Here is a 125,027-nt window from a genome sequence, read left to right as displayed (position 1 = left end):
ATGAATATCCCAATATCCCAACCATAACATTTCACCTTCAAATGTTGGGCGTGGTGTCTAGTGTGCTGTGATATATGCACTAAAGTTAAACATATGCATCTGGCTTGTGTTGCTACAGTATTTTAGCATTTTTTCTTTATATAATCAATTTCATACACTGAAGTATTTCAGCCTATAATAAATTATGTGTTAAGGTAAGTGGACACCCCTCTCAATTATGCATTAAATGCACGTGTTTCAAACACACCCCTGGTTAACAGGTGTATAAATACAGTTATATAAAATACATTATATGCTTACAACAGTTTGGGAAAGGCTCTGTCTGTTTAAACATGGCTATGTGCCTATGTGGACATGTGAAGTCCATAAGACATGGTTTGACTAGTTTGGTGTGCAGAAACTCTATCGATCCTCAGTGTCCTGAGCTCAACCTTACTAAACACCTTTAAGATGAATTGGAACGTTCATAGCAGACCAGGCTGTTTCATATAACAGGGCCTGACCTAAGAAAAGCTCTTTTGATTGAATAAGCACTGCTGTTTGCAAATGTTTGGCCATTTAGTGTGAAATCTTTTTACCTGGAACATTTAGACATTGTATAAATCTTTGTTTCTTCTGTATAACAAAAAATTTCATAAAAATGTATTGAGTTCTGACACTAAACATGTCATAGATGCTTGATTACATTTGAGTTAGGAGGTACATAACCCACTTGTATTTACACGCTAGTGACCGATTTGTTTAAGAAAGGTAAAAGTAAGATAATTCAGTAAGTGAATCATGAAGTGATCCAGAAATAAACAGTGAAGTGTGATTTGCAGTTATAAGCTTCACCAAGAAAAAAAACACACTGAAATGTGCACATGATAATCCAAACATGAATTGTAGGTGGTCGTTCTCTCTCTTCTACACACGTTCACACAGTCTCAGCCAAGAGCAACAACAGCTATAATGAACTCACCAGCGGTGCCCTGCTCATATTTTTGTGAAGTGGCTCCAACTGTCCTACAGCTGGACATTCAAATGAGATAAAACAGAAGTGAAGCTGTTTAATAATAATTTAGATTTTTCACAATATTTTAAGAATACCTGAGAACTTCTACATAAGGAATTTAAGTTGGCAACTTTTTTTTTTATTATTACCTTTTTTTTTTTTTTTTTTTTTTTTTTTTTACATTTTTCCATTGTCTTATTCTTTCTGCATTCTCTATTTTTAAAAAAGAAAAATTATGTCCCATCCCTCCTTTTTTTCAAACATACATATTCTGGGTATGTTTGTTTATTAGGATTTTAACGTCATGTTTTACACTTTGGTTACATTAATGACAGGAACGGTAGTTACTCATTACACAAGGTTCTTCAGTTCACAAGGTTATATCGAACATAGTCCTGGACAATTTAGTGTCTCCAATTCACCTTACTTGCATGTCTTTGGACTGTGGGAGGAAACCGAAGCTCCCGGTAGGAAACCCACGCAGACACGGGGAGAACATGCAAACTCCACACAGAAAGGACCCGGACCGCCCCACCTGGGGATCGAACCGAGCAGCTTCTTGCTGTGAGGCGACAGTGCTATCCATCGAGCCACCGTGCCGCCCTTATTCTGGGTATGAAAGCTACAATACACACATTAAACATGCCAATTCTTTCTTTTCTTACTCGTATGTTAATTGTATATTTTCATTTATTTTCCAATTGTTTTCTTTTTATATTTATTACTTATTTACTCCCTTGAGAATACAAGGTTTTCCATCAGAACTACTGTATGTCTCTTCAGTAAATCTGTAGTGCCATCTAGTGTCTAATGCACAAACACAAAAAAGTCCCTTGTAGCCCTTGAAGAAATGAACTGCTCCATTACAGAGAAAAGTCAATTTCAGAATCGAACTTGTAGGCAAATCATCAGAAAATAAAACCACTTTTCCCACCAGTACAATAGAATACACATTCTTTTTCTGTAAAATAAAAAAAATCAATACTTCCTCGGCCCTTTGCTATTTTAATTTATTTGAAACACAGCATATCATTATTTACATCCAACAAACCTGAAATACTTCATGTCATTGCTGTGGATGGTATTACTGTGGATGGTATTACTGTGGATGGCATTAGTGAATGTTACAGTGAGGTCTACATTTTTAAGAAGTCATTTGTTAACCATGCATGTGAAAATTCTAAAGCAAGCTAGAGCAGTGAAGTCTTAAACACCAAAGGGCTTCCCATAATGCACGCTGATGTTTCAAAACTAAAACTGACTTTATAACAGAGCTGCTACCAAAAGTCACAAAAGTTAAAGCCTAGAGTTCAATAGTGGATTTATATGAAGCAGGTTTTAAAATGATAATTCTCGTGTAAAACTATCAGGGATGTAACAATACACGTTCATTTAATGTTTCACTACAGAGGAGGATTTGAGAAAACAGATTTAGCAGATTTCATGTTTTAAAGCAGATGCTAGTCACTGAAGAAATCACACCATGCTGTGCAGTGTTTTAGCACTTATTTTTACATCCTCAGTCCCTCAAGTCTACACCTCTAATATGCTGCTAAAACTCAGTAATCAGAGCAGATCTCGGATGTAGTAAGCCATCTGGGACTGAGAATGTTTACATCATGGCATCAAGATATGCACTGTCTGACCAGTACAGCTGTGTCAGATTGCTAGCTGTATGGAAGCACTAAAATTCACATTATAATTTGCTGACTTGGCCAATAACATAGCACAAACTTAATGATTCTATGTAGCCATTAGAAAAAGCTACGAACATTTTTCATTACTGGTTAAGCTTTTTGGAAATGCAGTGATGCTACTGTATTGTGGAAAACGTATATTGTTACATCCTCAACACCTATTAGAGTGATATTCAAAATAAATACAACAAGCATTTCGTCTTCTACTGTATTACACATGTTTAAAAATCAACATTCATGGGGGTTTACATGTGAACTAGTGAGTGTTCAATGTTAATAGTACATATTGATGTTAAAAGAACAAAACTGTAAAAAAACACTCACACCTTTTCTTGATAAAGTCAGAGATTGTACTAATGTGTTAAAAGGAAAAAGGCACATGACTAATTTCAAGTAAAAGTTTAAAAGAGGGGCCAGTATTAGTAAAAATGATTTGTATTTTGTACAACACACATTTTAAGGTGTCAGAAAACAGACAGTGCATTGTAATGGGATGCCAGATTGGACAGACGTGGCCATCTGTAAGATCTTCCTTCTAAAAAGGAAGTCAAGAAATTAAGGCATAATTTCCCTGTGTTCCGAACATAAATTTGGATCTAAAAATTATATCATTTGTGTTTTAATGAAAATGACACAAAGACAAGTTTATAATGATAATTTAAAAAATGAATTTAGGTGATTGTGCTGCAATGGATTTTTTTAAACATAAAGCCAAGTTCACATGGGTGTTTTCAGCATCTGTCAAAAACAGAGTAATTATTGATTTTAATAGCAGAGATGTGTTAAGTCAGTACTAATACGTATCCACCCTGCATTTATATAGCACTGGTGATGATGAGAATAAGCTGCGTTATAATATCCATTATATCTTAATTCTCTTCCTTTCGGCTCCTCTCATATTTAGACGTCACCACAGCAGATCAGATCTGCATACCAGACCTGGCACAGTTTTTACACTGGCTGCCCTTCCTGGGGCTTGGGACCAACACTGAGTGCACTGATGGCAATGGCTAGGCTGGTTTGGCCTTCCCCTTCCCCGAATATTAGCCAATTATGTCCTACAGACGACCGACTGGCCAACAGCGCCTCCGAGATTCGAACCCTGGATGCCCAGATAGAATCTAGCAGGAGTGGGCTAGTGCACTTTACCATTGTGCCACGCAAGCACAGAGCTATCACATCTAATACTGTATATATTATCTAATATTATTATTTGTTTTAAATCATTTACCTACTGTAATCCACATTCTGTTTGCACAAAGCAATACCGTGTATAGATGTGTTTAATGTGCATTGTAACAGAATTCTACAGGATATGTAGCGCCATAAACATAATACTAATACCTTAACTAAGAATAGCATGCCTGTTGATTGTGTCTATACAAACACACTTCAATAAAAGTAAAACCTACCTAAAATTAAAATTCTTATTTTATTACTTATGTCAGAGTTGTGATGGTGGGCAAGGTACGATATTTATAAATGACATTTCCTACAAATTATTGCTTTAGTCTGGGTTTGAAACAATGAACCTATGTGTTTTTGTTTTATTTTTGATAATGTGAATTAGAATTTTCAGAATTGTTTTAACAAACTAGCAATAAAAAACAACATGTGCCAACTGTCAGTGTGCCAACTGACTTCTTTAGTAAAAAGGCCTATATGAAAAATGAGTGCATCACTATTGGAGTACTTACTATTGATCTGGGAAATAAAGGTCAAACTACAAACCAGTATCTCAGTTACTCAACTGTTTTTTGCAGATGCCAAGGATATCCCTGTGAACAGAGCTTAAGTGTTTAAATAAGTGCTTGATTCACTGTTTGCACATGTTTTCTTCATGCACAAATCGAATCAAACCCAACGCTTTCCACACACGCCACTCAACAAAGTGCAAGAATGATTCCATTAATGACAAAAAGAAAGAGCCAGCTTGTTCTTCGAAGCAAACAGCAAAAACTAAAAAAGAAAGAACGACAGACAGACTTTGGTCCATGCAATATCTAGCTTGGTGTGATGCAAGTTTTTAAGATCAAGAGCACCCTTATTTAAGCGTCCCTGCTGTCAAACGAAGCCCAGAGAAGTGCGTTTTTCTCTCTAGCCGTTCTCTTTCCACATAACCAGATGAATGCTATGGTCTGGCATACTGGTGGCAAACACCAGGCCTGCGTCGTTCTTGCCGTCAAAGCCATTGAGCCACGAAGTTATGCCTGGGAGGAAGCTGGAACCACGTTTTGATTTGCGGTAGGCCGGCAATGGCCAGCGGCCTGTGATGGCCTCGGTCCTCAGGTCCATCACGTACAGGTGGTGGTTATCAAAGAGCAGAGCGAAAACCTCACCAAAGCTGAGCAGAGACAGACTGGACGGATCCTGTTGTAGTCTGATGACTCTGTGTGGGGCATGACACACATACGACATTTGACAAATAAGAGCAAATTCACAACACATTTTTAAATAGGAATGTTATATGGCACTAAAGTACCTAAAACCCACGCAAACCCTTTTTTAGCTGAAACACATCTTGTAAAATCTCTGATATGTACAAAAAACTAGCATGCTTACTTAAAAAAGTTTTACCTTAGCACATCAAAGCTGGCAAAGTCCCACTGGTAGACCCCTAGATCCGAACTGCAGACGATGTAGCGGCCGTCAAACTGTAAACGAGGTTGCAGACACACACTTCTATCCTCAGACACAGACAGAGTCTTTAAGCACTTACAGTTGATCTCTCGTCCGATAGGCCATACCTGATTTCAAAACAGAGAGACAGTCAGCTTTGCTTCATAATATACGACATGCAAATAAAGGAACATTTACATGTTCTACTGATTTTTGGTACAAGACCTTAAACTCGAATATACAGAACACACTATGACTGACCAATACTGCCACTTGAGCATAAAGAGGATGAAATTATGAAAACATTTATAATCATAAATCTTAACTAAATGTGAGGTCATTTACAACCAATAAAAGTTTTTTTTTCAACACAAGCATGTGTTATGTGAGACAACTAGTGGTGTTGAATAATTATAAGAATTTACACACAAATACACATTAGACCAGCAAACCACTGCAAAACTGTTGTGATAATACAGAGCAACTTATAAACCCATGATCTGAATCCAAAATACATGATGGGATGTAAATGATTTAAAACCCAGACTGCAAATTATACTCATAAAATGTTTATAGTACCTTGATTTCATATTTATCTGAGCTCAGTAAGATGTAATCACCAGGACTGTGCATCATGGACTCCACTTGGCTTTTCTGAAGAAGCACCTAGAGCAGGGTGAAAAAAAGGGTTTGGTGCCTGCAAGATTCTGTACTCTAAAAGATCATAACAGTTAATTAATCATCAATGAGTCAGTAGTCCTGATATTATAGACCTTGATGTCATTACCTTAGTGACCCACTCTGTATGGCCAGTCAGAGTATTGAGACAAGCACCTGCTGACAGGGCCCACACTTTGACTGTGAAATCAGCTGAACCACTGACCAGTGTGTCCAACTCGTCGTTGTAGTCCACACTGAAAACTGATTGGAAAAAATAAAAGAAAACACACAAACATAAGCATCATTCAGAACACCATATTGTCACAGAACAAAGTGTCTAATTATGTTTATAATGTTTCACAGGGCCATAGTTGTGTGCTCAGTGTACACCATGTGACACTAACCTGCACCCGTGTGTCCGCGAAACTGTTGGATTTTGGCTCCTGTACTCCACTCCCAGCATGCAATGGTGTTGTCGAAAGACCCTGTCACCAGTTTTTGCTCATCAAACTTCACAGTAGCGCAGGTGTGTGTCTGAATGCCATAAATGCACTGGCCAGTGCGGACATCCCACAGTTTGGCAGACAGGTCATCAGAGCCTAAAAAAAGAAAAAGAAAAAGACGGATAAAAAATTATCTGCATCATTTTCACCACCACTGAAAATGACCAATTAAAACAACAACCTTTATCGGTCACTGCTTAACCGATAACCAACAAGTCTACAGTGTTCCACCAAAAAACACAACAGTAAGATTAACATACAGTACACTGTGTAAATAAAGTCAACAGCAAACAGTTAATAACATGCACTAACTAAACATGCCAATCACAAAGTGAGATGTAGTCTTAAAGCTCTTTATGACAGATTTACTCTGGGGAAAGGGGTACAAAGTTGTGTTAGTGCATTCAAGATGACATCTGCATTTTTTGCACCATTTCTTAAAAGCTAAATCTAATTCACTGGATGACTGACTACATTTTGTAAACTAGAAAACCGAGTAAATTTTATTCTTTTTTTAGAGGACCAGCTCATTAATAATCACACACCTGTGCAGAGGAGCCCGTCCTTGTAGTATAACGCATACACACGGGCACTGTGCCCAATAAGAGAGCTTGTCTCAAAGGCATCCTCCTCTTTTAGCTGCTTCATGCGATGCTTGGCCTTCAGATAGACGCGTTTCCAATATCCTGCATCCTGGATGGAGTCGTCAATGCGCCATCCCAGATCTCGGGACACGCCCTGCCACACTTCAGTGCAGGTGTTGACTACTTTGTTCCACTGCTTGCACACCAGGCAGCAGGTGAGCAATGTTTGAGGGTCAAGCCAGCGTAGCAGGTAGAAGGCCAATTCCAGGGGCAGGAGCCGCAGAAAGTCACGCTTCAGCAGGGTCTCCAGCCCATTGGAGAGGTGCCGGAGCTGGACCGCACCGCTCAGCGATATTAGATGGTCCAGCAGCTGATTGCGCTGCTGGTCATTTAGTGCCAGGAAGGAGGTGGAGACAGACTCCAGCCATCCCTCGAAGGCCTCTTTCTCCATGGGCACATGAGGGCGACTACCTGAAAAGAGTAAGCAAAGACGCTAAAAGCTTTCACAAATAAATGCAGTCATCCATTTTCTTTACTAATGCATCCTGACATTACATAGGGGTGGAGCATAAGTAACCTAATACTTGAAGTTATCATTAACTACATGAACAGTACATATAGCAATATATATTTTAAAGAAAAATCAGTGATGCCATAGTACTAGAGTTATCTGTCACTTATGATTTATCTAGAAAATCAGAAGGAATACAACAATTAGTTCTACAACCTATTTGTAGTATTTTAATGCATTAGTTTTGTTTCATTTGGTTTTATTTATTTATTAGGATTTTTAACATCATGTTTTACACACCTTGGTTACATTTATGACAGAAACTGTAGTTAGTAGTTAGACAGGATTCATAATTTCACAAGTTTAATGTCAAACACAGTCATGGACAATTTTGTATCTCTTTGAATTGTGGGAGGAAACCAGAGCTCCCGGAGGAAACCCACGCAGACACAGGGAGAACATGCAAACTCCACACAGAAAGGACCCGGGCCACCCTACCTGTGGATAGAACCAAGACCTTCTTGCTGTGAGCCGACAGTGCTACCCTCCGAGCTACCGTGCCGCCCCGATTTTTGGTTTTAAAAGAACCACTTGGACCTGACAACACATACAGTGGATTCAGAAAGTATTCAGACAAACCTACACACAAGGGACTTTTAATTCAACAAAAGGTGTTTGGCCACCACAAACCACCAGTACTTCTAACCCACACCCTGACATTGATGATGTACAACAGATACAAATCTCTAATCTTTCCTCAATTTCCTCAAGTTAAAAAAGCTGAACTTGATGTTTCATGTCAGACCACAATGTAACACCATATGCTCTGTTATGGGGCACTGTCAACCTGAAAGAGATTTTTATCAAGTTAAAGAAAATGTTTCATATATTTCATTATATTAACCAGCTGCTCAGTCAAGAAAAGAAACTGAGGAAAAGAAAACGTAACCCATTTTATTATAACCCTGGCCAGATAAGCAATCTTCCTGCCATCTTTGACACAATAATAAACACCCTTATCCACACAAAGGCATTTAGATTATTGCTCTTTTCACTTTAAATCAATAATTAGCATAGTACAACGTTAAGTGTTTTAAATTGTATTTTGCTTCTATATGATTGGATCTGCACTCGTTATGTTTCTCTACTCATTTATTCCGATTTCAGCTTATTACATAGAGCATTTAAAAAGAAATACGCCAAGTAATTGGTGTAGAAAAGAAATAAAGGCCTTTAAGATAATAACAGTGTCAAACAATATACATAATAAACAGTTAGCTTGCTTAAAGTAAGGTAAACAGCTGTGCTAACAACACAGCTAGTTAGCCACTTAGCCAACTAGCTTAGCGACTTACCATTTCCAGTAGAATCCAATTGTTAGCGAAGACGCAAGCTAGCTCACATTAGCTAGCCGGCTATCTGCCCACTGGTGTTAAGATATATTATATCAGTGTAAAAATTATAATAAATAGTAATTCTCCTAAATGTCAACGCGACCTAAAAAAAGCACTCAATTTCGATATGTAAAAATAGCATTTCAGATGCAGCTGGCTAAGAGCTTAACATAGTTACTAACTGTAAGTTACTGTATAAACGGAATTTTAAAAAGCACTGTAATAAATTATATATACACATCAAAATATAGTCGACTCAGTTATGTCTCAATAAATTAAGGACACACACGTATTATTTTAATTGACGTAAAGACCAGTTCAATTAACTAGCCAGCTAGGCTATAAGCAATAGAGAGTAGGTTTAAGAGTCGACCTCAAAAAGAGTCAATTCTCCAATTCCATTCATTAGCAGAGATTCGACTCCAATGCCTTGAATCGATTCTAAGACTTGATTTGATTAGGTCAGGTTTACTAATAACTACCTTTACTCCAGAACCATTATGATTATCAGGGGTATTTAGCTAAATCTCACCGAACAATCTAAATCCTACATTTATGACAAGCCAGCAGTAAACAAAACTCTTCATGAAAGATTAATGTTTGTGGGAGTCAAAACAAGAGTCAATTCCTCAGTTCTACAACTTGCTACTCCGATGTCTTAGTGTCGACTCCACAACGTTGAATCGATTCAGCTCAAATAAGTGCTGTCTAACCAATGACTTCACACCACAAACATGGCATATTCTGGCTTAATACTTGAATGTATCAAAATGTATACAACAATACTAAATACTTTTTTAAAAGTCCCCTTTCTGTGTCCATGTGGAGAGACAAAACACTAGGATTAAACAATGAATGAAACGGATAAGCATCACATGCACGTAGTTCCAAAAGATACAGTCACATCTCTCTGTAAAGCAAGTGCACCATAAACATTCTGCATGAACTGAATATAACATCCCTTTTTGGGGATGGGGGTGACAGGGAGGACAGGAGAGAACTGATAACATTTCTGCTGTGCAGTTAGAGAGTTTGATAATTCAGCACCTGTTACAGCAGGTAGGATTAAGTTAAAGGTGTTTTTGGTAAAATTACTGCATACCCTGGTTTATGTCTGTTTATGCTCTTTGTTTCATTCTTTTGTTTACTTTCTTATACTTTAATATCTTCCCACACCCTTGTCTATAAGTTAAACTATACCAAAAACACAATTATGCACACAAATGTCTAAGATACACAATGCCAGGAAACCAGGGTGGTGCACTAGCGTACCACTGCCAGGATCTCGAGCTCTCAAGTTCAAATCCCAGGCTGTGCTATCGAGCTGGCCGGGTGCCACACAAATGATTGGCTTTGCCCATTAGAAATATGAGGTCGAATTCATTGCCCCTGTACAATGGCGCCCTCTGCTGTCTGGTCAAGGTGCCTAAACTAGTTCTTCGGTGTCTCTTTGAATTCGTTGCAGCTCTGTACCATGGGCAGGTGAAAAGATGCGACTGATGTTGAAGGGGGTACATGATAGTCTCAGCCTTATTTTCAGTGTCTTCAGGTGGAGCAACAGGTGGGTGATGCACCTTCACATGGGTGCTGGGGAACTGGGTTCAGTTAAATGGGTAGGTATGTGGTTTCCTGCAGTTTTGCCCTATATAGACTGGGCTTTTGTGTCCAGTGTTTTTGAGCGGTTAGTAAAAGTGCACGAATAATTGAATGAACGTTTACTGGATAGTGTAAATGTCACATCTGAATCTGCAGGTGGAGCTAGAATTCCACTCCTCACAGATACAACAATTCTTCGTTTGAGCACGCTCAGGGGCGGATCTAGAAAAATATTTATGGGGTGGCAAGAGGGGGGCAGGAATTTTTGAGGGGTGGCAACATATGGCAGACGTATTTATACTGAATTTAATCACAGTTATCACAGTTTGATGAGAAATAGTATGTACACACTACAAAAGGGCACGGGCTGCCATTTACAAACTCATACAGACAAACTTAATCTCATGCAATCAATGTCTTGCATTTAAGGTTTCATGTGAAACAGTTCATATTAGGAATAAGTGACCATACAATGTAATCTCAATAATAGGAGATAAAAGTATGGTAGCACTACTGTAGGTGGGGCATTATCAAAGGAAAGGCATTAAGGTAAGACACAGGTGATGAGTGGCAGATGTATGAGAGGGAAAGCAAACAGTTTTTGACTGTGTCAGAGTGGCAGCGTTGCAAATTGGCCATAACTTTTCTTTTAATTTGTTGCTGCCAACTGGGGTGGCAGCAGGGGTGGCAAGGCTTTCTTTTAGGGTGGCATTTGCCACCCTATGCCACCCCGGTAGATCCGCCCATGAGCACGCTAGACTGAAGTTACTACTGGGTTAATTCATTAACCGTTTAATTAGTTAAACAGCTTTGCTACATTTGCTGGTCACTTTAGGAACAGCTATTAGGAACAGCTGTGGACCTGCATATTTACAGAATTTAACCAGCTAGTCATGTGGCAAAATCTAAATCTGAAACAATTGTCCCCTTAGTCTGAACATTGCCGAAATTGCCCCTAGTGGTGAGTGAGTGTGTGTGTGTGTGTTTTGCCTTGCCTTGGATTGGAACCAATGGCCCAGTGTGTCCCAACTTTGGTTTACGGATGTTCCTGATAAAAATAGATGTATAAATGTTTTTCCCCATAAAGATAAGTTGCATACATATTAAGTTCTGTGGTAATCACAGTTATTTGTCACATTTGCAATAAATAAAACACAGGATTTACTATAATTTTATAATTTGCCACACTTCTAGAGAACCTCTACTCCAGTACTCTGTAGACGATCACTCTTCCATATGGATGCTATCTTAACATTTTTGGAGGTGTGACAGAAATGTAAATTCCAGATGACGAAGCAAAGTGTGAGACAATCCTGTTAGAAGCAGATTCCTATTAAACATGATGGACTGTCAGCGTGAGGTGCAGACGGAGGAGCAGAGGGTGTCATAAATCATGGATTACAGCCTGGATATGTGTCCAAGATAAAACATACTTACTGGTAACCTGTAAATATTCACATGTTACTGGTTTGTTGTACTATGGACTGTAATACAGAAAATACAGCAGTAAGTTAACATGTCCCATAAATGAGCTTCCATCAGTTTTCCAGTTTATTTAAACTGGGTAGCAGAATGCTACATCTAATGTATAGTCACAATAAACAGTCCTCATGTTCAATTTAATTCAATTGTATGATCACTTTACTCTATATGGCCAAAATTATCTGGACACCCCTCAATGATATGGTTCTAACTTCGTGGCAGCAGTTTAAGGAAAAGCTTTTACTGTTCAGCGTGACTGTATCCCTGTATGTATTGTGAGGTCTACAAATTGCCCAACTTCCCTGTTGCTCCTTTGACAATATTGTGTTAAAAACCTTTTCAGAAGAGTGCAGGCAGTTATACCCACAAAGTGGAAAGCAACTCCAAATGAATTCCTATAGTTTTGAATAGAATATTCAACAAGAATTGGTGAGGTGTCCATATACTTTTGGCTTTATGGTGTAAATCCCTGTTGATGCACTTCTTCTGAGTGCATATTTGTTGCCTTCCATCCACTTCTTCCAAGTTTTTTTCTCTACAGTTGGAATGACATTTCAGCAATGTGACATGTCTTTGACATTTATAACTGTATGGGCACATCCATTCACAAAGACACTTTAAAATCTTGTGAGCAGAGGGGAGGCTGTTATAACTGCAAGGTGGTGGTGGTGGGGGGGCTCATTACAAATGCCAATGGGTTTAGAATGGGATGTCTTACAAGCCTATGGTCAGGTGTTTACCTACTTTTGACCATATTGTGTATGCTGAGGCTCCTAACCTGAGGCTTCAGGTGTAGTATGCATGCTTAAAGATTCTACTTCAGACCTTTTACATTAAATATATGGATGTATCATTGCCACCTATTGGACTGGCATGCTCAGGTTACAGTGAGGGTAACAAAGCCTTAGTACTTATTTGGCCATAACAAATATTAAACACTTTTTACTCTACAGATCTGATGTTTAAGGGTTGAAACACGTGTACAGGTGTACTCAAAATGAGGTCTATTACAAAGTGCTTTGAAACTGATCAAAAGTTTCCTCGCCAGATGCCGGATCTCTAATAATATTAAATCCTCCTTTAACAGCATGCTAATTATGCTAAGCAAGCCAAAATTCATAATTATAAATTAAATCTGACAACAGCATAACAAGGAACCATGCTCCCAATCCTCATTACAACAGCTTAAGAGACACAGTGGAAATGTGATTTAATGACCCATGTGCTACTCCACAGGAAATGCAACTCTGGTTCTCACTTTAATATGTCAAGAGAGCTTTTCACATCTTCAAAACACATATTAGTGAGCTTGGCTACCCATTCTTAACAGATGCATAAGATTCGTGAAATCTCATTAGACAAACATTGGTGGTAGTACAATGTGTCATATTGAAGAAATCAGAGGACAGAAAGTCCCGAAAACCCTGTTAGGATACAAAACATCATGCATTCCAAGAAGTACCAGAAGATTATCCAAATTCACAAATCCACCTCATCAATGGTTCAGTAGTTTGTCCGCTTTCAGAGTGCGTTCAGATTCCTTGGTCTGGAGTCTTTAATTCTGTTCCACTATATACTGTAAAAGACCCAGATCATTCTAAAACCCAAATAAATTTATGATCCTTAGAAACACTTAGCACTGGATGTTGTGAGATGTGACTGTATTCACAATATTTTATTTTGTCAAGTGACAGTGAGAACGATACAGCTTGCAGTGCTAACTTGTTGAATTCTGAGCACTTCTCTATGAAGATAGTGGAAGTTAGATTGTGTTTTATACACAAGAGCTGCCCACTGATGTTCTTTTGACGCAAGATATATCAAAATTAAAAAGTGCATACAATACTTCATGTAAAACAATATGAGGTGTAATCAGCAAGTAATAGAACCTTAAATTGTGAATAGAAGAAATTATTATATGAAAAATTAAAGGTACAAAATTTTCACTTTGTAAGCGATCAAACAATGTTTTATGTCGTATGTTTGCTTTGAGCTATAAATGTCTAACACCAAAACTATTTCCCTTACATACAGCTGCAGTCAAAAGTTCACGTACACTTTTAAGAGACTCAAGCGGGTTTATGTCACCATGGACTTTGAAGCTGCTGAGCAAGAAAGAAAATCAGCACCTTAAAGCTTGACTAAAATGTGTTCCTGATTACATTGTCAGTGAAAAGTAGTCTCTAAACCCATGGTGATGTAAAACTCTGACTGTGGGCAGCAGATTTAAATTTAAGTCAAACCCAATTGTTAATGGTACATTTGTTAACCATCCATACAATTTCCCCCCAAATTTAGCAAAACAATTAGCCCAGTGTGTATGGATAAAGAGAAGTTATCAGCTGTTGTAAATGTTAATCACCAGTAAGAAATTGATTTTCTTCCTTAGAGGCAATGATTGGCTGTACCAGAGGGAGGGAATGGTCAAACGAGTACCCCATTCCTGCTGCAACTGTGGCCTCTATTGTCTGGTCTAGGTGCCTACATGAGAGATGGTTAATTTATGGTTAGTAGAACATGACCATACACGGTACTGCTCTCTGCAAACCCCATCTCTGGCAGGTGAAAAGTCTGTGACTGCACACATTTGATTATAAATGACATTCTCAATGTGCTATATATGTTGTTAGACCTTTTGTATGTATGGCCTGCTTTATTATTAATGCTAACAAACTATGGATATTCTTATTAAGGGCAAATGTAAAAAAAGCAAACAACAGACACCAAACATGCTTTGCTTGATCGACTGATTTCTGACATTTTTCTTTTAAAATATGCATTTAAAAGAAACCAGAGCATTTTGTGCATATGAACAAGGAATTCTCAGAACTACTTTACAATCTCATGCTGTACAATTTGCTGTAGAAGTAAATACTATAGTACACACAATACCTCTGTGGTGATTGGTTAATAGAAGCTGAAGAAGCAATACAGTAGACTGCAGGTGCACCAGTGTTACTATGATCACAGAAACACCACCAAAGCAACCGGTTGTAGCTGATATTTCTGACTGTCATTTACACAACAAATACTGTAATTGGGCAACTAAAACAGCCCAACAAATAATAAATAAGAAAATAAATACTGGACGTATGTCTGCATACTTAAAAGAACATATTGCATGACTTTTTCTAATCTTCGGTAGGACCAGCCAGCAAGGTCCAGTCAGTCATAGGCTTCTATACCCTTGTTTGTCCTTCAATAACTATTCAATTTATTGTTGTACGTATGTATAGCTGTGTGAGTGAGCAGCATGTTGTTCGGTTCGAAGGCTCCTCAAAGGAATAATGCGTTCAAAGTCAACATCTTGTCCACTGAAAAAACAAAACCATACAGGTTTGCTGGTTTTCAGTAATATACTGAGTTTATACACGTGCAGTGTGTTCGTGGAGGGCAGGCAGCTCAGTTACTGCTTATGTGTAGGTGGTTCAATCCTTCAAAAAATAAGTTACTCAATGCACAAGAGTCTTCAGTATCACTGCTGAGACTTGCAGGATCGATGTTGTTGTTCATGTCGACCTTTGTTTTTAACTTAACTATGCAGATGAATAATTGACAGCTGCGTCTTTTCCACAAACAACCCCCACAATGCACCAGTGCAGTGCGTGGTCCAAGCAAGCGTGGGAAAGCGAGCAACACGTCAGCTTCTCTCCCACACAGCAAGCAGGATGGTAGGAATGAATTGTTAGGATGGCCTAAAATGAGACAAAAAACATAGTAGCATATATAGTATATAGTATATACGTGTGAACAGTAGAGGAGTGACGTTGACTCACTGTGTGCTGCAGTGAAGCCTGGCTACACAAGTCCATCGTAGAGTGACAGGGCCTGTACAATGGAAGGATCTGCTTTGGAACCCTCTTGAAATTCCTGCAGCGTCAACATCCCATCTGCATTCTGCCAAAACAAATAAATAAATGCATACTCTCATTAGATGTACAACTCATAAAATACACACATGACACATGACACATACTGTCAGCTCTGAAATTATGGCTATCTTGGAAGCAATGGGTAAAAAAGACCTGATTTTCACAATATATTTACACTGATATATTTACACTGATAAGCCAAAACATTAGGATCACTACCTTCTTAAATTGTCCATGGCAATGCCTATTTTGAAACTCAAAATCAAGAATTATTAAATGTAGGACTGATGTTACTTGTGGTACACGTTAAATGCAGCAGGTATGATCAGCGTAAAGACCTGCAAGACTTTGAAAAGGTCAGATTGTTTTGGCCAGACAACTATGTTGAAGTATCTCCAAAACAGCAAGGGCTTCTCACAGGCAGCCGTAGTGAACACCCTCCGACAGTGGTTTGAGGAGGTACAAGCCATGAACTTATTGATGCCGTTCGGCAAGCCGTAGCCTAGTGGTTAAGGTACTGGACTAGTAATCAGAAGGTCGATGGTTCAAGCCCCACCACTTCCAGGTTGCTGCTGTTGGGCCCTTGAGCAAGGCCCTTAACCCTTAATTGCTCAGTCTGTATACTATAATGTAAGTCGCTTTGGATAAAGGCACCTGCTAAGTGTCTAAAATGTAAATGGTTGAACTGAAGGGTCTAGCAGAAACCATGCCAGTATTTTCATATTGACTGTTGGCTTAATTTTACACCTATTAATAATGAGTCCAACTGAAATAGCTATTGTGGCATAATACAGTGGGTGTCAGTATATTTCCCCAACTGGTTGTAGGTTATGTGGTTGTGTGAAATACTGTGAATCAATAATAAAAGTCTAGTTGTGCCAGTCCAATATTGAATGAGTATTGACAGGCAGCGATAAGGCTCGTGTGTGAGACCGATAATAGCCACAAATGCAAAGATTAAAATAGCCATAGCTAATCAGCCTCATGTGTAATGGGATTTGTGTGCCAGAGACAAGCAATAATTATATTTTTTCCAATCTCAGTGCAAAACAAAGTCAATGCTAACCAACAGAAATAGCAGCACAGCTGCAGGCAATATTTTCTTTTAATACTGTTGTGTTATAAAGTTTTTCAATAATCCAGCTCTCCATATTCACCTTGTCCATCATGGCGAAGATACGATCAACTCTTTTCTCTGGTGTGTTTTCTTCCTCCGGCAGCTCGACTGTGTTTCCCTGCAATCAGGAGAAGATGCAGCCTGAGAATCTGATCTAACAGATCTGATCTCGTTTACCCACTCCCACTTTAAATTAAACAACGTTCAGCCTTTGCAATAGAACAGTCTCACACAAACAAAGAACAAAACCTGTTTTTAAAGACAACCAGTCAGTATGAACAGAGAAGGCCAGAAAGAGGAATAAAACTCACCACCATTTGGTAGATGGCATCCACAATATTCAGCATCTCATCTCGAGTTATGTAGCCGTCATTGTCGAGATCATAGAGTTTAAACGCCCCTGAAACACAAACATGTGTAAGCATGTAAAACTGTTTCTGTGGTTCTAAACATCAGTGGTAAACATAAGCAATGCCAAATGTAAATCATTACAAAAAATAATACATCAAAATTAGGTCAATTAAATCAATTTAAATAAACTAAAAACAATAAAAAACAATTCATAATCATTATATAATAATTATTTGAGCCTTATGATAGTCCTAAAATGCTTTTAAAGTTCTTTTAAAGTTTAGAGAAAGTTTGCATGGTTATGAAGAAACAGCAGAAGCAGCTTTTCAACCCTCACGCTGTTCAGACTGTTCGTCAATAAAACCTCAAAACAGATTGATTTGTGTGATCAAAAATAAACAGTGCTGCACAGAACCAGGGCTTTACCAAAATATTCTGCCAACCTGAAACAAATGAACTAAATTTACAATTTTATTTCAAAGTACAAATCAATAATTATTTTACTGAGGTGAAATTTCACCTCACCTTTACCCCAAAGCTATGTTTAAACTGGTCCCAAAAAATACTCTACTGTAGTGTATTTTTTTTAAATTTATAAATAAATAAAATAAATATAAATGAATAGTTAGTTTTAAGTTAAAGTTTAAAGCTCTGCAGTATAAGAATAGTGGATGCTTTTGCTCTTACATCTGAGTTTCTCATCTAGAGTTCCTCTGGAAGTGACAGACAACGCTTGGATAAACTCAGAGAATTCAATGCGTCCATCCTGCAGAGACAAACAAGGCAGAAAGATCAGCAGACAATCAGACAGAAACAGTTGTAAACAAAATTTTGCCGACCGCTGGTCAAACACCAGGTTTAAACACATTCTCTGTGTTCTGAAATTCCCCAGATCTCACTTAACCTCACCTTGTTCTCATCAAAGACGTTAAAGACAAACGTAGCAAACTTGGTGGGATCTCCGAAGGGGAAGAACTGCTTGTAGATTTTCTGAAAGCCAGCTGAGTCCAACTGCCCACTGGGACAGTCCTTTATAAAACCCTTATACCTGGCATACAGAAAAGGGCAAAGAAGGAAAAATGATAGTGGGAAATAAAACAGATGGGAAAGGAAGGAGGAAAAGAAGTAGAATCAAGCAGGAGATACATGTATGTCTACAGCAGAAGTGAAAATGGTAGGATGTAAATTCTTAATAGCAGAGACGGCAAAATCTGGGCTGTGAGTAAACATTTTCATCACTAAAACAAATAAAAGCAAAGCATTTTAATGTCCTGAATTTTTCTTTATATAGAGAAAGTGTTAACTGAATAATTTACAGACTACAACGACGCACACGGAACACATTTTATTACAAGATGGAACATCTTGTTGTTTTAACCAGGCCATCTGTGGTTGGTACAAAAAACCAATAAAGACTCCCGGCTGCAGGACACATTCCACTATCTGTGTACAATTTTAAATAAATAAATGAACACAATATACATTTATTACTAAACAGCATGTGATTTAATAGTGACTGAAAAAAACACAAACAAGAACATGGAAATACACTGTTTAAAAAAAACAAAGCAATAAACAATGGTTATGTAACAAGTAATGATCCAGAACAAACAATGCTCTTCTTTTTACCCAAACTGAAATAGTTTTTTTTTATCAAATGGATTTCAGCATTTCAACTAGAAAATATGTCTGATTGTCAGTGTGTCTGTGAAGAACTAGACTAACCAAACCACAAACCCCCAGAACCCTTTCCCCCTTTTCGACCACCACAAATAACTACCAATTAGAGACGCCGTTTTAAGAAAAAAACAGGGTTGAGCTTAAGTCCCCCTTCATTACGGTCTCACAGATTTTATTTGAACTGAGTAAAGCCGCTAGTGAAATACAAAGAGCTAAAACGAAGACAACTGTGAAGGAAAGTAAATCAACATCAGTTTACAAACTACACAATTATTACAAAACACTAAATCCCCCCAAAAAGGGAAAATAATTTAATGACATTATTCGTCAATGCATTATTTGATCCAAATACTATGCTAAATAAAATAAAAGGAAGTTCACAGTGTACTACCCTTGCTTCTCTTACAATAATTGTTATGGTGTGATTTCTGGTGTTTAAATGCTGTAAAATCTTTATCAAGGATTTTCTGAATTCATAAAACAAAATAAACAATAAATGTTCATCTGGAACCAGTGCTGCTAAAAAGTGGGTGATGGTGAAGTGCCATTTTCCGTTCAATTAGCAAATGTGATACTATAATATTTTAAGCTCCTGGCAAAGTATTTGAGAAAATCAACCAGATACAAAGCCAACATCTCTCACTTATCACTAATTAGAGTTATAATTGCTTTTACATGACACAGTTGTTATACGTGCATTTTGGCAACATTTGGTAACGTTTTCTTGGACAGCTGAGCATTTCTGCAGTTGAAAATTAAAAGGATGAATGCAAATTCCATTCCTTATTGGATCTAAATGTTAGCATTGCAATGCCTTGATCCTCTGTTTAATATGAGCCATTACAGGGATAGTTTGATCTGATAGCACCGCAGAGATTCAAACCCTGAATCTCAGCAGAAGTGGGCTAGACAATGAGTATTTAAACACTACAAATTTACAACATTAGCACTTGCAAAGCAGTTCTATTACATCTTTGTGGATTCTGCACTTAGAAATAATTAGCTGTGCTTTAATGTTGTGCTTTAAACCCATTTTTTTAACATCTTACCCTTAAATTATCCTTCCACCTCCCAAAAACAGTAAGAATGTAGATTGGCTACTCTAACATGCCCCTAGGTATGAATAAGTAAACAGATATGTTTTAGTGTTTGCCCAGAGTCTGTTTAGGCTGTATTATCACCCTGCGTCTAGTGTCTCAGGTTGCGTCAGATCCACCACTAGTCTGATCAAGATGAAGCTGCAGAGCTCTGATCAACCCGCTACACCAGGATAATCAATAAAAGTCTTTGTTATTCTGAACGTTGCCCCGGTTGGTGGCCACTGATTCAGCAAAATGCTGATTAGAGATTTAATTAATTGGATTACTTGTTTATAGCCAAACAAAGTTTGCAATAAGTTTGGTTTTCCTCTTTAATCTATATATATATATATATATCATCATCAAGTTATTAATATATGAATGTACTAGCACAGTTATTGTGTTTAGTGAATGAGCTGGCATGCTGCTCGGGGAAAGGAGCTATTTTAATCAGACAGTAGCATTTATAATCAGCAGAGACAGATGAAGAGACGGCGTTGGGTGGAAGCGCTTCTCAGGCTGATGACAGCTAATCTCGTCTAATAAACAGTGCGTGGGCGGCAATATGACTGTAAGAGCCTGAGATGAATCGAATGTATTTTAAGTGTCTGTGTGGCATGGCTGAATTGTAGCATGTAAAAATATAACCTTGTGCAGTGACATGGGAAAGTGGAAAGTGTGTGGTTAGAGAAGCTAGTAATAAGAAGCTTGCTAAAACCAGCTGTGCAGTCCCTGTGCAGCTGTGCCAGCTGTCGGAGACAAAAAAGGCTGTCAAAATAAAATGTGGCGCATTCATTAAAGTCTTCTGTGCTGACAGTAGCATTTCAGAGCAGGGGATGCCTCAGAAATTGTAATGTGAAGGTACATATATTTATAATTGATTCATTATTTTTTATCTGAAGGAGTTGACGGCACTTAATAAGAATAATACGGTGCTTCCATTTGTGGTTAGATAAAAGGAAAGCCTTTCTTCTTGCATACAGCTGAGTATGTGAACTGAAAATGAACTAGATTTTGGAGTGTGTCTGTTTAAATTGTATTAAAGAAAAGAAAGAACTTGTGTGAACTATGATTTTATACTTATACATTTATGGCATAAAATAGCACCAACAGACCAGTTTATTCTATTTCTTTTGTGATTCTTTGTGATCAATAATGAACTGCATCTTTTAAAAAGACCCAGCTTTAAGTCTGGCTCTGTCCTGCTCCTGTATAAATAATGGTGGTCACTACAGCTGATCTGACACTAGCCAATCATGTCCGTGCCGATGCCCAATCGGCTGATAGCACCGCCAAGATTCAAACACCGGAAATAATATATGACTTCATAATAACTTACTAATACATGAATCTTCAAAATCCAAATAAAACAAAATAAAATAAGTAGAACAGTAACAGTAATGGGGGGTAGAAATCATACTGTTAATGATGTGTCTACACTGTAAAACTGTAAAAAAACATACAAATATGTCAAATGTTATTCTCTTTAGAGGATTTGTTTATTTTTGACTGTACCAATCAAAAGGAAGTATTGGGTCCAAATGCATTTTAAAGTTTTCCTCCTCATTTCTAGCACCAGTATGTCGACCTTGATATAAAAACATTTTACAACCTGAAGTTGAGAGAGCACAAGGAGAAACGAGACTAATGAGTGTCTCTGTCAGGTCGATCTGTTTTTTTAGGGTCCATGTGACTGTCCAAGGTTTTCTGGTTTGCAAAGAGTCTCGTTTTACTGTGTGTCCCAACTGGTGTGCTAAGCTAACAGTCCTCCTGTAGTGAGAATGTCATGTGTTTCTGCTGTCATTAGAAACTGTTAGAGCAAGAGTGCGAGAGTGAGAGCTTCTTCGTTTGCTTCGACATTATAATAAGCACAAATACAAGCGCACACTAAACACACAGCAACTCTTGTACATGTCAAATATTTTATACAAATGACGAGTCTTCTGTTCTATTCTGTTTCCACATTTTTGGTTTGATATCTCACACTGTTTGCTTTGCCTGTCTTGACATTCTCACTCTCTTCTCCTGCTTCTCTATTTCTCCCCCAGGACCGCCATGCCATGTCAATCGCTCTCCATCTGCTCTGTCAGCCATACAGCAGGCGGGCAAGGCCCTTGGCACTGGCCTTAAGTAACCTAACCTCACTGAAGGATACATAACAGAAGTGATAATCATGATGGTTTACTTGCAGGGTCTAAGCGATGTATTAGTGGACTGATAATATTGGTCAATATTTGGTTTCAGAAAGTTTAACAGTTATGGATTGGACTCAGGCAAAGGACTATACATATTTAGTTGAACTGAAAAGTTTGCATACACCTGAATTGGGCACACATGTTATATGGCCATAAGTATGTGGACACCTGACCTTGAGATTGACCATGAAAATACCCCTTTCCGAAGCCACGAATATAACCTTGTAGTTAACCTGTAATTAACCTGTAGCATTTGCAAAGTCAGACACTTGTGTTGGATGAAACTGACTGGCTCATAATAAGAGTTTCTCCAAATAAATATATGCAACAGTTCATTTACTGAAATTCAATTATTGAAACATAGTTACTTGTCAAATAACCCTGTATCACAATCACTAACGATGAATGTGCAGCCTTCTTAGATCTGGAAAAACTTGAAAAAATTGTGTCACATCGAGATTTTATGGAATCTCATGCTGATGCAACTGACAAACCAGAAAAACGCCATTCCTTTTACCCATCTGCAGCTCCAGAGGAAACCTGGCATGGCTGGGTATCGCATAAAAAGCCAAGAAATGCCAAAGTGCCCACAGTAAGAATGAACAGCGAGGCAGAGGAGCAATTTTTATACTTTATACATAATACCCAATCTTTTCACCAGGGATACGATACCACACTGTGTGTCCATGGTAACGGTGACGTCCAAAAACTTGGATGTTTCTGCATACACACATCGATAGTGAGGCAGAACACACAGTGCTTTATCACCTCAAATACAGAAACATTCACAAATTCCTTTCACTGTCATTCATCTGTTATTGTTCCTGCATACAGATCTGATGGAAAGGAATCGAGCCAGAGGAGGATTAGTGGGTTTGAAGAAGAACTGAAAACAGAACTCACCACTGCTGGACTTCTTTTTCAGTGACTGTAGAGAAACACCAGAGAGAAGAAAAATAAGAACATTATTAATGTAATGTTTATTTATTTATTAGGATTTTAACGTCATGTTTTACACACCTTAGTTACATTCATGACAGAACAGGTAATTACCGGTTACACAAGATGTCAAATACAGTCATAGACAATTTTGTTTCTCCAATTCACCTCACTTGCACGTCCTGGACTGTGGGAAGAAACCCACACAGACACGGGGAGAACATGCAAACCACACAAAAAGGACTCCAACTGGGAATCAAACCCATGACCTCCTTGCTGTGAGGCAACAGTGCTTTACAAATATAATACATATTTGATTAGATTTTAATTCGTGTTCTGGCATAATGTCAACCTTTTTTTTTCTTTTTGCATCCCCTGACATTTTAATAGATATAAATGTTGCACCCTGGGTAATTCGTGACATGCATGTTTTGTTTTCAAGTGCATTATGATCTATTAAAATTATCTGATGAACATAAAATGAAAATACATAACTACTGTTCAGTAGTAAACTACTTTAAAAACTGAGATGCACAGTTAGATTATATATTATGAATAAAAAATAAATAACAGTGGTATGTGCAAAAGGTCAGTACCACCTACTTAGAAACACCTACTCTGACAGATATTACAGCATGTTATCACTGCTGTAACCAACCTTTAAAGACTTTTTCACTCTTTCTTCCACCTAAAACGCAACTAGTTCTGATATACTTTAGAATATTTGTATATTTAAGATCTACCCACAAATGATTAATGGTCTTGGGTGGTGCAGGGTCTCTTACGCTAGTCCATTCCCACTGAGATCCATGTTTGAATCTCAGTGGTGCTATCAACTGGCTGGGTGTCTACACACCAATGACTGGCTATTAGGGTTCAAAGCCCTGCGATGGATTGGCATCCTGTTTAGGGTATTCATACACCCACATTGTTTCCCGGACCCAACACAACCATGATCGGTGTAAGATGAATGATTAAAATAAAATGAAATGAACTACCTCATGATCTATCTCACTGTTTACAGTTAAGTAACAGTGTTTACATATGTTTTAAAAGGTTTTTAAAAGCCTGGTGTGGCTTGTAACCACTGCCAGACATCATGAGTCTCACAAATAGGATGTGAGCATAGCAACACATTTTTAAGTCAACAGGACTTAAAAGAAGGCAAAAAGGCAATTAGGTGATGGACATATCCAAATTCTTTACTCATGGTCAGCCTGACAGGATTGTAGCGCCAAGTTTGCCCTTATATACTAGAATACTTTGAAAAAAAACAGCACTGCTGCATTAGAAATAAAATCTGCATCTCAAAATCTGCATCTAGTGTCAGTCACAGTTATGTGAATTTTTTTAAAGACTTAGTATTTTATTATTCATTAAATCTAAACTCAATGCGAGCACATATTGCAGAGGCATCTGGTCCTTTCTGCTTTGCACTTTCGCATCAATATCACCAACATCAAGCCAACTGTGATCTGTGACTGTGATCTGATCTACAGTAGAATTAAGCCACTTTGTGTCTGATCTCCACTGATATTATTGTAATGCTTCACATTGCTAAGAGAGCAATGTTTCTTCAGCTGGGTCCATGGTAACCCATTCTAATTACACACACACACACACACACACACTCACACACACACACACACACAGCTCTTTGTCCAGGCGGCAGTGTAGACATTACAAAGGTCAGTGGAGCGTATCCGAGCGAACAGGGACGAAGGGAGCGGGAGCACTGAGAGGCAGGAGTGAATGAGAGTTATGGTTAGTGGGCTATGAACATTGCAGTGGCTGGGAAGGGCAGAAGAGTATGAGGGTGAAAAATGGACAGCAAAAAAGGAGATCATTTATGGTATCTGGACACGTAGTCATCACATTAATATTAATAATGCTTGTTAAACATCTTCTTCCAAGCCCGTGCTCATTAACATCAGAGATCAGATAAGGAAGACGTGGGTTATTTTTTACACCATCCTCAGCCAGTTGTTTCTACTCATACAGAATCAGGCTCCTGTCTGATTCAATTAGAAGAGACCTACAACACCAAGTCTGAAAGCCAGCTGGATGTTTAAACAACACACTTGGACACTGTGTCAAGTTTAAAGAAACTCCAGTGTCCTGCACAGAGCCCTGACCTCAGCCCTACTGTCCAGCTTTGGAAAGAATTTGAGGCTTTTCTGCCCAGCTAAACAAATGCTCTTTTGAGTGAACAGGCACAAATTCCCACAGACAAAGCCTGCTCAGAAGAGTGGCTGTTGTTAAACTTTAAAGGATCACACAGAGGTCGCTGAAATGGGATGTCCAACAAGCTCATGGTTAGTCATATAACGTAAATATATTTATAATACTTTTAGCCATTTAATGTATGTGTATGTTCACAATTATTTTAATGAATGGCTAAATCCTAAATAGCATCCTACTTTGACCTTATATTCTATACAACAAAAGCTTGGTGTGAAATAATTTAACTGGCCTGCACAGAATTCCACCACGACCCTGTGCATCGAAATGACTGCAAGCCAAACTTTACTGGCCAAAAAATGTCTAAAGTCTAAATCTAAGTCTAAATCAAATCAATGCTTTAAATAAAATACGTGAATTCCTGCAGTCATGTTTCAAAATCTAGTGAAATGGCTTTCCAGAAGATTGGATGATGATGTAGGAGCAAAGGGGACCAAGTTAATGCTGCGTGACCTCAAAATGACATCTGTCTGAATAAAGCAGGAGACATCAAGTGCCAGCAGACACTTGTAAGCACACACACACACACCCGTTTGATTGTGTTGTGCCTGGATGAGGAACTCCTGTAAGCCCCAAATTACAATCAGCCTCACTCTCTGTGTTCCTCAGCATGGTGCAGCGGCTCTGCAGCGGCTCTGATTAGACTCGTTTGTGCAAATAAAGTCAATACGATTATGATGGTGAATATGAAGGGGGTGAGGGGTGTATGGCTCCGACCAGGACTACATAAGAGACGTCTTTCCTATTCTGAATCATGCAAATCCTAATGTACCGTATGTACTCAGAAATATGTGGACAAACATTTTGTTCAGATGTTTAAATCCACACCAATTGCTGAATGATTTATAAAATCCTTTATATCAAATATAATATTTACATTCAAAATTAAATCAGCGTTGTTCGTGCAAACAGCTAATTTGAAACCTTTGGAATGAAAATAATTGTCCATTGCAGGCCATGCCAGCTTGTGACCTCACAAATGTACTTTTGACTAAATAGACAGAAATTCCCACAGACACTAAGACGGGAAAAGACCAAACTAGTGTCATAAACTTGGAAGCATATTATTTATATTATCGATTTTATAACCTGATGGCAATGAATGTGCCTTTAATCCCTAAACTCTAGTTAGGAAAAGTGTCCACATATTTTTGGTCATTTCACAAATAACACTTTCGCATGGAACTACAGTAAAGCTAAATCAGTCAGAAGAAAAAGAAATGCTGGCATGGATTTATGAATGCCAGTGTGACTGCATGTAAAAGTGGGTTGCTAAGCTGGAGTAACTGAGTGAGTTAATGTGACAGCATGTGTGGAATCATTAAGTGGCCTCATTCTAACCCCTTCCAACCTGGCCTCGCTTCATACTCACACAGATCCATGTGCACATTTCTGGGGGTGAAGGCATCTGTCGCTTCGCCCCTAGATAAGCGGATCAACCAGGGTTAAATTTCTGAACGTGGCAGCAGGGAGGAGAGAAGATGAATGGAGCCAGGGACAAGATAAAGCGAGGGAACCAGACAAAGGCGAGGGAGAAGATAAAGCTATGGGAGATACTGGAGGATGAGCAGAAAAACCAAGCAGTAGCTGGGCTACAAGAGGAACAGGGGGAGAACAAGCCCAGCTAATTGGGAACAGGATCAAAACAAGAAAAAAGGGCACGGTTGGTAACACCTCTATGAGTGCTACTTAAATACAGTAACAAAAATATTTCAGGATGCACTGTATGCCCTTATCGTTCCTGATGTGTGTCTTTAATGAAATACCCCTCTGTATGAAAAGGGCATGCGTGTTGCTTACTGTAATGACTGGAGGGCCGGGAGGTCCTTTGAGTAATGGCAACCTCAAACTAATTATAGTCCAGTCTATCCAGTAGTCTACCAGCAATAATTACATGCTAGGCCTAAGCTGGAGGCAGAGAGGAAGCGACACATGTAATAACGTTCTAAATATCATCCAACAGCACAAACAGGAAGCTTCGTCCCACGCTGGTTCTTTCAAATTCTATAGGACGTGAGGCTGGCAGAATAAATTCCACGGTTCAAATGCTATTCGATTTTATTAACTATGTGCACTCACCAATCCCTTTATTAGGTACACCTGTCTGGTACGTACATTGATTGATTATTTTGCTGGGTGTGCCTGAGAGAGGGAGAGAGGCGACCTCCGGCTACTAGTCAAAGCACCTACACAAGTACACGATCCAGCGCTTTGTGAGAGTTTGCCATTGGCAGGTGTAAGGAGGAAAAAGAAAAAAAAAATTCAAAAGCTATTGGTGGCACAGCGCTAAAACACTCTAGCACACCTGAGCTGGCATCTTAAACTTGTGAGTTTGAATCTCAGCTCTGCTACTGGCAGGCTGGGCGCCAACACGGACAATGATTGGCGCCCAGCCTGCCGGTAGAAGAGATGAGATTTAAAAGTCAGGGTTGGATGCCGGAGGAGATTCCTCGGCTACTGCACACATGTTGAAGGGGGTGTGTGTTAATCACGGCTCTCCTCAGTCAGAAGTGGAAGTTAGCAGCAGTAAAGAGGAAGCAATCAGGTTACTGGACATGACCAGATTGGGAGAAAAACTGTGAAAAAATTTAAGAAAATGAACAACCCTTAAGGAACCATTTCACATCCTAAACCTGCTCTGTTGTTTTTTATTTTTAATTCAGCCAAAACCTCATATTACATAAAAATGTAAAATATACAGTTTACACTGATGAGCCAAAACATTGTGACTACACGGTTACCCAATAACTGACAAAAAAAGTAATTGTCCAGTTATAATAGTAACAACAGACGGTTGATTTGAACTAAGAGCTACTAAGTTTAACATCTCAAAAACACAAGAGCACAGATACAGATTTCAGACTGCTGATTTGTACTGGTGATTTGTTCATTTTGGCCTTATTAAAGTTAAGTATTAAACTACAAGTAAGTACCATTGGCCCTAAATACTAATAATGGTAGCTCAGCAGTTAAAGTATTGGACTAGTAATCAGAAAGTTGCCACTGTTGGGCCTCTGAGCAAAATCCTTAATCCTCAAATGCTCAAACTGTTTTCAGTCATTTGGGATAAAAAGGATCTACTAAATGTTATAAATGTAATAAGAACCTGAACATTACATGCACTGCTGTTCTGAAATAGCCACTGCCATGCATATTTGATGATTTGGCTCATCAGTGTATGTAATGTTTTTATACATTACATCAATTTGACCTAAGTAATAAAATAAGAAGATAATTTTCCATAAGCGACATTGAAAGTGCACTCAATAATGATTTTGCTGTTTAGATGATGTGCCAGACCCTCCAAGTTAAATGAAAGACGCAGGCTGGCATTCATATTCATCACACACTGGCAAATGTATCAGCCCTGCATCAGGTGTTTCCTCTAATTTTCTTTCTATAATTAGAATAATCATGAGAATAAAATTATATGCCAGGACCTCCCTGGTAATGAAATGAGCCAGGTGAACATGTGTAGTCATTAAATGCTGATTAATGCAAATTAATGACACATTAATTTGAGAGTCAATTTGCCAGATTGCCAATCATTATGTTCCAAACGCAACTGTTACATTTTGTTTGCATTAATTCATATAATGTGTGTGTTTTTAAATAATCTGCTGGGTCAAAAATATACCCACAGTAATCTAGATTATGAAGTTGGCATGGCGTTCTATTTCCTTGTTAGTGATGATTGTGATTACTATAGCTGGTGACTTCTCTGTGCCAATATAAATAGGGCTTGTTTGACTGCACTCATTTAGAAGAACAGTGGTCTCTTGCAAAGGAAAAAAATTAAATGTCACTGAGTAAAAGTCTGCCCAGGTAACCCAAGAATCATCTAAAACAGGTCTGTAGTATGTTCCGATTCCTTATTTCCCACACTGGCCGATGAGAGCTGCAGATTAGCACCCACCCTATCCAACACGTTTGCACTGAACAGCAGTGCATTCTCAAAGACAGACGTACCACGTACAGTCACTGCGCCCTACATAAACCCTCCACCACTCATGCACTAATGAGGAGAACCTGTACGATGAAGATGACTTTCGTGTCCTGAGCTCACATGAATGATTTTGTTGTGTTGTGTCATGGAAACATCAAGCACATTTCCAGCACTGTCAAATCTGATCCTATATTTAGACTGCGTTTTAGGCCAGGATTGAACCCGATACCCCTATTCAGTATCAGACCGTGAGGTCCCAGTTTTGCAAGCCAAAAAATGAAGTTTTATAAAATATGATTTTAAATCCATGCAATCATCACACACATCTTATACCTGCCTAAACACCGAGGCGGGCTCTGTCACGGCTTGATCGTTATCACCACCAAGTATTCCAATCTCATTCTGGTTATTAAACTTCTTCTGAGTGACTCGATGTTTAGGGCACAACATGCAGCACAGGAACGAGCAGCAGAGCCTCATTTACTGAACACACAGAAAGGTGGAAGCTCAAACAGTGGCTGCGGTCTATTCCCAATTGATCATCCCTATAAAGGGCACTTTGAAATAGGACCACTCAAAGCAGCCATTTGTAGAGTCATTTTAATCTGTAGTGAGGAAAAAATCACTTCAGAAGGTCCCTTGTTCAAAATGATCATTTTAAACTCTCAACATTCAAAGCAATTTTGTGGCAGAAACTAGAAAGCTAAGGTATAAATGCAGTTCAGGTGTTCATCTTTTATTTCACTTTCTACCACTGCTTTATCCTGGTCAAGGTCTCAGTGGGTCCAGTTCAACTGGAAAACACTGGGCACAAGGCAGGAAGACACCCCTGACAGGGCGGCAATCCATCACGGGGTTTAGACATACCCCTCTTTCTTAGATATAGAATTATGTTGGTGTAGGACCAGGCTGGCCAAAAGCACCTGCTGAGATTCTACCCTGCTTCTCAGTGATAGTGGGCTAGCTTATTTTACCGCTGAGCCACCCGAGCCAGTTTAGGTATTAAACATTGCATTTATGAGACTACATATTTAAACCTTTCAACATTAGAAGTGCATTTCTGAATGTGTTCCACATCTGTGTTGACAGATTTTCCCTATATTTCTCCCAATCTAATCACCACTTATTTCCCTACTGCAATTTCCTCACCATTTGTTCCACCCACACTGGCTGAGGAGAGCTGAAACTATCACGCACTCCTCTGAAACGTTCTTCTAAGAACTCAGAATTAGACTGGTGCATTGTTTACATAAACTGAGCTTTTTTTTTAGATCAGAAGACTCCTGTTTCCAGCCTTATAATTATAATCATTTGTATATTATCAGTTTGAGCAGAAGTCTGATTCATTATTGCAGAGATGCAGGGAACCCAAAGGGTGCATGAACCTTTTCTTTTGATTGTACTGTGGATTCTAATTATGTTCAGAGTTTTATAATGGATGTATTTGTTCATTTTTAAATAAAAATGCAGAATATTATTCATTTCTTTATGCTTATTATTTGTTCATCTTAAGTAACTGCTTCTTTTTGATCAAGGCTGCAATGGGTTCAGAGCTTATCCAGCTTATTATGCACCAAGACCCACCTCGACTATGATCAGGATGAAGCTTTTCTCCATGATGAATAAGAATGTACATGAAATAAAACACTTTTTCCAGGTACGCTATATTCAGAGCCATTTATCCTTAAGGTGTTCAATGGGGTCAAACCAAGTATATTCGATTTGAACATGAGGAGGCCTTCCCCAAACTGTTATTACAAATAAGAAGCATATAATCTATTTTGTATGATTGGTTTTATTCACTTGTTAGCCATGGCTGTGAGTAAAACACATAAACTAAACAATTAGAAGTGGTGTCCACATACTTTCGGCAAAATAATACAGCCTTTATTTGTCATTTGTACATATACACAAGTACATGCATATCCCAGCTTGTTTGGAAGCCGGGGTCAGAGTGCAGGGTCAGCCATTGTGCAGGGCCCCTGGAGCAGAGAGAGTTGAGGACGTTGCTCAAGGGCCCAACAGTGGCTGCTTGGCAGAACTGGGATTCAAACTCTCAACCTTTCAGTTGATAGCCCAACGCTCTACCTACTAGGCTACCACTGTCCCTAATGTGCCAAATGTGCTGTCTCCTGGACTATAACGAGAATAAGTTAGTATGAATGGATATGTACACAAGTTAAGAAAGTGTGTGTGTGTGTGTGTGTGTGTGTGTGTGTGTGTGTGTGTGTTATAAAATGCAGTGTTATTTGGCCCTAAACAGACACTACAGTGCAGCAGATTATCTGAGCACAGTATCCGACCCTATATTAAGAAACACCCTGACGAGGTACAGACTGAGCGCACACGACCTGGCCGTGGAGACGGAGCGACACACCCGGTCCTGGCTGCCCCGGGAGGAGAGGTTGTGCCAGCACTGCACTCTCAGTACAGTAGAGACGGAGCTGCACTTCCTCACCCGGTGTACCAAGTACCACCACATCCGGTCCCAATTCTTCCCCAAATTTAACACCGTCATCCCCGACTTCAACTCCCTCCCAGACCCCGACAAACTGCCCCACCTACTGGGGGAGCATAGAGAGAGCTGCACACTAGCAGCACTCTATACTCACACCTGCCACCAGGTGAGGGACAGTGGGTGACCATGTATCATACACACACGCACGCACACACACACAAACTGATCGTTATTACTATGTAATTACTGTAAATATTATAGTTTTTTATTATTATTATTTTGCACTGTTTTTATTAATATTTTATTCTATTTTATATTTTTTGCACATGTAACTGTTTTGTATATATTTGTTCTTTCTTATTGTTATTTTTATTATTTCTCTCTAACTAGCTTTGGCAATACGAATTATTTGTCATGCCAATAAAGCTTCTTTTGAGTTGAGTTTGAGTGTGTGTGTGTGTGTGTGTGTGTGTGTGTGTGTGTGTGTGTGTGTGTGTGTGTGTGTGTGTGTGAGCATGTACTTACAGTAGGTTTTTCTGGTCAGCTCCTCCACCACCTCGGGTTTGAGTTTGCTGTTGGACTTGCCCATGTTTACCTTTATTTCCTGCCACCGTGTCCTTTACATTTAGAGCTGAAGGGACGTCGCTGGGAACGGAACAAAATACCCCAAAATAAAGCGAATTAAAAGCTCGACTCTGGTGCTGAGAGTTAACGGGAGACGAAAGATTTAATCATTCCACATCCTTTGTTTCCCCTCCTCGTCTTCACGGTTCCTCAGAAACTAGCGGTGTTTTGTGCGAGCTGCAGCCAGGGGAAAGCTCTCCTGTGACGGTTACGTCCGCGGCTCTAACCGCTGAGTTTTTCGGTTGCGTGGATGGATAAGAGCGCGCGGGGCTGCGCGAGCACTCTCTCCACAGTGTGTATACTGCGAGTGTGTGAGCGCGCTCTGTTGATACCGTTGCCCCTGACAACTGAGACTCCTCCCCGATACTTAAGCTAACTATGCTAATTCTTATTCAGTGACCGTTAGGTTCTGTAAAATGCTGCGTTCACTTCTCTCCACACGAGTGCTAAACACCAAAAGTTCCTAATTTTATTACATATTTTCCTTATTATTTATATTCTATACATAGAACATTATCCCAGAACGTTTGTAAATCATTCAGGTGCTTTTTATTTTTTATTTTCTGTAAATATTCGACGTTTCTAACCTAGGGTTGCCACCTGTGTCTGACAAAAAGACCTAACTAATTATCAAATCAGTAAAGATCATCATTACATAGAAATTATTTATTTATTAGGATTTTAACGTAATGTTTTACACACTTTGGTTACATTCATGACGGGCGGCACGGTGGCTAAGTGGGTAGCACTGTTGCTTCACAGCAAGAAGGTCCTGGGTTCGATCCCCAGGTGGGGCGGTCCGGGTCCTTTCTGTGTGGAGTTTGCATGTTCTCCCCATGTCCGCGTGGGTTGCCTCCGGGTGCTCCGGTTTCCTCCCACAGTCCAAAGACGTGCAAGTGAGGTGAATTGGAGATACAAAATTGTCAGAGAATTGTTCGATATAACCTTGTGAACTGTTGAACCTTGTGTAATGAGTAACTACCGTTCCTGTCATGAATGTAACCAAAGTGTAAAACATGATGTTAAAATCCTAACAAACAAACATTCATGACAGAAACGGTCACAAGTTTAATGTCAAACACAGTCATGGACAATTTAGTATCTCCAATTCACCTCACTTGCATGTCTTTGGACTGTGGGAGAAAACTGGAGCTCCCAGAGGAAACCCACGCAGACACGGGGAGAACATGCAAATTCCACACAGAAAGGATCGAACCCAGGACCTTCTTGCTGTGAGGCAACAGTGCTACCCACTGAACCACCGTGCCGACGTAGAACTTAACCTCTGCAAAGTCTTGCTGCCTGCTCTCATCCAGAGGAATCCCATTTCCTTTTTAGTCTGGTTCCTTACTTAGGGCAGTGGTAGCTCACTGGTTAAGGTACTGGATTAGTACTCAAAAGTTTACCAGTTCAAGCCCCACACCCTTCAAGTTGCCACTGTTGGGCCCCTGAACAAGGCCCCAAACCCTCACTTGCACAAATTGTAATCAGTCATAATTGTAAGTCGCTTTGGATAAAAGCATCTGCTGAAAATTGCTGTGAACTTGCCTCTTCTGCCTAATTATAACAAACTAGCTTCTGTATTTGTGGGACTGTTCACTTCTCTTCTCTAGGAATAACCAAAACCAGGCAATGAGTCTGAGTTATAGACATACCATACAAGTGTAGATAATGCCTGAGGTGCCTATTTCTGATAATGACATTGCAAAATGCTTTAAGCTACGTCTGCCAATTTGACACCACAATGAAGAATAATGAATTTGTGCAGCGCCCCAAAAGTCAAGGAGAAACTGAGAGAAGGTGGTGCCTACAGCTGATGCTTAAATAGAGGTGTAAAGAAGTAAACAAGTGAGCCAATTTGCTGAGTCAGCACCACGGTGCCCTACAAACATCCAGCATCCTTTGCCAGCAGCATCACCTGCAGTGTCACTCTCCTTCCCCCCACACTATGTTGACTTGCCAGACGCTGCCAACTCTAGATTAAAACATCCATGGCTCAGGCCATTTTTAAACTAGGCTAAAAATGAAATCAGAAGTTTACATACATGTGTAAGGAAGATGTGGACCATATAGCCCAAAGTCTGTAGACACTCTTCAAAATGTTTGAGTTAAGGTGTTTGAGGCACACACATTACGCATTGTTACAACTACATTAAGTTATGATTTTGCCCTGGAAGAACTCCAGTCGACTACAATGAGCCCTCAAGGTCAGGAAGAAAATACTAAGAGTGACCATGCTGAGTGGAAAAATTGGTCCAGATGGTCAGGCATAATCCATGAACCACCTAAAAACTGGTTTACTGCGAGTTAGATGCTGCTGGAACACAGGTGACACCATCCACAGTCAAGGTATCTTTACACTCTTATAAGTTTATATGCTCTCAAGCAAGATAGGATTCCACCCTTTAAAATCAGCACCGTAAGGCTTTACTAGAGTATGTTGCTGACCACAAACAAGGCAGCCTTCAAGCCCACAGCGATGCAAAACTCCCAAACCATGAACAGTAACACCTCTGTTCCAACAGCTTTTTCATTCATAGCAGACCATCTAAAAACCTAGGTTAGGCTTTTTCACACAGGTGGCACTGCCAAGACATTTGCATGCAGCAAAAGTGCCATTAGCCCTTTCTGGCTCTAGGTGGTGGAAAAAAAGGAGAAATAATATTATACGCTTTTGCCTGCTTCAGCAGCTCAGGAGCAGAGGGCTTGCTGAGCTCAGACGTGCCAACACCATCTGGGTGTAAATAATAAAACAGAGCCAAAACAAACAACAAGCCAGTAAAACACGGCATTGACAGAGCCGTAACTGAGCCTACCTGCACAGCAGGACCACTCAGAGGGGAGAGATTCAATTTGTTTAAAGGAACCAGTTTGGTTTTGACAAGACAAATGGCAACATGTTAAGATGGATGTGCAGCGTTTGCTCGATTTTGTATTTACAAAGAATTTAGAGAGAACAAACCAGGCTTGACATGTCTTTGAGCCCAACAGTCTTTTTCAAAAAATTATTAATAAGAATAAATCTCATATGCACTGACGGTCAGTAACGCGTTACTCTAATCTGACCACATTTTTCAGTAACGAGTAATCTAACGCGTTACTATTTCCAATACAGTAATCAGATTAAAGTTACTTATCCAAGTTACTGTGCGTTACTATTTTTGTCATTTTCCTTAGTAAAAATATATATTTTTGCTTTCTTCTTGCGTCTCGGGGAGTGACGTCTGTCCTATGCGACAATCAAGTCACGGGCTGCGTCCGGAATCGCATACTTACAGAGTATGCACTAGACTGGAGGAAGTATGCACTACTCGGCCGGTCAAGTGATGACGTGAGGACGTGATGACGTAATGATGTAATATCACCATAGTTACAGACTCATTACAAATCCCACTCACCAAAATTTTGGATATTTATCGTCTTTTTGTTATTTATTTGTCTTTAAAAAAATTTATTTTATTTATCTTACTTACACTTGTGAACAGAGGACTCCGTTTTCCGCGTCTTTCTTGTTTCTTATTCCGCTTCAATCGCCTACGCACCTACGGACCACATTATGTAACTAATAAAGTAACTTGTAATCTACCTTAGTTACTTTTAAAATCAAGTAATCCATAAAGTAACTAAGTTACTTTTTAAAGGAGTAATCAGTAATCAGATTACTTTTTCAAGGTAACTATGCCATCACTGCTCATATGACATAATTTTTCATGGGAGGGCATGGTGGCACAGCTGGTAGAATGGGTGCCATACATACCTGGGATTAAACTTCACTTAATGACTGCAAAGAGTTTTGCATGTTATTCCTGTATTCTGTCTGCTTAGGTTTGCTCTGGGTGCTCTAGTTTCCCTTCATCTCCCAAAACATGCCATTCCAGGGGTAAGTGAGTGGTAAATGAATGGTGGAATGTATGGTGTTCTGAGATTTGGTGCCCTGTTCAGGGTGTTTCCACAGTGCAAACAGTGTATAACATTGTACCCACAACAATCCATAAACCACCTTGTCAAACAGACTGCTGTTCCATGTACATATAATAGTTTTTTTTTCAAGTTGCCTAGAAATGGCTCCAAGTGGCTTTCATGACTAGAAAAACTTTAACCTAGACTTCCATTGTGATGCTACCTCAGACTATGGGGTGCAGTCAGACTATCCCTATGTATATGGGCACAGAAAAATCAACCACAGTCACATATAACCACTGAGGAGTAATTCAACAAAGTTAAATGACATAATAAAATTCTCCAAACCACCAAATTAATAATCATAGTTGATTTGTTTTTAATCTTTCCTAATGAAAACCTATAATATGCTTCTTTAAAAAATTTTTTATAGACTTAAATTATCTTCTGACAGATTTACGAACTTTAACAACTTCGGATTGAACACAATACCCACAGACACAGTGTTTTGTGGTAAGCCCTCCCAGATGAGTGAGGGCTGTTATAGCCACACTCCCTATTAATCTTAATGGTTTAGGACAGAATGTCAAACATTGTCATTGTCAGCTGTCCAAATACTTTTGGTCATATGGTGTAGCTAGGGTCTAAAATTAAACTCTGCACATCAGACGTGTCATGACAATCCCGTGAAAAGTTAAATTTACAGTTCTATAATTGTGTACTATTCCTTTAAGTCAGTCCCAGTTTAATACATTTGGCGAGCTCGCCCTCACTTATCCGAGCAGAGTAATCTATCTCTGTCACTGCATGGCCCAGAACGATCCTTCCTCCCTAAAAAAGCAACACCACACCCTTAAGGCTCAACAGCTACAAAGCCTTCTTACCCCTCCATCCATTCCACTGAGCAAAACCAGGGGCGGTTGTAGAATTGTATAATATAAGGTTAGTCCAGGCTATGCTATTACTGTCAGGATGAGCTTGTGCAGGGACTGAATGACTGTCCTTGAAAAGAGGACGATGAAACACAATCATAAATTTTATACATTTCTGCAGACATTTTCATGAGACGTCACACAATGGGATGTTGATGTCTAAGTACATTAATAGACATTACTGTCTCGTTCTAATTTAAAAATAAGTCCATTACCTTTAATCCCTTTCACTCACTCACTCACTCACACACTCACACACACGTATATATAAAGATATATAAAGAGAATTTTATCAAAGTACATTAATGGACATTACTGTCTCGTTCTAATTTCAAAATAAGTCCATTACCTTTAATCACTTTCTCTCACTCTCTCACTCACTCACACACACGTATATATAAATATATATAAAGAGAATTTTATCAGCTGCATTATTTTTTACACCCAGTATGGGAAACACTTTATTTCTGATCATGGTGCCGTCACCTCCTACAGAAAAACCCAACTCACATCCAGTTGATAAACTGTAGCGGTATGGTACAAGACACCAAGTGATAAAGCAAAGCTGTCATGAAACATCTTAAGTGATGTAGTGAGAGATAAAGGTCTGGCCTCAAGACTTAAGGTTTGGAAGGGAGGTCGCTCATGTGCCTCATATCTTATCTTTTACTCCCCCAGAAGTGAAGATGGTTGTACTGAGTGCAAACAGAATCATTAGACCCTCCATTGACAACACCAAATGGCTATGGAGCTAAATGCTAGGTGTCAAGACAGTAGACATGGAAAGAGGTACACATTAAGCTAATTTCAGGTCCCTAAATAGCAACAGAGCTTCCTCTCAAAATAGCATCACACAGCAAACAAAGGGTTTCCGTTTACAACTGCAACAACCAACAAATTTAAATATTTAAAATTTAAACATGGTGAGTTTAATGGTTGTATGGTGATCAGATCCATGATTTGAATTGTTAATTTTTTAATTATTTTATTTATTTATTTACTTATTAGGATTTTAACGTCATGTTTTATTTACACACATTCATGACAGGACATGTAATTACAGGTTACACAAGATTCATCAGTTCAGGTACTTTTCAAGTCAAACTCAAAAATCAAACTCAAAGTCATCGACAATTTAGTATCTCCAGTACACCTCACTTGTATGTCTTTGTTCTGTGGGAGGAAACTGGAGCTCACGGAGGAAACCCACATAGACACGGGGAGAACATGCAAGCTCCACACGGAAAGGACCCGGACCGCTCCACCTGGGGATTAAACCCAGGACCTTTTTGAGGTGACAACTCACAATGGCCAAAAATATGTGGACACCTAACCATGAGCTTGTTCATCCTATTTTAAAACCCTGGGCATTATTATGGATGTTGCAGTGCGTCTTCTAGATAAAGAGTCCACACACATTTTTCTACATTGTAGCTTCACATTAAGATCTAGCACTGCTGTTAAAGTCTTGATTATTTTATGAATCTATTCTAGTTTTATTTATTCATGAAGGATTATAATTTATTCAGCGAGTGCAGCCTACCTGGTTTATCAAGTGAAAAGATATAAAACATGTTAATTATGTACTTGTCCACATCATTAAGGACATCAAATTAACCAACACTGTATATAAGATTTAGAGCCGTCTTTGAATCGCTGAGATCGCTTCATACAACAATAAAAAAGCATCTACACACCGAGTGTGAGTGTGTGTCCCTTCTAAAAACATTACTGAAGCCTCCATCTGTCTCCCCCATGGACCAAGAGAAGAGAGGAAAGTTTTGGCTCATGGGGAGCTAGATTAGCGCTCATGACACACTTCTTGGCAGCTCTAGAGGCTCTACAGGCGAATCAGAACCTCGTTGACATTTTGGCAACATCAGTGGTTTAGAACGGGCATTTGAGCTGCAGTGACACTCGAGATGTGAAGATGATTAATCAGTTAGCGCAGTAGCATCCACTTGATTTGCTGTTTCTAAATGTGAAGGTCACCTCAGTGCATCAATGTAAGGCCTGCACATCTATTAAAATGTATAGGTACCCACCCGAGGCCTTGGCATTGCTAAGAGGTGCACATTTGGTGTTGAGATCTGTGCTAAATATGGAATAGCTGAGAGCATTAGCATTTGATGTTATGAATGGTAACTTTCTAATGAAATATAATATTTAAATATATGGTTTTGTGACTAGGTCAGGTACTCGGTATTAGTTTTAGATGAAAAGTGCCCAGAAGTGGAGTACAACATTAAAAGTCATTTTTAGATCAGGTTCAGATGGCATTTTAATATACCAAGAATTAGCAGAAATATTACATGTAATATTGATTATAATAAAAGGTTTCTGAGGTCCTTCACTCATAAATTAAATCTGATGTTTCTGTGAGAGACAAAACAAACCACTGGCATCAACCAGAAGCCACCAGTTCAACACAAAACTAAAATGAAAGTGATGCTCCTCAATTACTCCACATTTCATTTAGTCCACAGAGAGGACCCACTGATTAGTCTACAGAATCGGCTCAGACTCACACTGATCTGTAAAGCAGAAATGTATCCTCTGCTACTAGTACAAAACAAAACATCGCACTGATTAATTTATTACTGAGAACATAGTCACTTCATCTAACAAAAAATATAAACATAAAATAAAGTGCTTCTGTACATGACACTAAAATATGGCCAAAAGTATGTGGACGCCTGTTTATGAGCTTGTTGGGCAGCCTGCCTTTTTGCAGCTATAACAGCCTCCACAATTCTGCACAGGCTTTCCGCAAAATTTTGGGATTTTGTGCCCAATCACTTATGTTGCAGAAGAACATCTGGCTTGCAAACAACATTTCAGTTCATCCCGAATATGTTTAATGGGGGTAAGACCAAACTTGCCAAACTATAAACAGACCCATGCAGACCCTTAACCCCCTCCCAACATATATATATATATATATGCATACGAGTGTGGCTGAAACATCTAAGCTTAGTAATTAGAAGGGGGGGGCCACATACTTTAAGACACATAATGAATGTATAGAAGCACATTGGTGAGGAAAGAATGATCTATTACTAAAATATTAACAAAATAATTTATAGCTCTAAAATATACAATTCACTTAATTTCAAAGTCTGACCTCCACACAGATATGATACAGATCTATGTAAAAACAACCAGTTAAGAAATTGCTTTTAGGAACGGTGTGTGTGTGCGTGCGTGTGTGTGTAGGGGGGTGTCTTAAATTCACCTGACAATTCCTGTTTTATCAGGGTATAAATATGAAGTGCCTGGAATTTATTACACACCAGTGGAACAAGACACTACCTGGTTTTATGGACAGGTGACACAAAAACTGAGCTTTCTGGAATTAAACACTGAACCTGGGTGGAGAACTTGCTAAATGAGGAGTGGTGGCTCAGATATTTATTTTTTGGAAGGCTGTAGGTTCAAATCCTGAGTCTGCCAAACGAATACCATTGGGTCTCTGAGCAAAGCTCTTAAACCTGTTCAGCTCAACTGTAAGACGCTCGCAAATCACCTAAATGTAAATGTTAGGGACTCCATGAAGTAGACGATAATCCAAAAAGTTCATCTGAATTCACAAAAAATGGTTCAGTGATCACAAGTTCAAGCTTTTACCATGATCATGCCAGTTCTATGAGTGCACTAAAAAGGACAGAGGAGCTCAGAGGATCTAAAGAGATTCTGTACAGTGCTCTCAGATTCCTGGCTGTAAATGTTTTAGTCTTGTCAAGAATTATGAGACAAGACGTGTGCTGGTATGTAAACAAAGGGTGGGTACATAGACTACCAAATGCAGAGGCAGCACATTACGACATTATTTAGATTTTTTTCCTTGAACACATTTATAACAGTTAAGATTAATTTTTCAAAATATTTGCAGTGAGATTAAGCTAATTAACAACACTCCCACCCCTCCTCCATCCCAGTCAACCTTTTTACCCATATTTACCAACAATAACAATTATTCTGGATCTGTGATCTGGAACTGCATCCCCAAATAATGAGGGCGAGGAAAGAAACTGCCACTGAAAACATGACAACAACTTAAATCTGTACAAGGTTCGATTATTGAAGCTACGTAGGGAATCTCAGGTCTGTACATCTATACAGGAAATGCAGCTTAGCTTAGTAGACATTATTTCAATAAATACCTGAAGGCAAATTAAACACTGGTACCTTGAGCCTGTAGAGGGGTGTGTTTTTTGTTGCCTGGAGTGTGTTGGCTAAAATGCCAAAAGAAATGCTGAGAGATTTTTTTACTTAAAATAAATAAACACAAAACAACTGAGAACAAAGCACAACAGCAAGCATCTTCAGTCCCATTAGCACTACTCAGGAGAGGAGTGTGAGCAGTCAGTCCTGATACGGCGAAACATTTACGTTGTGTCTCGTCACGAGATCGTCTCCATGTTCTGTGTCGCTCACAAATCAAACTGAGGTGAGAGAATAAATAAAACAACGTCTGCTCGGTCAGTAGCTGGCCACACAGTGTCCTTAGACTACGTTTCCCATCACGCCATGCTCTCGCGCTCCTCTGATGGACCTTTTGAGACCTTCTTGACCTTTTTAATGCCGTCCCCCATTGCTGTGGATGTAGTTACTCTGTGAAGAGAGCAGACAAAGTAGATTTCAACTCAGTGATGTGTTCTTCCTCGCATATCTATTAAATATTTTAAGATTTTAATGTCACCTAAATAGGGATGGTAATGATTAGCGAATTAGCAGTGTCGAGAGTAACTGTAGTCTCTAAAATTTATTTATTATGATTTTAACGTCATGTTTCACACATTTGGACTGGTAATTATTGGTTACACAAGATTAATCAGAACAAGTTTTTCATGTCAAACAATAAACCCTCACTTTATTTGGACAGGCAAGACTGACTAATATCAGAGGACCTAAATACTTTGGTGTTTCCTTGGTGAGACCATTAAAGTGTTAAGGGCCTTGCTCAAGGACCCAACAGTCGCTGCAAAGCAGAGCCTGGATTTAAACCGACAAATTTAGAATTTATTGCCCAAAGCTCTACCCACTAGACTACCACTGTCCCACTTCTGTGGCTCAGATTGCAGCTACATAAATACTGGTGATGAGGTGAATGTGTCACAACATCCAGTGCATCAAACCTATTTTCTTCCCCTGTAGGTGGGTGGGTTTGGCATTTTCAACTGGAGGTTTTAATTATGTGGGTAAATAGGTGACACTGAGCTGTTCTTGTGATGGCCTGACATTCCTATCTAGATTACATTTCTGTTCCTGGCTAGGCTCCGGACCCACAGTGAATCTGACCTGAATACAGCAATAACTGAATGTAAATAACAAATTCATACAGAAAATAGAAAATCCATTTTATTTCAGTAGGTTACATGATTTTAGCCATGTAAATATGTCATGAACACACACACGCACGCACACACACACCAGACCCTTCTGTTTCCGATAATTACTTGGTACCATGAGTAGCACAGCTGATGCGTGATGGCACATTATGCACGCTTTATTAAAATAAATGAACCTGTCTTAACGATATGCAAATTTATGCCGTATTTAATGATACACGTCCATAAACATCACCTCTAATGTGCAGTCATTTAACGCTCAGCATTAGACCTGAGCGCTGATCCTGGTTCATTTTAAAAGCCAAACTAATGATGATCTGAATTAACTTCACAAATAAAGTGGACGTAGTTTGCATGGTAATTGTGTAGTGAAACATTAAATGAGGTGGTTGTTTAGAGAAGTGTGCAGGTGATAAATCTGCAGACAAGGAAACACTGACTGCACAGTTAAGTCTAATCCAGGGATGAAGCACAAGGCCCACGAGGACTGGTCAGCACCACTAGCATTTATCAGAACAGAGGGGGGTCATTAGCTGGGAAACAGGCAATATTGATAAAAGAAGGTGCACAATTTGTAAAACACTTAGCGCTTAGCTAAAGTAATTAAACACATCAAGGCTCTCTTCTGCACCAGCACCCAAGTGGTGGAGCGAACTTCCCCTCACGTGATCTTCACTGTCAACACTAAATAAATGTCTGCACTCAACTCATGGTTGGGGTTTTTCTAGAGAGGGAGAAAAAAAACACAACAAATCATCTTAGCTGAAGTTTAAGGGTTTAAGTGTGTGAACATCTTACACGTCGTCCATCTCCATGTCCTCATCATCCTCCACAGACAGCAGCAGGTAGGGGTTGGAGGAGGCCGGTCGGAACTTGTGTCCGGTTAGGATGAAAAAGGTCAGAGTTGCCAGCTCGTCTAGTAGCTGTGGAGAGCAAAACAAAAGTCTGTTTAACAACAACACTGGTGTAACCCAACAGTCCTTATGTCTGTGTATAAGAGTGGTGAAAACAAAGCAGCGACATTAATTATTTTTATCATGATTAAATCATTTCAGCCCTTAACGAGTTCATTCAGAGATCTGGCACCATGCTGGGTAGACACACATTAGTCAACACAGCTAATGTTCTTTTTTCTCTCCAATAGGGTGTTTCATTACTGGTGTGATCTGGGGTTCTAATCACAGCAGTGCTATCGGCTGGTCAGACGTCTGCACAGACATGATTGTTTATGTCATGGGTGAGCAGCCTAGCCATTGGGAGGTCCATTTGCTGAAAAACTGTGCCAAATCAGCTCCATGAGGAAACCCACACAGTCACGGGGAGAACATGCAAACTACACACAGAAAGGACCCGAACCATTGCACCTGAGGATCAACCCTCTCGCTGTGAGGCGACAGTACTACCCACTGATAAGCCACCCTCCAGGAGAGAAAAGCTTGATTGAACAGTCATCTTGCCAACAACAGAGAATCAAAAACAATCTTACACAAATATTTTAATAAATAATTAGTGTGTGCATTTTATACAGATCTACAGTGTCTCTGCCTGATTATAAAGTCGTTAATAGGTTTATTTGACTATTTTTACTAGTGTAGTGTAGTGTGGTGTTTTGATTGGACGACATGACTCTTGGTTTATGAAACAGAGTCGCTGACATGTCAAGATCAATGCACTTTCCACCCTTCAGCACTGCGGACAGTTCCAGCACTACCAGAGCGGACAGTGCCAGAGACGAGCTGATCATCAGTAGGGTTTCAGAGTCTTTAATCTCTAAAGCTTGGTCCTATCAGAGGAACTAATCCTTATGATGCATCAGACATCTGTGACTGGAAGCCCAAGAAAGCAGAACTGGTCCTGCTGTCTGGAAGTGCTGCATTTCCTCTGGTCCTGCCAATTAAAGCAGTGCTAGACAGTGTGTACAATCAGTCATGCAATAAAGCTGAGCACAATCTCAGCCGTTGGGAATGTTTCTTTTCATAGAAAATAGGCTGCAGTGCAATAAAGCTTTTTGGTCATAAAAGACCAATATACATATACAGGTCCTTCTCAAAAAATTAGCATATTGTGATAAAGTTCATTATTTTCCATAATGTAATGATAAAAATTAAACTTTCATATATTTTAGATTCATTGCACACCAACTGAAATATTTCAGGTCTTTTATTGTTTTAATACTGATGATTTTGGCATACAGCTCATGAAAACCCAAAATTCCTATCTCAAAAAATTAGCATATTTCATCCGACCAATAAAAGAAAAGTGTTTTTAATACAAAAAAAGTCAACCTTCAAATAATTATGTTCAGTTATGCACTCAATACTTGGTCGGGAATCCTTTTGCAGAAATGACTGCTTCAATGCGGCGTGGCATGGAGGCAATCAGCCTGTGGCACTGCTGAGGTGTTATGGAGGCCCAGGATGCTTCGATAGTGGCCTTAAGCTCATCCAGAGTGTTGGGTCTTGTGTCTCTCAACTTTCTCTTCACAATATCCCACAGATTCTCTATGGGGTTCAGGTCAGGAGAGTTGGCAGGCCAATTGAGCACAGTAATACCATGGTCAGTAAACCATTCACCAGTGGTTTTGGCACTGTGAGCAGGTGCCAGGTCATGCTGAAAAATGAAATCTTCATCTCCATAAAGCTTTTCAGCAGATGGAAGCATGAAGTGCTCCAAAATCTCCTGATAGCTAGCTGCATTGACCCTGCCCTTGATAAAACACAGTGGACCAACACCAGCAGCTGACATGGCACCCCAGACCATCACTGACTGTGGGTACTTGACACTGGACTTCAGGCATTTTGGCATTTCCTTCTCCCCAGTCTTCCTCCAGACTCTGGCACCTTGATTTCCGAATGACATGCAAAATTTGCTTTCATCCGAAAACAGTACTTTGGACCACTGAGCAACAGTCCAGTGCTGCTGTTTCTGGTTCAAAAGTGGCATGACCTGGGGAATGCGGCACCTGTAGCCCATTTCCTGCACACGCCTGTGCACGGTGGCTCTGGATGTTTCTACTCCAGACTCAGTCCACTGCTTCCGCAGGTCCCCCAAGGTCTGGAATCGGCCCTTCTCCACAATCTTCCTCAGGGTCCGGTCACCTCTTCTCGTTGTGCAGCGTTTTCTGCCACACTTTTTCCTTCCCACAGACTTCCCACTGAGGTGCCTTGATACAGCACTCTGGGAACAGCCTATTCGTTCAGAAATTTCTTTCTGTGTCTTACCCTCTTGCTTGAGGGTGTCAATGATGGCCTTCTGGACAGCAGTCAGGTCGGCAGTCTTACCCATGATTGCAGTTTTGAGTAATGAACCAGGCTGGGAGTTTTTAAAAGCCTCAGGAATCTTTTGCAGGTGTTTAGAGTTAATTCGTTGATTCAGATGATTAGGTTAATAGCTCGTTTAGAGAACCTTTTCATGATATGCTAATTTTTTGAGATAGGAATTTTGGGTTTTCATGAGCTGTATGCCAAAATCATCAGTATTAAAACAATAAAAGACCTGAAATATTTCAGTTGGTGTGCAATGAATCTAAAATATATGAAAGTTTAATTTTTATCATTACATTATGGAAAATAATGAACTTTATCACAATATGCTAATTTTTTGAGAAGGACCTGTATAATATCTGGAAGCGCACATGCACACACAGTAAAACGAAAATGCAAAATATCTGGGATGGATCTTTTCATAACAGATTAAAGACACGCAGCTTCTGAGTAATGGTTGGGTTGAAGAAATAAAAGTAAAGGAATAACGACGATAAATATAAACACAATTACAAAGTCAAATTAAGTGGGTGATTGGTTGTGCTCTGTTTAACTGGCAAAGGGGTGTGTAGAAGAAATATTTTCTAAAAAAGGAGTGCACAGAAAGCACCAAAGACATCTTAAGTCCATGGCTAATGGAGGAAGCACAGAAATGACGGCTGAATGGCAGGCAATTAACATGCTTTCATTTACTTTATTCTGTGAACTCAGTCAGAGCATTTGTAGATATTGCTCCATGAATATCATGAATATAAATATGGTTCATTTTTTTTGCTCCTGGTAAATGAAACCTTCATATCTAGAACTACAGTTCCCTCTAGAAAAATTTCCCTGTTCCGTCAATGGCAGGAACTCAGCATGGTACATACTGTACTAAGGCATGAGTACAACCTGAGTACTACAGACTACTGAGTAGTGTTACTGATAATTGATCATAAGCATTTATGATTGAATATCAGGACTTTTTAAGTATCCAGTACATACAGTACAATTCTCATAACAAAGCAGTACCTTTTCATACAGAGCAAATACATATAATAAGCAGATGAGTGCATAGCTTATATATAGTTAAAATGAGAAAGAATAAGTAAACACATGCAGATTAGAAGATAAACAGGACTACCAGGGATGCCCTTGGGTACACTGTGTGACAAGCTGGGTTTATAAGTAAGTGCAAAACTTTCTGCGGTAAGTAAATATAACATGCAAATGGCTGTACTGATGATCACATCACTTAATATTTAAAAATAACAGCTGCACGGAGCTCTTGGCGTCGGACTGCTGTGCCGCCCGAGAGTCCCTGGATTTGTGAAAGTGAAGCACATTAAAGAGGAGCAGAGAAACACTGTCACGACCTCACACGCAAATCCACTGAAGTACTGGTGAAAAAGAAGATGAATATACACCCTCCTTGGACACCATTGGGGTCCCCAGCACCAGATTGGCTACGCTAAATTAGGAGAAAAAGGGGGGAAATGCTGTCCACAGACAAGCCAGCTGAACGTGTAGCTAGAGGTTGTCATGCAAGTGTAATGTAAACAATAAAGTACGTCATGCATGCAAATGTATAGGAAATGTGGAACGCAAGCACACAGCACTTTTTAACAGCCACTGACTTCAATATACAAAAGAGGTGCACCATTATTATTACCCCCAACCACCCTCACCCTCAGATCCAAGGTCTAAGTAATGCAGTACTTGCTTGTTTTCCTTGCCAAACATTCAATCTGTTCTAATAGTTACGTGACAAATTGCAATTTCTAGCAGGGTGAAAGAGGAAGGAGAAATGTCCTTCGCTCACCTGGTACAGCCATTTCCACTGGAAGGGCACGATGACCTTGATGAGGATGGCGATGATCCGGGTGAAGTAAATATAGCACACGATCTGTGATAAAGAATATAGAATTTACAAAAGTGATTGACAGATGGTTTTCTCACACAAATGGCACATGCTGCTTTCTACTGTATTATGGGACTATCATGGCTTCATATAAAGATGTATATCACACACAGAGAGCCATTGATTAGCCAGCAGAGGTCGTAATTGCAGCACTGATGAGGAATCCCTGACGATTAATCATTGTTCGTATAGGCGCCCAGTCGGCCGAGTTGCAATTCTCACTCACCAGTTCGAGATGTGAGCACTAGTGGGCAAGCTTATTTTACTGCTGCGCCACCCGAGCACCTCATACTTTTATCGTACGGCGTAACCAGACAGCCTATTAAAGGAAATAAAAATGCTGTTTCATTTACAAAAGCTTAACAAGACCAAACAAGAAATTGGGATTTAGACCTCAGACAAAATGTATTAACTTTTACATCAGTCTGCATCATCAGACCGGCTTCAGCTAGACTCTGATCAAACGAGACAAAAATCTAGAACGTGAAACTAATAAAGAACCTGAAACATCAGTGTTACTGGATCCCAGAAGAAATGATCATTCATATTCAGACATGGTGAGTTATGAATAGATGAATATAAATCACTTTTGTCATTGTTCAGGTCAAGCAGAACCGACATCTAATATTGAGCTGGAGATGAGAGAGAAAGAGCCACAAAGCATGTAATATCTGGCAAATTTCCATTATACTGAGTGAGAAAGTGAGGAATGAACATAAAAAGAGGAACAAAGTGAGACAGCACCTGTAATAGAGAAGATTTAATTGAAGCAGAAGTCAAAAGTTTACATACAGTTGTAAGACATGTGACAGATTGATTGAAGGACACCTTGTCTTTTCCACTTTGTTTTGCACTTTTTCTCACTGCATTCCCCCAGTTTGGATACTGCACTTTGGTAACCCTCAGCCACTTGCCGAGTCAGGCCTCAAGTAAACAAAATCACCCCTCTTACAAAGAGTCCTAACATATATGAGGGACCATGCTATGTCTTTTGCATTCTGCTGGAGCTGGAATCTTCCTCCAGACATTAGGAGGAAACAATGGAACCGCTGAAACTTGAACTCAGGTCACAATGGAGGTTCTTTCATAATTTTCTAAAATATGCTAGGTGTAGAATGTACATACCCCAACAATTCTAAATTTGGTGAAGGTCAGTGAGATTACCTAAACTGTGTGTGCTTTGTTCATTTTTTAAATCCTACCTGAGCAGATTGCCTGTCCCTACTGCTAAAAATGCATCAAGGTTTTATAAAGCTACCACCACCGTATTTTACACTTTAGATGGTGTTGCTCTTTTGAGCTGTCCCATTTATTAAGGGAAAAATTACTTTTTGTACTCAATACATAACATGAGAGAGAGGACGAAAGAGGAAAAGATAGAGAAAGATAATAAATGAATAACATCAGTACTCACCATGACATAGTAGTGCCGGAACAGCTTCAGCTGAGCCAGATTAATGGCAGCTGTAAAGATAAGAAAGAAAACAAACAAACAAACAAAAAAAATCAAGATACAGACAACAGAAACTGAGCATCTCCTATCCTGCATTTCATTCTACAAAAGACTCTACATAGCCAAAAGTATCCAGACAGCCATTTGATTATTGTTTTGGTTATTTAAGCCACACTCATAGCTAATACCTATCAGTAAATGTAAAGGATTTGACATGCTACTCAGTACAGTTATATGAAGTTTGGGACACAGGCAAACTAGCGGCTGCTCTGCTTTAATTTAGCCCAGTTTTACTAAAGAAAAAGTGTTTTAGTAACATGCTTTGTGCCTACCTTTCCCATCTGTTGCTGATGCCTCCTGTAAATGCCTGATAGACCTACCAGTAAAAACACAGAACAGTCAAACACAGGCCACACAGAAACATGAACAGTCTGACATAGTGTTCGCATTCTATTGGACTTCAATATTTAAATATAATCAGCACGTGCTGGGATTTCCAATAGTGTCCTGCGAAGGTGACCGAAACGTAGAGTTCATACCAGACGACAGGGAAGAGGATCGCCCCGCAACACAGCAGGTCCACCAGAAACAGGATCTCCATCCACAATCCGTACTCACTGGAACCTTCCTCTGTTGACTCGATGATGATGTACGCCACATTGGCCAGCACCTGGAACCAAATTTCGATTTCCTTATATCAGAACCTGTTGCATGTATTTGTACCATGGGCACAGAAAATACTGCAATGTCCTGGCCAGAGTCAGAGTAAGTCTGGTTTCACCAGGCATACAGTGGACAAGTCATCAATCCATTCCAGGGCTTTGGCCACCTCCCTTCTCCTCAAAATCTCATGGAAAGCCTTTTAAAAAGAGTGGAGGCTCCACAATAATGTCCATAGTTTTGGAATCGGATGTCCAACAAGCTTATAGTCATCTTTTTTTTTTTACCTACAGTGGTGGAGACTCTTAGATAGCCATATTGTTATAGGTTACTATTAATACTTAATGAGTTTTTATTAATCTTTCAGGTTATTTTCATGCATTTAGTACAGCAGCAGGAAGCTCTTGTGTTTATGATTAGTAAAACATTATTTTAAATAAAATGCCTGTGAGCAGAGCAGGCGTACCTGTAATGGAATGACGATCATGAAGATTTTTTTGTCTTTATCTGAGAGGATGTGCTTGACAAAGGCCCAGCCAGTTCCAATCAAAGCTACAGTGATGAACAGCAGCGCCCCCTTCAGCCTGATAAAAACATTTAAATAAAATAAATCACAGATCTGCTCAAACGTTCAAACACAAATTACTGACTGTATAATTATAGAGAGGGAACCAGGTCAGAAACTAACAGGTGGGTGATGTAGTAGACCACAGCCCAGCCTTCAATCGGAAACCCCTGGTTAGAGATGTAATAGTAGTCAATCTGTGAAACAGATTAAATGAAAAAGATCACATAAACACACAAGATCTTCTTGGGAATTTGGAATATTGGATCATTAGCTGATTACCTTTAACTATAATAAGTATCAAGGCTTTTATTTAGTTAGCGAATGCTGTATTTCTTTTCCACATAACTATTAGAATACAAACCCTATTTCCAGAAAAGTTGGGACAAATCTGTGATTTGTTAATTCTCTTAAATCTTTATCTAATTGATAAAAGTAGATAAAATAGAATAAAATGTTACTTTTTAACAGTGTGGGAACTAAGTATACCAAGTGCTGCAGTTTCTTGCTTGATCTGAGACTTCAGCTGCTCAACAGTCAGTGGTCACTGTTTTCTTGATTCTCCTTTTTATGCTGCTCTATAAATTCTCAGTAAAACAGATCTGGACAGCACACATGCCAGTCAAGCAAACGCATTTTGTGTCGAGTACAGAATAAAGCCGGTCATTGTCTTGTTAAAATAAACATGGACTTCCCAGTAAGAGACACATGCTCCCATCGAGTCAACGTCTTTTCCTAAGAAGTCTGTGATTTTTATTGTGTTTTACAAAACGTCTTAAATTTTCTGGATATGGGGTTTGTACAAATGTAGCAATGATAAAAAGTTTATGCTATTCCAACTCACAGCGTGGAAAATAAGTGAGAGACACTTGGTGAATGGAAGCGCTGCCATAAGCCAGTGGATTTTGTACACATCAGCCCTATAAAGAAAAGAAAACATTAGACATCTGCACACATGAAATAAGCTTGCTGCATGAACAGTGCATTACAGCACTGCAGCACTGCATCACTTCAGATTTAAACCTGTAGTACAACAGTACAAGCCTTGTCGGTCAGAACTGTACATGAATGCTCTCTGCTTGTTGTTTCAGGGTAACACACTTCAGTTCCTGAACTGAATGTTTTCAGGTTGTACCTGCGAGTGCGGAGAACATGGACCCAGACCACTCCGATGAGGAAGAAAAAAACAGACATGGAGATGTAGAGTTTGGGAAGTGGAATCTCTCCAGCAGACAGGAAGCTTTCTGGATTTTTCTCCTGGACGTTAATCTGAAACCAAACACATTCACCTATTTATATAATACACACAAATAATGACATGAATTACTGCAAATTTTTTTCTCGATGAGCATTAATTAATATAATAATTAATTACAAACAGCTGCCTTTCATTGTTTAACACAGAACATCTTCAGCAATTCAATCTACGTTCCACAGTAGCACACTGATAAGAACACTATTTTGTGGGGTAGTGTTTACTTTGGGATGCACAGTGTTCCTGTGTGTCTTCTCCACTTGCAGCTTGTAAACAATCTTTTATGGTAAAATGAAATTAAATGCACGTTGACTTAGGCTTTTTAGGGTTGATGGGTTATATTTTACGGGTTACAGAAATACCCTAGGACACTGATATCCATCGTGGAGCCTCATCCACCCCCCTCAGACACAGCCAATTATGTCAGTATAGATGCCTGGATGGCTGATAGCATTGCTGAGCTTTAAACACAAATAAATATTTATATATATCCTGGGACTTACATCAATACTGAAACGGTGGACGCTCTGTAAATAGACGTCATTTGGCTCTGCACTGGTGGAGTAACAGTTGTGGAAGTAGAAGTTGTAGAGGCCCTGCTGCTTCTCTGTTGTTACATTAAAATAAAACTGAAAAGAAAAAGAAGTCAGTCAATAAAGTCCAGAGTAAAAAAAAAGTGGCTAGAGCAGTGGCTAGCTTTCCAGTGAGTCAGTTATTTCTGTACACTTTGTGTGTGTGTGTGTTTTAGTCTTATACAACCAATAAAGGCCATTTAGCAAACATGTTAAAGTTATACAGCTACCAGTTTCTATTCTATCTATAAATAGCTGTTCTTGCTATATGCAGTGCAGAATGATTGGTGCATTTGAAGTGTATTAAAGAAGAATGTAAACAATTAGTCTGTATTCTACAATAAATAATTGTAAACGCCAACCATAATGAACATAATTTTCCACTTAAGACGACAAGAGATTTGAAAATGTTTGGAGTCCAAACTGTACTAGAAAGCTGCAAATTACACTGGTAAAATTATTATTTCATTTTAACATAAACACGTGAATATGACTCCTCTCTGCTGTTTTAAACACCTGTTTTAAAATATTGGTGTTTACAATACACGTAGATGCACATTGACAATCTGCCTATTGTTTAATACTAAGAGGCACATTGTACCAGCTGGTGAGGTGGGTACTGCACAGCCTCACCCCCGGTCACTGTCTGTGAGATGTTTCACACGTTCTTCTCGTGTCTGCACAGCTTTCCTTTATTCTCTCTACAACACACAGACGGTGGACTAGCTGCTCCTAATAGGTGTGAGTGAGTAAGTGCGTGTGTGCCTAGCAACAGATTGGCGCCCTGTCAGGGTGTACTACTGCTATGCGCTCAGGGTTTCTGGGTAGGCTCTAAACCCACAGTGAACCTTTTCAAGACAAAGTAGTTACTAAAGATAAACAAGAGATATTATTTTTAGTCAAGGTATTCATTAAGATCTAGCTCGAGCTGATCGCTGAACGGCCTGTTAGTGCATCAACACTTACTGACCTACCTGAAAGGAGTATGTGTTGTCTTTGTTCTGCAGGGGGTACATGATATCTGCCTTGTTCTGCATGAAACAAAGTCAATACATTCCAGGTCAAACACCAGTCAACATAAGTGAGAATCAATGACAGCTAGAAGAGTGAAAAGATCAATCAACACTGATGATATTCACCTCAGTCACGAGCAGTCTGGATTTTTCCTCAGCTAGAAATAACACAGAACACACATCAGCAACAGAATTAAAAACACAATGTATATAGTAAGACTTGTAGCTAAGAAAAAGACCTGCACTTGTAATTTTGGAAACATAAACACTGAAAAAGTATTAAATTCTAATTTCCACAAATACATGGAAATGTTCTTTTTGTTTACATATGAGGCAGCCTCGTATTTATCAGGCAACTCTACTTAGCCTGTTTCATCTGCACTTCGATGCTGGGGTGCGTTCACACACAACCACTATCCAATCAGTTCCCAAGTAAATTAAAAGCAAATGCAAACTCCAACAAGGGCTATACCTTCAGGCTGAACTTTTTCAGTCTCAGGTACCACAGGAACAATGTGAGGAAACATTCCATCCTCTGCAGAAGTCTTCATCCTTACTCTGTACCATGCACAACAAAGACAGAACTACAATTACTGTCAATACGTAACATGTCAGAGAGCTGGCAGGAATAATATCGCAAACCTTTTTATAACTGCTTGGCACTAATTCAGAAAGTATTCAGGAGTCTACATTTAATCCACCATTATGAAGTGAAATATGTTTTCAAAATGTAAAAAATTGATTATAAATAAAAAAATCTATTTTCATATTCTAAGAATCAAAATGTTGTAATATACCTAAAAAGTAGCACAGCCTTTTTCCTTATTGATGCATAGAATCCAGAACCAAACTGAGTAACTCTTTTGCCTACTTACAACTCTGTCTACCTCCGGGCCTCCAACAAAGATTATTTTAAACTAGTGGAAAACCCTGGTGGTGTTGGGTTTGATGGGGCTCGTTTTCATTAAGATTTTAACTTACATGTTATTTTTGAAGTCCAGTAAAAGCAGCACCACAGCAAAGTCACTGCTGGGAACCTTCTTCAGAACACAGTAGTCTAATCCATCGTCCTGCACAGATTGGTCACATATATTTTAACATCTGCCCTCTTTTCTTTATCAGACTATAGCAACTACCGGTCGTTCTGCACATACAGCATCAAACATCCTACCAGCATTCCACTGTCATCTTGCTATTTAAACAAGTGCCCATTTTTTTATTTCTCTTCTGTCACAACTTAAATAATCAGGAACAAAGTGGATTTGGGGGCACTCAGGAACACTGGGCACAGAGCAGAAATACAACCTGTCACAGGGCATTACAAACGCTTACTTGATGGTGGATGAGTGTCTGGAATTCACCAACTGAAGAACTACTGTGGCTCAGACTGTTGTGTTAATAATTCTGGCACTGACTGTATACAGTACAAGTTCTGTTCATATAGACTATTTTAGAATAAAACTATACAAAAACCCTAAAATAACTTTTTAAAGCACACATTTTAAAGTCACATTTCAGCAACAACAACAGAAAACTAAAGGTCAGAGTTTAGAAAAAAAACTTTCTTACAAGGTAAGTGGAGAAACCATTACTGCTGGTCCGATCCAAGCTGAAACCAATCTGTAATTATAAAAGCTCAAATTCAGTAAGAGTTTTGAAATACAATATTTTCACAAGGAACAAATGAAGAATGATGCTTGGGTGGCACAGTGGTCTAACAAGGGAGCCCACCACCACTGGGACCTTGTGCTTTTAAGTTCAAATGCTATTCTGTGCTACTGACTGACTGACTGCTATTAATTGGATTTGTATCTGTATGGAGGATGGACAATGGTAAAAGCAGGGCTTCTCGTTGCTGCTGCAATCACGACCTCTTTCGGTCAAGGTGCCTGCCTGAATGGCAGTGTGTGGGTCTTTGCAAACCATGCTCAGAGGAGCAAGATGAGAGGGAGGCTCCAATTGGACACACTAGATTGGATGAAATAGACAGAATTGAAAAAAGAAGATTTAGACGTCTTGTAGTACTGAAGGCGAATGGAGTTATGTGAACACATATCAGTGCACCCTTAATGCTGGTCTCAAACTCAGCTAAAGTGGGAGCACCAATGGGAGCAGCCAAAAGGAACCAGATTGTTTTAAAAGAACAAAAATGAATAAACAGCTACCAGCAGCTTAAACAAGTGAGAGATGTGTATTGGTGGGTGGGTGGATGTGTGTGGGGGGTTACAACAACTAAATCTGTATTAGGCTCGATTTACTAACTGGATTTGAAACAAATGACTGAAGGTGGTCTTCTACAGACATCATGTGGGTGGTCATAAACATTTAAAAGCTAGTTATTAAGCATGAATCACTTCATTACTTACTGTGGAACTGTCTATGCTCTCGATTGGAGCGCCACTCACACTGAGACTGTTTATGTTCACACTCATGTAACCGTTTTTATAAAAACCAAAGGTGTTGAGATGGACCCTCTGACGAATGTCATCCTAGGAAAAGACAAAAAATGACCAACAGAAATACAATTAAAGCTCAATACTTAATACTAATCCAATACTGACTGACCAAGCAACAATAACATTTCTGCTGCCAAGTTACACAATGTGTTCTTGTGCACAACATGCACAGTAATAATAATAATTAACCAATAATATATTCATCAGTGGGAATTTTCTAGTAATTAAGCACTTGATTGGCCCAGTAGATGCAGATACTTCAGTATACTGAACACTACTGAATCAGTGCATTTCTGGTTTTAATAATCGTACAGCTGCAACATTTAGCAAACAAATAATGTAAGGTTACCAACTGACCAATACAGTATTATGATACATACGATGTGTCCAGAATATCTAGACATTGTCTTTTCTACTAAATCCCAAACTGACTTTTAAAGCAATGTTAGCACAAGAACTGTTTGTTCATCATCCCGACATTCCCAGTATGAACTCCCAGTAGAAAAAGTAAATCCATTATTGCGCATTAGTAAAGAACTGGAAATTGCACAGAAAAGTACCAGACTGGAACAACAATAATAGTCTGGGTTGGTTTTAATACATTTAATTCATGCCTAGTTCAAAAAAGGGAATTATTAATGCTACAGCATGCAGTGACCTTCTAAAGCACTGTGTACCCTAACTTGTGGCAACAGTTTGGGGAAGGCTCTTTAGATTTTACTACACTAGGGAGGGTTCAGAAAGAAATTAATGCTGAGTTTGGTGTATTAGCGTTTCAGACCTACACAAATCCCATCCAACGCATTTGGGATAAAGCTTAGTGATGTTCTTATATCTAAATGGAGGTGAATCCAAGCAGTCATGTTCCAACATCTACTGTGAAGACAGCTGTAATGCGCTTCACCTCCATATTCATGAGTATAGAATACAATGTGTAAGAAGTGTAAGTGATATTCGGGAGTACAAATAGATTCGTTTATGTATTTTTATGTGATATAACAGGTGGAGTAAGAGTGAGACCTTATCAGCGCACCTGTATTAGTGATACACAACAGCAATGCTAATCTCACACAATCGCTCCATAAATAACTCAGCAAATCAGCAATTACTCACCTTCAACACCAGATGATGCAGCCGAGCGCCTATTTCAATAAATAATAAAGTAAAAATTACATTAATAGAGAAAAACATAGAACCTTTGTTAATCGCCATTTTTAAAAAGATAAACCATCTGCCCACTGAGCAATATCACATCCGGGTCATCAAGACCGCATACTGATACAAGTTCTTCTCCTACCCGTTTTCAGTCAAAACCCCGCCCACTATGAAAACTGTTTTTTTATTATAAAAATTTTTTATTATGAAAATGTAATTATTCACCCTAACGGTGAATAATTACATTTGTTTTTTTTATTTATTTATTATAATTTTTTGAAAAAAGCTCAGACAGAAGAAGTGAAGTAAGAAAATAAAAACTCATCAGATGGAGGAAAAGAGAAAACACTTAAAACGTATAATAATACTACTTTAACGTTGTTGAAGATGTGGATAAAACCATTTTAAGTTTTCTAATAGGAATTCCCAGTTGATGGGTTTTCTTTACCTTTTCCTAGTAAAACACAGCATTTACATTAGAAATGTGTTTTTAAAGAATCCTACAACATCCCATATTTTGGTATTTTGTCTATCCAATATGTATATCCACCAATGTAATGTTTAAATGTGTTGTGAACTGTAAGTTAGTAAATATGATGTATTTTGAGAGTCGTAGTCAAACGCAGCTTTTACACATGATTGTTTTTGAGTTTTCGAATTCATCACCATCGAATGTTCTGATTGGACGTTGTGAAGGAAACACTAGCCAATCAGAATGCAGGAAGCGGACTTTGTCGGAATACGAGTAGGAAAAGAAATAACTGCTACCAGCCGCTGTGTGTTTAGCAGTGCGGTAAGTCTGCTTTAATCACTTTTAAACTTTTATGACAGTACCTGTTAACATTGTTAACAAAGTGTTTTTAGCGGTTGTTTGTTTGTTTTTTATAGGTCTTTACATACAATCTCATAAGGTCTTGTAGATAAATGTCATTGAGTCTGTACGTGATAAGGGAAGAATAAAGTGGAATTTAATTCAGTTTGATGGAGGTTAATTCTACATCAGTGTGAAGATGCAGGAGCTTGAAAAATGTTCTCGATCACCACTCGAACGTCTCACATCTACTTTAAAGCCCTAATTTTAAACAGTAATATATACAAAATAAAAGTCCCGGGTCAAGGTTGGTTTCCCCGGGTTTCTCCACCTTCCAAACACGCAGAAGGTGGATTGGATGCAGTCTGATTTGCTCTGTCTGTTCTAGATGTATTTCTGCCTTGTGCATTGTGTTTTTGGGTGACCAGAACTATCCAGGATGATGTGCTTAGTAAAAATGATTGCATGAGGAATCAAAATAAAAAATACCATATATAAAAATCTGCTAAAGCACATGTGTCAGTGTCCATGGTGTAAGGAGCACACAATCTGGACCCCCGAGCAGTGGAAAAATGCATCGTGTAACAAGTCAGCTGTTTTTAGAATTGAAAATGGATTTATGTTTGAGCTGGCCAAAGGATGTCTTCGTCCCCTCAGCTCCCTTAATATGGTGACTCCAACCATTCTGGTGAAAATTATTAGGTCTTGAAATTTGCTTGCAATGAACTGGAGAAATGTTTTTAAAGAATTCTACAACATCCCATATTTTGGTATTTTATCCATTCACTGTGTATTGACTTTAACTTTTAATTTTTTCCCCTTTTATTACGAAGCTGTACGTTCTGGCAGGATGTCTGGCCACACTCTGCTGATTTTGTATGGCAGTCAGACGGGCACAGCCCAGGACACGGCTGAAAGAATCGGTCGGCAGGCACAAAGGAGGAGGATCAGTGTCCGAGTGCAAGCTTTGGACTCCTACAATGTGGTCTGTATACAATCATTAAGGGTTTTCTCAACTAAGAATTCTGTTAAATCATTAATTCAGGCTGTGTTAATGTTAACTATAATGCTAATGGTAATTCAAATGGTTACATACACTCATAGAGATGTAGCAGTTGTTCTTTTTCTGTAACTGCATGATTGGAACATGGCCTCATAGCTCCTTATTAGTAATTATGATTGACTACACGTGGTGGCATGGAACAGTGGTCTCTGCCAAAGTTAAAAAGAATGCTGACCTTGTGTGTTTGTCAGGCAAATCTGATCTCAGAGTCTCTGGTGGTGTTTGTGTGCTCCACCACAGGACAGGGTGACCCACCAGACAATATGAAGGTGAGAAACATTAGATTATTAATAATGGCTGTGTTCCAATACTGTTTTTAAATCTTATCTCGCTTTCTCAGCTCTCATACAGCAAACGGAAGGAATTCTGAATAACTGTATTATATTAATATTGAGCTCACATGTTAAATTTATCTTTGTCCTGTAGAACTTCTGGAAGTTTCTGTTCAGAAAGTCTTTGCCCGCTGGCTCTCTGTGCCGCCTGGACTACGCCGTGCTCGGCCTGGGAGATTCCTCATATCCAAAGTGAGACATGGCATAAAATGAACCAGAGTTGTCTCCACACTTTTAGCCATAAAGTGTATGTTATGGGTTACTGCATCCTTAAGCCTAAAATGTTCTGATTTCTGTTACATTCCAGGTTTAACTTTGTGGCTAAGAAGCTTCATAAGCGGTTGCTGCAGCTTGGTGCTAATGCGCTGCTCCCTGTTGGTCTGGCTGATGATCAACATGATCTGGGGTGAGAATTTATGTTGGATAAAAAAAATTGTGTTTAAATCAGGCACATGAAGCTTTCTGCCCCCACATGGTGCTGCATCTCCATGCTGATTTGAAGAAGCTAGAAGAATCTAGCAGTATTATTATTATTATTATTATTATTATTATTATTAGTAGTAGTAGTAGTAGTATTAAGGCTGTTTACCTTTTATCCTCAGCTGTAGTCTCAGTCATGTTAGTAAGATGCTCTTTGTTGCTCTTTGGTGTTTATGGGGTGTTTCATCTCCTGCAGACCTGATGGAGTGGTCGACCCCTGGTTGATTTCGTTTTGGCAGAAGGCTTTGTCCCTGTATCCTCCACCTGCTGACTTAAGTCCACTCCGTGATGAAGATTCGTGAGTCCACTTTATCTTTCAATGCAAGTCTGTATCTAGTGATCAATCTCCTCAATTCATTTACTGATGTACATTATGTTTTTTTTATGTTGTTATTTAGTACTAATGTGACCGGGCAGTTATAAAAACACATTTCACTGCAGTTATACCATGTATGACCTGTATGTGACAAATAAACTTTGATTTGATTATGTATGATCAGTAAATATTTGATCATTTATTTTGTGTTTTCTGTAGACTTCCTCCTCGCTATGTTTTCCATTTTCTGGATAAGGTCACTGACCAGCTGACTGAGAAAAGCAGAGAAGCACCAGATAACCAGGCCTCACCCTCCTCTGCTCATCCCTTCCCAGCACGAGTAGTGTTCAATCACAGAGTAACAGATCCGGGTCATTTCCAGGATGTGAGGCATATTGAGTTTGATATCACAGGATCTAACATCCAGTGAGTAGCTGAAATAATGAATTTCATTTGAAATCAGAGTTTTTTTTTTTGTTTCTATCAGGCACGAGGCAAGAATTCTATGGACAGCCACCCTCAGACGTAGCTTATCATGGCTCTGTAGATGCCCCGTCGGCTGATTACAGTCCGGTGTGAATGTCAGCGGTGGTGGACCAGAGTAATGGACCTGAGTGTCATGAATTTATTTTTATTGTATATTTATTCACACCCCAACCCCCCAGTTGAATTTTGAACTGTCAGCCTCAAACTGTAGAACAGTAGATACACGCTCGTTCAGCCTTCCCTTCCAGTAACTGCTAATACTCAAGCACTTCACCCTTAAACACCCTAAAAATAAGTGTGTTTGTGTGTGAGGAAGATCTGATAATTCATTTTTACATAAACCCATACTGAAAAGCATGTAATAAACTGGACTTGTGTTTTGACAGGTTCAGTGCAGGTGATGTGGTGATGATGAGGCCATGTAACACTACAGAAGACGTGGAGCTGTTTTGCCAGCTGCTGCGACTCGACCCTGACCGCTACTTCACACTAAAACCTACAGATGTGAACACAGGTGTGTGTTTGTGTGTATTTCTGTTCAATAGTGGCTTATTCAACATGTTTCTAAACCATGAGGTGTAAAATCTGTCTTTTAATGAACTTGTCAGGGCATCTATAACTTGCAAAAGGGCAGAATAATGGCACTTTCAAAAGTTAAACAACTTTTAGTCCCCAAACTTTTGCTAAGTTTGTTAAAGAAAAATAAAGTAACACAGTGGTGAGTGGTATACTCACGTACTAACAACATTTTGCAGGCTTTATATTCTGTATGAGCATCACTTCATGCATCCAGTTATGACTAATGCTGTAGAGACGTAGAGCAGTCTTAAAAATATTGGAACTGTTTTAGTCCAGAGGTCCTGTATGTAACTCATTGTCTTCATCTCATCTGAATCAGCGCCTGTTCCTGCACGTCTACCCCAGCCCTGTACAGTTCTATTCCTGGTGCAGGAGTTCTTGGACATTGCTGCTGTGCCACGCCGCTCTTTCTTTGAGATGCTCGCCACGTTCGCCAGTAATGAGCTAGAGCTCGAGAAACTAATGGAATTCAGCTCAGCGAAGGGTCAGGATGAACTGCACAGCTACTGCAGCAGACCACGGCGTACAGCTCTGGAGGTAAAATCCTCACTTTGTGTTATGCAGTATTGTTCTGGCAGGTAAAAAGAAGCTGTCGCAATTTTGCGTGATAGGTCTCCCTGGAAAGGGTTAATACTGGGAATTGGATATGACTATCATGTGATTGAAAAGGGAAAAATGAGTTGTTCACTTGTTAAATTCAGCATGTTGTAAGCTGCCCATACCTTAATGTTAGAGGAACATGGAAAACAAACTTTTTTTTTTTTTACTAATTGTGTTTCATTAGGTCCTGACTGACTTCCCTCATACGACAGCTGAGCTAAATGTGAATTATCTGCTCGATTTGTTCCCTGAAATTCAGCCACGCTCCTTCTCCATAGCATCTTCCCTCCTGGTAAGGCCTTGTTTCAGTGATATTTAATCAAATTCACATGTATCATCTTATATTGTTTGTTTTTAGTCTTGATAATCTGTAATGAGTCTGATAAGGATGATTTTGTTCTTTAGGCTCATCCTAATCGCATCCAGATCTTGGTGGCTGTGGTCAAATATAAAACCAAACTTCACAAGCCACGTAAAGGCCTTTGCTCCTCCTGGCTGGCATCTCTAGACCCTTCTCATGGTAGGAATTTAGGTTCTTAGGCTGCTTTTGCATGATAAGCATTTTAAGCTTCGTTCACTGCCAGGCTGGGCGTGTATTGCCGATGGAAGAATTGGTGCCGTACTGCAACATGGGTCCTGTGTTTGATTCTCGTCTCCGGTCACGGTCTCTGACGGGTCTTTCATGTAGTTTAAAACTTAAAGCCAGTTCTAAATTCGTTCTTAAGAATTAAGCCATGTGTCATTTTTAGGTGATGTCTCTGTGCCCTTATGGGTGAAGAAAGGTGGTCTAAAGTTCCCTCAGGACCCCCACACACCTGTGATAATGGTAGGGCCTGGGACAGGTGTCGCTCCATTCAGAGCTGCCATACAGGAGAGAATCACCCAGGGCAAAACAGGTACGATTTTCTCGTCTGATTGGGCACCGTTATTTAGCTGTACTTACTCCACTGTAACGGTCTGTATTTTTCCTTGTTTATTTTAGGTAACGTTTTGTTTTTCGGTTGCCGATCTGAGACCCAAGATTTCTACTTTCATTCTGAGTGGGAGCAGAAAGTACAGGAGGGTCACATGAACTTGTTCACGGCTTTCTCCAGGGATCAGGTCAGTCCAGCCAATACGAAGCAGGCGATCGAGTATGCAAAATGTTGGAGATGTTAGTAGCTTGTGGCAACTGAAATGTATGGTTTTGTTTTTGGACATTTTTGCAGGAACATAAGATCTACGTTCAGCACAGAGTAAAAGATAAGACCAAACTACTATGGGACCTGATAGCAAACAAGAATGCAGCCTTCTACATAGCAGGGTAAGTAGGACAAGCCTGACTTACATATGAATGGTGTATCCCCCGATTTAGGGATTATTACAGTGATAATTTAATCAGTAAATAAATGATTAGTTTTAATAACAAAATGAACCAATTTTGCTTTTATAATTTACTGATTCTGTCTTGCTCCCATTTGTTTGGTCCAGGAATGCCAAGCAGATGCCCAGTGCAGTGTGTGATGCAGTGAAGGAGATTTTCCAGCAGGAAGGAGGTGTTACAGAGAGCCAGGCTCAGGAAATGCTGGATATCATGGAGAGAACCAATCGCTTCCAGAGTGAAACCTGGGCCTGATCATACACATACAAACGTTTCTATTATAAAACGTCTGCATGTGTAATATCAAAGTACGAGAACTTACCATCAGCCCAACATTTAATAAATCCCTGACTAGGACATGCACAATTGGTTAGTTTATTTATTTATTTTGGGGGCATTTCTGCATATGGCACAACCTTGGTACTATTACGATCTAAATTAAGACACCAAACGTTCTTGGATAAACTATATTTGGGGTGAGAAGAACATGCAAAAATTTAAATTTTTACTAAAATATATTGTATTATATGCTGTAAACAAGCATTTCAAAGCTCAACACCACATGATGTATTTATATAAAGCTATTTATTTCATAAACGCACACCCATTCATAAAACATAATCCATGCATACATTAATAATTCTTAATTTATACACAAACCAGACACATCAGTCCCACAAAAATCATGAAGAGTTGAAATTCAGGTTGGATCAACTTTCTTCCCATGGTGGTTCAAACACCTGTTTTCATTAACATAAACCTACAAGCCATAATTGTTATAAATCTCTATAGGGAACCATGACCAACTGTTATAACCTCTAATGTTTGATCCCTGATTGCAGTTGTCCAGCACGCTGCCTGAATATCAGACCTAAAACTCACACATGCACATGTTGCAATGTACAAACTGTACAGTATCTCATTATTAAAACACCACCTCCTTTATCTGCACGTGTAATTCCTATCTAAGAGCGAGTGTGTGAACCTGGTAGATCTCCTCTGGAAAGTTCTGCTGCTGTTCATCATGGATGACTGAGAGTCCAGCTCTGGCCACTATGCTGCGCAGACAGGACAGATCTCTGCACACGCTGCTGTCCACCTCATCGGGGACGACGCCCTCGTAGGCTACGTTATCCTTTATTACGACCAGGCCGTCGGGGCGCAGGGCACCACGGCAGCGCCTCAGGAAGTCCACCAGGTGATCGTCAGTCAGGTGACCTGGAGAAAAAAGTGGAGTCTGAATTAGAAGTGCTTGGTTCTAATCAGCATCTCATCTAGTTTTGGTGAATTATGGTGAAACATGTTTCCATCGGAACCATTTGACAATTATGAAGTCAAATTATAAATTTTGAGATTTGTAGTACCGATGACCCACTGGATCCAGATGATGTCGTAGCGGTTAGGCTGGGGCTGAAAGTCCTGCAGGCCGGAGCAGAAGTAGTTCTCGACTTTTTTCCCGTCTTCACCCAGATACGTTCGTGCTTGGTCCAAAAAGCTCTGAGTCACATCCACCAAGTCCACGGTGCGAAAGAGCGGCAGCAGCAGACGCTTGGTGATGCGGCCTATTCCTGCCCCGCAATCCAGTGCACAGCCGGGTCTGGTCTTACCGTTACCCTCCTGGAAATAGAAGAAAAGAACATGATGTGAGAGGAAGGAAGAGAGCAGCAGATAAATTAGATTTCTATTTTTCTTGCTGGTTGTGCCATATAACCTATTTTTTACCAGCTCCATATTACACAACAGCTACCAACCTGTAGGGCTAACACATGCTTTAGGGTCTGTTTTGTAAGCTTACAGAAGCTTACAAAGGTTGGCTAGTACTAATTTAATCAAAAGACAATACCTATAGGCAATGCCTTTGTCCAAGACTATGTCACAAGAACTTACATATATCAGTAATCTGCTGCATAAGACAATTGCAATGATCTCTCACCCCGAGGAATTTCTGCAGGAACTTTTTGGAACCGCTGATGTCGATGCTGGAAATGCTGCCGTAACCTCCCAGCATGCCGTCCACCGTGGGTGGGATTTCTTTCCAATATTCCTCAGCCTTCACATAAAATGAGGATTTGTCCTCAATTAACTGGTCCTCCATTCTGCCTGAACCTGTGAGAAGATGGACAGTAAGCTTGCCGCTGATGCTGGTCTGAGAATCACTTTCTGACTAACATGTAAAAGATTAAACAACATTTCTCTTAGAAAAGACCAATTCAGACCAGTTTAAATTGAAGAGTATTATATAATTAAGTATAAAATAAAAAACGACACATATAACAAGAAGGACGATTTGAATATTAAATCACAGTTTTAAAAATTAGTCCTGATCTAGATTTACATACACTTGAGGACAAAATTATTAGCCCCCCTATGAAATTTAAAGTTATTTACAAATTTCCCAGTCATTATATAACAGAGCAGGGATTTTTTAATATAGCATTTCTAAACATACTAGTTTTCTTTAGAAAACATAAATTATTTTTATTTGCTTACTATAACAGAACTATTTCAAAAGAAACAAAAATCACCGGGGTCAATATTATTAGCCCCCTTAAGAACTGACTTTTTTTATTGAGCCATAGCACAAACCACTGCTGTGCAATGGTGTGCTTTAACTTTGTAATGATAAAAGCTCGTTAAATCAAGTCACAGCTGAGGGTTATCTCCCAATTTACACACAGTATAAAAGCTTCAGTAAGCATTTGAGCTGTCACTTGAGAAAGCATCATGCCAAAAACAAAAGAAATCAGTTTAGACTTGAGAAAAAGAATCATCGATGCTTACAAAGCAGGAGAAGGATATACAAAGTTATCACAGCGTTTCCAAGTGTCAAGAACTGGAGTGAGAAGTATTATTAAAAAATTCAAAGAGAGCCACACAATTCAGAACAAGCCTGGCAGAGGTAGGAAGCGCAAGATATCAAAGACCCTGGAAAGAAAACTAGTGAGAGATGTGTCTAAAGACCCCAGAACAACTGCCAAGACACTAGTGAACGACTTAGCCAGGTCAGGAATAATTGTCTCAAAAAAGACAATCACTAGAGCCCTGCACAGGAATGAATTGCGAGGTTGCAGACCAAGAAAAACTCCACTCCTGCAGAAAAGACACCTTCAAGCCAGACTGAAGTATGCTAAGGACAACCTGGAGAAAGATTATGCATACTGGAAGCATGTCCTTTGGTCAGATGAGACAAAAGTAGAGCTCTTTGGCCATAGAGACATTGCTTATGTTTGGAGGAAAAAGGGGGAGGCTTATCACCCAAAGAACACCGTCCCCACAGTGAAACACGGTGGTGGGAGTATTATGCTGTGGGGATGTTTCAGTGCATCTGGACCTGGGAATCTTGTCAAGGTGGAAGGAATCATGAGGAAAGAAGGATATGTGAATATTTTGAAAGAAAACCTTAAGCAGTCAGCAGCAAAACTTGGTCTGGGTCGTCGCTTTCTCTTCCAACATGACAACGACCCAAAACATACATCGCTCCTGGTGAAGAACTACCTCCAGAAGACCAAAGTGAACGTTATTGACTGGCCTGCACAAAGCCCTGACTTGAATCCCATTGAAAATCTGTGGGGTGAACTGAAGAAGAAGATTCATGCCAGAAGGCCATCAAATCTGGAGGAGCTAGGGAGATTTGCCAAAGAAGAATGGGCTGGGATTCCTCAGGAGATGTGTCAGAGACTTGTTGAAAACTACAGTAAACGACTGCAGGCTGTTATCCAGCAAAAAGGATACACAACTGACTATTAGCATCAGGGAGGCTAATAATTTTGGCCGTGGTAGTTTTTGATTTTGTGAAATAATTTAATTTCTGTGGGCAAAGTAAAATGATTTAATCATTCAAAATAAAACTGGGATGTTTGAAAAGGCTGTGTTAAAAGTTATTTGCTCTATTTAACAGTACTTGGGAAATACATTTAAAACAATGAATTTTTCATAGGGGGGCTAATAATTTTGTCCTCAAGTGTATGTGAAGTTTTCCAGGTTCTAGTCTTAAAATGAATGGATTATAAAGGTTTTAGGATAAAAAGTGAAACAAATCACCAAAAACTCCAATATAAGTTCACACCGTGTTTCAGCTGGTCAGGAAAGCGCTTGTCACCAGTAGACAGCTTAACACCAACTAACACACGCAACTCCAAATTTGGCCTCGGTCGACCAGGCACCAGCTGTCATCACCCCTCTCATGATCAGGGGGCAAAGAGACACGACGTGACAGTAAACTGAAATTCTCTGACCAAATGATTCTTTGCACTTGATTATTACCAAAGATGACAAAACTAAAAAGACCTGAAATGCAAAGTGGCAGCATAATAACATGTGGAACCGGCAAAAGACTCTACAGCTGTAATGCTTCCAAACACACAGCATGCAAGGTCCATGAGCCGATAACAAAAAATGTAAATAAAATTAACAGTCATTAATAACCCTGGCATCTCGTGTACATTTACATTTTCAGCATTTAGCAAACGCTTTCATCCAAAGTGACTTACAATACTCTGACAACATACTGTCTAGGCAATTGAGGGTTAGGGGCCTTGCTTAAGGGCCCAACAGTGGCAACCTGGCTGTGGTGGGGCTTGAACCAGCATCCTTTCGATCCAGTACCTTAACCACTACACTACAACTGCCCCATGTAAAACTTATCTAAATTACATGAATTACATTTTAATGACTGGAAAATGAAGATCCTACCAGGCAGTGGTAGCTCAGTGGGGGTTAAGGTACTGAATTAGCAATCAAAAGGTCTACAGATGCTGCTGTAGGACCCCTGAGCAAGGCCCTTCATTCGCAAACACTGCATCGGTCACAATTGTAAGTCACTTAGGATAAAAGCAGCTGCTAAGTGACACGAATGTAAATGTTGGTAGTCCTGTAATGAGTCAAGATGTAGAATCATTAATAACTGAATCAGTAGCGAATCACTTTGGATGATTTAAAATTTAACAAAAATAAAACAGCTCATAAGTTTAGTATTTTAGTTTGTATTTAACACTCAAATTTCTACAGATTTATTGGATGCAGTAAGTCACATAAAATAAATATATATAAAATACATATATACACTGATAACACCGTACTGCCATGTGCTGCAACAGCGGCTACATTTAGCTAGTGCCAGCTAACAACTTCTACCGAGTCGTAGCTTGATTTTATAGTTTTATTTTCCAAAAACACAGCCCCCATAGTCACACACACTTACCTCTTGTCGTGGCCTTGCGTCCGCGTAAACTGTCCACTCCTAAATTTAGGACATTACCCAACTCATCTGGCTCTTGACCACCACAACCTACTGGTACTTTAGCTGGGAGTCGACTCCGAAGAGTCGATACTACAAATCTATGCATTATGAATCGATAGTAGACTCGGAGGCTGTGGAACATCTTTGCTAAGTAAACGCAAAACACAGTTACAATTTATCTTAGATATTTTAAAAAGCAATCTTCAATTCTTGTTAATGAACTCTGGTGAAGCCTTGCCTGCATTGAGTTTTGTATTGAGTTATCTACTTTGAGTAATCAACTCTGTGAATCAATTTGCAACATTTCAGGAATCAGAATGAGAGTCGACTCCGAAATCTTTGGAATTAAACAGCCAGTGCTACTACATACACTGTAGAGTGGAGTTTGTGTTCTGCAAAATAAAAGTTCTGAATTATCACTGGCCAGTGTTTAACGTCTCCACGCTTTACCTAGCTTATAATCCAAGCCTAATGTAGTGGCCTAGAGGAGATCAGTGTGTTAAACCCAACTGTACTAATGCAGTTAGTGGAATGTGCATCAAAACGGGTAGAAAACACACACTTCCACTTGCACCGCTACACATTTCTGGTATGCTTTTGTTTCCACTGTCTCCCTCTTGTGGTGACTCGCAGTCAAACACACACACAATATACTGTATATATTGTGTGTGTGTTTGACTGCGAGTCACCACAAGAGGGAGACAGTGGAAACAAAAAACAAACAAAGAAACAAACAAACAAACAAACAAACAAACAAACAAACAAAAAAAAACAAAAAATATATATATTTACATTTCTGACTCTTTTCGCACTTAAACTTTGCCAGATATTTTGTTAATACTGCCATGTCATATTAATTCAAATCTTACATAATCTTGCTTATCTTAAAAACCTGCTGTATGACCTAAAGTTGGGTCACAACATGATTAAACCAAAATGCTTCAGTTGTAATGTGTTGTATAAACACTACTCAGAGATTCAAGCATTCAAGGCGTGTTGCTACCATGGGGAAAACTAGGAAGCTGTCCCAAAGGCTGAGAGAAGAGAGAGTGCATGTAGATTTTCAAGACCTTAAACATTCCTGCAGACACAAGTGTGAGAATTGTTCAAGAGTTCAAGAGAGGCTTTATTGTCATTTCAGCTATATACAAGTACATATTGAAACGAAACAACGTTCCTCCAGGACACAGAACAAAAGTGCAAGACAATACGATACACACAGTGCAGATAAGAAACAGTACAATAAATACAGAAGACATTTCTAGCCTAAAAGTAATTAAGGGAGGCAAGACTAGAGACTAGAGAAGTGTTGGCCTGAGTACTGGTACTGAGTCTGGAAGTTACTTATGGCACAGCCGTAACCTGCCTGGCTTTGGGAGAAAGACCCAAAATTTCATGCAGATGCCCCCCCTCCATGTGCAACTGGCAACCATAGGATCACTTAACAATCATGGACTTTATGGCCAAACTCCACAACGTAAACCACTCTTGACCAATAAGCACAAGAAGGGTCGACTAGAATAAGCCAGAAGGAACTTTTTAATAGGGCTGCAGAAGTCTGGAACAGAGTTCTACAGAGTGATGAATCAACACTGAAACAGTTTGGTCATATGGATCAGTGGTTTAACTGGCGCAGGATCTGTGAGGCTTATGACCAGTCGAATACCATCCCCATGGTCAAGCATGGAAGTGGGTAAGTGATGATATCTCTTGACCATGTGAGTGGCATCATAAATTCACAGAAATATCAAGCCATTTTGAGAAGGAATGTCATGCTTCCTGTGGTAAAATTGAACTTTAGTGATAATTGGATTTTACAGTGACAACCAAAGCTTGGTTAAAGAATCGGTCCTGAAATATCCTGCAATCGGTCCTTATCAATCTCCAGATTTAAATGCCATATAATATCCTTGGTGGGATTTAAAGAAAGCTGCTGCAGCAGGATGCCATCAGACCTCAGTAAGCTGGAAGCTTTTGCACAGGAAGAATGAAGATTCCACAAGAGAGAGTCAGAGGCTTGGTAGCACTTAGAGAAATTGCTTATTAGAGGTTATCAAGGCAAAAGGTGTTAAGAGGGGTTTGGAATTGGAACCACGATGCGAACACAACCACAGAGACAGGAGCAGGGTTTAAGTGATTTATTAAGAATAATAGTCCAGAAAGAGAACCAGGGAACGAGGGTGAAGGCGAGGGTACGAGTGGCTACGCTTGGGGGTAGGAGGCTGACAGGAACCGCAGGTGGCAGGTGGATGAGAGATCCAGGGACCAGGCAGGGAAGGCAGGAACACAGGAACAGAGAGCCGGTGAGGGATCCAGGAACCAGGCAGAGAAGGCAGGAACACAGGAACTGAGAGTCGGCGAGGGATCCAGGTACCTAGGCAGAGAAGTCAGGAACACAGGAACAGAGAGCCGGCGAGGGATCCAGGTACCAGGCAGAGAAGGCAGGAACACAGGAACAGAGAGCCGGCGAGGGATCCAGGTACCAGGCAGAGAAGGCAGGAACACAGGAACAGAGAGCCGGCGAGGGATCCAGGAACCAGGCAGAGAAGTCAGGAACACAGGAACAGATTGCAGGCGCAAGGGAAACCAGACAGTGTGCATAGCAAACAACAACTGACAATCTGGTCCTGACTGAGAGGAAGGCATGGGCTTATAACCAGGAGGCTGATGAGAAGGTAATTAGGGCCAGGTGAGTCAAATTAGGCAGGGGAGAGATCTATTGGCTGGAATGGGAGGAGAAGTACCTTCAGCCACCGCTAGATGTCACCAAAACCACCAGAGGAGCGGCCACAGAGAACAGCAGCTCAGGAGGAGCTCTTAACAGTACCCTCCCCTTTAACGGCGCCTCTAGGCGACCTACCAGGCTTGTCGGGGTTGTCCCGGTGAAATTCCCGAATAAGGTGAGGGTCCAAAATGGCAGAGCGGGGAATCCAGGAGCGTTCCTCTGGACCATAGCCTTCCCAGTCCACCAGATATTGGAGGCCCCGGCCGCGGCGTCTGGAATCCAGGAGGCGGCGGACTGTGTAGGCCGGGTGCCCATCAATAAGTCGGGCGGGTGGAGGGGGTTTGGACGGAGGGCACAGATTGGACTGTTTGACCGGTTTCAACTGCGAGACGTGGAAAGTAGGATGAATCCGCATATGTTTGGGCAACTTGAGCCGGACAGCAGTGGGGTTAATGATCCTTTGGATGGTATAAGGTCCAATAAAACGAGGCGCCAGCTTCCTGGACTCAGAGTGTAGGGGTATGTTTCTGGAGGACAACCAAACAGACTGGCCCGGGAGATACTGCGGACTGGGTCTTCTGTGGCGGTTGGCCGAACGCTGGGTGACGGTCTGGGACTTAAGCAGGGTAGCTCGTACGGACCTCCAGATCTTCCTGCAGCGCCGTAAGTGGTGCTCAACTGAGGGAACTGCCACCTCTGCCTCTTGTTCAGAGAATAGTGGTGGCTGGTAGCCAAGGGAGGCCTCAAACGGGGATCGGCCGGTGGCAGAGCAGATGAGGGTATTATGGGCATATTCGGCCCAGGCGAGGTGGGTGCTCCAGAGAGAGGGGCTGTTGGCCGACATACAACGCAGGGCGGCTTCCACCTCCTGGTTAGCTCTTTCCGCTTGCCCGTTGGATTGGGGGTGGAAACCGGACGAGAGGCTGACTGTGGCTCCCAGGGCTTTACAAAAAGCACGCCAGACCTGGGACACGAATTGGGGACCCCGGTCGGATACAATGTCCAGGGGAATACCGTGGATCTTGAAGACCTGGTCAAATAAGAGCTGAGCCATTTCAAGGGCTGAAGGGAGCTTGGGTAAGGCTACCAGCCGAACCGCCTTGGAGAAACGGTCCACTACCGTCAAAATGGTCGTCATTCCCTGAGACTCCGGAAGGCCAGTGACGAAATCCAGGGCGATGTGAGACCAGGGACGTCCAGGGACAGAAAGAGGCTGGAGCAGACCCGCAGGGGGTGTGTGGGAGGACTTACTGCGGGCGCAGGTGGCGCAGGCAGCCACAAACTGCCTGGTGTCTGCTTCCAGGGAAGGCCACCAGAAATGGCACTTAAGGAGGGACTCAGTGCGATTAGCTCCAGGATGGCTGGCGAAATTGGAGCAGTGGCCCCATCTGAGGACAGCCGGTCGTACAGCAGTCGGGACAAACAGGCGGTTGGAAGGCCCATCTCCAGGGTCGGGTTCCTGTTCTAGGGCCTCTTTAATAGCTTCCTGGATATCCCAGGTGACACCGGCTAGGACGCAATTGGGAGGCAAGATGGAGTCGTCGGAGGGTGGAGTGTCCTCGGAAATGAACTGGCGCGAGAGCGCGTCAGGTTTGGTGTTGCGGGAGCCTGGGCGGTAAGTCAGGGTAAAGTCGAAACGACTAAAGAATAGAGCCCATCTGGCTTGGCGGGAGTTCAGCCGTTTTGCTGTCTGGACATAAGAAAGATTCTTATGATCCGTGCAGACCACAAAAGGCTGTCTTGCTCCCTCCAGCAAGTGCCTCCACTCTTCCAGGGCGAGTTTGACTGCCAGGAGCTCGCGATTACCCACATCGTAATTGACCTCCGAGGGGGTGAGCCGTTTGGAGAAGAATGCACAGGGATGAAACTTGTTGTCCGGGCTAGAGCGTTGGGAAAGGACCGCTCCAACTCCACAAGAAGATGCGTCAACCTCCACAAGGAATTGCTTCGAGGGATCTGGTTGAGAAAGAACGGGAGCAGAGGTGAACAGAACCTTGAGACGGTCAAAGGCGGCCTGAGCTTCCAGGGGCCAGGAGAAGGGGACTTTGGTGGAGGTCAAGCGAGTTAGGGGGGCCGCTACCCTGCTGTAGTCGCGGATGAACCTCCTATAAAAGTTTGCGAATCCTAGGAAGCGTTGCAAGGCCTTACGGCAGGAAGGAACAGGCCACTCAGTAACGGCACGGATCTTTTCGGGGTCAGCCCTAATTCGTCCTGGCTGGATGACAAAGCCGAGGAAGGCGATGGAATTCGTGTGGAACTCGCATTTCTCAGCCTTGATGAATAACCTGTTCTCCAACAGGCGAGACAGGACCCGCCGGACGTGAATGATGTGCTCCTCAGGGGACCGGGAAAAAATCAATATGTCGTCCAAATAAACAAACACGAACCGGTACAGGAAATCGCGTAGGACGTCATTTACCAGGGCCTGGAAGACCGCGGGGGCGTTGGTCAGTCCAAAGGGCATCACCAAGTATTCGAAATGGCCGAGGGGGGTGTTAAAGGCCGTCTTCCACTCATCACCTTCCCGAATACGCACCAGGTGGTAGGCGTTCCGGAGGTCAAGTTTACTAAAAATGACAGCACCCTGCAGAGATTCGAAAACAGAGGATGAAAGTGGAAGGGGATACTTGTTCCTGACCGTGATCTGGTTCAGCGCCCGATAGTCTATGCAAGGCCTCAATGACTTATCCTTCTTCTCCACAAAGAAGAACCCTGCACCGAGGGGAGAGGAGGAAGGACGGATGAGACCAGTTTCGAGACACTCAGAGATGTAATTCTCCATGGCTTCACGCTCCGGATGAGACAGGTGGTAAAGACGGCTGGTGGGAAGTGTGGCTCCGGAGAGGAGATCGATAGCGCAGTCGTAGGGCCGGTGGGGAGGAAGAGATCGAGCTCGGTCCTTACTAAATACTTCCCGAAGATCATGATACTTGGAGGGGACCTGGGAGAGGTCAACATCATCGATGAAAGGAGGGGGGTCGGTACGAGGGCTAGAAGGATGGACTGCTGACTGTAAACACCGGGAGTGGCAGAGATCGCTCCAAGCAGTGATCTTACCCTGCTGCCAATCAAGTTGAGGATTATGTGTTGAGAGCCATGGGAATCCCAAAACCAGAGGGGACTTGGGAGTCTTGACTACCGAGAAACGGATGGACTCGCGATGATTGCCCGAAAGGACTAGGGTTACCGGGGCCGTACGGTGAGTAATACGAGCGAGCATGCGCCCATCCAGAGCAAAAGCGGTTACAGGGGTGTCGAGAACCTCCAAGACGCACCCTTTCTGGGTAACAAGACTTTCATCGATAAGATTGTCCTCCGATCCGGAGTCGACGAGTGCAAGGAGGGACACTGGATTCCCGGGGAAGCATAGGGTAGCAGGGACCTGGAGGCGAGGACGAAGAGGTGGGGTTGTGGTTCTTGAGCTCGTCAGAATCCCCACTCCTACTGGCGAGCTCCCCCTTTTGGGCGTATGGGGCACGAAGCGAGAAGGTGCCCGGTTTGGCCACAATAGAGGCATTCGCCCGAACGCAATCTTTTTAGACGTTCCTCTGGGGCGAGCCGGGCTCGTCCAAGCTGCATGGGTTCGTCCCCCTCAGCAGTGGGGGAAGCTGGAAAAGGAACAGGCGTTTCATGAAGGGAGGATCTAGGAAGAACTGGCCTCGGGGTCAGAGCAGGACGTGACGACCGCTCCCGGCGGCGCTCCCGGAGCCGGCCGTCCAGACGAATAGCCAGGTCAATGAGACCCTGAAGACTAGAAGGCTCATCCCGGGCTGCCAACTCATCTTTAAGACGCTCTTCTAGGCCACGGCGGAAAGCTCCCCGGAGGGCGGCGTCATTCCAGCCGGCATCAGCCGCAAGCGTCCAGAACTCAACGGCATAATCAGCAACAGACCGGGAGCCCTGGTGTAGCCCCAAAAGACGACTGGCCGCATCTCCGGCATGATTCGGGTGATCGAACACCGCCTGAAACCGACAGAGGAAATCTTCATAAGAACCCACATGTGGACCCACAGATGACTGGGCGGCCTCGGCCCAAGTTAGGGCTCTTCCCCTGAGGAGTCCAATCACATAGGCTATCTTGCTAGCGTCGTTGGAGAAGGTGGTGGGTCGCTGGCTAAAGACCAGGCCGCACTGGTACAGGAAACCCCGGCATTTATCCAACTCACCATGGTAAGGCTCCGGATGGGTGGTGAGACCCTCAGCCAGGGACGGGGCTGGGGAACCAAACTCGGAAACAGGTACGTGTGGCGCGGTGCTGGGGTTCAGGGACGAGATAGGTTGGGCGGAGGTAAGGGCTTCAACCTGCCGGGAGACCTGCCCTAATTGCTGCACAAGCTGGCAGTTGCTCTCAATGAGAGACCTGAGCAATTGGTCGTGCTGAACCAGCTGAGTGGCCTGGTGGCTCAGCAGGGACTCCAGGGTTCCCTGTCCATCTGTGGAAGGGTTCGCGGGTTCCATAGTGATGACCAGATTGTACTGTTAAGAGGGGTTTGGAATTGGAACCACGATGCGAACACAACCACAGAGACAGGAGCAGGGTTTAAGTGATTTATTAAGAATAATAGTCCAGAAAGAGAACCAGGGAACGAGGGTGAAGGCGAGGGTACGAGTGGCTACGCTTGGGGGTAGGAGGCTGACAGGAACCGCAGGTGGCAGGTGGATGAGAGATCCAGGGACCAGGCAGGGAAGGCAGGAACACAGGAACAGAGAGCCGGTGAGGGATCCAGGAACCAGGCAGAGAAGGCAGGAACACAGGAACTGAGAGTCGGCGAGGGATCCAGGTACCTAGGCAGAGAAGTCAGGAACACAGGAACAGAGAGCCGGCGAGGGATCCAGGTACCAGGCAGAGAAGGCAGGAACACAGGAACAGAGAGCCGGCGAGGGATCCAGGTACCAGGCAGAGAAGGCAGGAACACAGGAACAGAGAGCCGGCGAGGGATCCAGGAACCAGGCAGAGAAGTCAGGAACACAGGAACAGATTGCAGGCGCAAGGGAAACCAGACAGTGTGCATAGCAAACAACAACTGACAATCTGGTCCTGACTGAGAGGAAGGCATGGGCTTATAACCAGGAGGCTGATGAGAAGGTAATTAGGGCCAGGTGAGTCAAATTAGGCAGGGGAGAGATCTATTGGCTGGAATGGGAGGAGAAGTACCTTCAGCCACCGCTAGATGTCACCAAAACCACCAGAGGAGCGGCCACAGAGAACAGCAGCTCTGGAGGAGCTCTTAACAAAAGGGTGATCCACCAAGTACTGATGCTGGGGTTGAATAATAGTGAGCATGGACATTTGTTAAGAGATTATTATTTCTAATGTAAGCTCAAAATTATGTCCAATTAATGTTCTTGTATCAATAAATAATCTTTCTCTGTTTAATGAGATTGTATTAATTATACACACATTGTGTATTTAATATAATAATCATATATAATTTAAATTTAAATACATGATGCTTCTCTTTCAGTCCTTTCCTCTATCTCTACGATTTTTTCCTCCCTCCCTCCCTTCCTCGTTCCCTTCATCCTCTTCTCCTGTATCTTCTTTTACTGGATCTGGCAGAGCATGTTGATGGTGAGTCAGTGTGCTGGTTGTCTGTGCTGGACAGCCTGAAGTCAGTCAATATTTAATCTGATCTCTCTCTCTCTCTCTGCTCTCACTGACACTATTTCGCTCATCTCATTAGAATTACAAAGCAGCAGTGGAAATGGAGTGGAAATCAACCTTTTCCAAATAGTCCTGAGTCAGCAGCATCAGTGCAACCTCCACCTTCTCACCTCTCCTGTCTTCCTTCATCCTCCCCCCTCCGTTCACTCCCTTCATCCTCTCTGTTCTTCACTTCTGCTTATTCCACAAATTCACATTTCCCTTCAACCTATCAGCATCAGCAGGAACACCAATTTGCATAAACATGCACGTGCACACACATATAAATATATGCACCCCATTACAATATTACACTGTATTAATATTACATACAGTATATACACTATATATAGCCAGCTCCAAAAGGACTGGGTAACAAGCATTATTTAAACATGTATGTGTTTAAGCAAAAAATATCAAATTAATTATTTTTTTATTTTTTATTATTATTATTCAGTTTATTCTAAGCAACTGAACGATCACTATCAAAATAAACTTAAGCAGAAACACCACACAGTTACTGCCCTTTGTAAAAGCCCTCATGAATGGCACTCGGGTGGTACAGCAATAAAATACATTAGCCCACCAGTGCTGACATTTCAAACTCGCAAGATAGAATCTCAGCTCTGCTATCGGCCGGCCAGGCACCTATACAGACAATAATTGGCTTGTCTAGTGGAGGGAGGGCCAGAGGAATATTGGAGATCTGTGCGTGATCTTGCATTGTGCAGGTGAAAAGAAGCGGTTGGCTACTACACACGTGCTGGATGGGGTGTGTGTTTGTTACAACCTTCCCTGGTCAGCAGTGGAGAACTGCAACATTAGAAGAGACATACTGTACAACTGAGTAATTGGATATGACTAAATAGGGAGAAAACTGGAGAAAAAATTATTACAACCCAAAACATTAATTAATCCTGACATTTATTTTAATGATTGCTTCAACAAGCTGCTTTGATCATTGTAAAAATAGCTACACATCTTGATTCAACTTTGACCTTGACCAGGATAAAGTGGTTGTTGAAAATGAAATAGAAAAACCAGCTTGATTTATTAGAACACATACTGTCCAACAAACAATATTGTTTCTCTTGACAGAAACAGCTAAGAGCCGGACCATAGCAGAGTGATGGAAAATGTGGACGGGAATGTACAAGGATGTGAGGAGGTCATAAAACCATTCTCATCATCATCCTCATCCCAGTGAGACCTTCAGCTGACTCCCAACATCCACAAGGACAAATCAATTTCCATAAACACTCTCATGAACACACATAAGTAGTAAGAAAGGAAACACACACACACACACACACACACACACATTAGAAGAAAGGCAGGACACGTTAAGGCACATACATGAACACAGACGAAGAATTTCAAATGTATTCACTGCCATGTTGGACGATACATATTTACTACAACTACTATTACTACTACTAATAATAATAATAACAATTTTGTTACTCAGTCAAGCAGATTATATATATATATATATATTTATTTATTTTTTTGCATTTTCCCCATTATTTTTCCCAGTCTGATCATTACCAATTCCACTATTGCAATTCTCTTGCTGCTTGTACCACCCCCATGCTGGCTGAGATGAGCCAAGACTATCATGCTCCCCCTCCAACATGTGTACAGTCACTGGCCGCATTTTCAACCTGCCAGTGGCGGAGATTCACACAAGGAGACAAGCTATCCCCTCCTGCTAATTATCCATCACTGTTACAGGTACCTTGAGCAGACAGCAAATACTGTACAGAGGCAAAAACGCCTAGTCATCCTCCATCCCTCAGGCACAGCCAGTCTGACCTGTTTGGATGCCCGGCCAAGTCAATAGCTCTGTATCACTAGAGCTGTAGAATATAAATCATACTCATATTAAACCATAGCAAAGCCCAGCAGTTATTCTAAGTTTCTACAGAAACACTATGCCCCTTCTTCACAAAATAACCTTTTTGAGGGATACAAAGGCTTTTCTAAAGCTTTAGGGCTGCACCAAACCACAGTAAGAGCTTTTACTGTGAAATGGAGGAAAATCTAAACAGTGACGCACTGTCTGCCCAGAAGTGGCCGAGCTACAGAAATCTTTGTCAAGGGTTCAGTCACTACTCATCACAAAGGAACTCTGCAAAAGGGACAGTGGTTGCCTAGTGGGTAGAGCTTTGGGCTATTAATCAGAAGATTGTCTGTTCAAATCCAGGCCCTGCTATGCAGTCACTGTTGGGTCCTTGAGGAAGACCCTGTCTGCTCCTAGCTGGGATATGTGGAAAAAGTCATATGTACATGTATATATGACAAATAAAGGCATTCTTTATATGAGGTGTCTTTATATACACAATCATAAATCAAAAGTAAATAAAAACCTCACATAGACAATGCTAAAAGGAATAGATTTAATTAAAGTAGGCTTAAATAAGGGTCAGTCATTATTAGTCATTGGACATTCTGAGAAGAAAAATGAGACCAAAATTTAAGGGATCAGTGGCTGACTTCACTGATGCTTTTTTAACTGGATGGGCACTGATTTTTTACAGATTCTAAAATCTTGTGGAAAGCCTCCTCAGAAGAGTGGAGGCTGTTAGAGACGCAACAAGAGAAGAGCGGGACCGCGTGTTTATACCCGTGGTTTCGCTGCAGGTACAGGATGCCACCAGATGGCACTGTTGTCCTGTACAGAATTTGTACACTACAGGCATGTTGTGCAAGAATGTTTTTCACTATCCGAGCTCAGGGTCTGTTTCATGATCGATTCTAATATGCAACTGTCAACTTTCCCTTTTATTCTCTGCTGTTATCTTAAAATTACGCAAAACTTGTTTTAAACACCATCATTTTTTTTATATGGAATATAAACATCCTGATTCTTTAGGTCCACATTATTTTCATAAAAAGGCAAACACCAGCCTTCACCTGTACCTCTATTTCCATCAAGAAATCCACTCATTAAAACATTAAGCTGATTAGGGTTGAATGGGTCCCGGGGTTATCCCCTAAACGCAGCCTGCGAGTTGAGAATCATGTCTGTACAGGGCACCAGTTTAATACAGACCATCACACTCACTCACCGAAGTACCTAGGCAGAGATAAGAGTAGCCTATTTACTTACTGGTATGTTTTTTTGACGTGAGTGGAAACCGGAATGCCCACAGAAGCTCATGTGAAGACTGTAACCATGTCCTTGGTCTGATCAATGCCAAGAAAACATGCCCACACCCTTTCACAGTAAATAACACTTACTGCAATTTATTTTTAAGATACTGAAGTGCAGCCACAAATAGGAATCAAATTGAATGAGCACCTCTATAACCCAGTCATAACAAAAAGTATACATGTCCTATTCTTCCTTAAGCTTGAATTTATGTCAGGCTGCCATTCAGAACCCTTGTGTACCAAAGGCCAATGTGACACACCTTGTTACCTTGTGTAGGGTAACAGTGAGTTCCTTCTAACTGACAGTCTCCTGCACCTTGTATGTATCTCATGTATCTCAGCTTTTTCCTCATAGATTTGCCAGCTCGTCTGTTGGATACCTGCCTTTTTCCTTAAAACAGTGATGCCAGCTCATTTCAGTGTATTTTTTCTGCTAACACATGATACTGGCATATGTTCTTTCTTTCTGGGAACTCAACCAGTGTTGCACCACCTTTCGGTCGTCACAAGGGAACCACCCTGGACGACTGAGCTACCCCAGTGGTGGTGTCAGGACTCTTTCCTGAAGAGGGTCTCGCATTTGGACACGCATAGCTGATTGGTTTTTGGCTTATTTGTCACAGTTTTGTTCTACCTTGATTAAATATCCTGCATACTGGGAGCATTTTCAGTTATTGCGTGCTGTGCCGCTAGGTGCTGCGCCATTGCAGAGAATTTCAGTACATAGAGCATAATACAAACCTAAACCATCATCTCACATTTGCTTCATATGCACACAATGTCTATATGTACTGTATGTATGACTGTTAAAGGTCTTACTCCTAACGTGCCTCCAGCAGACACAGTGTTTTGTTGAAAGTTAAGGCCAAAATAATGCTGATTCACTGATTCACTTTTGGGTTGCAGGACAGACCAATCAATGGAGGATGGCCACCACGAAAACTCTCAAATAAATAACCTCAAGTTACACAATCTTAAAAATACATTGTTTTTCTACAAGTAGTCCAGGACAGGACAGGTCTGATACCAGCTCTTATTACTGAGTTTGGTTATTTCAGCCACAACCATAGCTAATAGGTATGAAAAATTGATTATTAATAAAAAAAATGAATATTTTTTTCAGGTGTCATCTGGTGTCAACTACATTCAACACCTTTGGGCTGAACTGAAATGTTGCTTGTGCACCAGGTGTTCTTGTCCCAAGGTTAGGCGACCACATATTAATGCCCATGGTGTGTTTTATAGTGTGTTGTGCTGGTATGAGTGGATCAGACACAGCAGCGCTGCTGGAGTTTTTAAATACCATGTCCACTCACTGTCCACTCTATTAGACACTCCTACCTAGTTGGATGACCTTGTAGACCTTGGCTGGATATATTTTTGGTTGGTGGACTATTCTCAGTGGTTTTAATGTTATGGCTGATCGGTGTATATATATATATATATATATATATATATACTGTATATATATATATATATATATATATATATACTGTATATATATATATATATATATATATATATATATATAGCCAGATTGTGTATATTCCTGAGTACCTTTATTAAGTTAGTGCCCAACACTGCACACACACACATTATTCCAAGGACAGTAGTGCCGTCCTCGCTGTAGCCTTCTTTCTTTTCTTTACACTCTCCTTATTTCTCTCCTTTTGTTTCTAGGTCAGAGCTGATCTCTCTCTTTCTCTCTCTCTTTCTCTCTCTCTCTCTCTCTCTCTCTCTCTCTCTCTCTCTCTCTCTCTCTCTCCTCTCTCTCTCCACCGTCTGCTCCAATCTGCCCAACCTAAGCTGATTTCAACCTTAGACAATACACAGAGAGAGAAGCACACCAGGGAAAAGGTGAGAAGAGAAAAATAGTTGAAGAAAAGGCAGAAAGTAAAAGAAACAAGAAAGAAAGAAAAAGAAAGAAATGTGAAGGCAAGTAAAGGGTGGGATAGCAAGCCTGTGGAATTGTGTAACGCTGTTCTATTTAATTTGATAAACACACACACACACACACTCAATATGCAGGCAGTGGGGAGCGAAAACCACATCAGACCCGGCCCTTCAAAGCTCGAGCTAATCTTGCTACAGTGCTCAGACTCGATGCTAATTCAGTCACTGACAGTTCTGCTGGGTTGAGCGACGCTGTTCTGTTGCTCTGATGAAGAAATGAGTGAATTAAGCAGCATAAAGCTCAGTTTTTACACATATGATTCAAAACCTTTCTGCACATAACAACAGATTAATACAGTTAAACAGCAGACACAACTTCAAAGCCCCAGTCAGGCCAAAAAATCTGGAGAAGACCGAATGCAAAGCATGAATACCCTGTACATGTCTGTGTGGAAGCAAGGTAAATTAATAAAGAACCCAAGTGCAAAATGTTTGATCAAGGTAGAACATTATTGTGGCTAAATTAAAGACACAAAAACATCCACAGCCCACAATGGAGAAATGGGATATAAAAGGGATAGTGCAGAACTGAAACCTGGTTGTCACAATATGACAGACTGCTCCAATTATCTCAAACAACCCAGTTTGCGAAAAGGAAGAAACACAGAGAAGCCTCAGAACCAGCTGGGACTGGAAATGCACAAGCAGCACCCGAACACCACCAACTGGCGCAGCTCACATAGAACGTGGATTTACAGGATTTACATCAGGGCAGTTCTGAACTGAGGCTATAAAAACACTGCAACACCGGGTGAGTACTCAGAAGCAAATGTGTGATGGCATCACACACCAGTGAAAAACCCAACCGAGCTGTCTGTGATGGTTTCAGAGAAAAGCAGGTTTGCCAATAAAGGAGCCGGCATGTCTGAGAGAGCTAAACCGAGTTATATAGAAAAAACCCCACACCCCGAGGTTAAAACATCTGTATTAGGTGAAATAAGTGTTGTTTACTTTTATATGCTTTATATTTATGGATGCAAAACTAACTGGACACATTTTATGTAAAAAAAATATGTTCACTTCTGTCAGTTCCAGCTTGATAAGCTTTTTCCAGTCTGATTAAAGAACAGGCACAAATTTCAAACACTGAAAGACCGAATTGTTTCCCACTGATGCAACAGACACACCCACTTTTCATGGGCAAATTCCTTCAGTTTTATTTAAACATTTAACTTGACCTCTTAATGCACCTTTTTTAGTGCTTTTTTCCTAAAGGTTTCCAAATTCCACCTTTTTACTTATCCACCATGTCTCATTTAAACTACAGGTGCTGTTTTTCATTGGAGTCTGATGTAATTCACTCGTAATGCTGAACATCAAACAGCCGTGCAGTCATCGTTCTCCAGAAACGCTCACTTCAAAGCCTGAAGCATCTCTCTGTACCAGCGTGTAAGAATACGACTGACAAAACTTTTGTCGCAAAGCATCAAGTGAAAAAAACATTATTAAGGAGAGTAAAACAGAACCACACGTGTTTGTATTTATTGTTTTTAGCTTTTAGCTTTTGTTTCAGACTTTCATGCCATATGGTCGGTGTGACCTTGCATCCATCAGGAATACACTCTCGATCACACATGCTCGCTACGCACAGATGCTACACACACCAAAACTAAAATGTTTAATCAAGCGTTTAAAATGGTGTCTCCTGTTCATAATTAACTCATTATACAGAGCTGGAAAAAAAGTATTTGCCCTCTTACTGATTTCTTTATTTTTGCATTTGTCACGTTCAGTTGTTTAAATTATTCACCATGAATTTGAGACGTAGACAAAAAGGTAAAAACAAAATACAGTTTATTAATAATTGTTGTATTTATTAAGGAAGAAAAGCTGCCCAGCACAAATTGACCCTGTTAAGATAATTGCTCCATAATTTACTTCATCAGCCTTTAATATGTAAAATAATTTTTTTGATGCATTTACCCCAATTTTTCTCAGAATCTAGTCGTATCCAATCACCTGATTGCATTTTGCCTCCAACTGCATGTTGACCTTCACTCCTGACCATGTGCGTTAGTTGACCGCTTCTTATCACCTGCACGGGGCAAATTCATTTGGGGAGCCGTATCACGCAGGGAGAGTCGTGCACTGACCTCCACCATCCCCCTTCTCTGTGCGGGTTCCATCAATCAGCCAGCAGAGGTCATAATTCCAGCAGCCATGAGAAATCCCTGCCATTTCCACCCTCAGACAAGCCTATCGAACAAGCCGATCGTAGGTGCCCGGTCGCAGAGCTTAGATTCAAACTTGACTGCATGTTTATCCCTGTGTTACATCAATGATCATTTGGGAACTGAGGATTTTAACTGTTGTAATTTTGCAAGAGGTATTTTAGCCCATTTTGCTCGACAGACTGTGGACACCATTGTCAGACTGTCATCTTCATGAAGAGCCATGCACTGTCAATAGGAGAAAGAGCTGGACTGCAGGCAGGCCAGTCCAACACACACACTCTGTGCACGAAAGCACATGTTTCAACTGTTTCTTGTTCCAACTTTTTTGAAAATTGAATTCGTACAACAGCCTCCACTCTTCTGGAAAGGCTTTTCAAAGATAGAGTGTTTCTGCCTATTTAATCAGAATGGTATTTGTAAGGTCAGGAACTCATGACGGATGAACTTACTATCAACATTCCAATTCATCCCAACATTTATCAGTCGGGTTGAGATCAAGTCTCTGTGCAAGCCAATGAGCTGTAGTCCTCTTTATGTACAGGGGTCAGTCATGATAATATAGAAAAGGCCAATAAATGGATAAAAAATGGTTTGTATAATATCATTTATTGTATACATCTGTTTGAAGTGGATGTGACTAAAACCTGGATTTGAAGGTGCTCTGTATTCATAAATATACATTATTATGTGTATATACAGAATGCCCTAATCTTACAGTTCTTCATGCTGGCCCAGTAACAAATATAATGACTGCAGTGAAAAACTGAATTCTAATAATAACAAATAAGTACCTGAACGTCTCATTTGTCTGCCACCCCTCACTGGACTTGTCAACAGAAACAGTCAATAATAACCAGTAATGAGAATTTATGAGGCCACGGCCACAAAGTTAAATGACATTATAGATCTTGCTACAGCACCAAATAATCGTAGCTGCTGTGTGTATAATTTTGACCCAGTATATTTTGTTTAGTTTGTTAAGTTTTACAAAAAGACAAATTAATGAAGATCAGTACAAATGTATGTTTAAATAATTCAGCCACAGAAAAGAAAAGCATCGCAGAAATCATTTAAATCCCACGACAAGTTACAGATGTAAGACCGTATCAACATCATAACAGAATAGTTACTAAATACATTTAGCAGCATGTATTCAGTATTCAGCCGAGAATTTTCTCCAATGTGCTCTGCCCAATCATGTTTGTGTGTGTGTGTGTGTGTGTGTGAGGCTGGTAGTGTAGTACATCAGTGCACAGCAGCGTACCTCATTTTCATCTCCACTTTTTATGTGAAGCTGTAGGGGTCCATGGAGAGTTCACTCCGTTCTAATCTGATTTTTGTGTGCATGTAGTCGAGCTCAGGCGTGGTTTATCTGACTTGATAGGCCGGTCATTACTGTTGCCGTTCCTCAATGCAAATGCTGCTAGTGAGCTGGAAATCTTATTTGCTTGCTAGCTGTTGCACCTGATGCACAGGACTGTAGATCTGACACTTAATGCATATGTACAGAAACCAGGGCATGTTGCTGCACCAGGACAGAGTCACTGCAGCAAGTGTTCGAGTGATTGCTGTTATAGAATTGTGTAATTGCTTTATGTATACACTTCAAATGTACAAATTATATATATGAGACATGTCTAGTTTTCTCTAGTTACACTGTCAACTTTTACCTAATGAAAAAAGTAAATTTTATACTATTATCTGCTTTATTCTTATGAGCCAAAGAAATTCTGGCAACCTAGGAGGTATAAACTACATATAGTTACATTAGCCTCTTAGCTATAGTGAAATAACTTCTGGACTATAGTGAAGCAATCTGTGAGAAAAAAACAACTTTCTGAATGTATTTTTAAAGTCAGCAGTTGTATGAAAGCTCACTGTGTGACTACTAGATGATCAAAAATGTATTAGCCATTTTCATATTAATATTTTATATGGGCAAACTCCCTATCGCTGGCAGAGCAGCTACCATGCAGGAACCATTGAGAGATTAAACAGCCGCTATGAAATGATACACTGTGAAATAAATAATGAATGGATTCATGAAATTCTGATTTTTGGGTATCAGGAATTTTGACCTCAACCCAGTTCCCAGTTTAAGCAATATCAGGTAAAGTAAATGGGTTCATTAGTATAGAAGTTATACAGTACAAGCCAACATAGTGTATAAATAAGCTAAAGAATGTAACTGACAGGAGAAATACATTTAACTATAATGCAATTCTTTTTTCCCCAAGAATTTCAACTCTTGGTTGATCTGACTGAAACTGTAGGACTTCATCAAATTATTTAGAAGCAACTAGTTGGAAGCTACAATTTCCAGTTAAAAAGTGGTTGTATTTCAGTTGTTTAGTTATGTTTACATTTACATATTCTATGTTTCTGTCGCCCTGTCCTATGAATGTAGTAATAATTACTGTTTTAATTACTTGTACTCAGTGTTTCCAGGTGGTGCTGGACTCACTATGACCTTGACCATAATGAAGTGATAAGTGGTCCAAACCTCATACTGTATCTTGAAGCAAAGCCCATGAGATAAAGGACCAGAGAGCCATAGCTGGGGTGCTTCTGAGCTTAAGTAGTAATTCCAGACTCATCTTGAACTTAAAGTTGAAATGGACTTGGGTCTAGAACAAAAGTCCAGCAAACATAAAGTTAAAGCATGTTAATGTAGTCACATCAAGTTCATCCTGGTATAAGTATGAAGTCAGGGAAACCAGATCTGTAGGGGACTGTCTTAGTTTCGGTGGTCTGAGTTTCTGGCACCTTGCTGCAATGTGAGGGTTTGTTTGGGATGCGCGCGAGAGTAACAAACGTTTAGCCTCATCTCTGAATCGCTCATGCTTGGCTCTCTAGACCTATACTGATGTTAGATAGATAGATAGATAGATAGATAGATAGATAGATAGATAGATAGATAGATAGATAGATAGATAGATAGATAGATAGATAGATAGATAGATAGATAGATAGATAGATAGATAGATAGATAGATAGATAGATCACTTTATTAATCCCAATGGGAAAGTCAACTATTACAGCAGCTCAGGGTACATTAGAAGGCAGCAAGGTTTAGCATGTGTGCGCTTAGATTTTGGGATGTTTATTTAGATGTGTAGGTGAGTCCTGACAGTAAGCATTTTCACCAAAGGTTCCTTTTTTACTTTATTGTTAAACACAGTGTGTACTGTAATACACTGATAGTGTGGCAGACTTTAATGTGTGTGTGTGTGTGTGTGTGTGTGTGTGTTACTGGTAGTTTCTGTAGCGGTGGGTATGAAGCGTTTTCACCTGAGCTCTCCATCTGGTGGTGAAAGGCTAGAACTGCACCTCCTTGCATAATTACATTTTGTCCTGAAGTTTCTCCAAATGAGAAAAGCATTTACAAGGACATGCATGAACTGAAGCACAGTGGCAGTAAAGCAGCAGTTTCAGGATCATAGAGACCTGGTTTAGCCTCACTGTCGTTTTGGTTTCTTCTGGGTTTTCTGTTTTACCTCCACCCCATAAAAACATGCTTGGGATGTTCTGTGATTGTTGGTGCTCAGTCTAGTGTGTTCCTGCTTTGTGCTTAGTGTTTTTAATTTAGGTTCTGGATGTACCACACTGATCAACAAACAACCAATAGTGATGTATAAAATGAAACCCTGTAATATCTAATCTATCTGGAATTTTCTGGAAAAAGCACCCAGACTTCTTGGTTTGAGTGGTTCAGTGGTAGAACTCAGTAAAATAGTTATTTAATATTTTTATTTAATTATAATGAAGAATTATTAAATTTACATTTACAACATTTAGCAGACGCTTTTATCCAAAGCGACTTACAGCTGTGACAGTATACAATCTAAGCAATTGAGTCTTAGCGTCTTGCTCAAGGACCCAGCAGTGGCAACCTGGCAGTGGTGGGGCTTGAACCGGCAATCTTCTGATTACTAGTCCAGATTACTAGTTTTTTTGACCCATGCCAGCCCTGAAGGTGCTGTCTATTCCCTCTGTAATTCTCAACAGGTGTGTCTGATTCATCACAGCTGGCATTATTGTTCCTGACATGTGGTTACTTTAGCCATGACTTAATGTTTGGTTTGTCTGCTTAGCATATGTGGTTTTTTTAATGTTAATATTTAAATATTAACATTTTTAAATATGAACATACGGGTTCAAGGCCATGTAAAGCTCTACAGAGGACAACTGTAGATCATAATTCATTTAAAAGTCAGCCAACTGATCTCAGATCACATGGTCTCTATACACTTCACGAGCATTATTATTAAATAGCAATCCATTATATCAGCAGAGTGTGGTTATGGGTATTTCACCTCTATAGAGGCTAAAACTGCAGCAGGTTACACAGGTAGTTTATTTCAGAGCTGGCTCTTATGTGTGTGTGTGTGTGTGTGTGTGTGTGAGTGTGAGTGTGAGAGAGAGTCCGATCGATCCAGCCATCGCCAGCACCAGAGCCCGGAGAGACAAGAGCCAGAGAGAAAGGGTGGGGGATCGAGCGAGAGAAATAGAGAGAGAGCTGCACTGCTATTCAAGCTAACTCGTTATGTCCAGGGCTTATTGGAAAACAGTCCAACTAAGGCCCGGTACTGAAATTAGTTATTGATCTAGCCCTCTCATCCCCGGCTGCCCTCCCTCCCCCGTGCGCTCAGCTTTGGGACCGCAAAAGCCCCTTTTGCTGATTCCTACTCTTTCATTTGTTCTCTCTTTCACTCATTCGTTCTTACTCTCTCACTCTTCCTGTATATACCATCGATGGACTATACATTTGTTCCCTGATTCTTTGTTTACAACCTTTTTTAAAAGCATTCTTCTCTTTCCTTACACCTCCTTCCATCATTAGTCCTCTCTCCATTCCTCTCTTTGTCTCACCCAGCCCGTCACATTCTCTTAACTTCCATTTTCTCCTCTCCTGCATCCTTGTTTGGTCCTTCCCTATTCCCTTGCTTCTTTTTCCTCATTTTCTCTTTGTTTTTCTCTTTTTCTCAGCTGTGGCGATGCTTGCCACGCACCGCACAAAAAGAGACGAGGGTTAAACACAGCGGTAATTGGCACAGAGAGGGCATGGCTTGATGGACACGTTTACAATTTTAGATCAGAACATAAACAAGCAGAAACTCACAGCGGACAGAGTCATAAATCACATCATATAACGGCAGGGCGTATGGGGCAACACCAACAAAAAATGCATATATTTAATCCTCAAAACCCATTTACACCCGAAAAACATAAAACAATACATTTATTTAAAGGAATAGTGCACTGGGACATAATATGTACATAATATTCCAAGCCCCACTATGAGGCCAAATGTCTATGGACACCGTTACTAATTATTAAGTTTAGGTGTTGCAAACAAATGTAACAAATCAATAATAAATATATTAAATAAATTAAATGCTTCACACTTTGCAGCAACAGTTTGGGGACGTCGCTTTCTTGTTAAAGCATAATTGTGTCCCTGTGCACAAAACAGTCCATAAAGACATGGTTCCTGGTCTCAACCTCAAGAAACCAGGTTTTAGATCTTCCAACTACGAAGAAACACAAATGCAGCTTTTAAACCTTCATTTTATTTATTGAAGAAAAATATTTATTCAAAACCTCTATCACCCATATAAATAAGTAATAACCCCCCCCCCCCCCCCCCCCCTCCCAAACCTAATAACTGGTGGTGCCACTCTTGGCAGTAACTACTGTAATCCAACGTTTGTGATACTTGTGAGTCTTGTATGTCCCAGTGGAGGAATTTTCGTCTGGGTTGCTTGTGAGGTCCTGGATGAGTTCTTGGTGACATCTTGATATGCCGGCCAGTCCTGAAAGGTTCATCACTGTTTTTCCATTTGTGGATAATCTCTCTCACTGTGGTTTGGTTATTTCACAAAATGTCCCAGCTTTCCCAGAAATGTGGTTTGTAGTTTGGTGTGGAGTTGGGAAAGCTAATGCCTCATCAGAAATGTCCAGTTCCAAACAGAGAAACAATACTCACAGCAGTCACAAGACCGTATTTTTCCTTTTTTTAAATGTCAAGGCTGAATGCAGAATGCTAGAATGCATCTTTTTCAAAGCATCTATTAATGATTTTAAAACTGTATCATCATCAGATGAACCTACTGGTTAAGGAAATGGGTTAAAAGTGAACTCTGATTACTAACAACTTATTATTATAAATTGGTTTTATTAATGAAATTATTGATTTTATTTATATTTTACATATAAAATTATTGTGTGTGTAAAATTTAAGTGGATGCAAGCACTGAAAGAAAAAACAAGAAAAAAACATAAGTAGATAAATACTTGTTTTCTTCTCCACTGCAAGCATTAGTGATCACATGATGGTACAATAGCATAGGCAGACATCTATGGTTCAAATTAGCATGATCATTTGACATGTTTACATTTGATGTTTACATTTATGATGTACAGAAATCGTCATCAGGCTTAAAACTAAAGCTGATCCGAATTTAGTCCTGCTTTAGAAGTACCACAGAGACTCAGCTTTTACACTAACAGGTTCAAACAAGAAAGGCTTTTCTGAGTCGCTCCTCTGATTTTAATTAGGCAGATTTCACCCCACTGCCACAATGTCGGGACTACCCTGTAATTAAATGTGAAAGACAGTCCTGACTTCATGGGCTACGGTTTTAAATCGCGGTCTGTAACTTATTATGTGCTATGACCTAATACTCGGAAACACTCGTAAAAAGTTTGAGTCATTTAAACCCACTGAAGAATAAATAATAGAGAAGAATCACTATCAGTGATCCATGATAAAAACTAATCACATGAAACATGCAAGTCATTATCAGGGGTTGACAAAGTGTTTCTGAGGACATCCGTTCAGCACATCATGCCAGTGACTTAGGATTTAAGCATTCTGACATGTTCAGGTACTATTAAATACATTAAGAACTTATAGATGTAAAAGGAAACTTTATTACTGAAAATGCTGCTTATTTCTCCTCAGGATTAATACCTGCTAGGCTAATTAATGGCTATTTGCCAATGTTAGCTACGTAAAATCACAGCTATAATTTTATATCCGGAATCATTTTGTTACTATTAAAATGAGCTACTAACTTAATAACATGTAATTATGTAAATCCAGCATCTGATATAAAATTGGATGTGCACCCTATGGTGCACACACTCTTTCTTAATAATTCATAAACATCAAATTCATTTCTTAAAATAAAGTCAAGCCTTCCATTAGCTTCTCAAGATTGTTTGCCTTATATTGGAAGTCCTAAAGTGCAGATTTGTGAGTAGATCTTCATCTTCATGATTTCTCAAAGAACTGGAAGATCTTTTCCTTAAAGAACAGTCCAACATCTACCACAAGCCATGCAGACTCGTATGACAACATTTAGAAAAGTATTAAATCTGTTAAGAGGCAAATTATAACCATCCTTCATAAAACCTCTGTTGTTATATTGTCTTAGGTTTCCAATATTTTGTCCCTACCTGGATAGTACATATAGCATATGGTCAAAATATGTGGACTAGAGTATGTCTGACCATGAGCTTGTTATACATTGTATCCCAAAACCATGGTATGGCTCGGCTGTAATAGGCTTCACCCCTCTGAAACGGCTTTCATCATGATTCTGAAGTGTGTCTGTGGGAATCTGTGCATAACATTTTCAAGGTCAGGCATTAATGTTAAATGAGAGGACCTGGTGATCATCCCAATGTGTTCCTACACATCAATCTCCTCAAATCATGTCTTTATGAACTGTACAGGAGCACAAGTACAACACAGAGCTCAAGCCCGATACATCATATGTTTTATATATCTGTTAGCAATGGGAGAGGTGTCTACATACTGATGGTCATATATTGTTTACTGTTTTAAAAAACCAAATTAATTACACAATTGTATAATGTCAGTAAAGTTCCAACATGTGGAATTAAAGTTTTTGTGATGTTCAACATTAATAACAGCTAGAACTAGCAATGGTACAGTCAGTGTTTATGAATCCACAATATGAAATATATCTGGTAAAATTTGGATTTATAGAAGGACAGCAAGGAGGAAACCATAAATAAACCATAAATAAAAATAAAAGAACACCTGAATAACCCTCTAAAAAGAGGTGCTCTAAAAGAGATGAATCAAAACTGGGCTCACATTAAATTCTGTGAAAATGAAACTGCATTTTATACAAGAACATTATACTAACAGTAAAACATGGTGGTGATTGTGTGGAAGTGTGTTGATGGAGGGTGATTTGCTGAACCACTCTGTGCTAAAGCCGAGGTGTAAATGGGTTATGCAGCACAATTATACAACTAATCAAGTTCTTATCTGAATTAAAGGTTTGGGGCGGCCTGGGTCTTGACTTAAACCCAATGGAGAAACTGTGGTGACACTTGAACAGTCAAGGCATGAAAAATTACCATTGTGTCTGATTAAAAGCACTTTAGCAAAGAAAAGTGGGCTACGTTTCCTTAGTGATATGAAGGAGTAATAGAGTAAAATGTTAAGTTACAGTTATTGCTGCTACAGATTAAATAAAAAAAACATGATTGGATGATAACTTTGTTCTCTGACTAATAAAATTGTGTTTTACAAAATGTGTTCTTTGTACTTATAACTTTTCATTTCAGCAGGCAGTTTTAGTTTGGGTTTTCATGTCAACCTTGACAAGATATCACTGTTCCATATACTCTTTAAGGGGTGCACACGTGAAAAACTGGAGGAAGAATAATGCCTTTGCTGTCATATATAAAAATGTATGTGCATGTTCCTGAAGCTCAGAGGGTTTAAAACATTGCCACTGCTTAAGTCCAATAGTAGATGTCTGGGAGAGCTTGGATTTGAACCCCAAACCTTCAGATTGATAGCAAAAAGCCCTAAGCATTGAGCTGCAACTGCCCAATGGTCAATCTAGGTTATTTACAAAGACACAAATCACCAGCTGCAGTTAATATTTATTATTAATGAGGAATTAGGGGCTGCTCAGGTGGTGCAGCGGTATAAACACACGCTAGCACACCAGAGCTGGGATCTCGAATACATCATATCGAGTCTCAGCTCTGCCTGCCGGCTGGGCTGAGCAGCCACATGAACAACGATTAGCCTGTTGTTCAGGTAGGGGTGGGGTATTAAGCAGGATAGGGACTCTCTCATAACTAATGCAACTACGACCTCTGCTGGCTGATTAGGGTGTGTTTCTCTGTATACAGAGCTAATCCGCACAAAATGCATACGGCTGCTGTCGGAGGGGGCGTGGGTTAGCTTTGTTCTCCTCAATCAGAGCCGGGGCCGGCATTAGTGGAGAGGAGGCATGATGCAATAGGGCAATTGGACGCTCTAAAAGTCTGGAGAAAATGGGGAGAAAATGCATAAACAATATACAGTATATACAGTATATATATATATATATAAAAGAGGAATCAGAAGGTCATGCCATATAGTTACGTTATATTATAGAACTTTTTGGACCACCAAATTAAGAACCTAAGTTGCTCTGAGACAATTCTGACCCTGTAGATTTGGTCTTACTGGGAGAAAATAAAACAAAAAAACAAAAACAAAAGTTTTCCTGAATAAGAAATGTGTGTCCAAATATTAAAGAACCCCATCAAAAGTCAAAGACTGCTAAGAAATACATCATATACGCTTGTATATAAAACTTGAGCTGCATTTATACTCGTGTGTTCTCTTCTCCTTTATGCTGCGTGTCGACTTATAAATCATGTTCCATTAAAAACTCCACACGCCTGAGAACTGCGACACTTCTGGGTTTGTTGTGGGGTTCATTCCAACCAATTCCTATGATGAGATTTTAATAATGCTAGGTCGATCCAGAGCCGGGGAGGAACGTCGCGGAAACAAAGGCCGCATTCTCCAGGCAGACGGGAAGTAGCGGGCCCGGTACCCCTCCCTCTCCGTTCCACCCCCGCTCTATTTTTCCCAACCACCCGCCTGTTTATGTTCTCTCCTCACAAGGGCTGGGAACACGGGCTTCATCAGGAAAGAGGGAACGAGAGAGAAACGGGGGATGGGTAGAAGGAGGAGGGGAGTTAAAGGAACAAAGAAGGAATTTAAATAGCACCCCCTTCCACGCATCACCCCTCCCTCGAACCCGGTTGCTCACAAGCCGCCCCCCCCGCTCTTTATGTGTCTGACAAGGTGGGGGTTGCTCCCCTGACTAGTGTCGGGCTTTAGATAAGATTCTGAATTCATTGCGGGTGTTTGTGTGTGTTTGGGGTTGAAGTGAGAGCGAGAAGGTGAGGAGAAAAGGGAGTGTTTACACTATCATATAAGCAAAAAGGTGGTCCCCTGCTTGCTGTCCCGCCCAGGACATTCCCCATGTCAGAGGTTCTCAAACTTTTTGAATGAAATACCACCTCAGATTAAACCAAATCAATCAAATGACACATTTATGTTCTTTTATGTCTACAATTTCAGCCTGATTTTTAGGATATGCGCTTATCTTATTAGATATGTGGAAGCTTCCTAAGTTTCCTCATGATCTGACCTGACGTGACCAGTGTTTGTATCACACAACACAATTTTTTTGCAGATGCTGATTAATCATAAGTATTTTTTATTTTTATTTCCAGCATGTAATTATGTATTACAATTATTAGCAACCTGTTGTAGCCCAAGTTGAAAACAATAAAATATGAAATAACTAGTAAACAGAAGGTTGCTGGTTCAAACCCTACCACTGCCAGGTTACCACTGTTGGGTCTTCGAGCAAGGCCCTTAATCCTCAATTGCTTGGACTGTGTACTATCACTGTAAGTCCCTTTGGAATTAGGCGGTGTTTATAGTGAGGTTACAGTGATTCCTAAAGCACTGTATTTCATATAGTATGAGGTTTGAGACACAGCCCTCCAGATAGCATGCTGAAGCAGCGCCTCTCTTCTACTTCATATGCAACCTGTTATAGTAACTTTGGATTTTAAATTGATTTACTGCATACAACCTGTTAAACTGTCCTTATACTTTAAGTCCTTTGTTTTGACTATTTTGTAGATTTTTCTTTATTCACTTCCTCTCTGTGGAGCCCTGATTATGCCCTGTATTAAACTTGTAGTCTTTCCTGCTCCGCACATCTGCCCAGTCGATCTCTAATCTATTTTTTGCTTGAATACTTTTGATTTTAAAATATTTTGGCAGTTACATATAAAGCTCTCATGTTGTTTTTAAGACACAGCCTGGATTTGTAAGAAGACGCGTTTCAGCGGCTGATAAATTGATAGTGTGTGACCGTCATCAGTAACTGATTGAGTAGTGCGCTCTCCTCTATTATCCCAAATTGACAGTTGCAAGTGATCAAGCTGTATAGTGTGCACCAAGCTTGAGCAAAAGTGGCAAAAGTGGCTTGTTTTCTTGCTGTCCTGCCTTGAACATTAGATACGAAACTGATAAATGGAAATGCAACAGCGGGATGAGCTAACTGTTTATTACAGTGCATAACTGAGGCAGTAAAAATGCAAGTGACAATAAAAATATATTTATAAATATTTTATATTGTATTCAAATCTATTCAATCTTTTAGTATTACATGATAGTTTGGTTTGCTTTCCATGTGGATCAGCTTTGTGTACGGAGAGCCACACCCTGATCAACGCATTATCCCTTGTCTCTGTGAAGGCACCATAAATCAGCCAGCAGAGGTCTTAATTGCATCAGTTATGAGGTCCCGTCCGGCTCCCCCATTGAACAGCCAATCTTTGTTCATGTAGACGCCCAGCCTGACGGATGGCAGAGCTGAGTTTCGAACCGACGAGTTCGAAATGTCAGCTCTGGTGTGCCAGCGTATTTTACCGCTGCGCCATCTGAGCACCACAGAGGTCATATTTTAAGGGCACAGATAAATCACCATAAAGAGTCAATTATAATCAAAAACAAGAGCTTAGATAATCCTGGCATGAAGTTAAATGACAGAACAGAACATTTTAGTCTATTATATCTATATGTTGCTGTATATTTCTGACTCATTTATTTCCAGAAAAACTAAAGACATGTCTGGAAACGTGCATGTTATCAGTGTGACTAAATGCCTAAAAGTAAATTACAAGTTTGTAACCTAAATAAAATCATGAAGAAATGAAATGGTTTGTCTGTAGTTCACACTTATCAGAATATTCATAGACGATGACAGTATTTGTATCTAAGCTCACCACTCCGTGACTATTGTTCGGTGATTCAAACATTCATTAGAACAACCCAAGTGCGTGTGTCAAGAATGCACTACCTTCCTCCTCCTCCCATGAGCCACGCACGCTTCCGTTTCCGCTGTCACCCGCTAACCTACAGGAATTACGTTGTAGGCAAGGAAGCACTTCCAGGAAACGAACCAGTGGACAAATAACAAAAGTGGGATGTGAGTTTGACTTCCTAAGGAATCAGAATGAGTAAACTACTGCTGCACACTTACAATTAGTAAATCTACTACAGAATATGAGGAAAATGTGAGTTAAACCTCTTTAAATAAATCAAAATGATATAATAATTAATATGAGCTTAATTCAAGGGACATTTTTGTCAAAGGATAAAACTAAACTAAGTAGGGCAGGCGTAGCTCAGTGACAAATAATATCAGAATAATCAGAAGGTTGTCGGTTCAAGCCCCATCACTGCCAAGTTGCCACTGTTGGGCTCCTGAGCAAAGCCGTTAACCCTTAATTGTTCAAATAGTGTTCAGTCATATTTGTAAGTCGCTTAATGACTAAAATTATAATCTGATTAAAAACTATGAATAACATGTATTGTGTTTTTATCTAGTAAACATAAATCAAGTCCTGTGTTTTAAAAAAAATGCAGTTCCCAGTAGCGCTGCCTTGCTTGTAAAGGAAAATTCCAAACTGTGAAGTGTGTAATAATGACCCTCGACCACTAGGTGGCACCGTTAGTAAGGACTCTTGTTTGTTCCGACCAGGCTCAAGCTAGATCGTTAAAGAGCAAAAAGTGCTAATGAGGAGGGTGTTTGGCCTGTAAAAAGTACATGTAAAAGTTGAATTAAATGGAAAAGCCAAAGTATTTGCTTATATACCATATTTCAGCTTAGTTTGGGGGTGTTTTATCACCAAGTGCATAATAATAATCTTATCTTTGGACTTTAACATCTAAAAAGTGCTTACAACTCAAACCTGACACAGTATTAGCTGAAAATCGCATAACATACACTATATATAACTGAAACCTCTCCTAATTTTTACCTCAGGTGTTATAGGAACAATAATTACTAACATGTGCGTAAAATAAAGTATATAAAATAAATGATATGCTTCAGACTTTGTGTGAACAGTTTGGGGAAGGACTTTTCCTCTCCAGCATGACTGTGCCCCTCCCTGTGCCATAAAGGTCCATAAAGGCAGTTTGATGTGGAGAAACAGAGCTCTTAATTAAACCCTATTAAACAAAACAATTCATCTATTTTTATTTATTAGGATTTTAACATCATGTTTTACACTTTGGTTACATTCATGACAGAAACGGTAGTTACTCTTTACACAACATTCATCAGTTCACAAGTTTAATGTCAAACACAGTCATGCACAATTTTTTATCTTCAATTCACCTCACTTGCACGTCTTTGGACTGTGGGAAGAAACCGGAGCACCCGGAGTAAACCCACGCAGACACAGGAAGAACATGCAAACTCCACACAGAAAGGACCCGGACCGCCCCACCTGGGGATTGCTGTGAGGCAACAGTGCTACCCACTGAGCCACCATGCCGCCCAAACAAAACAAAACTAACAAAATCTATGAATTGGGATACTGACTTTAAGCCACGCCTTTTCATCAAACATTAGTGCCTGATATTACAAATGCTATTTGGCTAAATTGCTAAAATTCCCACAGACACACTCCAGGACTTCCCAAGAACATAGTACTAACAGACTTCTCTTAAGAAAGGAGGTTATGACTGCATACTGTAGCCCATTAACAAGCATGTGGTCTTGTGTCCAGATACTTTTGGCTATATGAGGTAGTAATAGCTGCCAAAAATCTTTATGTCTTTCTAGCACGGTGTGTAAATCCCTTAAGGATTGTTACACCAAGGTGCCCTTGATTACTGTCAAGACAACGAAGGCAAAATTCTCCTCTTGATTTGCCGTCGTTAGCAAAGTTAGCTATAATGGTTTTCCCAGAAACATCTTCTCAACCAGAAACATGGTTCTTATGTTCACTAGTGCAAGAGTGCGACATTGAGTTTTTTTTTACAGCCTTACTGTTCTTCCAGGAATATTTTTACAGTGTTACCGTTCTTCTAAGAAAATGATCTGGAAGAACAGAGTTTTTTTAGGCTAACCAAGCTACCTGAAGGCAAGCTCGACTAGCGGCTGCTTTTAGGGTGTAACACATTAACGTAACACGGAATAGACTCCTGGGTGTGTCTGTGTCTGAATAAGTATATTAGCGAGCAAACGTTTTAGCTGTAGCACTTTGTGGAACGTGTTTCTCGAGGGCTAACAGCGGCGAATTCTACCGCTAATGTGACTGATTTTCTTTCACGCTAAAGTCAGAGTCCCCTCCGTGCCTCCCTCCCTTCTTCCCGCTTGCGAGCGTAGCCGTAACATTTCCTTCTTCATCTCACCTCTGCTCGCTCGCTCTCTCTGTTTGGAGATTAAATGGGCATCCTGCCAGTTTTTCATATTTGCTGGCAGCAAAGGGGCCAGCCAACTTCCTGGAGGGGAGGGGCTTACCGAAAGGTTACATTTGCACTCTGTGCCTATGGAAAAACACAGAGCCGTTGAGAGCGAGAGAGAGAGACACGGAGGAGGGATGGGGGAACAGATAGGGTGAGAGAAGTGTGTGTGTGTGTGTCTGTGGATGGGGGGGACGTTCTAGGCTTGTGTGTGTGTGTGTGTGTGTCTGTGGATGGGGGGGACGTTCTAGGCTTGTGTGTGTGTGTGTGTGTGTGAGAGAGAGAGAGAGAGAGAGAGGCAGCTCAGGCTAAACCAAACGACTCTGCCGTTCTGCTGTGCTCGGGTAATGGAAAAAGCCCTCCAGGGGAATATTCAGCATGCAAGAGTATCGAGTTGCTCTCCATCATTACAATGCTGCCCGACCCCCCCTTCCCTCCTCGCCCGTTTCTTTCCCTCTACCTACTTTCCTTTCCTTCCCCTGCAATGGCCCCCTCCACTCCCTACTCCGCCGCCCTCCCCCGATATCTGCTTTTTCGCCCGTTTATGTGTCTGTGAGAAATGAAAAGGCTTTCTGAGAGGCAAGCTATGGGCCACGGGAGGGTGTTTGAATCGAACCCGTATGGAACACGTACATGGTCGGGTGTAGGCAGGGCTGCCGGGGCTGTTTGGCAGGTTTTCAGGCAGTTGTTTTGCTAGGCACATGAGTTGCAAAGAACTGCTGGTCAAACACTCGTGTGTAAATATGAGACGTCACGTGAAGATGGAAAAATAGTTTGTTGAAGGAGGCTGCTTACTATTTTATTTACAAATACAGTGGGACCTCGATTTAACCGACTAATGGGGACTGGTCAGTAAAATGCGATTGTCTAAAACAGGAAGGGGTTAAGGTTGGGTCGCAAATTTTGCACTTGCTGCGGCACTAGAAGTTTACCTGACTGAACTTTGACCCAGTTTGCCACTGACCTTTTCAAAGCGCCTCCAATGAGACGAACTGTTTGATATGATGCAGTAAAAGCAAATCAGGCAGAACGAACAAAACTTTTTGATTTTTGAAACGTGACTTATTGTACTAAAACAACGAGTGAGAAATTCCATTAGTGGAAAGAACTCATGAGCAGTAATAATTAAGAGAAGTTAAGTGTTCCTGTGACTTTTTTTAAATACATTAAATCACATTTAGCTTTTTTTTTTAACGATAAGTGTTTTAGACTTTTGGAGAAGCTGATTCTGACAATTTCTCAGTACCTCGAGCGGTAACACAAGTTTAAAAGTGAAACCAGTTAAACACAGATAAATGTGGACGCTTTTAGGGTGGATTTGAGTCCGGACCAAGGGAATCAAACTAAGTTTAAACATGACCTTCGAAAAAATTGGAGTGAAAAATCTACATGTTAATTACTTCACACGTTGTAAGGGCTGGTTTATAGCTCTAGTAAGACCTGACCTAGGAAGTTGTGTTGTAGTTTTGTTTTGTATTTTTTCACGCTTTTTATGACTGAACTAGGCAATGAGATGTGTTTAGTGCCTTTGAGATGGTTTAGTATCTCTCCCAAGATCTGTCTTTGTCTTTCTTTTGTTGAGTCTTTACAATACTGATAGACCTCACAAATGCTGATGAAGACGCTATTGTATACAGAACATACCATCATTCAAAATGTGTGAAATTAAACCATTTTCCATTTAAGTCATCTTGTCCAATTTTTTGTGGTTGATCGTTGGTCCTGTTTTTAGAAAATGGGCAAAATAAAAAAAAAGTTTTATATACAGTGTATCACAAAAGTGAGTACACCCCTCACATTTCTGCAAATATTTCATTATATCTTTTCATGGGACAACACTATAGACATGAAACTTGGATATAACTTAGAGTAGTCAGTGTACAACTTGTATAGCAGTGTAGATTTACTGTCTTCTGAAAATAACTCAACACACAGCCATTAATGTCTAAATAGCTGGCAACATAAGTGAGTACACCCCACAGTGAACATGTCCAATTTGTGCCCAAATGTGTCGTTGTCCCTCCCTGGTGTCATGTGTCAAGGTCCCAGGTGTAAATGGGGAGCAGGGCTGTTAAATTTGGTGTTTTGGGTACAATTCTCTCATACTGGCCACTGGATATTCAACATGGCACCTCATGGCAAAGAACTCTCTGAGGATGTGAGAAATAGAATTGTTGCTCTCCACAAAGATGGCCTGGGCTATAAGAAGATTGCTAACACAATGAAACTGAGCTACAGCATGGTGGCCAAGGTCATACAGCGGTTTTCCAGGACAGGTTCCACTCGGAACAGGCTTCACCAGGGTCGACCAAAGAAGTTGAGTCCACGTGTTCGGCGTCATATCCAGAGGTTGGCTTTAAAAAATAGACACATGAGTGCTGCCAGCATTGCTGCAGAGGTTGAAGACGTGGGAGGTCAGCCTGTCAGTGCTCAGACCATACGCCGCACACTGCATCAACTCGGTCTGCATGGTCGTCATCCCAGAAGGAAGCTGACGCACAAGAAAGCCCGCAAACAGTTTGCTGAAGACAAGCAGTCCAAGAACATGGATTACTGGAATGCCCTGTGGTCTGACGAGACCAAGATAAACTTGTTTGGCTCAGATGGTGTCCAGCATGTGTGGCGGCGCCCTGGTGAGAAGTACCAAGACAACTGTATCTTGCCTACAGTCAAGCATGGTGGTGGTAGCATCATGGTCTTGGGCTGCATGAGTGTTGCTGGCACTGGGGAGCTGCGGTTCATTGAGGGAAACATGAATTCCAACATGTACTGTGACATTCTGAAACAGAGCATGATCCCCTCCCTTCGAAAACTGGGCCTCATGGCAGTTTTCCAACAGGATAACGACCCCAAACACAACCTCCAAGATGACAACTGCCTTGCTGAGGAAGCTGAAGGTAAAGGTGATGGACTAAACCCAATTGAGCACCTGTGGCGCATCCTCAAGTGGAAGGTGGAGGAGTTCAAGGTGTCGAACATCCACCAGCTCCGTGATGTCATCATGGAGGAGTGGAAGAGGATTCCAGTAGCAACCTGTGCAGCTCTGGTGAATTCCATGCCCAGGAGGGTTAAGGCAGTGCTGGATAATAATGGTGGTCACACAAAATATTGACACTTTGGGCACAATTTGGACATGTTCACTGTGGGGTGTACTCACTTATGTTGCCAGCCATTTAGACATTAATGGCTGTGTGTTGAGTTATTTTCAGAAGACAGTAAATCTACACTGCTATACAAGCTGTACACTGACTACTCTAAGTTATATCCAAGTTTTATTTCTATAGTGTTGTCCCATGAAAAGATATAATAAAATATTTGCAGAAATGTGAGGGGTGTACTCACTTTTGTGATACACTGTATATAAAAGTTTTATAATACAAGCAACATTAAAACCAATACTTAGATTGTTCTAAAATTATCTTGTATTAATTCATAATAAATCAAGAAAATCTATAAGAATGCAGAGACCAGTTCAGTGACATTTACTGACCAATGCTTAGAAAGATAAAAAAAGAAAAAATGTATAAGATGAGACCATCCTGAATGGCAGCTATTTATGTTGGAATGTACAATTTAAAATAATAATGTAGTGTATGTAAAAATGCTCATACCCAGATTACCACTGCTATGGAGATCTGAAAAACTATGATACTTACGTAAAACTTGGTGAACCATTGGTGCTCTTATATAAAACACATGGTAAACGGTACAGATGGTACATGGGTATGTGGTGCTGGTGGTGAGAGTAGTTTCATTGTCGGCCATTGTTTTGCTTGTTACTGCTCTTTAAACCCTACTCAGTCTCATAAGATGTTCTAAAAAATAAATACTATTTACCCTTTTCCTAACCTAACGAAATGCTAGAAGGCAAGACAACTGCTTGGGGTTTTTGGTTAAATGGTGCTTCAGGCAGTGGGTCACAGCGGGCTGTTTCCAGAGCTGGCAGTAGTGGAAGCATAAAAAGTACAACAATAAATACAAAGTTAGGTATGTAGTGAACAGATTATAAAAATACCCAGCATGCAATTCACACGTTTGAGATTGCCAGTTTTTGTTGTGTTGTGCTGTTGGGCATTTTGTTCCTGTCAATGGCTCTTCAAACATGTACTACCATTTTAATCTGATCATTGATGGTTTAATGGATGGAGTTAATTAGGAGCCATTTGATTTGCTGGGTGAAATATAGTTTGCTGGATCTCTAAAGCGGTGCTATATAAAGATCAGTTTAAAAAAGTTATACAATTATGCAATTATGTACAATGCATGTATTTTGTATCAATATTGATGGGTTGCTACTACTAGTTAATTGTCTTGCCTGTCCAGGTCACTTATGTCTGATTCACACTACATGATTTTTGCTTGCCGACAGGTTGCTGCTAGATGTGGCAGCTTGGAGGCAAATCGACATTGGCCCGGGGCTCAAAAATCAGCTCTCGAACGCTATGTGTGAACTGTTCAACGACTTGATCTGAGCGGCTCGTGGCGCCCTCGCAGACTCAAAAAAAATCTAGCATGTTAATATCTGGACCTATTTATGGACTTTTCTAGCAATGCATCTGTTTCTGGGGAATTACTGTCATTCAGGAAACAAGAGCTTTAAGGTAGATGGGCACTATAGCTTGCAAACCTCATTCCAGACTGTTCCAAAAGTGTCACCAAAGTTAGCAAACAGACACAAGGCTTCAAAAGATATTCTGTCATGGGAGAAAACCCAGTCTAAACCATCAGAACATCTCCAGGCCATCATTTAGCCTCGACTAAACTGTGCAGGCATTATACAGTAGAGTGGATGGTGTTCCCTTGGCATGCACCAAACATGACCATGAGTCCAGTGGTGAAATGCTTTACACCCTTCTAATGATTGTAACCACTTACTGACATAAACATCCAGATTTACAAAACTCCTGTTGCAGACTTGTGCTGAAGTTGCTTCCAGAGACATTTTAATTTGGTAGTGAGTAATGCAACTAAGGTCTGTATTTGAACTGACAACTTCTGACTGATGGCCCAAAGCTCTACCCACTAGGCTACTACTGTCCCACTCTGATGTCCTGTTTTGTGGCTAACAGCTTTGTTTCTATGTCTTCATTTTAAAATTACAGCACTGGCAGTAAACTGTATCATCTGTAGCAGAGCGGTGTTGTGAAAGTTGGCACTCTGTCTTATCCACCTCTGGACATGGTGTCAACATAATTTTGTCTATTTGTTGCAAATGTTGAAAATATACAATAAAGAAAAGAAGAGTATTGGTACTAATCCCCTATCTACAACTCGCTTACCCTATAACAAGGTCCTAAAAGGCCACTCTGAAGATCAAACTCCCCAAACATGTCTGCGCGTCTGACCATCCATCAGCCATGTGACAGGTTTTATTCCAGTGCGGGGACACAGGCTGTGTGCAACCTAATTTTAATCTCATTTCACTTCCTCTCTTCATCCCTCCCTCTCTCTCCCTCCCTCCACACCATGTTCATGTCTGTTTCCCACACCAGACACTGTCTAGACTGAAGCAATTATAGACAGGACCGTAGCGTCTCACTGCGGCCCGACGATTGAGGGCTCCAGTCCCGTCCTGACACAAGCAGAGAGAAAGCAAGAGACCGGGGGGTCACCTCAAGGCCTTATCATCATCCAGGCCTCGTCGCTTTTGGCTATGTTTAGACCTCCAGGAACAACTCGCACCATCCACTTCACCTTCACCATTTATGGAAAATGTCCTCCACCAAGAACCAGAGGAACAAAAAAATCAAGTACTTTATCTTCCCGGAGTGTTTTCATACACTCTACTAACAGAATCAGTTTCATCTGATAAAAATTTGGATTTCAGCCCAAGATACATTACCATGGTCCTGAGAACCTGGCTTGAATCCTGACCTCCGCTATCTGTGAAGAGTTCTGCATGTTGATCCGATGTGTGCTCGGCTTTTCTCCCAGCAGCTCCATACATATACACGTATACAGTACAGTGGAATTCTTTTTCCATCTTCTATCCAGCTTGTTTGGAAGCTGGGGTCAGAGCGCGGGGTCAGCCATTGTACGGCGCTGCTGAAGCAGAGAGGGTTGAGGGCCTTGCTTAAGGGCCCAACAGTGGCTGCAAAGCAGAGCCTGGATTTGAACAGGCAATCTTCCGATTGATAGTCCAAAGCTCTACCCACTTGGCTACTAGCAGAAGTGAATATATGAGTATGTGTTGCTCTGTGATGGATTGGCGCCCTGTCCAGGTTGTATAAACCTGACCAGCTGTGTATGATCCTTGTCTCTGGTCAGGTCTATTAGAGGGTGGTACCCTGTCCAGAGTGTTCTTCTGGACTGTGTCCAGTGTTTCTGAGTGGTGCCTGAACCAACAGCCACCCAGACCAGGATGAACTAGTTAGTGTAAATAAATGAATAAACATACTGAAATAAAAGGTAAAAAATAAAACAGTGTAGATAAAATATTGCTAATCTAACTACAAGCTAATGGCAGCATGGTGGGGTGGCTGGGTGCCTAGGGACAGCAACATAGGTGCTATATATAAGGACAGAGGATACTGCTTGTCCTGTATAGGATTCAAGTGTATGGGAGTCAATGTGCCTATACTGAACTGGAACATCAGCTGCCTAGAATGCCTAGTGTAGTATAAATGAATACACATTATTTGTAAGTTGTACCGTTAGATGTCAGACTAGAAAATATTGATGCCCAGGACTAGCTAGGACAGGGTCGTGACCCTTGGGTGGGTTGCGTGCCACAAAAATGGGTCGCAGAGAAAAAAAAAATGAAATAAACAGGCACATTAACATGAAATGAACTTGTACACGAACGCCCCCTTGTGGAGGCTCTATGTTACACCTTGTAAACTACAATAGGACCAGATGGACAAACTGGACAAAATGTGGGTCGCTTGAAAAAAGTTTGAAAAACCCTGCGCTAGCGTACAATGCACCCGTGAGCAATCGTACCTGAAGAAATAAGGAGTGCCGACCTCTCTCACTAGTTCTTATAGTACCTCTATAGTACAGCCTTTTTCAAATGTTAGCACTTAGCATTAGCTTTTTAATAGACAAAAAACGCGTACACAGACTGCTACACACAAGAGACCTGGCATTATATATCCCCGGTTTCCATTCCTCTTTTTTTATTTCCTCTATCTCGTTTCCTCTGGCTTTAACGGCTCGCCTGCATATTTTCTTTTATGAAGCCGCGGTCAGCTTTCTGTCTTCCTCTATCTCAGCCAGGCGCCTGCTCACATTCACGTCTATCTATTTTCTCGCAGCCTATTTCTCACCTGCACCCTTTTTAGCTTCCCTGCCACTATCTCTCACTCGCAGTCCCAGTCTTTGCTTTTTACTAGGTCTCATCTCCTCAGTCTTTCCACAAACCCCCCCCACCACCACCTCGCTCCACTCTAAAGCCCCTGTGGTGACGTACTCCTACCCACACTCTCTCTCTCCGACACTGACACACACCGACGCCACTGAGTGTGTGTGTGTTTGTGTGTGTGTGTGTTTGTGTGTAGACATCATTGCTTTCCCATCACCACAGACAGGGTGACTTTAGCGGGAAATAATTCTTTCCATGTTCCTATCTCTCTCTCTCTCTCTCTACCTATCTCTTTTTCTCTCTGCCTATCTCTCTTTCTCTCTCTCTACCTGTCTGTATCTCTCTACCTATCTCTCTTTCCCTCTCTCTTTTTCTCTCTTCCTATGTATATTTCCTCCTCTACCTCTCTGTCTCTCTTTCTTTCCTTACCTATCTCTCTCTCTACCTATCTCTCTTTTTCTCTCTATCTCACTGTCTTTCTCTTTTCTTTCTCTTACTATCTATATTTCTCTCTTTCTATCTCTCTACCTCTCTATCTCTCTCTATTCCCCTTTTTACTCTTTCTTCCTATCTCTCTCTTTTGCTCTCTTTTTTCCTTTCTCACTCTATTATTCACTCCATCCATCCATCCATCCATCTATCTTTACATTTTCAGCATTTAGCCCAACAGTGGCAACTTGGTGGGGATGGGTACAAATGAAAATTGTGTAAACATTTCAACTGATAAATTACTGCAGCAATTTCTATTAGCTTATATTATTTATATTAGCAACTGCAACATTGAAAGTCTAAACATGACTGATTAATAATAATAATAATAATAATAGTAACACAGAATAATTATTACATTGTCTGTTGTTGGCGTATTCTCCGACAACCACCTCAACTGAGTTGTCATATTTAGTTAATCATCTGCTATTTATGCCAACAAAGTTTTGTGGCATGACCGGGACATACATTTAATTTTGGCTATAATAACAAAACTGCATAAAATCTACAGGAATTGTTCTCGCTCATAACTGAGTACCTGGGGTGCGTTCACAAATAAGCCAGTAGATGTCTGGGTACAAAGAATCTTAGTGAATTGTTCTATATAAAAAGATAATGGACACACTTGAGTATTTACTTTAAAAACAAATCCATGTTAAGGCATCCATTCCATTACCAAAACAGACATTACACTTATAATACAGTAGCGGTAAATTATTGTATCCAATTCTTTCTTCAAAGAAATTTTCTCATTTTGGAGATTTACTTAGTAAAGGTAAATGGCCAAAGGTATGTAGAACCATAAGACCATAAGCTTTTTGGATATCCATGCCAAACTATAAGCATTAACATGGAGTTCCTTTACCCCTATTGCACCAATAACAGCCACCACTCTTCTAGGAAAGCTTTCAATCAGAGTTTGGAGTGTGTTTGTGTGAGTCTGTGTTCAAGAACATTTGTGAGGTCAGGACCAGAAGTTAGACCAGAAGTCTGGCCTGCAAATAACATTCCGATAACATTTCACATTGCAAAGATGTCTAGTGGGGTTAAAGTCTGGGCTCTGTGCAGGTTTATCCAGACCAAACTGTTCATACTGTGACAGGAAAGGCTCCCAAAAATGGAAGCAAAATACGAGGGATCTTTAAACAATGAGGGTGGGAGTAGTAGTAATTGGTCGTGTCTGAGACTGAGAGACGCTTATAGTCCGGATTTAGCACCATCTGATTTCCAACTTTTTGGACGCTCAAAGAAGCTTTAAGGGGAAGCAATAGGTGTGGTTTAAAAAGCTAAACTCAATAGTTAAAAGGATGTCCACATATTTTGGAAACGTGGTTATTCAGTATAAGTTATACTTCATATTATTAAGGTTTTCTTACTGGTGCATTAATTTCTATTAAGTACAGGCAATGGAGCTTTACGTCCTGGGAACATAACTTGAGCCAGTAATTACACCGAGTCACAAATGCTAAAACATTAGCCTGTACCTGGGTAAATTCCCCAGATACATGCGCATATTATCATGCTCCCACACTTAATCAATCCTTATTTTTAATCACCAATAAAATAATTACATTATTATTGTACTTGTATTACAGAGGTAGTAAATTATTGTACCCATATCTCCTTAACTTTAAATCCAGCTTCTCTACTGATCCAACTAATCTTCATTAAGACCCTAAAGATGGTCATTTTTTCATTAGCCTCACAGTTACAAGTCTAACTGCTGTACATGCACCTCAAGTTTCCCCAAATCTAAACCAAGTTTTTGCAGGTTTCTATGTTAAAGATGCCCAGCTGTGTTTTTGCCCACTGGAGGGAGAAGTTGTGCCACAGTGTGAATGTACCAGACTCATCCTCATAACCCAGCTCTGAAATCATGGACGTATTATGAGAACTGTAGAGAGTGTTTACAATTAGCCTCGATTCATTTAAAAAATATTTTCTTATTTATTAATAAGTACGATACTTCTTCTGAGTGTTAGCATCTTCAGATTATAGGGGAATAAAAATATAAAAGGGAAAAAAGGGAAAAGTGGTAGTTACTCAGAAATTGCTCTTCTCTTAACTTGTGACCAAGTCTGATCATGTCAGAGGTTTGTTCACCCATGAGCAATTCCTGGTAAATCATTTAAATTCCTGGGTAGAATTACACTCATACAGTGGTCTATAGAGAAGATACTGACACACTGATGTTAAACCGGGTGTATTGCAGGAACAACCCTCAGAGGGCGCCAATGCATTTTTGCCATCCTCCCCATCTCAGACATAGCCAATCATGTCTTTGTAGACGCTCGCCCATCTGGCTCATGACCCATTAAATACCCATTATATAGTATTGATTCAGGATGTACCCCTTTTTTTAACAAATAAGTTTACCTGGTACTTTTACCTTGTGATTTTGTCTTGGTTTTACCTAGTAAAATGTTTCAAACATCTCATTCCAGTCCATAATGCATTCACACACGTCAGACTCAATAATAATTTTAAAGTTGGCATCATAGTTGCCTAAGCAAAATTCTCTTTTTAAATTAAGGCAACATAGCGGCTCTAAATGAACAAACATAAATGTTTTCTCTAAAACCTGAATGTATGTAATGTATATACAACATGTTGCTGATAATCTTAAAAATTCTCTACTTTGTTTTTGCCAACTAGAGGGAGAAGCTTTTGTGAAATAAGTGAAGTAACAAAAAGTAGCCCCAAGAATTCATTTAAAATAGGGTTGTTTATTGATACATTATCCATTTATAAAAATAGGTTTTTGGTGCAGCTATTTGTGGTTCACAGGGGCTTTAAAATAGCCGAAATGTGTGACTCACTAAACTAGAAATTATGAATCACTGATGGCACCATAAAATCTGCTTATTTATTTATTCATGAACGTGTGTATAACCATACGTCTCTAGAAAACAGAAATACTGCTTTAAATGATACACACAGACTCTGTTCATGTTCAAAGCCCTGGTACATACCTGGTTCCCTTTACTGGTAATATATTCACATTGCATCTTTTACACTTGCAGACTTCACACAGTCATTTTCCAGGTGGCACCCAACATGTGTGATTTTTTTTACATTCATTCATGCCATTCAGCAGATTTTGTTCAAACTTGAACTAACCTGGTAGTTACAAAGGATTTATACTCTCTCTCGGTCCCCTCAAGGTTTCTCATTCTTTCTTTGTCCGTCGTTGCACTTTCAGGAATGGATCTCTGTAAAGCTGATTCAAGTCAAAGTTCTACTGTAACATGAATTATAAAGACAAGTTTAGCTTGACACAAGAAACAGCTTTGTTATTCCAGCTGGGTGTGTAAATATTCAGATCATTTCCAGGTAAAACTGAATATGTAAGGGGGCAATAAAATTAAACATACAAACATGAACCAATTGCTGAATCTGTTCAAGTATCAGACCATTATCACAAGTACTTTAATAAATGTAAATGTTGTGTATCCTATTCCTTTTTTTACAAACCTAAACTTCTAAACCCTCAGTCTGGTCATTTTAAAATAGACCTAGGATTACCAGATCTGAAGCCTGTTTGGCCTTTTGGCCATGTGTTCCCCAATGGATAGGTTCTCATAACACCACACGTCTGTATTTGTAAATCCAGCCTGGCAGTCGAACCCTTGAAACTTACCCCTGGCCCCTCAGCATTACACCACACAAGCTCACTAGTTCCAAAGCCAGTTTACATATTTAATATAGTGAACCACATTTAATACAGATTTTTATGTTATAGATGCCCTACTGTGTTTGCAGAACATAAAGAGACATAATGTGCCATAGTGAATGACTGGATCTCAATGTATAAAGATGTTGTCTTCAGAAACCATGGATGCATCATAAAGAACTCAAAAAATATTTATATTGTGCCTTAGTTTATTTCTATGAACTGCTTACTGGTTCGTTGTCTACTAATAAATACACATCCTGGGCACTGTAATGTTTGGTTTATACTGTATAAGCTTTATTTCCTAGTAATATAATTAAAACCAGTGATCTCAATCAAAATACCATGTGACTCACCATGCTAGCACTGATCACTGTATGATGGCACTATAATACATTAAACAAATATAAACTGGGTTACTGATGTTTCACAAGAATGTTCCTCCCAACAACAAATGATCTCTTGAAAAACAAAGGCTGCATCCAGAAGAAGTGGCCTTGTCAAAAAATACTCAAATTTTGAAGGTACGTCTTTGAAACTATATTATAATTCATGTAATTTTCCACCCACCAACTCTGTCTCTCAATCAAAACAGTTAAAGCCTTAAAAACTGTAGATCATGCAGCAATATTGAGCAAATCAGCCAGCTTGGAGTAGGACATTACCTGTTATAGACTCTTGTGCCCAAAGACACACAAAAAATGAGTATTACCACTCTTATCAACAGGGAAAACAGGAATGCCATTCCTCCTACCCAACAAGAGTGACCAATTAGTTCTTTTAGACTTTTATTGAGTAGTCACTATAAGGAAACATACCTTTTGCCACCATGCTTTTCACTAACATAATAAATGTTATACCATTTTTTGCAAGCCAACACTGTCCATTCTGTCTGAAATAAAACTTTAAACTTTAAAAGCTGCATTTAGACTAAACGATTCGAATGAAGACATCCTGCATCATAAGCACAACCTACAACCTGCGTGTATTTGATTTTAATTCATCCATAGTAGAAGTACTTCACCCCACTAATCTTTAACAAGAAAAGGTATAAGGAGACAGAGTACAACATCTGGATTCTAAGAGTCTCTCATGCATGTTATTCATTATAAAAAAAACTGCTTGAATGACGTTTTATTATACTGTTTTTTAAAAGCCACACTTGAAAATCATTTGGAGTAATAAAGACAACACAATACATTTCTTAAAATTTGATAAATCATTTTAGATTAGCACATCAAAATACAGTTTAAGGGTATGTTCCTCCTCTACATTAAAAGGCTATAACAGAAATAAATGTAATTGTGGTTCAAGTTTCACATGAGAAGCGGCAAAAAAAGCTCGGCTTGAGCGGTGCGATAAAATGTCATCAAAGTGCGAATATGAGACGAATCTGCAATTGTGTGGAATAACCATCAAATCCACTCTGAAAGCTCCACATGTATTTGTGTTTAACTGGATTTTCCTCACTGTTTTACTTTTAAACTTGTGTTATAGCTCAGGGTGCTGAGAAATTGTGAGAATCAGAATCAGCTTTTCCTAGAGTCTAAAACGCTTATCGTTTAAGGTTTAATGTATTAAAAGAACTAGACATGAACACTAAACTTCTCTTAATTATTACTACTCATAAGTTCTTTTCACTAAATGAAATTCCACACTTGTTGTTTTAGTACAATAAGTCACGTTAAGTTTTGTTCACGTTAAGCGTTGTTTGTCCTGCCTAAGTCACTTTTACTGCATCATATCAAACAGTTCTTTTCATTGGAGGTGCTTTGAGGAAAGCTAAGCAGCACTGCCACGCTCCATAGGAAAGAACGGCACAGTCGGCGCAAAAGCGGTTAGGTGTGAGTATAACAGTAGATGTAAGTGCATCATCATTACAGTACAATAACACTACTGTTAAGGCTAATTTACACTGAACAAATTTCTGAACCAATTTCCCCCTCAGCCAGACTCTGCAGCTTATACAGTGTGCCTCACTGGCCCATTGCAGACGATATGTCATCTCTTCACTGGATCACTAAACTAGCACAATCCTTCAGGTTGGGATTGAAATATTGTTTCATTCTTTTACCACATGTAAATATGGATTGAATGAAAGAGACAATAAAGTATCATGATGACTGAGATGAGAATCTTAATCTTTCATGATTCTCTTTTTAACATGTACCTACAGTAGTTACAAAGGTATTTACTACTTCCTATACAGATGTATTTTTACACATGAATTCAAATTGAAATCCCCAGAAAATGTCCACTACTGTTTACAGACTTCTCGGACACACCCTTCCCATCTGCTCCCACTCCTTTAGTTCCTAGCTTTCGCTCCACTACAGTCCACGGTGTTTCTGTTTGCAGTGACCGTCACCTTAATGTGACCTGAACTCTCTGATCTGTTTTTCTGGGCCGGCTGCGATTAAAGACATGGGCCCGAAGGCCAATGGAGCTGCCAGTCATTAATGGGAAGATCAATGAGAGACCCAGTGGTTTTACGAGAAGCAGAACGGTCCTCACATGAATCTTCTGTCTGTGATGAGCTGTCAGATTTGCTCATGCTGTAGTGCTGGAGGTTAACGTGTGACATCAGTATGATTACCTGTTGTACTTGGTGTGTTTAAGGTGAAATAAAAGGCTCTACCAAAATCAGCATTTTAAATGGTTTGAAATCAAATTTAGATATATACGCTTTTAAGAAGTCAAAGGCTCTCAACATTGCTGATAGTAAAAAGTGTGTCAATTATTACTTACAAGTAAAAACGTGACAATTTTAAACTTGTTTGTGACATACTAGGCAATTAACGTCTGGATTTAGGTGACGTGTACAAGTTTAGGTGACATGTTTACAAGTATTGTTTGTCCCTGTTTTGGGAAGTAAGAGGACACCAGTGTACCTGGAGGAACACTGAACAAGGAAAAAAGGTCCATCTTTTCACAAACAGTGACCAGAAATGTGGTTTGAACTCAGGTCCCATAGACCCTGGAGCTGTGTGGCACCTGCATAACCTTCTGTGCCACCACGTTGCCCACTTTTACAATATTTATATCAAATAAAGTAGTAAAGTAAAGTAAAGTAAAAGCAGCCCAGATAAGCTCAGCGTGAGAGAGACAACAGATTGAGTCAAGCTGACAAATGGAAAGCAAACACAAGCTGGCTGTGAAAGCTTCTGGCTGATTTCAGTGTGGGCTTCTCAATCTACCTGTCTTATGCTTCACTCGCGCTCTTCATTACCCTCTCTATCTGCTAGCTAGCAAAATGCTCCTCTGGATGCAATCTTCTCCTTCCTGTCTCTCTCCTCCCGTCCGAGTCCAACATTCGGAATCACTTCTGGTTCAGGGCGTTTCACACCGAAACACTCTGTGCTTTTCCATCCTGAGGACGGGCTGTTCTATTTCTTCTGCTCGCCCTCCCTCCTCTTCTCCCACATGCTTCCTCCCTTTTGCTTTCCCTCCGTTCTGGGTCTCTTGTTCTCGAGAAAGCATGGACAGGGATGTGGTGTTTCATCCATGCTTGTCTCATGTTTATATACACATACAAACAACACATGGTGGGATATAATATAGACGTAACTTTTTTAAACACTTTGTGTTGTGGATTTGATTTTGAATGAATATAATTGATATTTTTACACATTGTTTTACAATCAATCCCCCACAGTGATGAAGTAAAACATGTTTTAGAGTCTTTTAAAGATAGTTAAAAACCCAAGTCCATCCAATACAATTCAATCCACTACAGGTGCAGGCCTCTACAAGCTTTGTACACATAGATTAAAGCAGTTTATCCCATTTTTCATGACAGATTGTCACAAGTTTCATCAGACACTAGCAAACCTAGCATCTGTGAAATAAAATCTTTAGGGCTCTCCACAGATGTTTTATAGGGGTTCTCAGCTTTGGCTGGACAACTTAAGGACATTCAAGGATGCTCTGTCCCACAGTTCTTATCAGACTTACTGTCCCTGCTGCTGAGAAACACTCCCTTAGCATGGTACTTACTCAAAGTCTTGATTTATGAACTTCTGAAGAGATGGCTACCTTCTGGGTCCATTACATATATTTATAAATAATAAAAAGGGGAAATTTAATACCAAATTTAATGTTTGCTGTAGAATCCTTATTTAAACCCATTATAACACCCTTACTAAAATGCAGTTTCCATAGTTACCATAATTCATTTTAGTAAAACTATAGTAGTACCATAAATAACTATGTTATACACACCGTTTCCATAGTTACCATTGTAGTAAAATCATACTAGTATTATGAATAAATATATACACACGGCAAACCATTGGCATCTACCATTGGCAAATGCAACAGAGTTTCTGGTTGCATTTGTTGGTGCAGTGGCGGACTGTGTTAAGTGACAACAGTTTCCTAAAGTACTCCTGTACATATGGCTATATTTATCAGAGTAGCACGTGGTTTCTTATGCAGCGTCATCTGAAGGCTAGACGGTCATGCACATTCAGTAGTGGGTTCTGTTTTTGCCCTGGATTCCCTGAATCTTTTGACAATATTATGTAAGGTAGATGGTAAAAGACCTAAATTATTTGCAGTATTGTATTGACATGTTCTTTTTTAAACTAATAGACAAACACAGTTGTGAGCCTTGACCCATCACTGCTTGTACAGACTGAGCCTTTGGTGAATCCTCCTACCGTTGCAACTTTTTTGGAGTGTATAGCAGGCATTCAATTAAAAATGTGTTTATATTTAAAAACTACAATGAAGTTGATCAGTGAAAACGTTGGAAATCCCTGCTTTCTACTTTTGTTAGTAAATAAAGATTTAAGAGAATGAGCGAATCACAGATTCTATTTTATTACACTTTACAAAATGTCCAAACTTTTGTGGAACTGGGTTTGTACATAAAATAAAAATAAAATAAAAAAAACACTGGAGAATTATTACAAGCTTTTATATCCACCATCATTATATCTGAAAATGTATCCATATATCTGCCTGGTTCTATTGTATGTGGAATTTACAGCTATATAAGTTTACCCTTCATATGTACGCGAGGCCCCAGTGCACTGTGGGTGATAAGAGGGGGGAGAACACATGCTCGGGTTTGGAATGCCTTCAGCAGCCTGAAACAATTTCGACATCAGGGGAGCGAGTGAGCCAGCCAGCCATCTCTGTAAAGACATGAGTACATCGTAGCCGGGATAGTTTCAGCTTTAGCCTCTTAATATCCACAGTTGTAACACATTACATATGCTAACACACATGTTGTGCAGCACGGTTATATATGAGGGAGAGCAAAGGACGTTTGAACTGTTACTGAAAAACAATAAAAAGAAAAGTTTATTCAGAAAGTTGTATTACTGTGGCCGGGCAACTTGTCAGTACAAAATATCAGTATTAAATTAAATGAATTTTACTTATTGGTGCCCAGGTGGCGTAGCGGGATATTCCGCTGTCACACCAGCGCCAAGATTCTGAACTCCTCGGTTCGAAACTCGGTGTTGCCACCGATCGGCTGGGTGCCATCGAGCGGGCATAATCAGCAGTGCCTGCAGCAGACACGCTGCTAGGGCGGGATGACCGGACTATGTGGACGGGGTCTTCAAACGCTGTGTAAGGACCCTGATTAGCAGATAGAGAGGTGCCTGTGCAGAATGCATGGGTGAAAAAGGGTTCTGCTAAGGGCTGCGTGTGGGTCGGAGGAGGCGTGAGCAGCAACATACCCACCTTGACTGCAATCAGGGATCCCCAGCAGCGGAAGACAATTTGATTACACTAAATTGGGAGAAAATGCATAAATAAATTAGAAAAAAAATAGAAATTAATTTTACTCTTGTACTCTTGGTTTTTAGGATATTTTAAAGCACTAATGTCATGCTTTTTTTTACGTCATGTTTTACACACTTTGCTTACATTCATGACGGAAACAGTACTTGTTGGTTACACAAGTTTAATGCCAAACACAGTCGTGGACAATTTTGTGTCTCTAATTCACCTCACTTGCACATCTTTGGACTGTGGGAGGAAACCGGAGCTCCCGGAGGAAACCCACACAGACACGGGGATAACATGCAAACTCCACACAGAAAGGACCCGGACCGCCCCACATGTGTACATTTATGGCATTTATGAAACACATTTATCCAAAGCAAGTCACAACTGTGATATAATTTCATTCAAGCAATTGAGGGTCAGGGGCCTTGCTCAAGGGCCCAATAGTGGCCACCTGGCAGTGGTGGGAGTTGTGATTGCTAATGCAGTACCTTGACCGTTGAGCGAGCACTGTCCCTGTGTGTATGTCAACTTTTTGGCTTCATCTGTATACGCAGTGTTCTGATTGGTGCTAGCAGTATAATGGGAGCTGGAGCTGATTAAAATTACACCGTTATTTTTTATATCTCGGTTGGTAAGCACAGTGCGAGATAGGCGGCCTAGCGCTCACCCGACTCCTCCGCCCGATTCGCCTGTGTGCCTGGTGCCTTTGAAATAACAACCCTTTTCTGCACTCCACTCAATCACCCACCCACTCACACACACACACACACACACACACATGCAAACCGAATCTCTCCTTCCCCCTGCCTCCCTCCCTCTCTCCCTCGTTCTCTCTTTTCCCTTGCACCCTCCCTCCCTTCCCCTCTCGCTCCACTTCTATAATTCAAATCCTGTCAGGCCTGTTCCAGACTGCTGGCGCCAGCCTCTCTCTCCAGGAAAAAAAGAGAGGAGAAAAAAAAGCAAAAGCACGAAAAAAAGCTCTTTGAGGGACAAAGCCGACGAGCCACACACACACACACACGCACAGTCACACACACACACACTCACACACACACACACACACACACACACACACACACACACACACACACACACACACACGGACACAGAATCAAGTTTTTTTTTTTTTTTTTAAAGATGCAGCTGTGGGTGGACTTTTCAGGGCCCAAAAAATTCATTATTGCTTTTTTTCTTCATTTATCTTTGTTTTCCTCCCTCACTATTTATCTTTGATTGTTCTTGAGTCTCTGGTCATTTTTCCTTTACTACTTCTACTGACCATTTGACTTCCAACACTTTTAGATTTGGCAGAACGCAATCCATCTGATGTTCGTGAATTAATCCAGAGAGAACGGAGAGAGCAGGATTTCGATTGCGCAGCTCTGTCACTGGAACTGCACCCGCGTGTCAACATTTAAACCTGGTTAAATGTAGCCCGCAGACCGAGCCCGTCTATTTTAGAGCGGGTCAGTCATGTGACGCAGCCGGGCACAGATGACAGTCAGTGTCCGTCCGCGAGTCCTGCAGTGCTCTCGCTCCATGGTTAGCTCCTTGTTAAAAAAATAATAATAAGAGCACTGGGGCTGACTTTAAAGCAGCGGCTTACTTCTTGCATGGCAAGCTTACTTGACTGTGCACAGACTGACGTGCTCCAGCAGCTGTTAATTTGGAGCAGGACTGTAGTTTAAGTGAAATGTACAAACCATCTCCAGAAAAGCTGGTACATTTTGCAAAATTTGATAAAACCAAGAGTCTGTGACTTGCTAATTCTCACTCACTCACTCACTCACTCACTCACTCACTCACTTTCTTAACTGCTTATCCAATTAGGGTCGCGGGGGGTGCTGGAGCCTATCCCAGCTTTTCAATGGGCGCAAGGCACACAGTAACACCCTGGACGGGATGCCAGTCCCTCGCAGGGCAGACACACATACACACACACACACACACATTCACCTATAGGGCAATTCAGTGTCTCCAATTAACCTGACTGCATGTTTTTGGACTGTGGGAGGAAACCGGAGCTCCCAGAGTAAACCCACGCAGTCATGGGGAGAACATGCAAACTCCGCACAGAAAGGACCCGGACCGCCCTGCCAGGACCTTCTTGCTGGGAGGCGACAGTGCTACCCACCGAGCCAGCGTGCCGCCCGATTTGCTTGAAACTTAGTTTACCTGACAGACGTACAAAGAAAATATCCAATATTTTCAGAACAATTGTGTTTTGTAAGTATAAACAACTATAGAATATAATAGCATTAAAAAGCTTAACATGATTCTGCTACAATATTTGACTGTGTTAAAATTACAAATCATATGATACACTTGTTACAAATCTCTCATGATATAGTGATAAAAGTGATGTTATGATAACTCAACTGTAACATCCAACCCCACTATGTCCACACTGACTGGGTGCAGGTTGATGAAAATGTTCTCTCTGAACTTTACTTTACTTTAGTCTTACTCACTACAACTGGGGTAATGCACTTAAAGCACCCTGAAGACTCAGCTTAGGGCTGAGTCCTTGCACTCCTCGTCTCTCTCACTAGCTCCCTTTCTAGTGTTCTTCAGCTCCTGTATTAGAAAATGGTAGCTGCTTTCTGGTTTCTGCAGCTCTATGTTTTCCAATAGATGGTGTGGCATTTCACAAGTTTCCTGGTAATCATGCTGTGTAGACTGCAGCGCTACTGTTCCTGTAATTCTTGCTGTGGGTTTTGGCTTAAGGTTTGATTTTATTTGATTCATTTCATAAGTATAAAGTTTTGCCCTAAAGGTTTAAGTTTTGAATGGGTTTTCTAAAGTAAAGAGACAAAATCTGTTAGATATGAAATATTCAAACATATACCAACAGAGCTAGTTACCTATGCATCAGAATCTCCTAAGTGATCTCTGTGTTTATGTACATAGGGTTAATTTGTCTGCACACAATAAAAGTACACGGTCAAGAGCAAAACCCAAATTGTCAGTGATAAGAGGAGATTTTTGTAGATGGTAAGATGAAATCCATAAACCACCAAAAACAGGCATGCTAGACAAAAGAAGCTGCTAAGACATGGGTGCTACTGTCCACAGTCAAGTGAGCATTGCAGTTGTCTTTGTGGCATGAATAAAATTGGTATCCACTCTGTGCTCATGTACATAGGGTTAGTATGTCTGCACACAATCAAAGTACATAGTTCAGGGGTCTATTAGCACCAAGATGAAATCCCAAATCATGGGTGTTGAGAAAATGTTGAGAAAAGATTTCTCTGGATAGTACGATGAAATCCATAAACCACAAAAAACATATGTGATAGGAATTAGAAGCTGCTAGAACATGGGTGCTACTGTCCACAGTCAAGTAAGCTTTACACTGATGTTGTCTTTGTGGCTACCATGATGAAAAAAAGAAGCCCCTGTTCCAAAACTGCCACCTTTTTTAAGTTTGTTTGCGAACACATGGACCAGGGTTTCTTTTCAGTATGGTAGCCTTAAAGCCAATGGTGATTTGAAGCTTACTTGATTGTGGACAGTGTTTATTTTATCATGGAACAGTTGCAGAAATTATGATGATGATGACAAACAGTACAAGTCACTTACAACTAGAAGTAAACTTTTGACTTCAACTGTATGTCCTTGAGTGGATCCAGTCAGAATCATGATCATAAACCCAATTCCATCAGGCAACTTTTGGTTTTCCGCTACTACTTTTATTACCCTCAATCGAAGAACCTATAGAAAAAACAGCTGGAAGCCAAACAGAAGTGATAGTAAAGAGATGAGGTGCAAGAACCTGGAAAAACAGCAGCTTCTCTTTTTTACCTCACACACTCACTCATCCATTCACTCCACACACTGTTTCTCTCTCTAGCTTCCCCTACGGGCTCGTCCTGAACCCACATCCACCTTCCATAACTGGACAACAGCGTGACCCCTGTGTGTCCGTCTCCAAACAGACACAGAGCTCTCCGGAGACTGAACAGAGGATGAACCCCCCATCCCCCAATCTTCCCTCTTTGCGTCTAGCTTGGCCCGGCCAAGTGCGCGGCTACCGTGTGCATTGGCTGCGACGGTAATTGGAACATAATGGAACATTTTCGGTGTCTGAGCAAAACCCTTTGGCCCCATCACCTCAGGAACTAGTCGCAAAATAGGCCCACGCTCTGTCACAAAAAAGGGGCCGAGTCACACCCACTCAAACGTATCCCGAGCCTCTGATTGACCATTTTGGCAGCATTTTTTTTTTTTAAAGCACCGGCTTGTTTTTATTCATAGAATATCATCTGCACTGGACACACACACACTCACACACACACACACACACACACACACACACACCACACTCACACTTTGTATGTAAACATGTTGAAATTGAATTTGGTTAAATAATGCTGCACATCCAAGCTGTGGGTTTACCCAGAATTACCCAAATCCATACATAAAATATTCTGTGTATCAGTTCACACATGATGACTAACAAATACTTTGTATTATTTTGCAAGCTAGTTAATGTGTAAAAATAATCATTCCACACCAGTACACCACCATCACCAGTCTAAACTATCAACACAAGGCAGGTTGGGTCTGTAGGTTCATGCTGTTAAGGCAACATTCTGACAATATGATGTGCATGTTGCACCAGAACTTAAGATTTATCCGAGCAGCCATCGTTTTAAACTGTCAACAGTCCAATTTTGGTAAGCCATGGCCCACCCAAGATTCCTGTTATTGGCCGATAGATGTGGAACCTGGTGTGGTCTTATGCTCTTGTAGCCAATCCACGTGAAGCTTTGATAGAGAACTGCAGATTCTAAGAGAGTTTTCTGCTCACTGTGGTTTTAAAGAGTGGGACATTTGAGTTATCATCTTGGTCTCATCTTAAACCAGATGGGGTGGCATGGTAAGAAGGTCCCGGGTTCGATTTCCAGGTGGAGCGGTCCGGGTCCTTTCTGTGTGGAGTTCTCCACTGTATGTTCTCCACTGTATGGTCTGTGTGGGTTTCCTACGGGAGCTCCGGTTTCTTCACACACTGATAAATCTTGTGTAACCAGTAACTACCTGTCCTGTCATGATTGTAACCAAAATGTGTAAAAACATGACGTAAACATCCTAATAATAATAATATTAATAATAATAACAAACCAGTCTGAGGTGATTTGCATGCAGAACTGCTGCTTACTTGATGTTTTTTGTTTTTGTGTCAACTCTAGACTGATTCATTGTTAATTACATTAATAAGTAGGTGTACAGGTGTACAGATAGGATAGTAGTGCCACCACATAGAGGCCCAGGCAGTTATTATTACATCATAATAAATGGCTCTTAGTTACTGGTACATAACGAGAAATAAAAGACAGACAGTGGACACAAAGTAAATCAGAATGATTCTTTATTCTTTAGTCATTATTTTTAAGGACAAAGCTTTTTGTCCTGGACTGAGGACAGCTGTTAAACAACTGGACCCAAAAGTGCAAGCACTAAAGTAAAACAATATTTATGTGATGTGATCCATCACCCATCAGGAGTTTTCTCTTAGTACCGCTCCCCACCACATCATGGCACATCCCTGCCCAACGAATGTCAATCAAGCTGCACCTGTCACCCACGCCTATCTACCCCAGCCGCCCCAAAGTCTTAGACTGTGGGTCAAATCTACCAACCCAAATGGAAAAGACCCCGACTATTGTGTCTCGCTCTAGCCTCAGCTTTGCTAAATTGCCTTTTTGCAGGAGTGGACCCCCACCTGAGCCCTCTACTGCCTCCCTCCCTAAAGGATGGACACTTGCACTGGTCACTTCGGCACTCAGTCAATCAGACGAGCCACCGGGGACTGAGACCCATGTCTGTCTAACACACACCGCGGCACACAGACGTACAGATGGTCTTCATTCACTCCACACGCACCCACAGCAGAGCCCTTCAGCACATTTATTTTATATCCAAGTATTTACCTTTCAGAGACTAATATTCTGGTTACAGATTAAAGGTAACTGTGATTCCATGCTGGAATTATTACACGCACCCTGTAATGCACTCTGGATGATTTTAATTCTTTTTATGAGCTCATTATCAGATTCACTGTTTCTAATCACTTGGCTTGCAACTAGCGTTAGCTGGTACTTACTATGACTGATTACTGAGAATCTTAAAGATGCTGGAAAATATTAAAAGCTTAAAGACTGATTGGTAACTGTAGAAATCAGGTTTCTAATGGTGCCCACTACACAAGCTCTTGAGACAAGCACATGCCAATTTTAGTTATCGTTCACTGTAAAACTTCACTGTTAATCTCCTCATCCAGAGGAGTTAGTGACTGCAAAATCATTCATTCATGTCTGTTTAACCACTGCTTTATTCTGTTCAGGGTCACAGAGGGTCTAATTTACTGGGCGAAAGGTAGGGAACACCCTGCACCAGTCACCAGGTCATCACAGGGCAAACACACACCGAGGGCAATTTAGTATCTTCAATTAATAACCTGACTGTGGGAGGAAACTGGAGCTCCTGGAGGAAACCCACACAGACATGAGGAGAACATGCAAACTCCACAGAGAAAGGATTCAGACCATTAAACCTGGGAATCTAACCCAGGACCTTCCTGCTGTGAAATGACAGTGCTACACACTGAGCCATCATGCTGCCCCCTGACTGCATGTCTTTTGACTGTGGGAGGAAACCGGAGCTCCCGTAGGAAACCCACACAGACACGGGGAGAACATGCAAACTCCACACAGAAAGGACCCGGACCGCCCCACCTGGGAATCCAACCCAGGACCTTCTTGCTGTGAAGTGCCAGTGCTACCCACCAAGCCACCGTGCCGCCCCTGGAAAATCAGAACTACACATGAACACATTAAGTGCTACACAAAACTGACCAAAACTGTCTGTTTGTATCAAATGGAATAAATCAAGGAATGTGATCAGCAAAGGAAAGTCAAACATGCAAACACAACTCAGAGATCACAAGTGAGACAGTGAGTGTCAATGTACAGTGATAATATTCATCATGTATCCAAAACAATTAATCATAGACCAACTAGAATTATGGTGACTCCATTACAGGTTTATTTCATGTAATACTTCACATGTTCATTGTTTGCTTGCAGCTTCTCTGGATCATGTTATCATTTGCCTTTTTTACCCACATGATTAATAATTTACAGCATATCACTTATCATTTGTTGGCTTTGTTTAAATGCAGGATTTTAACTGTAGCTATGGTTTCTGAATGTTAGCAGTTGTTTAGAAGCATCTCAAAATATAGAAGATTGACTTAATTTTATTTTTTATTTTTAGTATATTGATACCGGGATTATTTTTGTGTGAAAATACAAGAAACAACACTACAGTAGTATTAAAATCAAACAGACAATAGCGTCTACATCAAAAGATGTGGGAGAAAGTTGTTGATGTGATGGTTGAATCACACAGAAATGAATCATTCTGGTTCTGAAATGCCACTGAAAAGCTTTTGTATCCACAGATTTAAGCAAAGAAAGTAAAGAGAGGTTAATATGTGTGTTTTATTTAATTCCTAATAATGTTTTGTTTTCCTAAAGTTTACTTTACAAGGGCAGCTCAAGTTTTACAAACTTGTTGTTAACCAATCATGTTTAGATTTCCAATTAACTGTTAATCTAATGCAAAGTTATGATAGGGGTGGCCCAGTGACTCAGGGTAGCACTGTCACCTCACAGCAAGAAGGTCCTGGGTTCAATCCCCAGGTGGGGTGGTCCAGGTTCTTTCTGTGTGTGGTTAGCATGTTCTCCCCGTGTCTGCGTGGGTTTACTCCGGGTGCTCCGGGTTCCTACCACAGTCCAAAGACGTGCAAGTAAGGTGAATTGGAGATGCAAAATTGTCCAAGACTGTGTTCAATATAACCTACCGTTCCAAATAAATAATAAACAAAGTTGTGATAATAATAATTTTGCACCAAAAACTGTGGAGAAAATTACTACAAGACTAAAATACAAGATGTGAATGTGTTGCACTATCTTTACTTTAGTTGGTTCCTAGATTAGGCTCTGAATTCACTATGAACCTGATCAGCCTAAATGAACAAAACATGTAGACACAGACCATGTGCTTATCCTAACACCCCCATCCTTGTAGCTATGATGTGTCCACATAATATTAAATGCATGTCATTTATATAGTTGATTTTACACATCTGTTAGCAATGAGTATGGCAGAAACACTTAAACTCTTTAATCTGAAGGGTGTCCACATATACTTAGCCATATACTGTGCGTTCATCCAAGACATACTGCACATTACCTCTGATTTAAAAAATCTCTTTGAACACTGTTGATATACTCGACACATGTAGTTCCTGCTTCCATCCCTTGACCCATTCCATCAAAAAAAATCAGCCCCGGCCTCACTGTCTGCCGCTGAGTTTTACAAACAGCTGTGCAGTCATAACAGAATATGTGGTGCCCAGACTCAACACTTGGCTCCTTCACAGGATTTCTGTGTTTGAAGGGCAATCCGATACACCACACACATACACACACATAGAGAGAGAGAACCCACACATAGAGCACATGTGAACCAACACACACACATAGAACCCACACATAGAGCACATGTGAACCAACACACACACATAGAACCCACACATAGAGCACATGTGAACCAACACACACACATAGAACCCACACATAGAGCACATGTGAACCAACACACACACATAGAACCCACACATAGAGCACATGTGAACCAACACACACACATAGAACCCACACATAGAGCACAAGTGAACCAACACACACACGTTGTTGTATATGTTCTATACATATGCACATACTTATAAACCCACATTTGCAGTGATTTAAACACACACACACACATCAGATGTCTGATATTAGGTTGAGACAGTCGTTAAGACATTCGGCTCACAGTCGACACTGAAATTAAGCTTAACAGGGTCGAATCCCACTTAGGATCCTATAGCCTAAGTCGTGAACACTGACCTTAGCTGAGGCTAGAGAGGTCTGAAGTTCTTTACATGTTTATTCTGTGATTTTTTTGACTACCTGGTTGAGTTTTTACTGAGCGGTTCAGAAGATTCCAGCAGACCAATGACATCTGCATTGACGTGATGCTAATTTACATTAACTTTACATTTTCAGCATTTAGCAGACGCTTTTATTTCATTATGACCGTATATAATCCAAGCAGTTGAAGGTTAGAGGCCTTGCTCAAACATTATGGCAGCCTGGCAGAAGTGGGGTTTAAACCATTGACATTCTGTTTACTGGTCCGGTACCTTTAACGCTGAGAT

The 125,027-nt window shown here is 40.5% G+C and overlaps 5 protein-coding genes across 6 annotated transcripts; 1 reads left to right on the top strand and 4 right to left on the bottom strand.

Moving 5' to 3' along the window:
• Positions 1-4,230: 4,230 nt before the first annotated feature.
• fbxw2 (F-box and WD repeat domain containing 2) lies at positions 4,231-9,023 on the bottom strand. The gene is made up of 8 exons (XM_062988886.1): positions 8,924-9,023; positions 8,067-8,165; positions 7,019-7,528; positions 6,375-6,569; positions 6,098-6,231; positions 5,890-5,976; positions 5,269-5,438; positions 4,231-5,080 (listed from the first exon to the last, which is right to left on the bottom strand). Exons 3-8 carry the CDS (start codon positions 7,506-7,508, stop codon positions 4,789-4,791), a joined length of 1,368 nt encoding a protein of 455 aa, XP_062844956.1. The 5' UTR covers positions 7,509-7,528; positions 8,067-8,165; positions 8,924-9,023; the 3' UTR covers positions 4,231-4,788.
• Positions 9,024-14,824: 5,801 nt separating this feature from the next.
• ncs1a (neuronal calcium sensor 1a) lies at positions 14,825-32,827 on the bottom strand. The gene is made up of 8 exons (XM_062988496.1): positions 32,444-32,827; positions 23,238-23,262; positions 18,290-18,428; positions 18,068-18,146; positions 17,341-17,429; positions 17,070-17,147; positions 15,817-15,937; positions 14,825-15,735 (listed from the first exon to the last, which is right to left on the bottom strand). The coding sequence occupies exons 1-7, from the start codon at positions 32,505-32,507 to the stop codon at positions 15,839-15,841; spliced, it is 573 nt and encodes a 190-aa protein (XP_062844566.1). The 5' UTR covers positions 32,508-32,827; the 3' UTR covers positions 14,825-15,735; positions 15,817-15,838.
• Positions 32,828-41,627: 8,800 nt separating this feature from the next.
• Positions 41,628-57,074, bottom strand: gpr107 (G protein-coupled receptor 107). Of its 2 annotated transcripts, none has more exons than XM_062988658.1 (18): positions 56,976-57,074; positions 55,773-55,895; positions 54,976-55,026; positions 54,388-54,476; positions 53,879-53,964; positions 53,533-53,564; positions 53,368-53,424; positions 52,325-52,450; positions 51,702-51,835; positions 51,411-51,486; positions 50,690-50,763; positions 50,468-50,585; positions 49,881-50,011; positions 49,674-49,717; positions 49,303-49,352; positions 47,790-47,873; positions 43,524-43,648; positions 41,628-41,988 (listed from the first exon to the last, which is right to left on the bottom strand). In XM_062988658.1, the coding sequence occupies exons 1-18, from the start codon at positions 57,072-57,074 to the stop codon at positions 41,898-41,900; spliced, it is 1,590 nt and encodes a 529-aa protein (XP_062844728.1). In that variant the 3' UTR covers positions 41,628-41,897. The 2 variants fall into 2 exon arrangements, with proteins under 2 accessions (XP_062844728.1, XP_062844729.1); XM_062988659.1 differs by lacking the exon at positions 41,628-41,988 and adding an exon at positions 42,723-43,449.
• Positions 57,075-57,753: 679 nt separating this feature from the next.
• Positions 57,754-63,410, top strand: ndor1 (NADPH dependent diflavin oxidoreductase 1). Its single transcript, XM_062988845.1, has 15 exons — positions 57,754-57,810; positions 58,662-58,813; positions 59,083-59,160; positions 59,318-59,415; positions 59,531-59,629; positions 59,900-60,001; positions 60,239-60,445; positions 60,892-61,019; positions 61,404-61,621; positions 61,869-61,976; positions 62,090-62,204; positions 62,434-62,580; positions 62,667-62,785; positions 62,893-62,987; positions 63,155-63,410. The coding sequence occupies exons 2-15, from the start codon at positions 58,679-58,681 to the stop codon at positions 63,297-63,299; spliced, it is 1,794 nt and encodes a 597-aa protein (XP_062844915.1). The 5' UTR covers positions 57,754-57,810; positions 58,662-58,678; the 3' UTR covers positions 63,300-63,410.
• A 33-nt stretch (positions 63,411-63,443) lies between these two features.
• ntmt1 (N-terminal Xaa-Pro-Lys N-methyltransferase 1) lies at positions 63,444-68,337 on the bottom strand. The gene is made up of 4 exons (XM_062988846.1): positions 68,245-68,337; positions 64,978-65,150; positions 64,409-64,661; positions 63,444-64,262 (listed from the first exon to the last, which is right to left on the bottom strand). Exons 2-4 carry the CDS (start codon positions 65,137-65,139, stop codon positions 64,006-64,008), a joined length of 672 nt encoding a protein of 223 aa, XP_062844916.1. The 5' UTR covers positions 65,140-65,150; positions 68,245-68,337; the 3' UTR covers positions 63,444-64,005.
• Positions 68,338-125,027: the final 56,690 nt, after the last annotated feature.

Source organism: Trichomycterus rosablanca, chromosome 26 (genome assembly GCF_030014385.1).
Source record: "Trichomycterus rosablanca isolate fTriRos1 chromosome 26, fTriRos1.hap1, whole genome shotgun sequence".
NCBI classification, from domain to species: domain Eukaryota; kingdom Metazoa; phylum Chordata; class Actinopteri; order Siluriformes; family Trichomycteridae; genus Trichomycterus; species Trichomycterus rosablanca.
Note: the sequence above shows the minus strand (reverse complement) of the source record. Positions and strands in the feature narration are given on the sequence as shown.

What these genes read in the sequence shown, in the direction of transcription:
- fbxw2 (XM_062988886.1), bottom strand. Translation starts at nt 7,508, where the DNA reads ATGGAGAAAGAGGCCTTCGAGGGATGGCTGGAGTCTGTCTCCACCTCC. An exon ending in GGACGGGCTCCTCTGCACAG is followed by an intron (nt 6,570 to 7,018) that starts GTGTGTGATTAT and finishes TTCTTTTTTTAG; the next exon opens with GCTCTGATGACCTGTCTGCC. An exon ending in TCGCGGACACACGGGTGCAG is followed by an intron (nt 6,232 to 6,374) that starts GTTAGTGTCACA and finishes TTTTCCAATCAG; the next exon opens with TTTTCAGTGTGGACTACAAC.
- ncs1a (XM_062988496.1), bottom strand. Translation starts at nt 32,507, where the DNA reads ATGGGCAAGTCCAACAGCAAACTCAAACCCGAGGTGGTGGAGGAGCTG. An exon ending in GAAAAAGAAGTCCAGCAGTG is followed by an intron (nt 18,429 to 23,237) that starts GTGAGTTCTGTT and finishes TCTGTATGCCAG; the next exon opens with GTATAAGGGTTTTATAAAGG. An exon ending in TCTTCGCCATGATGGACAAG is followed by an intron (nt 15,938 to 17,069) that starts GTGAATATGGAG and finishes TTGTTTTGGCAG; the next exon opens with AATGCAGATGGGATGTTGAC.
- ntmt1 (XM_062988846.1), bottom strand. Translation starts at nt 65,139, where the DNA reads ATGGAGGACCAGTTAATTGAGGACAAATCCTCATTTTATGTGAAGGCT. An exon ending in TCCTGCAGAAATTCCTCGGG is followed by an intron (nt 64,662 to 64,977) that starts GTGAGAGATCAT and finishes TTCTATTTCCAG; the next exon opens with GAGGGTAACGGTAAGACCAG. An exon ending in CTGGATCCAGTGGGTCATCG is followed by an intron (nt 64,263 to 64,408) that starts GTACTACAAATC and finishes TTTTTTCTCCAG; the next exon opens with GTCACCTGACTGACGATCAC.
- gpr107 (XM_062988658.1), bottom strand. Translation starts at nt 57,074, where the DNA reads ATGGCGATTAACAAAGGTTCTATGTTTTTCTCTATTAATGTAATTTTT. An exon ending in CATGTTCTCCGCACTCGCAG is followed by an intron (nt 51,487 to 51,701) that starts GTACAACCTGAA and finishes TTTTCTTTATAG; the next exon opens with GGCTGATGTGTACAAAATCC. An exon ending in ATCAGCAACAGATGGGAAAG is followed by an intron (nt 49,353 to 49,673) that starts GTAGGCACAAAG and finishes TTATCTTTACAG; the next exon opens with CTGCCATTAATCTGGCTCAG.
- ndor1 (XM_062988845.1), top strand. Translation starts at nt 58,679, where the DNA reads ATGTCTGGCCACACTCTGCTGATTTTGTATGGCAGTCAGACGGGCACA. An exon ending in CTTTGGACTCCTACAATGTG is followed by an intron (nt 58,814 to 59,082) that starts GTCTGTATACAA and finishes TGTGTTTGTCAG; the next exon opens with GCAAATCTGATCTCAGAGTC. An exon ending in CACGGCGTACAGCTCTGGAG is followed by an intron (nt 61,622 to 61,868) that starts GTAAAATCCTCA and finishes GTGTTTCATTAG; the next exon opens with GTCCTGACTGACTTCCCTCA.